Source organism: Balaenoptera ricei, chromosome 8 (assembly GCF_028023285.1).
Source record: "Balaenoptera ricei isolate mBalRic1 chromosome 8, mBalRic1.hap2, whole genome shotgun sequence".
In the NCBI taxonomy this organism is placed as follows: Eukaryota; Metazoa; Chordata; class Mammalia; order Artiodactyla; family Balaenopteridae; genus Balaenoptera; species Balaenoptera ricei.
This window is the reverse complement of record NC_082646.1, coordinates 104,995,233-105,125,295: the sequence shown is the minus strand read 5'-3', so window position 1 is coordinate 105,125,295 and position 130,063 is coordinate 104,995,233. Positions and strand designations below refer to the sequence as shown.

General features: G+C 51.3%; 16 protein-coding genes and 1 non-coding gene across 35 annotated transcripts in view; 12 read left to right on the top strand and 5 right to left on the bottom strand.

Moving 5' to 3' along the window:
- The window catches only part of HNRNPUL2 (heterogeneous nuclear ribonucleoprotein U like 2), a 9,822-nt gene extending 2,632 nt beyond the window's left edge, over positions 1–7,190 (top strand). Inside the window, exons 2-14 of one of the 2 annotated variants that reach the window (XM_059931803.1) lie at positions 238–373; positions 667–743; positions 934–1,073; positions 1,383–1,473; positions 1,561–1,673; positions 1,896–2,159; positions 2,328–2,450; positions 2,826–2,954; positions 3,653–3,821; positions 5,162–5,362; positions 6,423–6,496; positions 6,761–6,868; positions 6,987–7,190. In XM_059931803.1, coding sequence (XP_059787786.1) covers positions 238–373; positions 667–743; positions 934–1,073; positions 1,383–1,473; positions 1,561–1,673; positions 1,896–2,159; positions 2,328–2,450; positions 2,826–2,954; positions 3,653–3,821; positions 5,162–5,362; positions 6,423–6,496; positions 6,761–6,868; positions 6,987–7,067 — 1,706 coding nt within the window. In that variant the 3' untranslated portion in view covers positions 7,068–7,190. Of the gene's footprint in view, positions 1–237; positions 374–666; positions 744–933; positions 1,074–1,382; positions 1,474–1,560; positions 1,674–1,895; positions 2,160–2,327; positions 2,451–2,825; positions 2,955–3,652; positions 3,822–5,161; positions 5,363–6,422; positions 6,497–6,760; positions 6,869–6,986 lie in introns of those variants that run through there. The other variant, XM_059931804.1, reaches the window with a different exon arrangement.
- A 4,487-nt stretch (positions 7,191–11,677) lies between these two features.
- Positions 11,678–24,090, top strand: BSCL2 (BSCL2 lipid droplet biogenesis associated, seipin). 9 transcript variants are annotated; one of them, XM_059931789.1, is made up of 13 exons: positions 11,678–12,244; positions 12,588–12,666; positions 14,518–14,740; positions 16,218–16,537; positions 18,098–18,179; positions 21,101–21,265; positions 22,081–22,215; positions 22,403–22,500; positions 22,933–23,074; positions 23,216–23,282; positions 23,462–23,542; positions 23,638–23,718; positions 23,857–24,090. In XM_059931789.1, exons 3-13 carry the CDS (start codon positions 14,648–14,650, stop codon positions 23,997–23,999), a joined length of 1,407 nt encoding a protein of 468 aa, XP_059787772.1. In that variant the 5' UTR covers positions 11,678–12,244; positions 12,588–12,666; positions 14,518–14,647; the 3' UTR covers positions 24,000–24,090. The 9 variants fall into 9 exon arrangements, with proteins under 9 accessions (XP_059787772.1, XP_059787774.1, XP_059787771.1 ...); XM_059931791.1 differs by having other exon boundaries at positions 12,199–12,299; positions 14,597–14,740; XM_059931788.1 differs by having other exon boundaries at positions 12,199–12,299.
- Positions 12,605–15,412, bottom strand: GNG3 (G protein subunit gamma 3). Of its 2 annotated transcripts, XM_059931801.1 has the most exons (4): positions 15,112–15,412; positions 13,913–14,126; positions 13,410–13,509; positions 12,605–13,135 (listed from the first exon to the last, which is right to left on the bottom strand). In XM_059931801.1, exons 3-4 carry the CDS (start codon positions 13,506–13,508, stop codon positions 13,007–13,009), a joined length of 228 nt encoding a protein of 75 aa, XP_059787784.1. In that variant the 5' UTR covers position 13,509; positions 13,913–14,126; positions 15,112–15,412; the 3' UTR covers positions 12,605–13,006. The 2 variants fall into 2 exon arrangements, with proteins under 2 accessions (XP_059787784.1, XP_059787785.1); XM_059931802.1 differs by lacking the exons at positions 13,913–14,126; positions 15,112–15,412 and adding an exon at positions 13,652–13,729.
- Positions 24,091–24,169: 79 nt separating the features above from the next.
- LRRN4CL (LRRN4 C-terminal like) lies at positions 24,170–26,861 on the top strand. Of its 2 annotated transcripts, none has more exons than XM_059931800.1 (2): positions 24,170–24,902; positions 25,444–26,861. In XM_059931800.1, the coding sequence occupies exon 2, from the start codon at positions 25,449–25,451 to the stop codon at positions 26,139–26,141; it is 693 nt and encodes a 230-aa protein (XP_059787783.1). In that variant the 5' UTR covers positions 24,170–24,902; positions 25,444–25,448; the 3' UTR covers positions 26,142–26,861. The 2 variants fall into 2 exon arrangements, with proteins under 2 accessions (XP_059787783.1, XP_059787782.1); XM_059931799.1 differs by lacking the exon at positions 24,170–24,902 and adding an exon at positions 25,062–25,228 and having other exon boundaries at positions 25,508–26,861.
- Positions 26,862–29,358: 2,497 nt separating this feature from the next.
- UBXN1 (UBX domain protein 1) lies at positions 29,359–31,924 on the top strand. Of its 2 annotated transcripts, none has more exons than XM_059931798.1 (10): positions 29,359–29,426; positions 29,527–29,614; positions 29,754–29,807; positions 29,896–29,990; positions 30,089–30,158; positions 30,321–30,512; positions 30,607–30,658; positions 30,774–30,890; positions 31,417–31,609; positions 31,780–31,924. In XM_059931798.1, exons 2-10 carry the CDS (start codon positions 29,556–29,558, stop codon positions 31,827–31,829), a joined length of 882 nt encoding a protein of 293 aa, XP_059787781.1. In that variant the 5' UTR covers positions 29,359–29,426; positions 29,527–29,555; the 3' UTR covers positions 31,830–31,924. The 2 variants fall into 2 exon arrangements, with proteins under 2 accessions (XP_059787781.1, XP_059787780.1); XM_059931797.1 differs by having other exon boundaries at positions 29,896–30,002.
- Positions 31,925–33,121: 1,197 nt separating this feature from the next.
- LOC132370876 (ubiquinol-cytochrome-c reductase complex assembly factor 3) lies at positions 33,122–34,525 on the bottom strand. The gene is made up of 2 exons (XM_059931785.1): positions 34,283–34,525; positions 33,122–34,192 (listed from the first exon to the last, which is right to left on the bottom strand). Exons 1-2 carry the CDS (start codon positions 34,508–34,510, stop codon positions 34,043–34,045), a joined length of 378 nt encoding a protein of 125 aa, XP_059787768.1. The 5' UTR covers positions 34,511–34,525; the 3' UTR covers positions 33,122–34,042.
- A 2,765-nt stretch (positions 34,526–37,290) lies between these two features.
- CSKMT (citrate synthase lysine methyltransferase) lies at positions 37,291–38,762 on the bottom strand. 2 transcript variants are annotated; one of them, XM_059931783.1, is made up of 4 exons: positions 38,743–38,762; positions 38,364–38,451; positions 38,127–38,260; positions 37,291–37,963 (listed from the first exon to the last, which is right to left on the bottom strand). In XM_059931783.1, the coding sequence occupies exons 3-4, from the start codon at positions 38,191–38,193 to the stop codon at positions 37,308–37,310; spliced, it is 723 nt and encodes a 240-aa protein (XP_059787766.1). In that variant the 5' UTR covers positions 38,194–38,260; positions 38,364–38,451; positions 38,743–38,762; the 3' UTR covers positions 37,291–37,307. The 2 variants fall into 2 exon arrangements, with proteins under 2 accessions (XP_059787766.1, XP_059787767.1); XM_059931784.1 differs by having other exon boundaries at positions 38,127–38,451.
- LOC132371216 (small nucleolar RNA SNORA57) lies at positions 38,529–38,677 on the bottom strand. Its single transcript, XR_009504834.1, has one exon. It is a non-coding gene; the product is annotated as a small nucleolar RNA SNORA57 (small nucleolar RNA).
- Positions 38,763–38,859: 97 nt separating the features above from the next.
- Positions 38,860–41,631, top strand: C8H11orf98 (chromosome 8 C11orf98 homolog). The gene is made up of 4 exons (XM_059931786.1): positions 38,860–38,967; positions 39,121–39,245; positions 40,761–40,858; positions 40,944–41,631. Exons 1-4 carry the CDS (start codon positions 38,929–38,931, stop codon positions 41,051–41,053), a joined length of 372 nt encoding a protein of 123 aa, XP_059787769.1. The 5' UTR covers positions 38,860–38,928; the 3' UTR covers positions 41,054–41,631.
- Positions 41,632–45,976: 4,345 nt separating this feature from the next.
- INTS5 (integrator complex subunit 5) lies at positions 45,977–50,626 on the top strand. The gene is made up of 2 exons (XM_059929757.1): positions 45,977–46,102; positions 47,479–50,626. Exons 1-2 carry the CDS (start codon positions 46,023–46,025, stop codon positions 50,456–50,458), a joined length of 3,060 nt encoding a protein of 1,019 aa, XP_059785740.1. The 5' UTR covers positions 45,977–46,022; the 3' UTR covers positions 50,459–50,626.
- A 227-nt stretch (positions 50,627–50,853) lies between these two features.
- GANAB (glucosidase II alpha subunit) lies at positions 50,854–66,658 on the top strand. 3 transcript variants are annotated; one of them, XM_059931782.1, is made up of 26 exons: positions 50,887–50,926; positions 51,240–51,475; positions 53,600–53,704; positions 53,854–53,962; positions 54,213–54,340; positions 57,837–58,016; positions 58,499–58,564; positions 59,375–59,444; positions 59,619–59,706; positions 59,794–59,890; positions 60,140–60,320; positions 60,906–61,059; positions 61,267–61,502; positions 61,585–61,711; positions 61,815–61,894; positions 62,135–62,278; positions 62,376–62,472; positions 62,751–62,852; positions 63,028–63,271; positions 64,144–64,208; positions 64,403–64,479; positions 64,589–64,663; positions 64,841–64,954; positions 65,078–65,190; positions 65,333–65,433; positions 65,552–66,658. In XM_059931782.1, exons 5-26 carry the CDS (start codon positions 54,252–54,254, stop codon positions 65,659–65,661), a joined length of 2,610 nt encoding a protein of 869 aa, XP_059787765.1. In that variant the 5' UTR covers positions 50,887–50,926; positions 51,240–51,475; positions 53,600–53,704; positions 53,854–53,962; positions 54,213–54,251; the 3' UTR covers positions 65,662–66,658. The 3 variants fall into 3 exon arrangements, with proteins under 3 accessions (XP_059787763.1, XP_059787764.1, XP_059787765.1); XM_059931780.1 differs by lacking the exon at positions 51,240–51,475 and having other exon boundaries at positions 50,854–50,926; XM_059931781.1 differs by lacking the exons at positions 51,240–51,475; positions 58,499–58,564 and having other exon boundaries at positions 50,854–50,926.
- A 2,224-nt stretch (positions 66,659–68,882) lies between these two features.
- On the top strand, positions 68,883–73,397 carry B3GAT3 (beta-1,3-glucuronyltransferase 3). Of its 3 annotated transcripts, none has more exons than XM_059931778.1 (5): positions 68,883–69,029; positions 70,210–70,345; positions 71,671–72,031; positions 72,201–72,491; positions 72,894–73,397. In XM_059931778.1, the coding sequence occupies exons 1-5, from the start codon at positions 68,948–68,950 to the stop codon at positions 72,990–72,992; spliced, it is 969 nt and encodes a 322-aa protein (XP_059787761.1). In that variant the 5' UTR covers positions 68,883–68,947; the 3' UTR covers positions 72,993–73,397. The 3 variants fall into 3 exon arrangements, with proteins under 3 accessions (XP_059787761.1, XP_059787760.1, XP_059787759.1); XM_059931777.1 differs by having other exon boundaries at positions 70,207–70,345; XM_059931776.1 differs by having other exon boundaries at positions 70,171–70,345.
- A 143-nt stretch (positions 73,398–73,540) lies between these two features.
- ROM1 (retinal outer segment membrane protein 1) lies at positions 73,541–76,166 on the bottom strand. Its single transcript, XM_059931775.1, has 3 exons — positions 74,801–76,166; positions 74,170–74,416; positions 73,541–74,057 (listed from the first exon to the last, which is right to left on the bottom strand). The coding sequence occupies exons 1-3, from the start codon at positions 75,388–75,390 to the stop codon at positions 73,839–73,841; spliced, it is 1,056 nt and encodes a 351-aa protein (XP_059787758.1). The 5' UTR covers positions 75,391–76,166; the 3' UTR covers positions 73,541–73,838.
- Positions 75,711–85,292, top strand: EML3 (EMAP like 3). Of its 2 annotated transcripts, none has more exons than XM_059931770.1 (22): positions 75,711–76,251; positions 77,084–77,255; positions 77,337–77,594; positions 77,689–77,802; positions 78,836–78,903; positions 79,074–79,197; positions 79,413–79,583; positions 79,745–79,814; positions 79,901–80,011; positions 80,257–80,352; positions 80,760–80,915; positions 81,069–81,210; positions 81,617–81,768; positions 81,851–81,976; positions 82,063–82,194; positions 82,642–82,709; positions 83,259–83,347; positions 83,419–83,516; positions 83,636–83,723; positions 84,255–84,353; positions 84,637–84,767; positions 84,854–85,292. In XM_059931770.1, exons 1-22 carry the CDS (start codon positions 76,230–76,232, stop codon positions 85,055–85,057), a joined length of 2,691 nt encoding a protein of 896 aa, XP_059787753.1. In that variant the 5' UTR covers positions 75,711–76,229; the 3' UTR covers positions 85,058–85,292. The 2 variants fall into 2 exon arrangements, with proteins under 2 accessions (XP_059787753.1, XP_059787752.1); XM_059931769.1 differs by having other exon boundaries at positions 77,334–77,594.
- Positions 85,293–85,666: 374 nt separating this feature from the next.
- On the top strand, positions 85,667–94,054 carry MTA2 (metastasis associated 1 family member 2). Its single transcript, XM_059931773.1, has 18 exons — positions 85,667–86,092; positions 86,845–86,912; positions 87,291–87,384; positions 89,003–89,120; positions 89,254–89,317; positions 89,502–89,619; positions 89,896–89,998; positions 90,180–90,279; positions 90,453–90,641; positions 90,744–90,818; positions 90,938–90,996; positions 91,159–91,256; positions 91,373–91,512; positions 91,781–92,009; positions 92,206–92,295; positions 92,628–92,746; positions 92,852–92,994; positions 93,219–94,054. The coding sequence occupies exons 1-18, from the start codon at positions 86,065–86,067 to the stop codon at positions 93,382–93,384; spliced, it is 2,001 nt and encodes a 666-aa protein (XP_059787756.1). The 5' UTR covers positions 85,667–86,064; the 3' UTR covers positions 93,385–94,054.
- A 1,355-nt stretch (positions 94,055–95,409) lies between these two features.
- On the top strand, positions 95,410–109,579 carry TUT1 (terminal uridylyl transferase 1, U6 snRNA-specific). The gene is made up of 9 exons (XM_059931772.1): positions 95,410–95,566; positions 97,217–97,407; positions 104,869–105,184; positions 105,369–105,469; positions 106,309–106,778; positions 107,358–107,467; positions 107,632–107,742; positions 107,924–108,016; positions 108,386–109,579. The coding sequence occupies exons 1-9, from the start codon at positions 95,485–95,487 to the stop codon at positions 109,534–109,536; spliced, it is 2,625 nt and encodes an 874-aa protein (XP_059787755.1). The 5' UTR covers positions 95,410–95,484; the 3' UTR covers positions 109,537–109,579.
- A 989-nt stretch (positions 109,580–110,568) lies between these two features.
- Positions 110,569–120,538, top strand: EEF1G (eukaryotic translation elongation factor 1 gamma). Its single transcript, XM_059931774.1, has 10 exons — positions 110,569–110,677; positions 111,780–111,938; positions 112,623–112,686; positions 112,843–112,985; positions 113,495–113,638; positions 115,590–115,719; positions 116,118–116,322; positions 119,685–119,857; positions 119,950–120,074; positions 120,301–120,538. Exons 1-10 carry the CDS (start codon positions 110,666–110,668, stop codon positions 120,457–120,459), a joined length of 1,314 nt encoding a protein of 437 aa, XP_059787757.1. The 5' UTR covers positions 110,569–110,665; the 3' UTR covers positions 120,460–120,538.
- Positions 120,539–130,063: the final 9,525 nt, after the last annotated feature.

Below are 130,063 nucleotides of genomic sequence, written 5' to 3'. Positions count from 1 at the left end.
CTGCTTGACTGTAATTAGCCCATAATGTCCCTTTTTTTTTTTTTTTTTAAATAAAATCCCAGCCAATGACAGGAAGATGATCATCTTTGGAAATAAAACATTCTATGAATGCAATGGGAAAAACCTGGCTCTTCTGACTAGACAGATATGCAGGTCTTCCTTTAGTTTCTGTTGGTTCTGAGCTTATTCTACACTCCAGTATGAAAACTGCTGATTTTCTTTCCCTCCTTTTTGTAGGAGATGACCAAGATAGTGAAAAGTCAAAACCAGCAGGCTCAGATGGTGAGCGGCGGGGGGTAAAGAGACAGCGGGATGAGAAGGATGAACATGGCCGAGCTTACTATGAATTCCGAGAGGAGGCTTACCACAGCCGGTGAGGGAAATAGTCCCTTTCATTGAAGGGAGTGTCTGCTCTGATTTTGGTATACCTGATGTTGACCAGAGAGTCTGGAAAGAGGGGTGGATTAAAAATGGAATAGGTTTTTACAGGCCTAAGTTTTAGATTAAATCTACCCTGAAAGCTCCTGTTGCCCTTTTCACATTTGTTGAAAGAAGCTGTCTGCTGGAATTTTATATTTGCTGATAAACAGACCTGATGTCATGCAGACACCTTTCAAATTAGAGGACTTTGGTTACATTGTATTTGTTTTTCTCTCATATGTATAGTTCAAAGTCTCCACCACCCCCGGAAGAAGAGGCAAAAGATGAGGAAGAGGATCAGACTCTTGTGAACCTGGACACGTGTATGTATAAGGCAGACAGGTTGAGGTTTTAAACCAATCAAAAGTGATTTTGGAGATTGAAACTTCATGGCCTGCAACTTTGAAGAGATTTAAACTTTGTATCCATTCTTGAGAACTGGGTATATTTGTGTTCTATTGGTGGCTTCAAGTGTTGGGCATTGGAGTAAACAGATTGCTTCTTTCTTAACAGATACCTCGGATCTCCATTTTCAAGTGAGCAAAGACCGCTATGGAGGGCAGCCACTTTTCTCAGAGAAGTTCCCCACCCTTTGGTCTGGGGCAAGAAGTACTTACGGAGTGACAAAGGGGAAAGTCTGCTTTGAGGCCAAGGTAGTGTGTACAGCTCATTAGGACCATTCATTTATTAAATTAGTCACTAAACTACTATGTACTGGGCTCTAGTACATAGTAGTTTACCGCCCACCAGTATTTTATTAGTGCAGAAAAAGGCACTACACTTGAATGACAACCGTAGCTCCAGTAACCAAGAAATTGACCCTCATGGCTTTGGTTTAAGTTCATTGACAGTTGTTTTTCTGATGTTGAGTTGTGATAGTTGTCGTTTTCGGTTTGTATCAAAATCTTGTCTAACTCAGACTTTGCTCGAGTATCTGAAAGTTCCTTTTCTGACTTGGCCAGATAACCCAGAATCTCCCAATGAAAGAAGGCTGCACAGAGGTTTCTCTCCTTCGAGTTGGATGGTCTGTTGATTTTTCCCATCCACAGCTTGGTAAAGTTATTTTTAACTTAATCATTTTAGTGTTTGCTGCTCTGTGGGAGGTTTGAGTGTAGGTAACTAATCTGCTGATTATTCTAGGTGAGGATGAATTCTCTTACGGTTTCGATGGACGAGGACTCAAGGCAGAGAATGGGCAGTTTGAGGAATTTGGCCAGACTTTTGGGGAGAATGATGTCATTGGCTGCTTTGCTGTAAGTGCTCCTGAAAGTTGTAGATTTGTAACAAGGAGTAAATAGAGGGCACTAGGGATCAATTTGCTTCCCATCAGCTGCTGTCTTTTCTGCGTTTGATGCATTGCTCACATAGTTGTTTAGTACAGCAGTTGGAGTAGAGAAAAAAAAAGATTAAATTGTAAGATTAATCAACCTCAAGCTCTGTGTGCCCATAAATGCTCTTGTCTTTCGTCGTTGTAGAATTTTGAGGCTGAAGAAGTAGAACTTTCCTTTTCCAAGAATGGAGAAGACCTTGGTGTGGCATTCCGTATCAACAAGGAATCCCTGGCTGACCGGGCCCTCCTACCCCATGTCCTCTGCAAAAATTGTGTTGTAGAATTAAATTTTGGTCAGAAGGAGGAGCCCTTCTTCCCACCGCCAGAAGAGTTTGTGTTCATCCATGCCGTGCCTGTGGAGGAGCGCGTGCGCACTGCGGTCCCTCCCAAGACCATAGAGGAGTGTGAGGTATGCCGGAGAGTGTGCAGAACCTTGGTGCTTATGCTTGGAATGGTGGGTGGGTCGCTTTTCTTCTGAAAACTTTACCCAGCTGGGGGAAGGGGAGGATGTTCTTAAATTGGGCTTTGTAAACATGACCCTCACTTATTTTTTAAAGCATTCCTGGTTTACTTGCAGGTGATTCTGATGGTGGGACTGCCTGGATCTGGAAAGACCCAGTGGGCACTGAAATACACAAAAGAAAACCCTGAGAAAAGATACAATGTCCTGGGAGCTGAGACTGTGCTCAATCAAATGAGGGTGAGTTGCTGGGAGGGGTTAGTCCGCTGTGATATTAGCTCTTGAGGTACCAAGAAACTTATATAATCTTTTCCCAGTGGAGTTGGTCTTTCAGGTGTCTGAGAACAAGGGCCCCACAAATAAAGAAATGAGTTCTCAGTATGTGTTTATGGTAGATTTGTTTTCCTTTGCTGTGTTGTCAAATCTGAAAGCTGGTAAAGTCTGGAGTATATCCAGATTGAGACTGGAAATGAGTTCTGTAGGAAATGGACAACATTCCCAGCACTGAGGAATGTCAGTGAACTGATGTGGTGGTGGTGTGGCATTTACCAGTGATTCTTGGGCTTTAACTTACTGTGTAACTTCTTGTGTTTCTCTTCCTCTCAAACTCATTAGATGAAGGGGCTCGAGGAGCCACAGATGGACCCCAAAAGCCAAGACCTTTTAGTTCAGCAAGCCTCCCAGTGCCTTAGTAAGCTGGTCCAGATTGCTTCCCGGACAAAGAGGAACTTCATTCTTGATCAGGTATTGTTCAAACATTCAAAAGAAACCTAATTTAACAGTAGGTCCAAAGATAAAAGATTTGGTATCCACTTAATCTGATAAAATTGCTCAGGGACTTCCGCTGGTGGTCCAGTGGGTAAGACTCTGTGCTCCCAATGCAGGGGCCCTGGGTTCGATCCCTAGTCAAGGAACTAGATCCTGCATGCATGCTGCAACTAAGACCCGGCACAGCCAAAATAAATAATTTTTTTAAAAATCTCATTAAAATAAATTGCTCAGAGTCAAAATAGGGTGCGTATATAGAGGAAGACTGAATTAAGTAACAGAATCAGGTTACCTGATTATGACCAAGTGGTTGTGTTACGGTTGTAATATGTTTTGAACTCAGAGATACAACTTTTAGTGTTTTTACCAGAGAGTGTATGGACCCAGACTATAAAACACATTCTAGAGGCAATGGAAAGAGCGTTGGTGCTTTGGATTCATGGCTCCACCACTTACTAGGTTTGTGACCTTGGACAAGTCTTGGCCTCTCTGAGTCTCAATTTTCATGTTGTGTAAAACAGGATAACATCATGTAGCTTTGGAAGAATTCAAAGAGATTGTGTAAATAAGACCCCTAATCTAGTGCCTCACTTGTGAAAGATGCTCAGTAATTGTTGGTTGAATCAGAGTTTAATTTTTATTCCTAAAACGTCTGGTACTCCTCTTGTCCCTAGTGTAACGTGTACAACTCTGGCCAACGGCGGAAGCTATTGCTGTTCAAGACTTTCTCTCGGAAAGTGGTGGTGGTCGTCCCTAATGAGGAGGACTGGAAGAAGAGGCTGGAGCTGAGGAAGGAAGTGGAGGGAGACGATGTGCCTCAGTCTATAATGCTGGAGATGAAAGGTGGGCTAAACGCTGCAAGTTAGGGGCCCTGTCCTTGGTCCATGCACACCTCACTAGAGCCTCTTAGCACCTGGAGGATTCTCCACATGTAAAGTGTAAATCTGTGGAATAAATTAATGGGTGTGATCACTTGAAGGTTAATGAATGAGCAGAGTGAATGGTGAAGCAATAACCCCTGATTCATTCTGATAAAATGCAAAAAGAGAAATGGTGATAGACCACAGGGTGATAGCCTTAAGGCAGAGGCTTCAATGAGTCAGTTATTCATTTAGTAAATACTTAAGAGTGTCTACTATTTGTCCAGTACTGTTCTAGACACAGGGAAAGAATGAATGAAATGAAGCTCTGCCTTCACTGAATTTATATTCTAGAGATGGGACATTCTTGTGGTTCAAATTAAAATGGTAGTGGTTGGGGTGAATGATCTCATCAGTATATTTTGATTTCTAGTATCACATTAGGCCTGTTTTTTTGTTTGTTTGTTTGTTTTGGGTTTTGATATGTGTGGTACAAAGCCTTACAGCAAGGTTCCCTACAAGGCAAAATTAACTATCTTGATTGATCTAGTTTTTTGCTGTTCACCTCAGAGTTTGGTTTTTCCCCTTGCTGCCTTCAGCGCCTGGCATCCCACCTGAGCTATCAACTACTGGCTCTTTGAATTCTGATAATGCCCAGGCATGGGAGCTGGTTACACATTTAAGAGCTGGATTCTCTGAGTTTACTTAGAATGAACTAAGCCAGTCCATAACTGGTACTCAAGCACTTGGAGGAATTTAGTTCAGTTTTATAAAACGGAGGGCTAACTGGATTCATCTAAGAATCAGGAGAGCCTCATTGAATTGAATTCTGCTGGGACTCAGCCTCTAAACTTGATGTCTAGAGACTGGCAAGTGTGCTCTCCCATCATACACAGGTGGTTTTAATGAGGACCCCGTACTCTTGTTAACTGTTTTCCTTGTATAGATGAGTAAGTGCCTTTAGGCTGGGGTCAGTTTCTTCTTGAGTCTCTTTAAAAGTGTATTTCTTATCTAACCAACACCAAAACTTTCTCAGTTACTTTTAGCCTCTGGCTGCCTGCTTCTGTCCTGATAAGAAACCTTAACCCAGTTCACTCTTAATTTATTATGGATCACTTGAGAACTTGTAAATCTACAGTTTGCAGATAGCCCTTTGCCTGGGGCTGTTACAGTTTAGGGAAAACCCGTAGAGTGAACCCAGCACACTTCTGTGCATTAATAGATGAGGCTTAGAAAATCCTATTCTTGTAGTGGGGTTTTCATTATGAGATCTTACCCGTCTATGTACTTGGAGGCCCACAAGCTTCTCTCTTACTCTTACAGCCAACTTCTCTCTGCCTGAAAAATGCGACTATATGGATGAGGTGACATACGGGGAGCTGGAGAAGGAGGAAGCTCAGCCCATTGTCACTAAGTACAAGGAGGAGGCAAGGAAGCTGCTGCCCCCCTCCGAGAAGCGGACAAACCGCCGAAACAATCGAAACAAGCGAAACCGGCAGAACCGAAGCAGAGGCCAAGGCTACGGTGAGTCCTGGGGACCTGCCAGCCCGAGCCTCAGTCTGTTCTCTGTGCTGAGTGCAGCAGGACCCACAAGGAAAGGCCAGGCAAACCAAGTCAGATCACCAACAATAAGGAAGTCCCTTCTTTACGGAGCTTATTTTCTCCTGTGTTCTTTACTCCCAGCTTCTTGTGCTTTTTCCATAATCCTTCAACAAAAGGTAGTTATTTTTCAACAAAAATATTTGTTTCCTTGAAAAGCAATGCTTGAGCCTGTTCATTTATCTAGTTTTCATTTTTACATATGGATTCCCCCTTCACTGTTGTAGTCTATATGAAGGATTTGTGCAGTGAAATCAGATTATCTTTTTCCTTGCTACTTTGTCTATTGGATCAACCCAACTGTATAGAGCAGAAAGTGAATGCATTATTCAGTAATCTGGGGCGGGCGTTAGACAGTAAGTTAGCTTATTAGTGGAATTAATTTCCCTCCTGAATGTCTAGTTTGTCAGTTAACAACCCCCACCACAGTGTGCATTCACTGTGCATTAAAAATGCGTGTGTGTGTGTGTGTGTGTGTGTGTGCGTAATTATAAGTGTAAGTCAACAAAATTCTTGAGTGCCTGCTACGTGCTGGGCAGTGGGAATACCAACAGTTCCTACCCTGGAAGAGCTTATCATGTAGACTTTGTTCATTTGTATAAAATGATGGGTCTGGGTTATATGATATCCAGGATCCCTTCCAAGGCTGAAAGTCTGTGACTCTACGAATGGCAGTTTTTACTCATGTTTCTAACTCTGCCATGTATGCTTTTGGCATCTTAAATGTTTTGCAGGAATTGGGGAGCTTCAAAAGGTGAAACCAAGGTGGCTTGGTTTTCTTGTGTCTCTATTCCTCTGCCCTACCCCCCCTCAGACTTTTTAAAAGATCCTGGCTGGTGCTTTAATTAACATTGTGTGAGCCTGGCAGAAGCAGGCCTCCTATTCCCCCAGAATTGCCTTTGGCTCCGACTTTTTGATTTCCACTCAGATGTGGAGCCAGGACCCCATGCCAGCTGTCTGAGCGCGCTCTCCATTTCTCTTCCAGTGGGCGGGCAGCGCCGAGGCTACGACAACCGGGCCTACGGGCAGCAGTACTGGGGGCAGTCTGGAAACAGAGGGGTGAGTGCAGCTCTCCTTCTGCTCCTCCCTCTGGGCCGTGACAGCCATTCCTATTGGCTTGGGGGAGCAGAGTGGTTTGGGCTGTTTTCTCAGGGCTTAGGGTTTTGCCCATTTAATTTGTTCCTCTGGAAGACTTTATCCTGGGAAGGTTAAGCTTGTTTATAATATCAAGTGAAGATGTGTCTCATTTAAGACGGGGGATAGCAGTGGATTGTGATGCTGAAAACCCACACATCTTCACTCCTTCTCTTTCTCCTTTCTCAGGGTTACCGTAATTTCTACGATCGATACAGGGGAGACTACGATCGGTTCTATGGGCGAGATTATGAGTACAACAGATACAGAGACTATTACAGACAATACAGTCGGGATGTAAGTATCATCTGGGGATAGAGAGATGAAGGGGGGCAGGACCAGAGGGATGAGTGTCATGCCTCTCCGTCCTCAGCCAGCTGTGGCTCCAAGTGATGGAGTTTCCCCTTTCTTCTAGTGGCAGAATTACTACTACCACCATCCCCAGGACAGAGACCGATACTACAGGAACTACTACGGTTACCAAGGGTATCGGTGAAGCCCCTGCCATTGTCGCCTGTCAGCCATGAAGCTGAATCTCTGGGGGTGCCAAGCACCCCCCAAAACACAACCAAGGAAAACAGGGGCTGCCGGGGTGGGGCTGAGCTGCCGGGGAGGGGCGGTGGGGGGAGGGTGCGCAAGCAGTGGGGGGAGGGGGGTGGAAACAAACAACAAAACTGTACATTTTTTTTTAAAGTTTGTTGAAAAGAATATTGTCTTATTCTATAAAACATTTCAAACCTAGTTAGATATTTGTAATCAAAAAAACATTTGCTCAGAAAGCAGCACTTAGGGCTGCCTGTCCTATACCCTGCAGTCAGACAGGAAGAGAGAACTGAAAATGTCACCCTTCTGACATTCTAAGGCAGCTGGACCGGCAGCCGAGTAAGGGAGAGTGACGGCGAGGTGGTGCGGAGAGGGTGGGGAGGCGTGCGAGCCAGGGCGCTCTCCATAGCAGGCCGGAGTGGGGACAGAGGGAGAGCTTGTGACTGGGGCAGTGAAAATAAACGATCAGCTCTTATCAATCACTTGCACCAACTAACCGTTTGTATTTTCTTTACCGACCTTTCCCTCTTGGGATATCTGGTCCGGTGGGCTGGGAGGCCATACTGTCCCTATCTCCACGTTCCTGTGCCTTTGTGCTGTTTGGCTGAGGCATGGAGACTACCAGTTGGGCGGTTCTGTTACATAGGATCCCCACGCCAAGGAGGCATGGGGACTGTTCCTGATTGCAGAGCAGAATAGCTTGCAGCCTCTCTGTATCTGTTAATGGATTTCCATAAAATCCGGGGGAAGAGTTGGGGTTGCAGCCCTCAGCCTGAAGACTGTGATTTGCCAGTCTCTACTCTCTGTCTTCCAAGGTTGAGACAGGTGGGAAGTCTCTGAAATCATCTCTGTTAGAGAATCTGTCCTCTTATAGTTCAAGAGAAGGAACGTTTCTCAGGGTTTCAGCTCACACAGAAACGAAGCAGGATTCTTTTCACTGCAGCAGGATATGTATATAGGTGAATCCTGTGGTGTGGGCTACCAGGCCCAGGCGCTGAGAATAGCAGCTATTTTCTACAGTGTGGAGGGCCGGGGCCCTGCTGGCTTTTTTGATACACAGATAGAGAGTGAATAGAAAAGGGTAGGGTGGGGGGGTGGGAGGCAGCTCCGTGGGGCTGCTGGAACTTGGGAAGAGCATAAATGTGAGCGTGTGCAGCGTGTGCATGAAAGGGAGCACCCCTTCCCGACTTGTTGAAACAGGATTCCTCCTGGGGTGCCTTCCCTGTGTGTCCCAGAGAGGCCTCTAGCCAAGAGACTTCAGTCGGGAGAGTTATTGTTTGTAACTTTATCAGCACCCTCCCAGTTCTTGACAGACAGCTTCAGGTTGCTGGTTCAAGAATATGGGTGGGTTATGGGAATGCTCTTTCAATACTGAGCTTCAGTTTTCATTCACCTTCCTGCTCAGCATTGTGTCAGCCAAGAGCTTACTCAGCGAACACCACACATTGCTGCACTTCCTGGCGAGGGGAGCCCTGGGTTGTGCTACTCGAAGGTACTTCACTTCCATTTCCTTACCTGGGCAGTCCTCTGTTGAAAATGTTGTGCTGAGATTTGACCTCTCTCTCCCTCTCCCACGGTTACTGCCGTGCCCAGGAGGGTGCACAGGCCCTCGTCCTGGCCCTCTTGTCGCCCTTCTGCTCCACAAGGACCTCTGAGCCGGAGGCTGGAATGGGGGGCTGATAGGCAATACGTTTGCTTGCTCATAATGATGTCCTTTCTCTGGGCACCTGCTTTTTCTGTGGTGCCATCAAATGGATTTGTGTGTGGCAGTGGGTGAAGTGATTGCATGAATTTTTCTGTAACCCACTAACTTTTTATTATCATTAAGGGGAGTTTTTGAGAAAGCTTTGCTCATAGTGTCAGGGAGGTAAAAAGGAGGAGGTAGAAACTGGAGCCCAAAGAAATTCCCTTAGGGCAAGATTATGTTATAACAGAAAATTGACTCTGAGGCAGACGCTGCCACCCCTATTCAAACGTTCATTAGTTCTCCAGCAAATAGCATCTTTTTATAGTCTACAGCACGGTTCGGGGATGCTAGGCCCTCAGGACCAGGGGGACAAAGCTTAAGCCGCTTTGGGTTTTTTTGGGGGGAGGGGAGGTACTTGCTGTTAATTTTTGACACTAGAAAGTCATTTTTTTTAAAAAAAGCTTTTTCTAGGTGGGTGGAGAGTGAAACTGCCACGTCCTTGTCGGTTTAGTCCAAGAGATCACTCGCAACAACAGTAGATGTCTGGGTTTTGTTTCTGTCTGTTTTTTTATTATGAAAAAACAATGTTAAGGGGGAAAATGTGGATTAACAGGCGGGATCCCTACCCTTGTTTTCCTTAGAAGACTTGTTTAGTGTCTTATCAGACGTCTGTTGTAGTTGTAGATGGAAAAGCTTGTGAGAAAAACAACCACCACATGGAGCCTGTAAATGTTATTGCACAACCTGTAAAGCATTCTTGGAAGTGGCCAGTAAAAAAGGGTTTTACCATTTTAAAAAAATGTAACTGTGTCATTGTTTACATCTGTAACTTTTTCCTCCCCTGTTCTCATTACAACATTATGGCAAAAATGTAGGCACCGTAGCTTCCAGTTTTAGAATAAATAACCATTTGGATTGAATTCACCCTCTCCTGTGGCTGCACTGACTGGATAGAGTGTGTCATTGGGGGCTTGCTTTATTTCTGACGCTCCTCCTCAAGTCGTACTGGGTTCCAGCCAAGGTCGGCTTTCCTCTTTCATGGCTTTTCTCCCTTCCTATTCTGCCATGCTTTCACTTGGGAACCAGCCATACCTTCACTCGGGGTTTGTTGGCTTACTTAAGTGCTTGCTTTTACTAAGAGCTTGAGCCATTGGAATAGAAGAAAATAAATTATAACTCATGACCTCTGTGTATTTGGCCTATACTAAAACCAGTTGGATGCTTGAAGTTAAATGTAGGGTTCCATTTAGGAGCCAGATTAAGTTTATTCGTAATTACCACTTAAGAGGAAAAGCCTGCTTATTCAACAGAAGATGTTTGATGGGGATTCTTTCCTAGTGAATATGTAGAATGAGAAGGTAACTTTAATTGACAAAAGCACTACTGCATTACTAGCACCGAACTGATATTGATTGTAACTTCTGATACATGGTCAAGGACTTATTAAGGCTGGGCTCCCACAGGCTTATGACATCTAGTGTTTTGAAGTAGTGGTGATACAGATATAGTTACTGCTCTAACTCCTCCCTCTGTACATGATAGAGATTCCCACCCTAGGGGCTTACAGCTTTGGGCCCAAAGGCTATCCTTGATTTCAGTGTCTGCTCATTCTCTAGGATATTTAAAGTTACTCAGTGTTATAGCTAATCATTTTAAATGGTTATTTATAGCTCATGCCTTGTCTCTAGTAACCTCTAGACCCCCCCCTTTGCCCCCAGCTAGGGTTGCAGCCATTCACCACTAATCTGATAAGTATGAAAATTGAATGTGTAGAAAAACTGAGCAGAGGTTGCTTTTTTTTTTTTTTTTAAATAACCTAATATCAAGATTACATTTATTGAGCACTTCTGACTTCTTACCAAGTCTGAGCTGATGTGGACATTTTCACTTACCCCTCTGGAATTTGCCCAACACTGTGATACCTTAGGAAAAGAGAAAGATTCTTTTAGTGCCTTCTGTGCCCTGCTTGCCATTTAAGCATGTATAGTACAATCGTTGGATATTTGAATGCCTGCCATATGCCAGATACTGACAGGATGCAGGGATTAAACAGACTTGACCCTTAGAGGAGTTTTCAACGGGCACTAAGGAAGAACTAAGCAGGCTCCTGAACAGAACGGGGGTAGGTCCCCACTTCAGGAGAGCAGCCAGGTTACTTCCCTTGGTTTCTTCCTCTCTAGGATGAGGGAATTAAATATCTCTAGGGCCTGTTAGGGCTCAGGAATTCATCAACAGCAGGGAAGCTGCTATTCCTGAAGGTGCCTCAAGTTCACTGGGTACTCCTGGAGCCTGTGGAGACGTCCATAGGAAGCTTAAGTTCAGTTCCTGGTAGAACCCCCTTTATTCCTTTGGTTTCCTCTCTGTTCCCCTCCCCTGCTGTCTTCCTGTGTGAAGGTGTGGGGAAGCTGGGGGCGATGTGCTGTCTCTAAAACAGGTCACCCCCTTCTGCAAGGCAGCCTCTGGCAGCCGACCCTACCCGCAAGTGTATCCCAGGACAAAGCATGGCCCAGGCTTGCCCCGGGAAGCATGTATCACTGGGTAGGGGGTGGGGAATCTTGACAACCCATGAGGAGCAGACATCCTGAGACTTACTTTCTCTGCCTTGGCCCTGGTCCCACCTCCGTATGTGTCTTTCCTTCCCTTGGAAGGTAACGGCTTCTAGAAAGGTATTCTGGGTCTTTATAAACCTCCGCCAAGTTTGAGTCCGGGAGGCGCTCGTGAGACAAACCTCTGGCCGGGCAGCTTGCTGGACCACTACGAGGGGTGGTAGGCGCACCAGGGGCGGGGACACTGCTCCTGGCGGATGTGACAGAAGGGGCCTCAATGGGAAGTGGGAGAACAGCAAGCCCCAGTTCTAACAGGAAGCCCAAACTGAACAACTTCGGGCTTATCCAACTCCTAGGGAGAACAGGAAGCGACCTAGGAACAGCGCCCCGAGCCGAACGGCGCCGGGCATTGTCCTCACACTTCTGTTTCCGCTCCAAAGGAGTCTCTACTAGGCAAGATATAGAGACCTAGATTCTCTCATAAGATCCACGCGACCGGCGCCTACTGCTGGCGTGCTTGCTGGGACCCCCTTGTCCCATGATCCTTGGCAGTAGCCGCCAGTGTGCCTTCACCTGGATCGGGTGGACGTCAGCTTCCGGCCTCCGGGGTGGGTAGGAGTGGGTATCGAGTTGACGAGGGAAGGAGCAGCCATTTTGAGACAGATGAGCACGGAAGGGACCATATTGAGAACTCTGGATGCCTGGGGCCGCCATTTTAAGTATGGGCCCAGCTGAGAAGCCCTGTACGGTGAAACGCTGTGACATGCGGCCGCCATATTGGTGCGGATCCCCTTGGCGGCGGCCATCTTGGACGGAGACCTGCTGTGGGCGTCGCCATCTTAGAAGTAAAACGGCCCCTTCCCAGGAACTGGAACCACGCTCCTCCCCTCTCACTGGGTACCTCCTGTCTGCGACTGCCCTTCGGAATCCCTCCCTAAGTCCACCCCGTTCGGTCTGTTTTCATTTTCACTTGTCTTCATTGCTCTCGTGTGTGTGTGTGTGTGTGTGTGTGTGTGTGTGTGTGTGTGTATGCTCTCCGTAGCCTCTGAGTGTCTGTCTGTAACTTAATTCTTCCACTTGAGACGTTCTCTCTTGCCCGCCATCCACCCTAACCCGGCGGATCTCCGATCCTAGACAATGTCTAACCCTCTTTGACTGGCCCTGTTCCCTGGTTATGGCAAGCTTTTCCACCTGCCGCACCCACTCCCAAATCAACTGACTGATGATCCTATCCCCCAAGAACGGTAACACAGGAGCTGTCCTCTGAGACTCTGGATGACTTTATTCTTCAAATGGCTTTACACTTCCAATAGTTCCAGGTGAGACTGAGAGCAAGCACCCAGCCCATCCCTCTCTCCATTGTCTGAGCGGGTCACAGAGGGAAGCGGGCAGGACGCTGGCAGAGTCTGACAGCCCTTCTGTGGGTGGAGCTAAGGGTGCCCCGAGTCACGGGGTGCTTTGGGTCCGCCTCAGTGGGTGAGGAAATGGGGTCGGCAGATAGGCGAGGGAGGGCCTTGTGCTTCAGATAACCTCACAGGGTTGGGAAAGGGCTAGGGATGGGATGCAGGGACCCTAGGGGGCTCACCACAGTTCCTGACAAAAATGAGGAAGGGCCCGGGAGAGGGAAAGGTGAAGAGTTGTGAGGAGGGACAGGGCAGCTCAGAGGAGGGCACAGAAGAATTTCTTCTCCCGGAAAGGGTTCTCTGAAGTGGGCACAGGGGTGATGAGGGGATCCTCACAGGCGTGGGCATCACAGTAAGTCATCAGGTCTGCTGCTGCCTTGGACACCTGGGGCACAGCCGGGAGGGGAACTGTTAGCCAGAAACCCTAAATGGGCTGCAGCCTCCCTCCCCAAATGGATAATCTTTTGCCATCTCTAGGGCTCCTTAAGACAGTCTTCTCTTCCCTCATCACCCACAGAGACCTGGGGCCAGCTCTCCTTACAGATCCCAAGACTCCTCCTGTGATCTCAGGGAGTCAAGGAAAGAAAGCATCTCTTACCCTGAGGTTTGGGAACCTACGGTACAGGCTGCCAACTAATGGGATCCAGGGCCCCACCCACCTTTATCCGGCACAAGCTGGCTTCAATCTTAAGCTGTTCCACCATCTTGCGGGCTTGCCCAATACTCATAGTGCTGTTCACAGGGGTCTCCCCTTTCATCCTGGAGAAAAGAGAGAGCTCAGAGCATGATAGGGGGGCCCTGCACAATCTCAGCTGAAGGCCCCCCTCTGTGCTTACTCCTCATCAACCTTTACAAGGCCGGGTCATATGCCCCAATATTTTACTCCCCTTTTATCCCCAACCTCCGTGGTCTTTCCCATTCCTGTCTTCCTCAGCTAAGGAAATGGAGAAGTGGGATGAGATGCTCCCCAAACTCCTACATGGCCTGGGCCACAGATCATTAAACATACAAATGATTTAAGGCTTCAGAGCCCTCAAGTTATGTGTGTTCCCAGCTCTGAAAACCACAACTAGAAAGAGCCCCGCCCTAATGAGGAGAGCACAGAACCCCCACCTGCCCCCTTGAGCCCCAAAGGGAGAAAAGCAGAATGCTCGCTACTCACCTGAGGCCACGGGCAGCGACAGTCCTGGGGAGAAGGATCGTGGGGTGCACCAAAACCTGCTGCCTGAGATGGGTGCCCCACCTTGCAGGGAGTTGCAGCTGAGAATATCTGACGCAGCAGCAGAAGCAGCTAATACAAGGCCACTGGGGAGGGTCAAGTCAGAGGCCAGTGGAGGGCTGGTCCCAGTTTTTGCAGCTCCAGCACTGGCTGTTACCTGAAAGATGAAGGATGCTAGAAGGAGCTGCTCAGATCCTGGCACATACCAACTCTCTGGCCAGTGGGGGAGCCTGGCTGCTGCCCGCAGCCCCTGTGCACACCCCCACTGTTCCTGTCTCACTACCTGCCCCTCCCCCATTGCGGGCATCCAGGGTCTGGGCTAGAGACCTCCCCAAAGGAGCTGGGAGTAGCTGAGTCCCAGGTAGATTCCCCCCCCCTCAAATGGGGTGGTCTGGACCTGTGACAGCCCCTGCAGTGGAGTCAGTACTGACTGCGTGAGACCCTGCTCATTTGAAAATCTGACATCAGCTGGGCAAGTCGCCCCCTCCATCCCTCCTCCCTCTACTCTGACACAGCATTTAACACCTGACTCTTCATTTCTCTCCCAGGGACCCTCCATTCCCCATATCCAGGAAAATGTGATGAGCTACAGGTATCAGCTTCTAGATCACCACTTTAACGTTCTAGCTACAAGTGACTCGAGTGGAAGATCCAGGGGCGGCGAGGTCCATCAGGAAGATGTCTAAAGAAATGGCAGACCGAAGAGAAGAAGGAGCAGCTGGGGGAAAAGAGGCGTGCAGAGATCAGATCAAAGAATCGGACAAAGACGAGGTAGGGGAGAGTCGGTGGGTGTTTCTGGAAATGGATGGGCTTCCTGGGTGTGTGTGTGTATTGGTTTGAGATTGCCTCCCACGTCTGCAGTGTTGTGCTTGGTGCTGTGAGATGTACGCAAAGATGTACACAACACTGATCCTTCTGAGGGATCTTACTTGGGGTGAATAGACATATACAAAATAGAAAGTGCCACCCGCCAAAAGCTAGTCTAGATAATGCGCTGTGGGGGAGGGAAAGTCTAGTTAGGGTCGGAGGAGGTCGATCACGCATCGTAAAAGCTGGAGACAAAACACGGGCCTGAAATGCTACCGCTCTTGTGAATAGGGGACAGCCAGCCCGCTGGCGCAACGCGCAAGATGCACAGGTACCCGCAGATTGCAGCGTTCTCGGGGCGAATGCTCTCTGCCTTGGAAGCCCACAGATCCAAGGAGCTGTGGGCAATGAAAATCAGCGCCAGCTGGATGCCCGCCTCGCCCCATCTTCGGGGGTTAAATGGCGGATAGTGAAGGTGTGGGCGGAGGGCCGTGATTGCGGCCTCGAGGGGCGGGCTGAGGGATCCTGCTGACTCATATCTGGAGCATATCTTGGGGCCTGGAGGGAGGCGCCTGTCCCCTTTGGTTTTGGTATCCGGAGGGTAACGGACCGCAGGAACGGACAGTGCCGGGCGCCAGGAGGTAGGAATTTGGCGGCCCGGAAGGCCCCGCCCCCTGCACCGGGCCCCGCCCCGGACGAGCCCCGCCCCCAGTGCGACAAAGAGGGGGCGGGCCGGCGGAAGGGGGAGGGACTTCCCCCGGGAGGCGGAAGTAACTTCTCGCCGTTGCCCCGGCAGCGCGCGGCTGGTGAGTCTGCACCGCTGTGGCGGCCCGCTGGCTGGTTTCTATGTTGCTGAGGTTGGGTGGGGGCCCCGGGCGCCGCGCCCACCGCGGAGCCAGAGGAGGCTGGCGGGGAGCGGCCGTTGGCTGCAGGACGCCCTGCCCGGAGTGGGGCGCGGCCCTGTCTGAGAGCGACCGCTCTCAATTCGGGAGGGAATTGTGGCTGCGCTGAGGCTGCTGGCTTTGGGTCCGGCTGTGCGACCTTAGGCAAGTCGCGCGCGCTCTCCGTGCAGCCACCTCGCAGTGTGGAATCGTGTCATCGTGTGTGTAAAACTGCCTTGGAAGAATTGTAAGGTGCTCATCCTCTGTATGTTACGTATTACTATGAATGACTGTCAAGGTGGCTGTCCCAGAATCAGGTGACCCGAGGATGGGTTCAGCTGAGGAACTCTAGCACAGGTGGTGGAAAGAGCACAGTGGAGGAAAGGAAGGGATAATTGGCTGAGAAACGCAATCAACTGGAGAAAGGCCATATGAAACAAAGACTTTGCTATGTCTTGCTATCTCTGGTTCCTCAAAGCCAGTCCGGTAAGCTTGTCCTTTTTGTCCCCACCTCCCCCGTGAAAAGAGCCATTCTTTCCCCTTTCTTTGTCTTTTTCCAGGAACCACCACCAGCTGCTTCATCCCATGGCCAGGGGTGGCGTCCAGGTGGCAGAGCACCTAGGAACTCAAGGCCTGAACCCGGGGCCAGACCCCCTGCACTCCCCATCATGGTCAATGACCCACCAGTACCTGCCTTACTGTGGGCCCAGGAGATGGGCCACGTCCTGGCAGGCCGTGCCCGCAAGCTGCTACTGCAGTTTGGGGTGCTCTTCTGTACCATCCTCCTCCTGCTCTGGGTGTCTGTCTTCCTCTATGGCTCCTTCTACTATTCCTACATGCCGACGGTCAGCCACCTCAGCCCCGTGCATTTCTACTACAGGTGAGAGGGGTCTTCTATCAAAGTAGAGGAATCCTGTGAGAGAATTGCTGCAAGGACCCTTGGAGCTTATTCAGGTCAACCCCCTTATTTACGGAGGAGGACACTTGAGCCCAGTGTGCTTATACTGATTTCTTTTATAACCCAAGGTTGGAGCAGGTCTGGGCTGGTAGGGCTCTAGGGTCCTAGTCCTGTCTCTGGTTACTGGAATCTGGTTAAAAAGAAGAAAAAAAAAAATCCCTCTCCTAGATTGTCATGATGAGGGCCAATGTAGACTTTTGAGCCAACCCAACCCCTTGGGTCATCTCAGAACTAATCTGGCCTTCAGTAGAGGAGGTATTAGGAAAGCAGTAGTTTGCCTTTTACATTACTTCTTCCCACTCCCGGATAGTCTGCTGCAAGAGAATTTATGGAAACACAGGGTGTCTGGGTACATAAACTCCCAGAGTCCTACTTCTTGCCTGGGGCCTCAATTCCTTCCCATTTTACCGACCCTGCCAAATTCTCTCCCCTTCTTTTAACAATGACTACGGGACCAATCAAGAGGTGCTGACAAGGGCACTATTATCAATGGTCCAAAGTTTTTTTTTTTTTTTCCCCTGTCCTGAGTCCGTGGTCATGAGCTGTAATTTCTAAGGCAGAGTTGCTTAAACTTTTATTTATTTATTTTATTAATTTAATTTAATTAATTTATTTATTGGCTGCGTTGGGTCTTCGTTGCTGTGCGCTGGCTTTCTCTAGTTGCAGCGAGCGGGAGGCACTCTTCTTTGCGGTGCGAGGGCTTTTCACTGCAGTGGCTTCTCTTGTTGTGGAGCACAGGCTCTAGGCACGCAGGCCTCAGTAGTTGTGGCACACGGGCTTCAGTAGTTGTGGCTCACGGGCTGAAGAGCGCAGGCTCAGCAGTTGTGGCACACGGGCTCAGTTGCTCTGCGGCATGTGGGATCCTCCCGGACCAGGGCTCGAACCCGTGTCCCCTGCATTGGCAGGCGGACTCCTAACCACTGCGCCACCAGGGAAGCCCTGCTTAAACTTTTAAGAAGCATGGATCTTATGAAAGCTATGGCCCTTCCTGCCATAAAAACCTATATATATGCCCATGTGCAATTTTGCCTACAATTCGAAGGGTTCATAAGCCTCTTAAAGATCATCTGTGGATCCCTTTGGAGGAGTTTTCTCAAACTAGGCCCCAGACCAGAATTCCTAAATCAGAATCTGGAGGAGTGGGACCCAGGAATCTGCATTTTTATCAGCTCCCCAAGTAAGTCTTTAGAAACACTTAAGTCCAAAACTGTTCAACTAAGTGTCCATAGGTTCCCATTTAAGAATGTCTGCCCTAATGAAAGGAAATAAATGTAAGTAGCAGGAAGAGAATTAAAGACTCATTCTGTTGTCTTGAATCTCCTGTCTGCATTTCTTCTCCATCTCTCTCTATAACAGAGAAGCGTGCCCATTCTGGGAGAAGGGATGGGGGATAGGAAAGGGAGCCCTAGGGGCCAAGGAGGTGTGTGAACAAGTAAGGCAGACTCTGTAACTTAGCAGAGTATCATCCCCGTTCTCATTTAGGACCGACTGCGATTCCTCCGCCTCCTTACTCTGCTCCTTCCCTGTTGCCAATGTCTCACTGGCTAAGGGTGGACGTGATCGGGTGAGTACGGGAGCTGAAGAGAGGTTTCATGAGAGCTTTGATGACTTGAAACAGGAAGGCTTGAGAAAGACCTGGACGTCAGGGACCGAGTAATAGAGACTAAAAGGAAGGCTTTCAAGGAAAGGGAGGTTAAAGAAAAATTAAAGTCCAAATGAATTGTGTGGATTATTCTTTCCTCCTTCTTAAATTGTTTCAGCCAGGCCATATCTACTAGATAAGGTGTATTTTAGATGTAAATGAACCTAAATTAACAGATCAGCTATCTTACAGAACTGGGATGGAATCCACCCAAGAGTTTTGAAAGTATGTTAAATTATGAAACCGTTGACAGATATGTGTAACCTGCCATTACAAAGGGTACTGTGCCAGAGGACTGGCCGAATGCCAGTATGCCTTCAACAAACCTGGAAACCCTGGGAAATGCAGAATGGGAATGCATCCTTCTCTGTTAGGCAAGCTGCTGGAGGCTCTGAAAAAGGGTAGGATCCCAGAACACTTCAGAAGGATCTTGGAGGATCAAGAGCATTTCTGATCACCAGAGTTTTTTGAGTTGTCAGCAGTGTAATGAGAAGTCATCAGAAATCAGACTTACTAAGAGTTTAAATATCATTTGAAAATGGTTTTTCAAAAATTGTACTTGGGAGAATACTGACCTAAAGATAAAAAACACAGGATAGAAATAAATGGTCACTCTGAAGGGAGGAGTGTAAACTGTAGAGTCTGGGGCCCCCTGGGGTTGACAATACAAATAACCTGGGAGACTGTGTATTCTGTATCCTGTGACATCTTCCAGTTTACTGCCAGGGTAACACTATCCAGAAAGCTTACCAGGTGGGATGAGTGGATCCCAAATGGAGATTTCAAAGTGGTGAAGTGGGGAAGGGAATTCCCTGGCGGTCCAGTCGTTAGGACTCCACACTTTCACTGCTGAGGGTCCAGGTTCAATCCCTGGGGGGAGAACTAAGATCCTGCAAGCTGCAAGGTGTGACCAAAAAAAAAAAAAAAAAAAACAGTGGTGAAGTGGAATGTTGGGCATTGCAAGACAGAGGATTATCATTTTAGTTCTGCTACTCAGGAAAGTAACTTGGAGATGATCATAGAATGTTCTGTGAAAACATTTGTTCAATGTGTTTTTGTGGCTTAATAATAATAATAATAAATGGAATATATTGAGAGGGGAATAGAAACAAAGCCACAGTACATTTGCACCTGGGATGCTGCATGCATTTGTGTGGCTGCCCATCGTATATCATAATGGTTGGGGACGCAACGAGCCTAAAACAGTCGGGTACCAGGCTGCTGGATGAGGAAGGGATGGAAGGATGAAGGGTGAGGCCCAAGTCCCTGATAATTAAAGCAGATGGATCATTTCATTCATTTCTAGTGAACATTTTTGAATGAATGCATGAAATAATGGGTCTACTCTGTGTGTAACACCTTGTTTAGAAATAGAAGATGTGGTCCTGCTTTCAAGGAGCTCACAGGATTGACAGAAATCTATACATTGCATTAAGTAGCAAAGACGCAGATTCTGCATTTCAGAAGAATTTGTGAAGAATTAGACAGGTGTGAGACTATGGAGATGGTGAGGCTCAAAGTGGGCCTTTTAAGGAAGAGTGAATACTGTGTGGGAACGGAGGAGAGGGAGAACCTGCCCACCAGGCAGACAAATGGCGAACAAAGGCAGGACTCATTCACAAGATTCTGGTATTAGATTTTGTGGATGCCCTTGGAGGAGATGACATAATTACTGGTTTAAAAAGAAAAAAATATATATAAAAATCTTTATTGAGGTATAATTCACATAGTGTACAAGTCACCATTCAAAATGTACAGTTCAGTCGTTTTTAGTATATTCAGAGTTGAGCAACCATCACCGTAATCAATTTTAGAACATTTTCATCACCCCAGAAAGAAACCCATACCCACTACCTAGCAGTCACTCCCCATTTCCCTCCTGCCCATCCAGAGAACTACCGATTTTAATGTTTCAAAGAATTCAGTGAAGCAACTGGCTTAGATTCATCTGGCCTCTACAGGGGGGTAGGAATCTCATGGAATCCATTTTTGTCAAGACGTAATTCAGACCGAAAATAAGAATCTGTATAAAGAAAGACTTTGATCAGTGGTTTTTCACCTATTACCCTATGGATAAAATGCTCAAAGTACCCTCATAGCCATATCTAGATTTCGGAGCAAGTACACTATTAGGGTTAGGGCAAAGTTTTTTTCAACTTTTTTTTTTTTTTTTTAATCCACTCCCTCTTTGGTTAAAACCAGAAACTTTACCATCACCCCTGTGATCCTTATGTATCACCCTGAGGGGGTCATGCATAGAACAAGCATAGCTGAATACAGGATTAGAGGAATATAGGAACAGTCAGGAAAAACTAGGGTGTGTTTGGTGGCACATCTTTAACCTTTTGAGGTTAATCCCAGTGAAGAAGCCTTCCTGCTGTGAGTCTCAGGGTTCTACCAACAGAACCAAGATAAAGGACCCAGAATGACATAAGATGGTGTTGAGTGACAGTGACTGTGCGACAGCTGGCTAGGGAGATGGTGAGCACTTCTGGCACTCGGTTAATTAATAATGTAAGTGAAGGTAGGCTGGGTCTGGGGAGATGGCCTCACGGGGACAGAGAGACCTGAGTCACAGATGGCCCAGTTGGCAACATGACGGTTCACTTTTGGAAAAGAAATGTGACACAGCCTTTCTCGAAAAGAGTGATTCAGTAGAGCAGACAGGATACTGAAGATCTCAGAAGTGGGAGGGATCCAGCCACCAGAAGGGGGCAGCACTTTCTTGGGACCAGAGAGATTGAGAGGCCTGTTTTGAGAGCGGAGGGTTGTGGCAGAGTGTTTGGAGGGGAAGGGGGGAGGTGGTACAGGGGCAGCGCAATTAAGAAAAATTTTTTTTAAAGAGACGGGGCTACCTTGGGCAGGTGCTGATGTATGGACAGCCGTACCGCGTTACCTTAGAGCTTGAGCTGCCAGAGTCTCCTGTGAATCAAGATTTGGGCATGTTCTTGGTCACCATTTCATGCTACACCAGAGGCGGCCGAATCATCTCCACCTCTTCACGCTCCGTGAGTGTTCATTCCTAGCCTGTCTAGGAGGGTGTGGAGAATGATGACAGACGTCAGAGTATCTGGGTAGGGCTTCAGGAGAAAACATCCCAGCTCTGAAGTCACAGACACATCAGGATAGGCAAGAGGTGTCAGTTTACCACACCAGACGAACACCCCCTAACATCTGATGCGCATGTCCAGCTTTGGGGTAAAGTCTGAAGAGCGGAGCCGCCCTGAACACGGGGGTTCCTTGGAGCCAGGCAAGGCTGGCCTCGAATCCTCACTCAGAAACATGCTAGCTGAGGGGCAATTTACTTAACCCCTTCGTTATCAAGTGCTATAAGTGAATATAGTAGTAACTCCCTCGTAACAAAACTACTTTGGATTCAATGAGGAAATAGTGGGTGTTCAGTAAATGTTAGATTCTGTTCTTAATTATCAACAGAACCATATCATGAAGCAAATCCCCGAACGTCCACATGGGGGAAAAAGCTTCAGATGGTACACTGGAACATATCCAGTCTGTTCTGGATTATAGAACCATTTGGGGGGAAGGTAGATCAGAGACAGTGTGGGGCTTCACCTAGGAGGGTTTCTTAGAAAAGGGGGCTTTGTTGTATTGGAATAGAGACACGTGGCCGGGTAGGGCAGGGCAGGGATGAGGATGTCATTCAAGTGTTTGCAACGGTTGGGTCAAGACTTGGGTTTTGGGGGCGTGGTAGGAAGTGAAAGTGAGGGAGCAGGGACCGGGGAAGAAGCAGCCTTCCTAGCCTGCTCAGGGGTGGTGGAGGGGCGGGCACCCGTCCCCAGCCTCTCCCTCCTGGCCCTGGCAGGTGATGCTGCATTACCGCTCAAACCTGCTCCAGATGCTTGACACCCTGGTCTTCTCTAGCCTCCTGCTGTTTGGCTTTGCAGAGCAGAAGCAGGTCCTGGAGGTGGAGCTGTACCCAGAATACAGGGAGAACTCGGTAAGGGGGGAAGGAGGACTAGGAGACAGCCCTCCCCACAAGCCCAGAATTTTACCTGAGGAGCTTCTGGGCTCGGTCAGGAGGGACAGCAGTAGAGGCTGGAAGCGGGCCTCAGATTGGCCTGGTAAGAGTGACAGCGGCAGGATCCTGGCCTGATGTGCTGCCACCGCTGCCCACCCACCTGCAGTATGTGCCGACCACCGGAGCCATTATCGAGATCCACAGCAAGCGCGTCCAGCTGTACGGAGCCTACCTCCGCATCCACGCCCACTTCACTGGGCTCAGGTGAGGAAGCGCCGACGTGGCCTGGGCAGCTCTCGTGGGGCTGTCCTTAAGTGAAGAGGGTCCTAAGCAGAGGCGACGGGTTTTACGGGTTTTACTTAGGCCACAGATTCTCCACCCTGACTGCACATCAGCATATCAGGTCCCTGGGGAACTTTAAAAAAATACTGATGCCTGGGCCCCACGCCAAGACCAGGATTTGTTAGGGTCATACCAGGCCGTCAGACTTTTTGAAAGCACCCCAGGGAAAGGCCAGGTGCAGTCGGTGTTGAGAACTGCTCTCTCGAACACATCGGCTCAGTGGGTGGGAGGCAGGGGATGGGGCCCAGCTCTAGCCAAACTGGTGAATCGCCCTAGAAGTTATTTCTGGGAAATGAGAAGGCTGGTACCCCCTGGTAGCTGCTACTCCCCTCCTGTCTCCGCTTCCTGCTTCAGGTACCTGCTGTACAACTTCCCGATGACCTGCGCCTTCGTTGGTGTCGCCAGCAACTTCACCTTCCTCAGCGTCATCGTGCTCTTCAGCTACATGCAGTGGGTGTGGCGGGGCATCTGGCCCCGACACCGCCTCTCTCTGCAGGTCGCAAAGGACCCCTTTCCTCTCCCCCTCATGATCCTTCTTTGGGGAGTGGGCAGGAGCATGTTGGGGGCTGGGGCTGAAGGGCCCTGATCACCGGTGAGGGAAGGCAGCCCTTGCTGCTCAGGAGTTTCCCCCCTACAGGTAAACATCCGAAACAGAGACAGTTCCCGCAAGGAAGTCCAGCGGAGGATCTCTGCCCATCAGCCAGGTAAAGGTGATGGCTGGGGGCTGGGTGAGGAGGCTCCTGCGCCGTCCAGTGTGAGGCTTTAGGTACTCACATACCAAGCTGAAGGTCAAGGGAAAGGCTGAATGGGGTGAAGTCGGCACTGCCATCCAGGCACAGCTGCCCTAGCCCTGCCCTGTCCTCTACCCCCTTTGGTGGCACAGGGCCCCAAGGCCAGGAGGAGTCCACTCAGCTGTCACCCATTACAGAGGACAGTGAGAGGCGCGCAGATCCCTCGGAGCCAGGTAAGGTGCAGCAGCCCGACCTCCTTCCTGACTCCTCTCAGCCCTCCCCTTCAGCCTCCTCCAGACTGACCTCTGCCTTCCCCCTGGGGCTGCAGAAGGCCAGCTGTCTGAGGAGGAGAAACCAGATCCACAGCCCCTGAGTGGCGAGGAGGAGCTAGAGCCCGAGGCCAGTGACGGTGAGGGGCACTCTGCAGCGGGACCTGGGTGGACTGGGGTTGGCCTGTGGATAGGGAGAAGGCCACGTTGGGTGGGGGCAGGAGCCCCTGGTCTGGAATTTCCCATCTGGGATTTTGTTTCTCCTTCCCCTGGCCCAGGTTCAGGCTCCTGGGAAGATGCAGCTCTGCTAACGGAGGCCAACCTGCCTGTTTCTGCCCCTGCCCTTGCCCCGGAGACCGTGGGCAGCTCCGAACCCTCGGCAGGCACTGTCCGCCAGCGCCCCATTTGCTCTAGTTCCTGAAGAGAATAGGGCAGAGTCCCCACACTCCAGCCCTCTCCCCCCTGATCCCTTTCCCTTTCCGGGGCTCCCCCAATAAACTATTTTCGTGCCAGCTGCCTCCCTGACTCTGAAGTGGGTTCAGGGCCATTTGAAAACCTGATGTTCCCCAGGCATCCCCCACCCCGATTGGAGGAGGTTGTCTTGTCAGGGGTTACCGATGGGGAAGACCTCCAGACCCTGGACTGTTTTAGGCACAGCTGTTTCCATTCACAGCCTAGGACGTCCAAGGAGCGAAAACCTGCCCACTCCATCCATGTGACTCTCATCTCCCTCTGGGGAGGGGGATAGCATAGGGCGGGTCTGGAAAGCCGGGATACATCATTCTGGCCTCCGCACCCCTCCCTTTCTCAGTCCATTGGGAGGCGGAAGACAGGAAATGACTGCCATGGATGTGGTATGATTTTTTACTGAAACAGCATTTTGTAGCCCAGGCCCCATGCTGTCCACAGCTATTTTTCTCTCTGATACCAGCCAGGTGGCCCCGTCCTTTGTGTTCCCCTCCTCACCCCCTCACGTGACTTCAGCCTTTGGATTCTCAGCTCCTGGCTGCCTTCCACATTCCACTGCTCTTTGAGAACCCAGGCATCCCGGCCTCCAGCTGAAACCGCTGCATGTGGCTTCCCCCACCCCTGGCCCCGTGACTCAGGCCCTCTGAAGGCACCAGCCCTCTTCTTGGCACTCACCGGGGAGGGGGACAGGGGAAGGGGGGCCAGGTGGTGACATCACAGTTGAGGGTATAAAAGCTTTGAGCCAAAACAGAATTGAAATTGAAGACATTGAGAAAACCCGACTGTGCAGCCTGTGCTCCTGGGGACCTCTTAGGACCCCCGGCCTGCTACTCACTGCATCAAGGCCTACCCACTGGTAAGGTGCTGCTTGTGAGTCAGGGAGGTGGGGGGCAGGCAGGGACCAGGACTTTGATAGGTGGGGAGGGAGGGTTCCAGGGCCTCTGTGTCCCATCTCTTCTCCTTTCTCACTTCCATCTCCTTTCTGGGTTTCTGCATGTGTCGCTGACTGATTGATACTTATTTTACTTAGATGGTTTCTCTGGGTGGCCGCTGGGAACGATTCCATCTTCCTTCCCCAGGCTGCGTAAATCATTTACTCCTCTTCTCCCCTCAGCACTCAGTTTATTCATTAACTGTTTCTCATGCTTCACGAATTGCTGGTTGCGCACTTCTCTCTGTCGGGTCAGACGACATTTTATTCTTTTTCGCCCAAAACCAAGCACATAGGCTGTTCAGAAGTTGGATGACAAAGGGGTGTATCGTCTCATTTCCACCTCCTTCCTGTTCTCTTGGTCCCCGGTCGTGTTTCCCTGTCTCTAGAGCTTTTGTTGAGGGAGGGGGGCCTGCAAGGTGTGAGGGCTGACCGGCCTTTACCCTTCCCCCTCCTTCCCTTCCAGACTCCATGCCGGGCTCTCCCTGCCTTGTGTGGCTCCTGGCTGTCACCTTCTCCTTGGTTCCCAGAGCGCAGCCCTTGGCGGGAGACTCGGAAGAAGAGGAGCAAGATGAGACACCTTTGCCGGCTGTCCCCTGCGACTACGACCGCTGCCGCCACCTGCAGGTGCCCTGCCAGGAGCTGCAGAGGGCCGGCCCGACGATGTGCCTGTGCCCCGGCCTCTCCAGCGCCGCGCAGCCGCCCGACCCGCCACGCCTGGGGGAAGTGCGCATGGAGGCAGAGGCGGGCCGCGCCGTGGTGCACTGGTGCGCCCCCTTCTCCCCGGTCCACCAGTACTGGCTGCTGCTTTGGGAAGGCGCCGGGGCTCCGCAGAAGGGGCCCCCCCTCAACTCGACGGTCCGCCGAGCGGAGCTGAAGGGCCTGAAGCCCGGGGGCGCATACGTCGTCTGTGTGGTGGCCGCCAACGCGGCCGGGGAGAGCAGCGTGCCCGGGGCCGAGGGCCTCGACGGCGCGGGCGGCCCCGCCTTTGGGCCCTGCGGCCGGCTGACCGTGCTGCCGAGGCCGCTTACGCTGCTGCACGGGGCCGTGGGCGTGGGCTCGGCGCTGGCCCTGCTCGGCTGCTCCGCCCTGGTCTGGCACTTCTGCCTGCGCGAGCGCTGGGGCTGCCCCCGCCGAGGCCGCCCGAGCGGCGCGGGACTCTGAGGCCTCCCGGGGGCCTCTCCGGCCAAGCTAAGCCCGGCGCCGCTCCGGGGGAGGTGGCGCCCCGACAGACCAGACGGCGGGATGGAAGGCCGGGCGCTGGCCCCCCGCTGAGTCGGTTCAGGCCCCAGACTTTCCACTCTGCTCCGAGCTTAGGTTTAGTAGTAGAGAAGGTCGGCAAATTTTTTCTTAATGGACCAGAATAATTTAGGCTTTGTGGTTCCAGGGGATAAAATCGAAGATATCATGTAGTTCTTACATAACCATGTAACCATTTAAAAACGTAAAAATCATTCTTAGCTCTTGGGCCTTACAAGTCAGGCCCCGGACAGTTTCGGCCCGTTGGCTACGGTTAGTCTACTCCTGTCGTACAGCCTCAAAAGGGCCCTGCCACTATGGGTGGCTTCCGTGGGGTTTTGAGAATAAGCTGCTGCGGGATGGGAGTTTGGGGCTAGAGACCACTCCTTCTCCTTCTGCCTTTTTGTTTAGATAGTGAGGATGCGCACTGAGTTAGAATGTACCTGTGTCTGAGGCGGGTGGGAATAAATGACTGACATGGGGTGGAGAAGAGAGGGACTGCCCAAGCTGCTGTTTGGGACAAGCTTGCGGTTTTGCTAGTAAAAATATAATAATAATAATACAATAATAACAAAGGACTCCCCCTCCCCCATTTGTGTTTATTGTATATTCACTGTAACAACATTAAAGGAGATGTAAAAGGAAGACATTTTCCATTTTCATGATCCTTTTCAATTCCCTGTCCACACACCGATTTGTCGGAGTAGTATACATACTTAAGAGTTTATTTTTAAATTAACTGGATGTAGAAAAGTCTAAGTTGCTACACAGTTTATTCCTCACTTTTACTGATCTTATAACCTTTTTTTAAATTATAAAAGTAACACATACAAATTTCAGTACCGAAGAGGATAAAATGAAAGTTTCCCTTCTCCTCAAGAGGTAATTGCCTGGGGGCTTCCCTGGTGGCGCAGAGTTTGAGAGTCTGCCTGCCAATGCAGGGGACACGGGTTCGAGCCCTGGTCTGGGAAGATCCCACATGCCGCGGAGCAACTAGGCCCCTGAGCCTGCGCGTCTGGAGCTTGTGCTCCGCAACAAGAGAGGCCGCGATAGTGAGAGGCCTGCGCACGGTGATGAAGAGTGGCCCCCACTTGCCGCAACTACAGAAAGCCCTCACACAGAAACGAAGACCCAACACAGCCAAAAATAAATAAATTAATTAATTAAAAAAAAAAAAAAGAGGTAATTGCCTGTAGCAGAGCAAATTTTTCTCTAAGCAATGCAAATATATTCTTTTTTCATTCAATATATTATGGACAGTGTTCCATGTTGGTAAATCACAGCCTTCTTACTTATGTGAAAGGCATAACTTTCCATTGGAGGATGCTCCTTAACTGACAATAGCCTTGGCTCTTTGTTAGAACATTTGTCTTCAGCGTTTGCTGTGGACATCCTTGTTTGTTTGTGTATCCTCACATGTTTGTGTATTTCCATAGGGTACTTACCTTGAAGTAGGTGAGAGAGGCAGTACTATACAATTTAATCATTCTTCTATTATTGGGACTCTAGAATAAAGTTAGAACACATTTGTTATTTAGAATACACACCACATTGCCGTGAATACTTTGTGTCTTTAGTTTGATTCCTATATTTCCTCAGCATTTATTCATTTACAAATAATGAGGGCCTACTACCTCACTTTTTCGTTCTGTTTTTTTTTTCTGTACTTTTTCTTTCTTACTGTCTTAATATTAAAGACGCGCTTTACATGCATTCTTACTTAATCTCTTATCACAGTCGTTCTAAGAGATGGTATCACCTTTTCACAGGTGAGAAGTTTGAGGTTCTAAATGGTTTGAAGCTATTCAAAACAAGTAAGGAGGTGAGTTAGGATTTCTCGACCCAAGTTGCCCAACTCCAAAGCTGATGATCTTCATTCCACCGCAGAGAGGCAGCACAGCCTAGCGGTTCCAGAACGCCCACTGCATGGGTTTGAATCCTAGCTCTGCGACCTTCGGTAAATTATCTCATCTTTCTGTGTCTGTTTCCAGTGACTAATAATAGTATCTACATCATATGGATTGTGATGATTAAATATGAATTAACCATATAAAATTCTCTAGTGCATATATTATCAATATCAGCAACTTATTATTATTCTGCCTCCTAAAAAACATTTAAAGTGAGCTTTAACTTAAGGGACCTAACAGCCTAGGTAGTGGCGGCGAGCTAAGTAATCAACAAGACTACACACCAGGGGGACAAGTGCTAATGGAGTAAATACCGGGGCTGGGAGGTGGAGAGGGGGTGGTCAAGGCAGGCTTCCCTTAGAAAGCAAACCCAGGGACTTCCCTGGTGGTCCAGTGGTTAAGATTCCGCGCTTCCACAGCAGGGGGCGCAGGTTTGATCCCTGGGGACCTAAGATCCCACATGCGGTGCAGCCAAAAAAAAAAAAAGGAAAGAAAAGACAGAAAGCAAACCCAGGGTCCAGTCCAAAAAACGACTGGGAGTTAACCAAGCCCACAGAAGAGGCAGGACATCCCAGACACAGAGGGACGGGTATGTGCAAAGACCGGGAGGAGGGAGAGTTTTGCAATCTGCACGTTACCCTCAAGTGGTGAGAGATGAACTCCGCACCAACTACCAACATTTACACAGTATAGTCTTGCCAGGCACCTAAGGTTGGTGCTATTGTTATCCTCACTTTATAAATGGGGCATTAACAAAAGAAAGCGTAGGAGGAAGCCAGACTACCAACATTTAAGTTTCGTCCTAGGTGACTGAGGTGTCATGGAGAAGTCTTAATCAGGGAGGTGATGACAGGATCAGTTATTGTGTTTTGCAAAGATCCCTTTGGCAGTCGCGCGGAGGATAGCTCAATTGCCGGAGAGGATGAGCAGGTCAAAGGGTGCGCACATTTCTATGGCTCCTGATAAACACTGCTAAATAATTTTCCAACCGGTCGCGCTAAGGGGCCATATCGAGAGCTGTCTTGATTCGCCCAAGGGTTTCAGGTCGGCATCGCCCTTCTTCTACACCGCCGCCGGGCGCCCGGGCTTGGGCGGGGGAATGTGGGCTGCCTCCCGGGCCGCTACTCCCACGCCCCGCCTGTCCCCTCAACGCCAGGTCCTGGCAGCCGGGCCAGGCCTGTGTTTTCTGGCTCTCCGCGGCACCCGTCCACGTCCGCCTCCACGTGACCCAAACAGATTCGGGCACTTCCGCTTCCCCTAGGCTTTCTTCTCGTCGGTGTCCAGGGCCGGTCCGAAGCCAGTGAGTGAGCGAGCGTCCGGCTGGGGCCGTTGGGGGCGGGATAGCGCGCCGGCGGGGGACGCCCCGCGCTGACCCTCTCCGGCCTTCTCGCCCCCTCCAGGTCCCCGCGGAAGCGGCGGTGACGGCGTCATGGCGGAGCTGACGGCTCTGGAGAGTCTCCTCGAGATGGGCTTCCCCAAGGGACGCGCGTAAGGGAGCCCCCTAACACCCGTCCGCGGGGGTCGCCGACCTGTCCAGGCCTTTACCCCAGCCTGGCCTCAGGCTCTACGCCCCAGCCTGACCATCGCCATGGCTCGTGGGCGCTATTCACGGTGTTTCTGCCCCCAGGGAGAAGGCTCTGGCCCTCACAGGGAACCAGGGCATCGAGGCTGCGATGGACTGGTGAGCGCTCAGACCGGGTAGCAGGGGACTGGGGACTCCTAGGAGGGGCAGCCTGAACATTAACCTCCCTCCCGACTTTCCCTGCCAGGTTGATGGAGCATGAAGACGACCCAGACGTGGACGAGCCACTCGCGACCCCCCTTGGACATATCCTGGGACGGGAACCCACCCCCACTGAGCAAGGTGGCCCTGAAGGTCCTGACGGAGGGACCCAGTGTGATTATTCAGGAGGGCCTGAGGAGGAGGATGAATGGGTAATAATACTGATTGCTTGTTTGTAGGACCTGGGTCTGCTGTGGGAGAAAGCAAACCCATTTTGACTGAAGAGGAAAGACAGGAACAGACTAAGAGGTATGAGGAACAAGGTCACGTTTCTGAAGCTCATTCTCCACCTCCCCCCAGACGTGTTTTGGGACTGTGTTCCCGGATTCTGTTTTCTGAATCCCTTGTTAATAAACGCACCTTCCCAATTTATGTCTACTTCTCTTGAACTCTTTCCTCTCTGCAATACAGGATGTTGGAGCTGGTGGCCCAAAAGCAGCGGGAGCGTGAAGAAAGAGAGGAGCGGGAGGCACTGGAACGGGAACGGCAGCGCAGGAGACAAGGGCAAGAGTTGTCAGCTGCCCGACAGCGGCTGCAGGAAGATGAGATGCGCCGGGCTGCTGAGGAGCGGAGGAGGGAAAAGGCTGAAGAGTTAGCGGCCAGGTCTGGGTGCTGGGGGTGTTGGCTAAGAGATGAGAAAGGAATCAAGATTTGCTTTGTCAGTGTCTGACCTACTTTTGTTCTGTCTGCGTTCCAGACAAAGAGTCCGAGAAAAGATCGAAAGGGACAAGGCAGAGAGAGCCAAGAAGGTAGGTGATTGGGTAGATACTGAGGGTGATGAAGTAGGGGGGCTAGTAAATCCCCTTTTCTAGCTTCAGAGGGAAAGGTTGGGTTAGTGCCTGATTGTTTAACTTTGTCCTCCAGTATGGTGGTCATGTGGGTTCTCAGCCATGCCCACCAACAACAGAGCCAGGCCCTGTTCCCTCCTCTCCCAGCAAGGAGCCTCCCACGAAGCGAGAGTATGACCAGTGTCGCATACAGGTACTGATTCTGACTCCTGACTTGCTCCTGGGACCCTTTGTTGGCTTGTAAGGCGCCCAGCCCAGCCCAGAGCTTTTTTCAGTTATGTTCCCTTTGCCAAACCTCTCCCGTCTTTGTAAATGACTTTTGAAATCCTACCTCCTCTGCTCTTAGGAAAGATATCAAATTTTACTTGCCCCAGTCTTATATAAATCTATCTCTTCTTATTCAGCAGTTAACTTCTTACTTGTTCATCATATTTTCATTTGGCTTATTATACAGCTGTTTGCATGATGTGGTACCTATCCAGATATTTTGTGTAATCTTGTCTTTGTTTTCCTTAAATTGTGAGGGAGCTAGGAGTCTCTCTCTTCAGCGTTCAGTAAAGCCAAGCCTAAGTGGTTGTTCATTAGGTGCTTTAAATAGTAATTATGCTGGTTTAGTCTAAGAGGAAGGAGAAGCGAACTTTGCTCTTTTTCTTTTCCTTACCTGGGCACTTCACTCAGTTTTGACACTCACAATTCTGTATTTCTGTCTTGCCTTCTAGGTCAGGCTGCCAGATGGGAGCTCACTGACCCAGACATTCCGGGCACGGGAACAGCTGGCAGCTGTGAGGCTCTATGTGGAGCTCCACCGTGGGGAGGAGCTAGGAGGGGGCCAGGACCCTGTGCAGTTGCTTAGTGGCTTCCCCCGGCGGGCCTTCTCAGAGGCTGACATGGAGCGGCCTCTGCAGGAGCTGGGTATGACACGTGGGACCCGAAACCAGGAGGGGGATAGGGGACATGCTTGAGAAAGGAAGGGATGCAAAGACGGGACTTTGTGGAGATAGTGTGAGGCCAGGGATTTGGGGTCGGGGGGGGTGGGCAAAAAGCAGATCTTTTGGTTCAAACCTGTTTCGTTCCATCTTCAGGACTTGTGCCTTCTGCTGTCCTCATTGTGGCCAAGAAATGTCCCGGCTGAGAGGCCTTTATCCCACCATCCTTCTCTGACCTCTCTTCATCTTTGATAAAGCACTGACATCACCTTCCTAATAAATAGACCCTCTGAGTTCTGTATGTGACTGACTCCTTCGTGAATGGCCGGGAGGGACAAAAGGAAGGCTTTTAGAATAGACCCTATGCTTCCTCTTAAATTTCCACGGGAGACGTGTTTCTATTCTCTGGGTCTGATGAGTTGCTTGGGAGGTTGAAGGGGAGAGGTGCTGGAGTGTGGGGTGTACGTTGGATAGCATCTTTTGCTCCTGTGGGTAAGGCAGTACCTAAGCCTGAAATCCTTAGTAGCTATGTGCCTTGACTTCTTTAATTAAGCCTAGTTTCTTCTTTAGTAAAACGGGGATAATAGTGCCTGTTAATTGGGGTTGTGGGGGCTTACGCAATGCTGATGTAAGGTGCTTTAGCACCGTGCCTGGCATCTGGTAAGTCCCCAATTAAGTATTAGCTACTAGAAGGGTAGTTTTTAAAATGTGACCATTCACAGTGAGAGGAGCCGTAGGAGCTGCTTCACAACTGCATCTCTTCTGCACTAAAAAGTATTGAGTACTTAATATATACCACACAGTTTTAAGTGCTTTTTGTATGTATTAACTGAGATATGAAGGCAGTATCATCTAGCTGTAGGTACAATGATCCCATTTTAGAGATTGGGACACCAAAGCACATGACTTGTCCAAACTGACCCAGCTAGCAAGTAGCAGAACCTGGACACATCTCTGGGGAGCCCGACTCTAGGGCTCAGGCTCTGAACTGCCAAGCTCCCCTCGTGCTGCGGCTGCTCCCCTCGTCCTAGTGCTCCCTCAAACAGCTGCTGACCCCCCTCCTCTCATCCCACACATGACAAATGTGCTCAGCTTACGACTTCACCATCTAGTAGCTGAAAACTGCACCAATGCTCTTATCTCGGTTTACACCTCAGTGTTACCAAGCTTTATTTAGTGTGTTCCGGCTTAATACAAGCAGCCCCACCCACCCCCCCCACCCCCCCATCAATTGCAATCTTGTTTGGAACCACAGGACATAAAATAGACAAAAGGGGAGTGAATTGGTTGACTTCGCTGTAGGGCGGCCGCCCCACTGATAGCTTTACCTCATCCCATCAGTGGCATCGCCAATAGATCCTATGACGGATTCAGAAATTGAAAACCACTACAGTGAAAACCTTGTGGGAGGAAAACCCCAGTGCATTTAGTGAGAGGCTGCCCTGTGCCTGGCACTGCACTTTACATTCCTAAGTTCACCTTTTTACAACTCTCAAGATAATCGTCACCATTTATTTATTTATTTATGTATTTATCTGCACCAGGTCTTAGTGGGATCTTCACTGCAGCATGCGGGATCTCTTAGTTGCGGCATGCGAACTCTTGTTGCAGCACCTGGGATCTAGTTCCCTGACTAGGGATCGAACCAGGGCCCCCTGCATTGGGAGCACGGAGTCTTAGCCACTGGACCACCAGGAAATTCCCAATTATCACCTTTTATGGAACAGGACTAAGGCTCAGAGGTTTTTTAACATGCAGGAGTTGAAACAAGATCTGACTCAAAGCACACTCCTTTTACCGCTCCTGCCACGGTGGCCTCCGAAGGTTAAATTAAGGTCACAGAAGGCATTATGGCACATGTTAATTGCTAGAAGCCCCTCTCCAACCTCATTCGAAGGACAGGCACCCAGAGTGTCCTCTATGGGTATTTACTGCACAAGAGTTTCCAGGATAGTTAATGATTTCAAGAACGTCAGTCGGTTATCCCCGAAAGTACACTCACGCAAACCACGTGACCTGACGTGTGTTTTGAAAACGTGGTCGCTCTGCCTATAGGGCTTCAGCGTCACATGAGGGGCGGGGCAGGCAGGAGCTGCACTCAAGCCCGCCCGCAGCACTGACCCCCATAACACTCTAGGCTCTTATGGGCGTCCAGCCGCAGCGCTCACTCTCTGGATGGAGGAACATGATTTATTGGTTCCTTCAGTTAGCCACATCCGATGACCTGGCACAAGACGTGGACGTTAAAACGCAGTCAATGCAGGGTTTGGGGGGGAACGTGCTCACCCGGCGGCAGCTCCCCAGGTCCCGAAGAGGTCTGCGCGTGTCTGGACTCCCCGCCGGCCCATAGAGGAGTAAGGCCGGCTCGGGTTCCTGCGCTGCAGCGGAGGTCCCGGCGCGCACGGGGGCAGGTTTGACCTCAGGCTGACTTCCCGCCGCCGCCACTCATCCAGTTCTTTCTCCAGGCGACGTTCTCTTGCGTGGCCGCTGCCTCCTGCAGAGAGGCCAGAAGTAGCTCTTTGGTCCTGGCCGCCTCGTCCCTGCTATGCGGGTCCTGCTCCGGCATCTCCTGCGGGCAGGAAGGGAGGTTCGTAGTCCGGGCTACCAGCCTGCGGTTCTCCGCCCGCTCGCCCCACCTCGGCCTCCCAACTGCTCACACCTTCAGCATCGCCTGCTTCTGCTGTTCTCCCGGGGCCACGAGGACAAAGAGCGCGGTGCCCACGCCAGCCCCCGCGCCCAGCACTGCGCCCGCGATCAGCACTTTGCGCAGGGTCTCCATGGCCGACCGCGCGACCAGCGAGGCGCTTTCCGGAGTCTCCTGTAACCTAGCAAGGCCGCCGCGACGTCTCGATCTGCGCAGGCTAGAGCGCCTCACACAGGAAACCATAGAGACGAGGCCGGGCTAGAGAGGCCCTGGCCAGAGAAACGTGTCGAAGCTAGAGCTCCTGGGTGTTAAGACTAGGTTTAACTGAGGAGGTTGACCACGTCAAGAGGTGTTGGCACCTAGAGCCGAGGGTGGGGCCCCTTGTCATGAAATCCCGAGGAGGATTGCTAAGGGGAGAGTAAGTATCTTCATTGTTGCTGTGAGTTTTACAATTGCCCAGCTCCGCAATGTCCTGATCAATAGAGGGTCAGGACTGTGCTCTGTAGTTTCCTACAATTACTTGTGCTTTTTCAGTACAGTACATGAGGACATCCAGATACTTATAAACATCAATCTACTGACTGTCTTCAATCCCTTCAACTCCTGAACAAAAACTCAAAGCCAAGTGTACCGGGTGGGGAGAAGGGTATATTTATGTTTTCCTTTTATTTTACTTGTTGAAAGTAAACGTTACCTTTCTCTTCATGGTATATAACCTTGGTTTTTTGTTTTGTTTTTAAACCATGAAAACCATGGATTTTGTGTAACATACCGAATTCTAGTTTGGAGAAGAAAACACCTCTTAGTTGTGTGACCCTAGGCAAATCGTTTAAGTTCTTTGTTTCTCGGTTTCTGCATCGGAAAATGAGGCTAATAACAGTATCTATGTCATAGTTTTAGGATAATTAAATAAGTTTATATGAAAAGCATTTAAAACAGTTCCTGGCAAATAGCATACACCATAAAAATATTCATTAAATAAGATACAAAGAAACATGTCAATGTGGGAGACCCAGTAAGAACCAGGAAATTCCAAGTTTGTTATCAAAGCTCTTCACTCACAGGGCTTTAATCCAGATGCCCTCGTTAACTCCTACTTCTGCCTTTCCCAGTGTCACCAGGGAGTGAGTAGAAATAAAGCTCCTATCCCACCTCTTGGGATTGTCCCCTGCCCTGGAAGGCCCATAATCTCCTCGCATGTCAGCCTCTTCTCCTCAGAAGTGATTAAGGGGCCAGACTGCAAAGCAGATTAAAGGAACAGTCTGTGGGGTGCTCTGGGCAGGGGTACTCTACTGAGTTCAACCACCCTGCACTCCAAGAATCAGCACCCATGGCCCTTGTGCCAGGGAGCAGCGAGGATGGGCCTTGGCCTAGAGATAGCCCAGGCTCCTCCCAGCAACCAGAAAGTCCTAGACTGACCAACCCTCTCTGGGAGGACAGAGGAGAAATTGGCCAGGTTGAAGGTCGCCAGGATGTTCAGGTTAGTACTTCCCCACCTTGTGTCTTGCTGTTGGCTTATGTTCCAATTTGGCCCAAGCCCCCTGCTGTGCCCATCCAGGTTGTCTGTCAAAAGACCCGCCTCCCCTCCATCGTGGTGGAAGCCTCTGAGGCTGAGGTGAGTGAAGAGAGTGGGGAGCTCCGGTGGCCACACGAGGAGCTGCAGCTGCTCACTGATGATGAGGAAGAGGAGGTTGAGGTCTTCTTCCAGGACCAAAGTGAAGAACCAGGTGAGGGAGGTGGCTGGTTCAAGTGAGGCTGTTGTGAATGGGATGGTCTAAGCAGGACAACTTAGTTGTGTCTCTTGCATTAAGCAGCACACAGTAGGTGCTCAGTAAACACAGTGAAGAAAAATGTAGAGGTGGGAGATAAAAGTCAAGGTGGTTGGCAAAGTTGATGAACTTTAAAAGGCAGTTGTGATGTCAGATAGGTGACACCTTTTAATATGTATTTTTAATACTTTAAGATATTTTTGTCATGGGGGAAAAGAATAAGATCACCCCAAATCCGACTACCCAGAGATTAACATTTTGGATGCCTTCTCTTCCAGATTTTTCTTCATGTCTATATACCGTTATAGAAGCTACTTTTACCATGTGCCAGGCACTGTGCTGAACACTTTTACATATATATTTCAGGACCCAGTGAGGAAGGATACTTTCTCCCTCATGAGGAAACTGAAGCTGTTAAGTTAGGCTCTTCATTATAATTGCTGTATTATTTTTATAAGCAAAAGAAATTACATGAATGTTTTATCTTTAAAAAAATATCCAGTAATATATCAGGTATATTTTTCACTGTTAATGGGCTCTTTAACTCCCTCCTCCCCACCCCCCAGGCTGGACTTGGAGCTCACTGGACCCCAAATCTCCCTTAAGAACCTTTAACCCAGAACTCAGCTGGGGGCAGGAACAGGTAGATCAAGATGCCTCCTGGATTCCAGAGGAGACAGATTGTCAGGAAGCCCCCAATCCCTGTCCTCTCTGGGACTCAGCATCAGGTTCCCGTGTCTGCAGAAGCTGCTTTGTGGAATATTCCCATTTCCTGCCTCCCAGGAGCTTTGAGGGTAAGTATCACTCTCCCTCAAACATTTTACCTAGGTTTATGAAGCCCTTCCACCTGTCCTTTCACAATCTTCCCCTTTTACAAGTTGAGAAAAATGAAGGCTTACAGGTTAGGCCCCTGGGTCACACAAGTCATATCCAAAGAATTTGGATTAAGAATTCCTATCTGTGCTTTTAGGAGTTCAGTTAACTGGGGATGGGGAATGATCCACTTGTACCTTCTTTATTCAGCACTCATCTTGTGCCTGGCACTGCTAAATGTTTCACCTGTTGTTGTATGGAATCCACATAACTCCAGGTATTATTCCAACCTTGCAGATGAGTAAACTGGGGCACAGAAATATTCAATACTGTGTGCACACAGCTAATAAATATGGAAGCCAGGATCCAAATCCTCATTTTCCAGTCATCTTGCCAAGACAAAAGCTTTCTCCAACTCCTCACCCAACAGAAACACTAGGGTCAGGTTTTAGAAGTCTTTAATTGGAGCCTTGAACCAAGTAAGCAAAGTAGGTGATGCCCCCGAAAGGGCCCAGCTCCTGCACAGACACAGTCCAGCCTTGGGACCCTTGCTCCAGGCAGGGCAGCCGTACATCAGGGTCCTCATCTGAGAACTGAATCAGGGTCCCCCCAGGGCTTAGGACCCTCAGGCACTCTGACAGCAGCTGGTAAGCCCCAGGCAGACCACCCCGGGCAAGAGCATCCCAGGTGCCCTTGTCTAGCACTAGATGGAAAGAGCCTGAGGAAGCCACTGGCTGCAGGTTCTGGGCATTAGCTTGCATGAAGTGGAGGCGTGAGGCAGGGTGCCCCGGGCACAGGGGTGTTTGGCCTTGGCCACCTTCCAGGAGGCTGTTCATGTGGGCCACAGCCACAGGAGATAAGTCCACCCCCAACACGTCCACTGGGTGCGGGCATTTGGTGTAGAGGCCTGTACACAAGCTGGAGGTCCCACAGCCCACGTCCAACACCCGCGGCGGACAGGCAGCTGGTGCCTCCTGCAGCAGCGGCAGTAGGAGCCCCTGGGCTTCCTCGTATCCAAAGAACCAGTCGAAGGTGCCGGCGCTGCCCTGACGGGGCTGGGCGGGGAGCTTATCCCAGAGGCGGCGGTCTGCCAGGCAGCTACCAGCCAGGGAGCCTGTGGACGAGTGGAGGACTTGCGTCACCCAGCGCCCAGTTCTAGCAAAACGCGACAAAACCCGCACCAATGTGGCCTGGGGCTTTAAGCGGCACAATTTCTGGGACTAATTTCCTGTGTAGCGAAGAACCCAACTTGCCCTCCCTCTGTCCACCTTCCCTACCCGCCACGGCGCGACGCGCCCCCGCCGCCAGGCTCGCCAGGTGGAGGGTTCGGCGCAGGGCTGCCATCCGGAGGTGCCGGCAAGGTCGTCCAGAGAAACTTCTGTGAAAATGTCGCCCGCGCTCCGTCAGGGGCCTGAGGTCCAAGGGAAGATTTGCAAAATCCGCTGTGCGGAATCACGCGTACAGCCTCCCTAACTCTGCAGCCTCGGAAAAAAAGAACGCGGACACAAACTTACTACGGTACGAACGGCCTTTATTGTTTGCAACGGGAAGTGGAAGAGGAGGGGATGCGACAGCTCCGGCTCCTGGGGCGGCTCCACAGACCTGAAATCAAAGGAGAAGGTGTGAGCACCCCGGGGAGGAGTCTGCTGAACCTCGGTTCTGCCCTGCTCCTTGGAGCCCTGTGTCCCGGCGCTTGAGGATAGAACCCGCGGACTGAAAGCCGCCGGTACCGAAGACATGACGCCGAGGGGGCCGGAGCCCTTTCCCTCTACCTCCGTACATTACGCGGACCGGGACCGCACGCCCGATCCCCGCCAAGAAAAGGAGGGTCAACAGACCCCACCCAGAACCCCCGTACGGCCAGCCGGTGAAAATACTAGAGCCGACACTCACTCGGTCGCCGTCCTCGAAAAGGCAAAAGAGCCGGCCGGGCTCCTTTATATAGCTCTAGGACCCGCCCCCCCCACCCCCTCCCCTCCCCGAGCTGCGATTGGCTAACGGAGGGCTGAGGGGTGGGGCGCACACGGACCCTGCGCAGAGCTGAAACGTTCGACGCTGAGCTGGTTTCGCAACGCAGCAATGGGTGCTCCGGGGGGAAAGATCAACCGGCCGCGAACGGTGACTGTGTGGGAAGCCCGACCCTGTTTCCCAAGCGTCCCGGAGCCCTTTACCCTCGCCCGAGATGGACTCGATGGGCCAGTGTCGCCGGGTGCGGGGTCCCGGGTCGCGGTGCACGGCACCGCTCTGATTAAGCATCTTCCTCCCCCTTAGGAGCTGAAGAAGAAGCTGTTCAAGCGACGGCGGGTGTTGAACCGGGAGCGGCGACTGAAGCACCAGGTGGTCGGGGCTGTGATAGACGAAGGGCTGATCACGAGGCACCACCTCAAGAAGCGGGCGTGAGTGCCAGGCCCTCTCCCTCTTGGTCCTCCCCACCAAGCCTCCTTCCCTCCTCTTTGTCGAGCTCCGGAGCAGCTAACACCTTTTTGCTTTCCTTGCGTACTCACGTTTATGCAAGGAACGTTTGTGCCTAAACTCTGCTAGTCTCTCACTGTACCTGTAGCTCACAACCTTTCTTCGGTTCTTGGACTCTGCTGAGAATCTAAGGAGAGCTGTGGACTCCCCCACCTCCCCCAAGTAACATTATACATTCACACAGATTTTTTTATAAGTAAATTTAAAAGCACACACATAAGTGTGCGGTGAACCATTCGATGAATTTTCACAAGGGCACATGTGAGATTTTTGCATATAAGTTTCAAGGCCTCCTGAGTCTTGGGGCAGAGTTCCCACCCCATTCTTTCATTGACTTATTATAAATATTTAGTTTATGAAGCGGCATAATATATTTGGTCCTTGTCTCTGCTTTGTGGAAGAGCTAAATTTCCTGAGTGATAAGAGTGCCTTTTATTTCCTAAGGATCCCCTTTTGAGCACACCTAAATTTATGCAAATGGTGACTTAGCGTGGGGCTGGTCATCAGAAAGATGAAGTGATTAGAGAATTGGAAATTTAATTCCCTCTGCACTGCCTGTAGGAAGAGGGTGGGTGGGTGCTGTAGATTAAGCTCTACACAACCTCTTGAACTAGCTCCTGATTGGTCAACTGGTGGAGGTACTGGGAGGTTGGCTCACCTGGAGAGAGCATGGAACCTCTGGCCCCTTCCATACCTTACCCTATGCCTCTCTTCCATCTGACTGTTCCTGAGTTGCATCGTTTTATAATAAATCAGTAAATGCAAGTACATGTTTCCCTGAGTTCTGTGAGCTGTTCTAGCAAATTATCGAGTCTGAGAAGGGGATCATGAGAACCCCAATTTATGGCTGATCAATCAGAAGTACAGGTAACAACCTGGATTTGTGATTGGCATTTGAAGTGGGGGAAGCCTTAACCTGTGGTATCTGTTGCTATGTCCTGGTAGATAGTGTCCAAATGGAGTTAAGTTTGTAGGACACCCAGTCAATGTCCATTGAGAATTTGGAGAATTACTTGATGTGGGAAACCTCCCCCACCCACCACATCTGCTGTTAGAAGTATCAAGAATAAGGGACTTCCCTGGCGGTCCAGTGGTTAAGACCAATTGTGCTTCCAATACAGGGGGCATGGGTTCGATCCCTGGTCAAGGGAACTAAGATCCTGCATGTCGAATGGCCAAAAAATATATATCTATATCTATATCTATAGATATATAGATATATATACATATATATATTTATAAAATAAGAGAAGGAAACGTTTCTATTATGTACTAAATTTTAGCAATTATTGTTACTTTATGTATGTGTTAAGACTAGTTTTAGGTAAAGTAACAGTTCTTTGACTTGGATCCAAAGACCTTTTCAGTAACCAGAACCACTGTGTGGTCTGTATTGGTTCAGGTTAACCTGGATATTTTTGCTCTTACCAATCCTTCAGGTCCAGTGCACGTGCCAACATTACTCTGTCTGGGAAGAAGCGCAGAAAACTCCTCCAGCAGATCCGGCTTGCCCAGAAAGAGAAAGCAGCCATGGAGGGTGAGGCTAGGGCACAGAAGTTGGGGTGGGGGGGCAGCCTGGATTCATTTGGGTTCTTTAATGCTTCCTCTTTCCCTTTGCTCAGTGGAAGCCCCCCTCAAGTCAGCCAGGACTAGTGAACCACAGCCCAAATCAAAAAAGAAGACAAAAGCCCCCCAGGATGTAGACATGGAGGACCTTGAAGATAAGAGCTAAATCTCACACCCCTTCCACCAGAAGATTCTCAGCTGGAGCCAGGAGGACTCGATGGTTATTTCAGAGGACTTTGGAGAAAGCGTTGCTCCTTTTCACTGTCCCCAGATTCCTCTTCCCTAATGGCCTAGTGACCTGCCCTGGAGGGATGTATTGAGAGGAAGAGGGTAGAAAAGAAAGATTGGAGAGCGGGTCCTAAGCAGTCAACTCCATTTGTGATAAAGCCCTAGCATTCTCACTGAGATGTGTGTGATTAAATGTAGGAATGGGGATAGGCCATGAAAAGGGGCTGTGAGTGTGGAAACAAGACAACTGGGAAACAGGACCCACAGTTCTTACTTGACCAAAGGCAACAAGAAGCCATCCTCCATGATGGCCCTGTCTCCCCGATGAGTGACACTCCAACTTTCCATTTCTGATAAAAATAAGGTGTTCTGTAGAGATGGCAGAGGAGGTAAGGGTCTTGATACTGGCCCTGCCTGCTCCCCTGTGTGAGCAGGGTGGGCAAGTGACCGTGGTTGTCTCTGCTTCCTTTGCTGGATTATATTTTTAATAAAGTGAAGATTATTTTTCCCTTTTAACGTTCAGAAATTCTGTTTGTTGGAAGCCAGGGCTGGGGTGGTTAATTAAAGTGAGAAGCTGTGTGTGCAGAGATGTGGTCAACTGGAGAAAAGCATATTCTCTCCTTGCTCTATTAATCAGTGCAGGCTTCCTGGAAGAGGGAGGGTTTGGGTACAGTGTTGTGCTCCCCCCCTCCTCAAGTTTATATTTTGGACATTTTCAAACCTTCAGTAAAGTTAAGAGATTAGCACACTGAGCCCTTAAATATGCACTCTACTTGGATTGACGAGTTTTTAACATTTGGCTATACTTGATCTCCTTACCCGCTTGCATATATATGTATGTGTTCAAGTATGTATAATTGTTGTCTTTGCTGACTCATTTGAAAGTCAATTGCAGATGAGATTTTATCCCTAAGGACATGCTTCTATATAGCCAAAACACCTAAGACATTTAACATTGGTGGAATAGCTAAAATTCAGGTTTTCATATTCACATTTCCTCAGCTGTTCCAGTAATATTTTTTATAGCTGTTTATTGTTTCCTCAATCCAGAAGCCGTTAAGGATCACACGTAGCATTTAATTGTCATGTCCCTTTAGTCTCCTTCAATCCAGAACAGTACCCCACCTTGTCTTAGGTGACTTGGTGTCTTCGAAGAGTCCAGCCTAAATTAATTAATTAAAGAATATCTCACAGCCTGGGTTTGTCTGAGTGTTTCCATGTTTCGTCATCAATAGATGTAGGTTAAGCATTTCTGGGAAAAATTCTACATAGAGAATATTGTGTTTTTCCCATTGCATTTCATTAGGAAGTAAGTGTTGACTGAAAAAAAAAAATACACAACCTAAAGGTTGAGAATTATGTTTGATTCAGCAGACTTGCTGAAAACTTAAACCTGGAAAACAGCCTCTCGGATAGCTCTGAGGTAAGGGAGGAGCCAGGATAGAGGAGTTTTTGCAACAAAAACCAGGTAGTCGGTGGGGCTTCCCTGGTGGCACAGTGGTTAAGAATCCGCCTGCCAAGGCAGGGGACACGGGTTCAAGCCCTGGTCCGGGAAGATCCCACATGCCGCGGAGCAACTAAGCCCGTGTGCCACAACTACTGAGCCTGCGTGCCACAACTACTGAAGCCTGCATGCCTAGAGCCCGTGCTCCACAACGAGAGAAGCCACCGCAATGAGAAGCCTGCGCACTGCAATTAAGAGGGGCCCCCACTCGCCACAGCTAGAGAAAGCCCACGTGCAGCCACAAAGACCCAACACAGCCAAAAATAAATAAACTTTAAAAAAAAACAACAACAAAAAACCAGGTAGTCGGAACATCAAAGATTATTGTTAATTAAAGAAAATCAGACTTCTCAAGTTAATTAATTTAATTTAACTTCTCAAGTTAATTAATTTAGCCTTTCTATGTATGGGAAGACGCAAGAGTCTCGGCTCTTTGAAATCATTCCTTTGATACGCTCCTTAACTCCCTGTGGCCAGTATCCTGTTCTTTTTCTTCCTGAATCTCCTCTGGGTGCACCGCTGGGGATAGCTGCAGTGGTTGATGGTTTGATGGAGGGCAGCCTGTTTGGAGACCGTCGGAGACAGCCGTGGTGGCTGATTGCTTGATGGCCACAACATTGTTTGTTTTCTGATATAGCAGGCAGGCAAATTTTTTGTCCACACATATAATATCAGTTTGTCTCATTATTGGTGATTCCTAGTGTTAAGTGGGTGTCTGTCAGATTTCTCCACGGTTAAGGTATTCTTTCCCTTTGTAATTAATAAGCAATCTATGGAGTGATACTTTGAGATTGTATGAATACCCTATTCCCCAATGACCTCTCCACAATGGTTTTAGCATCCATGATGATCCGTATCTGAATTAGTTACTGCTGCAAAATGGTGATTTTTCTAATTGTATCATTCATTCATCCATGTTACTCATTTTACATATTCTGTAAAGGAAACCCCTACTTCCTTTTAAAAATCTCATTTAGGTTGTTAAACATCTGTTACTATCACTTTTTCATGCTCCACATCATACCAAACTGGCCAGCCAAAGCCTGTGTCTTTTTTGGGGGGGGCCACACAGAATACAGCATCTTGGTTCCCCAACCAGGGATTGAACCTGTGCCCCCTGCAATGGAGGCATAGAGTCTTAACCACTGGACCACCAAGAAAGTCCTGGTCCTGTGTCCTTTTGACACAGCACCACCAGTATCTGAGCAATTCCTTGCTGTCTGGCACAGTATGTTCCAGGCTCACCTGCTACTTCCCCTGGGCTAAAACTTGGTATCAACTATTTTTCTATGGAGACAATATTATGTCCAGTTTTGAACACAGAAAGGAAAAAGTACTTGTGTGAAACTGAACTATATTCAGATGTGGTAAGGAGAGGAGGGGAGAAGCTGCAGGGAGAAGGACTTTCAACATCTTGGGATCCCCATCACCTTTCATAATTTTGTTCTACCCCTGTGCCTAAGGCAGAAAGGAGCTTGCTGTGTTCAAAGAAGAGTTTCTATACCTGGTATTGTGCTAAATTCTTTACACAAATAATCTGAAGTGGGAATTCCCTGGCAGTCCAGTGGTTAGGACTCCACGCTTCCACTGCGGGGGCACGGGTTTGATCCCTGGTCGGAGAACTAAGATCCTGCATGCTGCATGGCATGGCCAAAAAAATAAAAAGAAAAAAAAAAAGAGAGAAAGAAATAGGTGAATAATCTGAACTGATCTTTGCAAAAAGTTTGTGAGATACGATACAGCATGTGCCATTTTACAGATAAGGAAAGGGGCTCCGAGCAGCTGAGTCACTTGCTCAGGGTTACATTGCTAATTAATAGCAGACATGAATCCAGATCTGTCTAACTCCAAAACAAACACCCTTAGATTGTGAAATCTTTAAGGGCAAGGACCACATAATAGTCTCATAGCTGGAAGAATTTATCGGGTTCAAAAGGCACTTTTATTTTTTTGGCCATGCCGAGAGGCATGCGGATCTTAGTTCCCCCACCAGGGATCTAACGCATGCCCCCTGCAGTGGAAATGCAGAGTCTTAACCACTGGACTACCAGGGAAGTCCCCAAAAGCCACTTTTCATAGATCAAAAGTCAAGGCCCAGAGAAGGGAAGTGTTGGGTCCAAGTTTGAAGCAGAGCTAGGAGCAGAAATTGTCTCATATTTACTGTCCTAGAGCATATATGCTTCAGGAGTGATCGAACTTCTAAAATTTAAGAATAAATATAGAACCACCCTAATTAATCATTTAGCTTTTAAAACACAGTCACTTCAAAGATATCTTTAGAACCTACCATCTGGTGTTATTCTAACTCACATTTCCACTGAGAACAGTAAGCCCTCTGGTTAATACAGGCCTCAGAACCTACTTTCCTTTTCATTCATCCAACCAGCTATTAAGACCCTGCTACATGCCAGGAAGACACTGTTGTATGTATGTGATGATGATAAAGCCTTTAACAAAACTGGCAACATCCCTGTTGTCAAAGAGCTGGAGTTCATTCAACAAATATAATAAAAACAGCTATTGCTTATATAGTACTTACCTACCATTGCAGGCACCAAGTGCTATACAGTAAACATATTACCTGGTTTCAGTTTTCACAAGCCTGTGAGGTAATTGTACTATTAACATCCCGATTTCCAGAAAAAGAAACAGGCAGAGAGGGGTTAAATGAAGTACACAGCCGGTTAGTGGAATAGCTGGAACGTGATCTAGATAGACTGGTTGGAGCGGGGGCTCTTCATGAGGTCTATTATGTCCTCATAAGGTTACCAAGCTCTCTCTGCAGCTATGGGGATGTAAGGTTGGGGAAGGTCCCCCTGCACTGGGAGACTGGGGAGCCTGACAAAGATCGTAGTGCCAACCTAGGACTGGGAGAACACCTTCAGCCCAATTTATTTCAGGTTTCCTCCTCTCCCTCTCTCTCCTTGTCTTCTCTTCATCTTCTCTTACGGACTTTCACTCCTTTCTTTCCGTCTCTCTTCCGCTTTCCCTCTTCCCTTCTCTCTTTTAACTGCTTTTTACATTGTCACTGGTTATTGATTAAAATGTTTCCTAAGGTGCTTCCTTTTTTAAAACCTCGAGAGTTGAAAATTTTGTTTCGGCTTTAGAAAAATTAATTAAATCCAATTAAGTGGTCGCAGCTAGCCTTAGCCTGTGTCAATGGCCCTGTGGGGGGGGGCGGGGAAATGGCTGTGTTGAGGGTGGGTCGGCTTCCCGCTGTCATGCGTGCAGCCCTGTTCTGGGACGCCGACTCATCTCGGAACCAATGTGTGAGGGTCACGGACGTCGCCGGATTGGTTTTCCTGAGAGGCCTTGTCGCTGGTTCCTTTCGGGTTTCCCGGCAGCGCGCATGCGCTCCCTGCGCTCCGCCGCTCCCGCTTCGGGCTCGGGCTAGGGCTCCGGGATGTCCGCGTTGTGCGACCCTCCCGGGGCCCCAGGGCCTCCCGGGCCTGCCCCGGTCTCCCACGGTCCCGCGCCGCTCAGGTAGTCAGAGCCCCTGGCATCTTTCCCTACCGCGGGGTCCCGCGCCGATAACCAGCCTTCTCGGCAGAAACCCGGATCCCACCTCGAGAACTCGCGTCAGGGTTCTCAGAGATTCCCGGTTGGGTCTTCCCAGAACTCAGGGACTGCCTCACCAAAACTCTGGGCTCCACTGCCCGCACTCCCAAGATCTCGGTACTGCCTCCCCCTAAACGCCAATGCCCAGTTACCCCAGATCCTGGCCTTGCTCTTCCAAGAGTTGGGAATATCAGAACTCTTGGGAACCCAGGTGCCCTGTCCCTCCCTTAGACCCGAGGGAACCCAGGGTCCCCTGACTTCATGGAGACTCCCTGAGCACCCAGGCCCAGAAACCCACAGAATGCTTTCTTCTAGCCTTTCCCTTACTCTTCAACGGAGACACTCCCCTCACCGTAGAGTGGGGTTTTTTTGGAGGAACCAGAGATGGATGGCACAGTCAGAGCCTTATCAACCTCTAGAGGATGCTGTCTTCTTTGGCAGAAAATGCAATAAGAGCAAGGGGATTTTGCCTCTTCCCATAACACTGGCTTCTGAACCTCTGAGACTGAACCCATATGTTTCAGGAGGGGAAGGGTTGAAGGGCATTAGCTTGTCTCTGCCCTGGGGCACCTTGATTCCTGGGGCATACTGAGGGTTCTGAGAAGGTGGTGGCTGTTGCTGTGGTGGAGTCCAAGTGGTTGGTGGTTAGGATGCTTGCAGAATATGGGAAGAAGCAGGTTTGGGGAGGGAGAGCTCTTAATAAGGGGCAAATTTGGGCTTAGAATTTTCTTTCCATTAAGAGCAAAATCCAGCGTTCTTGTTTGTATGTAGGAGGGAGTGCAGTAAGGCTAGAAAGGTGTGTTCAAAGCAGATGTTACAGGAACACAAAATATACTTACTCAATTCAACAAATATTTATTATTTCCCATATTCCAGGCACCCCAGTAGAAGAGGATCCAGTGTTGAAAAGGAGAGAACTGTTAATTACTCTCTTGGAGTTTATAGTCTGATTACTTACCTTGGTTTCCTTCTCTGTAAAATGGGATCATAATGGTACCTACCTTATTGGGCTGTTATCTGTATTGAAATAATACAAGTAAAGTACTTAAAAGAGAACTTGACGTATTACAAGAGTTATCTAATATTGATACTATTGTTATTTATTAAAAGAAAAATAGCTAGCATTTACTGAGTAACTAGTGTGACCTAGATATGGTGCTTACGTGCTTTACGAACATTATCTTTTGAGGGAGGTACAGTTATCCCTTTTCTACATAGAAAGAAACTGAAGCTCACAGAGGGAATGTAACTTGCTCAACAACTCCCAACACTCTAACTCTGCTTCTTTTGCTTCCTTACAGTGCTCAGGAGCTGTCGCAGGAAATCAAGGCCTTTCTGACCGGTGTAGACCCTGTTCTGGGCCACCAACTCTCTGCTCGGGAACATGCTCGCTGTGGCCTTCTCTTGCTCCGCTCTTTGCCACCTGCTCGGGCTGCTGTGCTTGACCACTTGCGAGGTGTCTTTGATGAGAGTGTCCGGGCCCACCTGGCTGCCCTGGATGAAAGCCCTGTGACTGGTCCACCTCACCTCCGTCCACCGCCACCCTCCCATGTCCCTGCTGGGGGACCTGGTCTAGAGGATGTGGTGCAGGAAGTGCAGCAGGTGCTGTCTGAGTTTATCCGGGCCAACCCGAAGGCCTGGGCACCTGTGATTAGTGCATGGTCCATTGACCTCATGGGGCAACTGAGCAGCACTTACTCGGGCCAGCACCAGCGTGTGCCCCATGCCACTGGCTCTCTCAACGAATTGCTGCAGCTGTGGATGGGCTGTCGGGCCACACGCACGTTAATGGACATCTATGTTCAGTGCCTCTCGGCTCTCATTGGTAGCTGCCCGGATGCTTGCGTGGACGCCTTGCTGGATACCTCTGTCCAGCATTCCCCACACTTCGACTGGGTTGTGGCGCATATTGGCTCCTCTTTTCCCGGCACCATCATCTCCCGAGTTCTCTCCTGTGGCCTGAAGGACTTCTGTGTTCACAGTGGGGCTGGAGGTGGAGCTGGTGGCAGTGGTGGAGGCTCTTCTCAGACCCCCTCTACAGACCCCTTCCCTGGATCTCCTGCTATCCCTGGGGAGAAACGGGTGCCCAAGATTGCCTCAGTTGTAGGCATCCTAGGGCACCTGGCCTCCCGCCATGGAGACAGCATCCGACGGGAGCTCCTGCGAATGTTTCATGACAGTCTGGCAGGGGGCGCTGGCGGCCGGAGTGGGGATCCCTCCCTTCAGGCCACAGTTCCCTTCCTCCTGCAGCTGGCAGTCATGTCACCAGCTTTGCTGGGCACAGTCTCTGGAGAGCTGGTGGATTGCCTGAAGCCCCCAGCTGTGCTGAGTCAGCTGCAGCAACACCTGCAGGGATTCCCCCGAGAGGAGCTGGACAACATGCTGAACCTGGCCGTGCACCTGGTGAGCCAGGCCTCTGGGGCAGGTGCCTACCGCCTGTTGCAGTTCCTGGTGGACACAGCCATGCCTGCCTCAGTCATTACCACCCAGGGCCTGGCTGTGCCAGACACCGTGCGCGAGGCCTGTGACCGGCTGATCCAGCTACTGCTGCTGCACCTGCAAAAGCTGGTTCATCACCGGGGAGGGTCTCCTGGGGAAGGGGTGCTGGGCCCACCCCCGCCTCCCCGCCCTGTGCCCTTTCTAGATGCGCTAAGAAACCACGTCGGAGAGCTGTGTGGAGAGACGTTACGTTTGGAACGGAAACGCTTCCTCTGGCAACACCAGCTCCTTGGCCTGCTCTCTGTTTATACCCGGCCTAGCTGTGGACCTGAGGCCTTGGGCCATCTCCTGAGCCGGGCCCGAAGCCCTGAAGAGTTGAGTCTGGCCACTCAGTTATACGCAGGGCTGGTGGTCAGTCTCTCTGGCCTCCTGCCCCTGGCCTTCCGAAGCTGCCTGGCTAGGGTACATGCAGGGACTTTGCAGCCTCCCTTCACGGCCCGGTTCCTGCGTAACTTGGCCCTGCTAGTGGGGTGGGAACAGCAGGGTGGTGAGGGCCCTGCAGCCCTAGGGGCCCGGTTTGGGGAGTCTGCCTCAGCTCATCTGTCTGACCTGGCTCCTCTCCTGGTCCATCCTGAGGAGGAAGTAGCCGAAGCCTCTGCCTCCCTCCTGGCCATTTGTCCCTTTCCTCCGGAAGCCCTGTCCCCTTCCCAACTCCTGGGACTGGTGAGAGCTGGAGTGCATCGCTTCTTTGCCTCTCTCAGGCTGCACGGTCCCCCAGGGGTGGCTTCCGCCTCCCAGCTTCTTACCCGCCTCTCCCAGACCTCCCCGGCTGGGCTCAAGGCTGTCCTGCAGCTGCTAGTTGAGGGAGCCTTACATCAGGGCAACACAGAACTGTTTGGTGGGGAAGTGGATGGGGACAATGAGACTCTCTCAGTTGTTTCAGCTCCTTTGGCTTCGGCCTCCCTGTTGGACACAAACCGGCGGCACACTGCAGCTGTGCCAGGCCCTGGAGGGATTTGGTCTGTTTTCCACGCTGGAGTCATCGGCCGTGGCCTAAAGCCACCCAAGTTTGCCCAATCACGCAATCAGCAAGAAGTGATGTATAACACCCAGAGCCTCCTCAGCCTCCTGGTGCACTGCTGCAGTGCCCCTGGGGGGACTGAATGTGTGGGCTGCTGGGGGGCTCCCACCCTGAGCCCGGAGGCAGCCAAAGCAGTGGCAGTGACCTTGGTGGAGAGTGTGTGTCCCGATGCAGCCGGTGCTGAGCTAGCCTGGCCTCCTGAGGAGCATGCCCGGGCCACCGTGGAGCGGGATCTCCGCATTGGCCGGCGCTTCCGGGAACAGCCTCTGCTCTTTGAGCTGTTAAAGTTGGTAGCAGCTGCTCCCCCAGCCCTGTGCTACTGCTCCGTGCTGCTGCGGGGGCTGCTGGCCGCCCTCTTGGGCCACTGGGAAGCCTCTCGCCACCCTGATACAGCCCACTCCCCCTGGCACCTGGAGGCATCCTGCACCCTGGTGGCTGTCATGGCTGAGGGAAGCCTCCTGCCACCAGCCCTGGGGAATATGCACGAGGTATTTAGCCAACTGGCACCTTTTGAAGTGCGTCTGCTGCTGCTCAGTGTCTGGGGCTTTCTCCGGGAGCACGGGCCCTTGCCCCAGAAGTTCATCTTCCAGTCAGAGCGTGGCCGCTTCATCCGGGACTTCTCCAGGGAGGGTGGGGGTGAAGGTGGAGCCCATCTGGCTGTTCTGCACAGTGTCCTCCACCGCAACATTGACCGCCTGGGCCTTTTCTCTGGCCGTTTCCAGGCACCTTCACCGTCCAATCTCCTTCGGCAGGGGACATAGCCTTTCCATGCTCCAGAAGCCGAGGGAGGTTGAGCCAGGAGAGACAGGGGGCTAAGGTGCTGCAGAAAGGTGGAGGTTTCTCTGCTGAGACCTTGGCCTAAAAGAGCGCTGTCACTTTCTTCCTCCCCCACCTTTTTTTCTAAATAAAATTTGCCGAGTTGAGAAAAAGAGTCCAGTGCCTCTGTCTGATGCGGAGAGCCGGCAAATTCGGACAGCGCCTGGGTCTGAACAATCCCGCCCCCTCCCTCAAGCCCCGCCCTGGCCCCGCCCCCACGAGCATTTAGAGTACGCTCTCGGCCAATGGGACAGACGCCAGGCCTCAGTGTGTCCCGGCCAATCAGGAAGCCGGAAGGGGCGGGCGCTAAGATACGTGGCTCAACGCGCGCTGGGGGAGGGGAAGCTCCGGGTCAGGGAGCAAACCCGGCACAAGATGGCGGCGGTAGCGGCAGTGGCGGCGCGCAGGAGGCGGTGAGGAGCCCGGATCCCGGGGGCGCGCCCGGGACGCCCCCAGACCCCCAAATCCCGTATCTCTCCTTCCTGTATGTTCTCCTGAGACTCCGCCACCCCCAGCCTCGTGAGGACTCTTTGTCTCTCTGGAGGCGGCCTCAGGTGCCCCCAGCCTCCTCGCCGCGTCGGGGGGGCCCTTGTTTCTGGGGCTCTCCGCTCCGGCCCGGTGGCTCTAGAAGGCCGCAGCCTTGCGTTCTTCTTGGCCTTGTCCGCTCTCAGCCGCCGCCCTCCCTGGCAGCTTGCGGCGGTTAACGCTGCCGCCTCTTTCCTGCAGTGCGCGGGGCCATCGGGGCAGAGGACGAGATGCGGCCTGGCCTCCGGGAATGCAGCCTGCCGCCCTGCGGCCCCTCAGCCGCGCTGGAAGCACCGCGGCCGGCAGTCTTGCTTCCACTGCCCTTCTCGCCCTCCCCTCGAGAGCCCCGGACCCTGCCCTGCCCTTGTCTTCACGTGGACACCAGCCCTGGCTTGTTTGGTGTCCACGGTCGTTGGGCACGGCTGGGGCAGGATCCCGTAAGTTCACAGTCGACCTGGATGATGTTGCTCAAACACAACAGTGGTTTGTTCTGCATTTATATTACTGAAAAGACGGTTCGAAACAGTCGTCAGCGCCACAGAGTGTTTACCAGGACCTAACGGATGTATCGGGGTGGGAGAGGCACGTACTGCCGGCAGCGGTGAAAAAAGCGTGGATCGTAAATCCGACTCCAGAAGCCTGTGACCTGAAACAATAAATGGGTGCACCTTTCCCTGCGACTCATTCCTGACCTTGGCTTGTGACCACCTCTTGCCCAGGGGCGTTCAAGGCATTCCTGAGTTCTTAGGGCCTTCCAACAGGTCACATCTGAAAAATCTTTCAGAAATCCTATCCCCATTGGCGTCTCTCCAAACCCATTTTATAGATTGTGCAAGTAGGACTCCAGAGAGTATTTAACTCACTGTACTTTTGATTACTGCTGCTTTGGGCTGGTGGACACGGGGTCAGTTGCTCGGGGTGTCTGCTGCAGTCACTCCTCAGGACCTGGGCCACATGCCTTACTTTTGAGTTTTCTGGTAGCATTTCTTCTGCTTGTTTTGCTACTACTTGTTCTTGCTTGGCCTATTGAACCACAAAGCCTGGTGTTTTCCTCATCTTTCTGTGTGGCCTGGCTTGCCTTGCACATTCTTCTGGAACTGGAGGGCTTACTGTGTTCTGTCATCTCCTTTCTAGTGATCTTCTTTACCTTTAGCTTTGAAGCAGATACTGAGGATATGCTGGATACAATGTGTTTGTAGGCCCTACTCTTTGGTTACCCTATTGGCAGGTAGCAAAGTTTTAATGCTGAGAAGTCTGTGTTTTTGTTTATTCTCCCTTATTTGGAACACTTTCTCAGAGTGTTCTCCTAATCAGTCACTGGGAGAGCATGTTTAAACTGCAGATTCCCTGGGACCCGGGAATCTTCATTTAGTAAGCACTGCACGTAACTCTTAACAGACGCTAAAGTGTGAGAATCCCTATTTAGCATTTACTCAGAATGGATGAATATATCCTTAACAAACTAACTTGTTCAGATAAGCCTGTTAGTCCCTTGTCTGTCATTTGATAGCGTGTTGGGGAAGTGACAAGTTTGTGGTAACCTTGGTGTGATGGTCCTCAGTGAGGCAGGCCCTGCTGGTGGTTAGTGCAATGTGCTGTACATCCTGAAGTACCTGGGCCCTGGAGTTAGGCAGAGCTGAGTTCAGCAGTGTCACCTCATACTGGCTGTTCAATCTTGGATGAATTATTGAACCTTTTATGCCTCAGTGTTCCCATCTGGGAAAAATCCCATCCTACATTCACCAAGAAAACAGTGAAAGAAAGGGAAAAGAGTTATTAGTGTGTATAAAGAATTGGTTCTGAACACTGGTTGCCTATTAGAATTGTTCAGGGGAGTTTAAAATCTGATTCCCAGGTCCCATTTCAGGCCAATTAGATTGAAATCTTTGGGGGAGACCTGGGCATAGACACTACTGAAAACTGCAGGGAGAGTGGAAAACTAGTATAAGGCAGTTAGCCAGGCCCCCCGAGATGGGGTGGGGGGTTGGGATTAGGACTCAATACAGGTTAGCTGTTGTTATTCTTTTCAAGCTTAGGTGGCGATAGTGGTGACTTATGTCAAAGATACAGGAGTGGAGATGAGAGGAGCAGGGTGCCTAGAGTGCTATAGGGAGGTCAGGACCCCGGGAACCTGTGACTGGCCGGCTAGCTGAGGGTACATCTTGAACTTTTTCACCGTAGGTCCCCCCAGTGTCTCGCCAGTGAAAAGGCATGGCTTACTTTGTTTCTCTGTTCCACACATACGGTGCCACCACTTCCCCTGGGACTGGCTGTTGCTGTTCCTTTCCTCTGAGAGGCTGATGTAACCTGAGTCAATACCAGGCCTCTGAAGGCCAAGGATCCTTTGTCCACTTCCTCTGCCTTTTGAAGGAAAGGTGTGCGTGAGCCAACTCCTCAGGCCTGACACTTAACCCCGCGTCCACTCTGCCTTGTTTTCTGTTTAATGGGACTCTGTCTTTCTCCCCTGTTAGGGTTGTGGTGGGAAGAGGCCTTTACCTCAGAAGGTGGGGCCCTTTCTGACCCTGTGCTGATAGTGTCCTCTTTGTCCTTTTCCCCCCTAGGTCTTGGACTGGTTTGGTACTGGCTTGTTTAGGGGTCTGCCTGGGAATTAGCCTTGCTGTGGATAGAAGCAACTTTAAGACCTGCGAAGAGAGTTCCTTCTGCAAGTATGATATTTCTGGGAGACTAGAACGGAAAGTAGGGTAATGTGGGAGGTGTCTGTGGCAGATGAGGTAGCTTGGGGCACTGCAGCTGATAGAAGGACTTAGGGGCCTTGGGGAACCCTCCCCCGTTCTCAGTCATTTCACATTGGCAGGAGGCAACGAAGCATACGGCCAGGCCACTCTCCATACCGAGCCTTGCTGGACTCTCTGCAGCTTGGTCCTGATGCCCTCACGGTCCATCTGATCAACGAAGTCACTAAGGTCAGGGGAGGAAAGGAGGAGTCTGGTGGGGGTGGAGAAATGGCTAAGGGGTAATTCGGGAAGGGGAAACCTATAGCCAACATCCTGTGCCATCTAACCTTGGGACTTCTACTTTGTGAGGAATTCAGATTTCAGATCCCTTAGGCAAAGGGTTAGAAGGAGGAGACCCCCTCGGGAGAGAAATGGGTTCAGAGGGCATTTCCTGGTATAGCCCTCTCCTTTCTCCAGACCCAGACCTCTGCCTCCACAGGTGTTGCTTGTGCTGGAGCTCCAGGGGCTTCGAAAGAACATGACTCGGATCAGAATTGATGAACTAGAGCCCCGGCGGCCCCGATACCGTGTGCCAGACGTGTTGGTGGCTGATCCCCCCACAGCTGGGTAAATTTTTCCTGAGAAACATATCCATCTCCATGGCCCTTTTCTCCTTCCTAATGAACCTTTATTTGGCAGCTGACTTTCTCTTCCACATTGGGATAATAGCTGACTAGCACCCGGCCGCTCTCCTCAGCCTTCCCTCATCTGTTCCTCTGTTTCACTTGTTTTCTCAACTGATCGATTGATTGGCCGAGCTGCTTGGCTTGCGGGATCTTAGTTCCCCAACCAGGGATTGAACCTGCGCCCTCGGCAGTGAAAGCACAGGGTCTTAATCACCGGACTGCCAGGGAATTCCCTCACTTGTTTTCTCTTTCACCCTTTATCTTCATTCAGTCAGCAAAGAAATACTGCTTCCTCTTCTGTGCCAGGCCTGGCCTAGGTGCTGGAGATACAAGAGGGAGTCAGCAAGGGCATGGAGCTCGCCTTCCAGGAATACAGTGTCTCTGTGGTTGGTTCCTCCCTTCCCTTCCTGTCCTGTCCCCCGTCTTGTCTCGTCTGTTTTTTTCTTCTCTTTCTTTTTTTCCCTCTTTTCTCTTTCTTTCTCTCCTTCCTTCCTTCCTTCCTCCCTTCCTCCCTTCCTTCCCTCTTTCCCTCCTTCCCTTCCTCCCTCCTCAATTTCTCCTCAGATATTCAGGATAGGATTATTTACATACTCGGGTCATGACACATCGTCGTCATTATTTCACGAATGGCTCTTTGTTAAGTATTTAACTTAGAAAATAACATGATAAACCCTTCACCTAACCCAAACATATACATCTCACTGTCCTGTACCCCTGACTCCTTCAGAGATGATTGTTATTCTGAAGTTTATTACTCCCTTGTTTTTTTGTTCTCACAGTTATATCGTGGGAACGTATATACATATACACACTTCCGTACATTTCCCTAAGCAATAAATTATGTGATTTTGTTTTTGAGTTTTATAGGGAAAGTATCTTAGTGAATGTGGTCTTCTGGGATTTCCTTTTTTCACTTAACTGGATTTAACTTTGTTGGATGTAGCTTCAGAAACTCATTTTTACTGCTGTATATAATATTATGTTATATGAATATATCCCGATTTACTTCTCCATTTCTGTGTTGATGGGCATTTGGGTTGTTTCCAGTGTTGGCGTGAACATTCTTGTCCATGTCTCCTGTCTCCCTGTGCAGGAGTTTCTCTTTGGTGTATAGCTAAGAGAAGAACTGCAGAGTTGTAGAATATGGAAATCATCAACTTTCCAAGATAAAGCCGAAGTGGCTTACCAATTTACACTTCCACCAGCAATATATAAGAGGCTTATTGAACTGCATCTTCTCCAACCCTTGGTACTATTGGACTTAATTTTTGTCAGTGGAATGGCTGTAGGATGATACCATGTGGTGGTCTTGGCTTGCTTGTCTTTCCCAGTTTATTACTGATATTGAGCATATCTTCATATATTTATGTGTCATTCTGGTTTACTGTTCTGTGAAATGGAAGTTCACTGCTGTGCTCATTTTCCTTTTATGTTGTTTGTCGTCACTGATTTGTAGAAATTCATTAGTCTTGATACCAATTCTTTATTACTTACATGTATTGCAGCTATCTTTTCCCAGATTGTAGCTTATCGTTTTACTTTTCTAAAGGTGCCTTGAAAAAAAAGATTTTTTAATTTTATTTTTTAAAAATATTTACTTATTTATTTTTGGCTGCATTGGGTCTTTCGTTGCTGCGTGCAGGCTACTCTTCGTTGCAGTGCGCGGGCTTCTCTGCAGAGCACAAGCTCTAGGTGCGCAGGCTCAGTAGTTGTGGCTCGAGGGCTTAGTTGCTCCGCGCCATGTGGGATCTTCCCAGACCAAGGATCGAACCTGTGTCCCCTGCATTGGCAGGCAGATTCTTAACCACTGTGCCACCAGGGAAGTCCCAAAGATTTTTTAATTTTAGAATAGTTTTAGATTTATAGGAAAGTTTCAAGAATATTATGAGAGTTCCTGTATACCCTGCACTCTTGTTTTCCTCTGTTAACATTACTATGGTATATTTGTCATACATAATGAATTGATATCATTAACTAAAGTTCATGTTTCTTCTTTTTTTCATTCCTTTTTTTTAGAGTGTTTTCATTTTTTTAAATTTTATTTATTTATTTATTTTGGCTGCATTGGTCTTCGTGGCTGCGTGCGGGCTTTCTCTAGTTGCGACGAGCGGCGGCTGCTCTTCATTGCGGTGCGTGGGCTTCTCATTGCGGTGGCTCCTCTTGTTGCGGAGCATGGGCTCTAGGTGCGTGGGCTTCAGTAGTTGTGGTGCTCTGGCTCAATAGTTGTGGCGCACGAGCTTAGCTGCTCCAAGGCATGTGGGATCTTCCCGGACCGGGGATCAAACCCGTGTCCCCTGCGTTGGTAGGCGGATTCTTAACCACTGCGCCACCATTTCATTTTTTTTTTAATTGAAGTGTAGTTGATGTACAATATTACGTAAGTTATGGGTGTACAACATAGTGATTTACAATTTTTAAAGGTCGTACTCCGTTAATAGCTATTATAAAATATTGGCTACATTCCTTGCGTTGTATGATATATCCTTGTAGCTTAAAGTCCATATTTTATTCAGATTTCCTTAGTTTTTTTGTTATTTATTTATTTACTTATGGCTGCATTGGGTCTTCGTTGCTGCGTGCGGCCTTTCTCTAGTTGCGGGGCACGGGCTTCTCATTGCAGTGGCTCCTCTTGTTGCGGAGCATGGGCTTTAGGCGCATGGGCTTCAGTAGTTGTGGCGCACGGACTTAGTTGCCCCGCAGCATGTGGGATCTTCCCGGACCAGGGATTGAATACGAGTTCCCTGCGTTGGCAGGCGGATTCTTAACCACTACGCCACCAGGGAGGTACCAGATTTCCTTAGTTTTTACCTAATGTCCTTCTTCTGCTTCACGATCCCATCCAGGATACTGTTTTATATTTAGTTGTCATGTCTCCTGAGGCTTCTCTAGACTGGGACAATTTCTCAGACTTTTCTTGTTTTTGATTACCCTTAAGGTTTATCTTTCGATAAATAGAAATTCTGAATTTTATGTTGTCAGGTAGATAAGTCTCTTACCTTTTGGTGTTAGTGTTTTCTAAGTTGTGTTTAAATAATCCTTCTCTACCTCAGAGTCAGAAAAATATTTTTTTATATTTTCTTCTAAAGGTTTTACTTTAAAATTTTAAGTCATAATCTGTCTGGAGTTGATATTTGTATCTGGTATGAGGTAGGAATGTGATACCATTTCTTTTCTATACAGAAAATGTGTTTTTCCACTCTGTTATTGAATAGTCCTCCTGACCTCACTGAACTGCCATGCCATCTGTTACATTTCAACATTCTAAGATGCTTGGGTCTGTTTCCAGGCTCTTTATTTGATTCCTTTGGTCAACTTATCTGTCCCTGTACTGTTCCCACACTGCCTGTATAGCTCTTAACAGGTCCCCCGTCTTCTAAGTGTCATGACTACTCCTGGCACTTTGCACTTCCTTATATCCCTTTTGATCTCTTTCCCAGGCTTTCTGTCTCTGGCCGGGATGACAACAGCGTGGAGCTAGCCATGGCTGAGGGACCCTATAAAATCATCTTGACGGCACGGCCGTTCCGCCTCGACCTCCTGGAGGGCCGCAGCCTTCTGCTCAGTGTCAACGCCCGAGGACTCTTACATTTTGAGCACCAGAGGGCTCCCAGGGTCTCGTGAGTACAGGGCTCGGGAGTGAAGGGGACCTAGTGTGAAGGAACCTAGGGGTGTTGTAGGGTCTGGCACTGGGTCCCTGGGAGGAGACAGGATGGTAGTAGAGCCAGGTCGGGGCTGGGGGCTGGGAGAAGCTGACCATCAGGGAGGGTAGCAAGCAGACCTGGGTTGACGTTTTCTCCACTTCCTGTACAGACCAGGAGGCAGTCACTTTTGTCCGTGAGCTGTACCCTGGGCACCTCCTCCCTGAGAGGCCTGCCTGGGTCTGCCTTTTCCCTCTTCCCCCTCTCACACCATCACATTTCCCAGATTTATTTTCTTCCTTTTTTTTGTTTTGTTTTGTTTTGTTTTGTTTTTTGTTTTTAATTTCTTCCCCCACCCCATCTCTGGAAGTTTGTCGACTGAAACTCACTTTTGTGTTTCTGTTTTTGTGTTGGTTTTGTGCCTCCTTTTCCCCTTCCCTACCCATCTCCTCCTGCCCCAGTTTCTCGGATAAAGTTAGTCTCACGCTCGGTAGCATTTGGGATAAGATCAAGAACCTTTTCTCTAGGTAAATCCATGACCACTGGTACTGTATCTGTTCCTCTGCCCTTACCCGCCCTTCACTCCGGCCCCCAGGGAAGGTGCCCCAGACCCTTCCATACCTTGTCCTTCACTCACCTCTTTCTCCCCAGCTATATGGTCTCTGGTTCCTGTTCCCCATTCCCCTGGCTAGGAGCCCCCTGGGAGAAGGAAGATGAAATGTTGGATGTCCTTGAGGAATGTAGGGAGCTTCTTGCTTTGCCAAGGGGTGGAGAGATGCTGCCTGTTGCTGGGGTTCCTGGCTCTCAGCTGGCATGCACTGAGGCTCTGGGCAGAGCTGCTTGCCAGCTGCCCTTGAAAGCATCCTTTGGGAGAACCTCTTGTTTGAGTCCCCGTATAGAGGCTTGACCATGGTTATGACTCACTTGACTTTGCAAAACCCTGTGTCACGCCAAGAGGCTGAGGCCCAGTGATGGAAGTTGGGGCCAGAGTCTCTTGGTAGAGGCAGCAGGGCTAGGACTGGCATTCCGAACCCAGGCCCTTGAACCTGTCTGCCTGTCTCTTCTGGAATGCTGGCAGAGGCTGGTGGTTTGGGCCTGTGTTTGGAAGGCACCTCTTAGTGGCATTTACTTCTCATTTCCCTTTCTCATTTTTCTCCCTGTCCTTTGGACACTTATCTGCTCACTGGGGGTCCCTTTCCAAGCTTTAACATTCAGTCCCTTCCTCCAATGCCTTCGTTCCTTTGGACCCTTGGCTCTCTATTCCCTCACCCCTCCTTCCACTAGCCCCTCGTCCCTGCCCCCTCTGGATTGGAGCAGACAGCTCTCCTACCTTCCAGGCAAGGATCAAAAGACCCAGCTGAGGGCGATGGGGCCCAGCCCGAGGAAACACCTGGGGATGGTGACAAGGCAAGTTGGTGGGGGTGGGTGGTTGGAGCACAGGGCTGGCTGGGAGGTTGGAGGGGAAAGGCCCACAAGAAATTTGAGCTTAGTCTTGCCATCACGGATGGGATTTAGAAAATGGGCAAGGGAAGAGAGAGGACCTGGTGTGTGATTGAGTAGTGGTCTGCTTTCTCCTTCCAGCCAGACGAGACCCAGGGGAAGGCAGAGCAAGATGAGCCAGGAGCCTGGGAAGAGACATTTAAAACTCACACTGACAGCAAGCCCTATGGTGAGCGGCTGGGAGAGCCTTGGGCAGGGGTACAGGGAGTCCTTGCCAAGCAGGAGCTCTGGGGCTCATCTTTTGCCTTTCTTCCAGGCCCCACGTCTGTTAGTTTGGACTTCTCTCTGCCAGGCATGGAGCATGTGTATGGGATCCCCGAGCATGCAGACAACCTGAGGCTGAAAGTCACTGAGTGAGTCCTACAGTGACATCAGGATATGGGGGGAGGGAAGGGGTCAGGAGTCAGGGCTGTGGGAGATGTGCATACAGATTAGGCACTGCAGACAAGCGTGGCTCACTTCCTGTGCCAGAGGACCTTTGGTCATCAGAAAATTCTGCTTTGAGAAAGGGCGGAGGGGCCAGTTTTTATCCCTCATCTGTGTCTGTGGGGCTGGGGCTGTGCGTGCCATGGCCCGGGGCCAGTCTGTCTGTCTGCCTGCAGGGGTGGGGAGCCATATCGCCTGTACAATTTGGATGTGTTCCAGTATGAGCTGTACAACCGCATGGCCCTGTATGGGTCTGTGCCTGTGCTCCTAGCACACAGCCCTCATCGGGACCTGGGCATCTTCTGGCTCAACGCCGCGGAGACCTGGGTTGATATATCCTCCAACACTGCAGGCAAGGTGAGAGCACAGGCATGGGGAGCAATAAGGGAGGGAATCGTCAGGCCTTGAGACAAATGGGTGTGTTAGGGGCATTTGCTTTGAAGAGGCTGGTAGGGTGGCCTATTTGGATACCTGTTTGGGGACTGGGTGACAGACAGGCCCTGGGCCTTGTGAGCAGCACATGAGTTCCCCGGACACTCCCAGAAGACACAGACTCATGGGGAAGGTACTTCCTTTTCTGCATTTATTAATACGTTTGTTATTGAGTATGTGTTAGGAGCTAGACCCTTTTCTAGGTGCTGGGGATATATTGCTCACTGAGTTAGGAAAGGAGGAAGGCAGAGATTAAACAGGTAACAGAGGGAAGATGAGTTCAGTGGTGGTAAGTTCTAAGAAAGAAATGCAGCGGTCATGTGATGGGGGTGGGCAGTGCTGCTTATGATGGGGCCCAGGAAAGCCTCACTGAGGAGGTGATGTTTAATCTCAGCCCGAAGTGACTCAAGGAGCCAGCTGCGTGAGGACTCTGAGGAGAACACTGCTACTTTGTCTTTGGGTTGGGAAGCAAGAGGGTGGTGTCAGACCTCTCCCTGGTCCCCTCTGCAGACCCTGTTTGGGAAGATGCTGGACTACCTGCAGGGCTCTGGGGAGACCCCACAGACAGATGTTCGCTGGATATCGGAGAGTGGCATCATCGATGTCTTCCTGCTACTTGGGCCGTCTGTCTTTGACGTCTTCCGGCAGTACGCCAGTCTCACAGGTACGCGGTGTCCCTACTCTGTCAGCCTGCAGCCTCCCTTTCTGGTCCTTGGCTTCTCGAGAGGGATGACTGCGTTTTCAGAAATCCTGTGCCTCGGCCTGTTCTCTAGCCCTGTGCCCTTTCATCTCCCTCAATTTCTGGGCATCCCCATTGGCCCCAGGTTGAGCCTGACCCCATTGTGACCCCCATCCCTCACTGAACCTGCAGGGACCCAGGTATTGCCCCCGCTCTTCTCCCTCGGCTACCACCAGAGCCGCTGGAACTATCGGGATGAGGCTGACGTTCTGGAAGTCGATCAGGGCTTCGATGATCACAACCTGCCTTGCGATGTCATCTGGCTGGACATTGAGCATGCTGATGGCAAGCGGTATTTCACCTGGGACCCCAGCCGTTTCCCCCAGCCCCTCACCATGCTTGAGCATTTGGCCTCCAAGAGGCGGAAGGTAAGAAGGCCGCAGCCATGGTTGGTTTTCTCAGGCATGATATCCCTGGAGAACTCTGACCACCCATGTTCCGTGCCCCCAGCTGGTGGCCATCGTGGACCCCCACATCAAGGTGGACTCTGGCTACCGCGTACATGAAGAGTTGCAGAACCTGGGTCTGTACGTTAAAACCCGGGATGGCTCTGACTATGAAGGCTGGTGCTGGCCAGGTAGGTGGGCCCGGAATTGAAGGAGGCTGTTGGGAGACCCGGGAGCTAGAGTGGAGGCTGTTTTGCCCCTCAGGGGTTGAAAGCCATCCTTGATTTCGTCTAGGCGCAGCTGGTTACCCTGATTTCACCAATCCCAAGATGAGGGCCTGGTGGGCTAACATGTTTCGCTTTGACAATTATGAGGTATGGCAGCCCCTCCCGACCTGCCTCTGTCTTTCCCACTCTACCTCTTGGAATCAGTCATTCTCTGCCTGCTAGCCCTGCTATGGTTGGTTGCTCATAAGATGTCAGGTGGCCTTGATGACCCTGGGAGGGCCCTGAGAAATGCATCTTTCTGGATTCCTAGGAGCTCTCTGCTCTGACACTGTTTGTCTTCTTCCTCCCCTCTGTCGTCTGTCCCCATTTTCTGCCTTGTGTTCTCAGGGCTCATCTCCCAGCCTCTATGTCTGGAATGACATGAATGAACCATCCGTGTTCAATGGTCCTGAGGTCACCATGCTCAAGGATGCCCAGCATTATGGGGGCTGGGAGCACCGAGACGTGCATAACATCTATGGCCTCTACGTGGTAAGGGACTGAGAGAGGAGAGACCAAGGGCCGAGAACTTGCACCGATGACAGCTGGCTTTTGCTCCTCACTACCCTTCTTTCCTGTTCCCACGCAGCACATGGCGACTGCTGATGGGCTGGTGCTGCGCTCCGGGGGCATAGAACGCCCCTTTGTCCTGAGCAGGGCTTTCTTTGCTGGCTCCCAGCGCTTTGGTAAGATTTGGAGAATAAAGCCGTGGCAGAGGGACCTGGGCCTGGTTCTTGGAGAAGTCTGTCCATCCTCTGAGAGTTACGTGCTTCCTTCCAGCTGTTCACTAAAAGCGAGGCAGGGAGTGGGAGGGCCAGTCCCTGTTGAAGTGCTCTTGTGAACTCTGCCATCTTCAGCAGGACTCTGGGGCCCCAGAGGAGATGTGGCAGGTTAGAGAGGTCAGCTATGTAAAAGGCTGAGCCCCTTCACTGTTTGCAAGCTCCCTCCCTCTTTTCTTCCTCAGGAGCCGTGTGGACAGGCGACAATGCTGCCGAATGGGACCATTTGAAGATCTCTATTCCTATGTGTCTCAGCTTGGGGCTGGTGGGACTTTCCTTCTGTGGAGGTGAGAGGGTGAGGAACTTGGAGCCTTGCTTTGGCGGGAGAGGGGCAAGGTAGAGGGCATAAAACCTAGGCCTGAGCAGAGAACTGACAGTCCACGGTGGGGCCTTGGGGGGCTCCTTAGGCAGCAGCCCTCCTTCACCCTCTTTTCCAACCGGTTTCCTTCCTCCCCTCTCTAGCGGATGTGGGCGGCTTCTTCAAAAATCCAGAGCCAGAGCTGCTTGTGCGCTGGTACCAGATGGGTGCCTACCAGCCATTCTTCCGGGCACATGCCCACTTGGACACTGGTCGGCGAGAGCCGTGGTTGTTACCGTCTCAGTACCATGACATAATCCGAGATGCCTTGGGTCAGAGATACTCCTTACTGCCCTTCTGGTACACCCTCTTCTATCAGGCCCATCGTGAAGGGATTCCTATCATGAGGTGAGGCATTCAGTTGGGTCTGTGTAGAGTGGACTGAGATGGCTGGGAGACGGGGCTCCATCTCCGGGCCTCTTGCCTCATTCGCCAGGGCCTTGTAAAGGAGGGAAATCTGACTGCAAGGTCAAGAGTAAGAAGAGACCAGTGGGGAGATGAAGAGCAGTAAACGTTACTGAGTGCTTATGACGTGCCAGGCATTACTCATCACTATCCCCAGAGCCAGAAACAAGTCAGACAAGTGTCCTCTCCTTGTGGAACTTACATTCTTCGGAGGAAGACAGAGAGACATGTATACAAATATGGAAATAGGAAAACTGCCAAAACTGACAGGCTTTTTGAAAAAAACAGAACAGGGTAACGGAGTTAAGTTCCACAAACAGGCCACGTAAAGTTGAGCCCTGACTGATGAGTAAGACAGACTTTTGTGATGCAGAGGAAGAATGTTCCAAGCAGGGGAGATTGCAAGTGCAAAAATTATGAAATGGAAATGAGTTTGTTGTGTTCCAGGAGTAGGAACAAACCAGTGTGTCTCAGGGGTAAAGAACCAGAGGGAGAGGTAGATGAGGTGGAGTGGAAAATTCAACCTGAACTGGAGGGCTTTTCAGGCCAGGATAATGAAGTGGCCGCTGGGAGGTAGCTATGCAGAGCAGTTTCCAGAGGGAGCAAGGTGGGAAGAGGCAGGGAGACGGGTTGGGAAGTTAAATGTCTAGACCAAGGTCAGAGTGCAGAGCTGAGTACTTAAGCCTGCTGGGCTGTCTGGCTGCCAGCTCGCGGGTCTTTCCCCTGTGCTGGTCTTCTTGCCAGTTCCTGGGGTAGCATCTTTGACTTCTGCCAAACAGCAAGTGTCTTCCTTTCTTGTCCTGCTTCCTTCCTAGGCCCTTGTGGGTGCATTATCCTCAGGATGTGACCACCTTCAGTATAGATGATCAGTTCCTGCTTGGTGAGAAACAAGGGGGACAGTTAGTGGTGGGTTGGGATAGGGCTGAGAAGAAGCAAGCACTGTGAGAGATACGTCTGTGGATGTGCAGGGAGGGAGGAGTGAACGAGGCCAGGGGTGCAAGGGGGTGGGTGCTCTAGGGCTCCCTCTTTGGGAACTGATCTCCCCAATTCAGAGTTGATTCTGCTGTGTCTTAGGGGATGCATTGCTGGTTCACCCTGTATCAGACTCTGAGGCTCATGGCGTGCAGGTCTATCTGCCTGGCCAAGGGGAGGTGAGTTAAGGAAGGGTGTGGTGGGGAAAGGTGGTGGAGGTCAGAGAGGGTAAAAAGAGTGGGGGTCCTCTGTGCAGCGAGTGACCGAGTATATCCTCTGCACCCACAGGTGTGGTATGACGTTCATAGCTACCAGAAGCATCATGGTCCCCAGACCCTGTATCTGCCTGTAACTCTAAGCAGTGTGAGTATGCCTGGCCCAGCTGCCAGCTCCATCTTCCTGTAGGTTTCCAGAAGGGGAGAGAGTGTATACTTTGGAGTCCAGTTCCTAAGGGGACACAGATATGCACGAGCAAAAGATATTGCAGGGCCCAGGGTTGAACAACAGGGCTACTTCATCCCAGTGCTGCTCTTGCCCTAGATCCCTGTGTTCCAGCGTGGAGGGACAATTGTGCCCCGATGGATGCGAGTGCGGCGTTCTTCGGACTGCATGAAGGATGACCCCATCACTCTCTACGTTGCACTCAGCCTCCAGGTGAGCGCATAGGCAGGGAGCCTCCTCAACCATCTGCCTACCTTCCTAGGATTCAGTCCCCTGGGGATGTGCCCCTCACTCCCTCTTGGGCTCAGGCTCTCGCCTATCCCACTTCCTGCTCAGGGTACGGCCCAAGGAGAGCTCTTTCTAGATGATGGGCACACGTTCAACTATCAGACTCGCCATGAGTTCCTGCTGCGTCGATTCTCATTCTCTGGCAACACCCTTGTCTCCAGGTGAGGAGGTACCCTTTCTTCCCTGGCAGCCTCTGGGATGCTTACAGCTCACTGTGCTCTTACATCATGGCCTTGCTCTGCTCTCCTCCTTTCTGCTCTGACAGTTATTTTCCTGACGGGTATCCATTTTTGCTTCCTCCAGCTCAGCCGACCCCAAAGGCCACTTTGAGACACCAATTTGGATTGAGCGGGTGGTGATAATAGGGGCTGGAAAGCCAGCAACCGTGGTACTCCAGACAAAAGGTGAGTGATCTGGCCCCCAGGTGGGGAAAGAGGAGAAGCAGGGGCAGGGTTGGGGACCCCCTGCGTATAGGAAAGTAGTTGCTATTGACTCTGGCACTCTTTCTCTTTCCTCCACCAGGATCTCCTGAAAGCCGCCTGTCCTTCCAGCATGACCCTGAGACCTCTGTGTTGATCCTGCGCAAGCCTGGCGTCAGTGTGGTATCCGACTGGAGTATTCACCTGCGATAACCCAAGGGATGTTGGGGTGGGGTGTGATGGTCATGATAGTTACTCTTCCTTCTGCCCTGGAGCTTGACCTTCCCCAGACTTCACCTTTCTTATCTCAAGATCCACATTCTGCCAACATCTGGGCAGGATGAGAGGGCTTTCCCTGGGCTCTGAATTCATTTTGTGATCTCCTGACCTCTCCCACCCCATTGACACCAAATCTCCCTTCATCCCCAAATATTCTGTTGCTCTGACTGGAGCACATTCACCTGTGAAGACCAGGGGACCACAGGGCCCTTGCTTTCCCTTCTCTTTTCTTTCTTCTGGGGGCCCTGAATCTCCTCCATACCCTCTCCATTCATGTCTCTTGTGTGTTGATGCCATTTCTTAGAAGAAGATGAGGGCAGTGAGCTTTAGGGCTCCTTTTCTCCTTCCCCTTCCCTCCCCACCAAACTGTTCTCCCTCCTTTCATTTCTTCCTCCTGGCTCTTCTCTATCAGGCCTCCCCTTTTTATGCCCCATTGATGCACTGGGTCCACCCCTTACCCTGAGAAGGGATGAATGGATCAAAGGAGTGAGGTTGCTGGAAAACATCCTCTTCCCTGGCATCCCAGCCTTTCCTCTCCCTGCTTCTCTCTAGAGCAGCTGCGGTTCTGACAGGGGCAGTTCTACCTCCCCTGTCCCTTGGGGGAAAGAAGTTTCCACTCCTTAAGAGGGGATGAGCGAGACTTCTTTTGCCTCCTAAAATTTTGTCCCCTTGAGGGGCATTTCCAGATGGAGAAATCAGTTGTGGTTTCATCGAATCATGGTCACCTGTATTTATTGCTGGGGGAAGGCTGAGGGTGGGGGAGATGACCATGTGCGCTCAGGGTTGGCCCAGGGCCCTGGGTGGGGGGTGGGGGAGGACTAACTGGGGACGATGGGGAATGTTTGTGGGAATTTTTTTTACTTCCTTTTGGCCCCCAGCTGTGACAGGTTTTGATAAAAGGAGAAACAATAAAGAGAGAAACCATAAATAACTGTTGGCGTCTGGATTCCAGTTCTGGCCTGAACCACAGACCCCTACAAGCCCGAGGACCTGACATTTTCATTTAGCTTCAGCATTAAGCCTCATTGGTTGAGCAAAATGAGTGAGTGCAAGCCTCCTTCAGCTTGCTTGATGCCAATATTTTTTTTAAATTAATTAATTTATTTTTGGCTGCATTGGGTCCTCGTTGCTGCACGCGGGCTTTCTCTAGTTGCGGCGAGCGGGGGCTACCTACCCTTCGTTGCGGTGCGCGGGCTTCTCATTGCGGTGGCTTCTCTTTGTTGCGGAGCATGGGCTCTAGGTGCATGGACTTCAGTAGTTGCGGCACGTGGGCTCTGTAGTTCTGGCTCTCAGGCTCTAGAGTGCAGGCTCAGTAGTTGCACATGGGCTTAGTTGCTCCGCGGCATGTGGGATCTTCCCGGACCAGGGCTGGAACCCATGTCCCCTGCGCTGGCAGGCGGATTCTTAACCACTGCGCCACAGGGAAGTCCCTGATGCCAGTATTTTCATAGAGGAGCCCAGCAAGGTCATCAGATTTTAGTAGGCCTAGTTAATAGTGGTGACCAGAGCTAATGGGGTCCCTCTTGAATAGAAATAGCTATATGTCAGATGTTCTCATACTAAAGACTGCTTCTCTTTAGCTAGCAGCATTTAAAAAAATTTCCCATTGTGTTAGTGACAGGAAATAGTTTCCTCCATTTTGTTGACTGACCACAAGTCTTAGAGATTATTTTAACAAGAAACTAGGTTTGTCTGTTTGGAAAAATTACTGCTCAGGATGGTTTATGCCTGTGAGGAGTTAGGGGATGTGTTCATGGAATTCCTCAGCTCAAGAAATATTTCCAGGGGCTTCCTGGGTGGTGCAGTGGTTAAGAATCCGCCTGCCAGTGCAGGGGACACGGGTTCGAGCCCTGGTCTGGGAAGATCCCACATGCCGCGGAGCAACTAAGCCCGTGAGCCACGACTACTGAGCCTGCACTCTAGAACCCGCGAGCCACAACTACTGAGCCCACGTGCCACAACTACTGAAGCCCGCGTGCCTAGAGCCCATGCTCCACAACGAGAGAAGCCACTGCAATGAGAAGCCCACGCGCTGCAGTGAAGAGTAGCCCCCGCTGGCTGCAACTAGAGAAGGCCTACGGGCAGCAACGAAGACCCAATGCAGCCAAAAATAAACAAATAAATGTATTAAAAAAAGAAATTTCCAGTTAATTCCCTGGGAGATAGCTCATTGCCTTGGCATTTTACCCCCACCCCTACTGTCACCTGTTTCAGTGTGGGTCAGAGGAGACAGTACAGATCCTGGAGTCAGGTATCTAGAAGGGACATAGAAAATTGTACAATGGGAATTACATGATTTGGCGCAATTTTACTTACTTATCTGTAAAATGGGGACAATACCTATCTCTTACACAAAAGTCGACCAAGATACTGTGACAACCCTGAAGAATACCAGTTTGCTCCTGAACTATTGCCAGATGTGCTGGAGAAACACTGTGGATATAAACTCTTCATCCCAGAAAGGGACCTGATTCCAAGTCATACTAGAAATTCCAAAAAAAAAAAAAAGAAATTCCAAGAAATATTAGAATATAAGAGGTTGATTAATTAATGAAATATCAAAAATACCCCTTTACTATTTTTTGGTTTAATTTATTAGATTACTATGTATTTTTTGCATTTTTGCCAGGAGTATCTTGTTAAATATCAAAATTCTGCAACATCAGTTTTTAGAGTGGTACTATCCTAAATTGTATTAAAATTATAATCAAAGGATTATAGTGAGGATTGTATGAGACACCCAGGGCACAGGCTTGGCACATGATAGGCCCTAGATTTCACTCATTCATGTAACAAGTGTGTATTAAACTACTGTTACTACCTGCAGTGACTGATGGATGAATGAATATCAGGAGAAAATCTGCGCAGAGGGACTAGAGATCAAGGGGAGGGTCTCAAAGCCACTCCCAAGTACCCTACCTGGCTTCTGACCGCCGGCCGCGTGCGCTTGATACGCCGGATATGACGTCACCCACTCCCGTGGTTCCCAGAACTAGGTGGTGGGAGCGGAAATTAACCCGGAGGGAGGGAGTGTGCAGACTGACCGGAAGTGGGCGGCGACGTTTGCTGCCAGCTCCAGCTCCTGGGAGCCGGGCGAGAGGAGGGTGAGGAGGGCGGGAGAAGGGGCGGGGCCGATGCAGGGGCGGGGCTTGCGGGCTGGGGGCGGGGACCTTCGTGCCTGCCGGCCCCCGCCTGTCCAGGCGCCGGCGGTGGCGCGGCCATGAAGCTGAAGCTGAAGAACGTGTTCCTCGCCTACTTCCTGGTGTCGATCGCCGGCCTCCTCTACGCGCTGGTGCAGTTCGGTGAGCGGGGCAGGGCGGGGGTGCGGCGGGGGTGCGGCGGGTCGGCCCGAGGGCACCCGCCGCCGAGCATCCCGCCCTGGGGATGAACCCCCGCGCAGACCGCATTCATCCGGCTCGGCCCTCCGACAGCCCTCTGCGGCCGCCGGGCGCAGTCCCCTCTCTAGAACGCACCGCGGCTGCCCGCCGCACCTCGGGTGAAATCAGACTCCTTCCCAGAGCCTGCAAGGCCCCGCAGGATCCTGCCTCGGTCTGCCTCTCTAACCCCATTTCCTAACCCTCTCGCTCGCTCTGCTCCGGCCACACTGGCTTCATGACAGTTTCTTGAAAACCCCACGCTCATTGCTTCCAAGCACTTAACCTGTCCCCGCTGCCTGTGGTGCTGTTCTCCCAGCTCTTTCCCAGCTGTCTCTTTCTCATCCTTCAGGTTTCAGCTCACATGTCACCACCTCACAGGCCTTCCTTGACCACCTTAGCTAAAGTAACTCTCTTAATCTGGATTCTCTTTAAGTCTCTATCCTATTTGTTTCCTTCATGGCCCTTACCACGGTTTCTAATAATTTTATTAATTTGTTTCTTTGCTTAGTGTCCAGCTCCTCCACTAAACTGAAACCTCCATGAGGGCAGGGACCATGTCTGTTTGGTTTCCTGCTGCATCCCGGGCACCTAAGGCAGTGCCTCCCAGGAGGAGCATTCAATAAATATTTATCCAATGATGGAATCAATGAATTTAATGAGTCTTTGGTCACACAGCCAGCGGAACAGATTGAACCCTGCCTCTTATGCAGGGATTTAGAGACTGGGCCACTGCATGATCCTCAGGTATTTGAAAGACTGTCCTGTTTTAGGAGATCAACTTGTTCTTTATGGTTCCAGAAGGCAGAATTAGGACCAGCAGGTAGAAAGGATGGAGGCAGATAATCAGCTCAATAGCCAAATGAAAACTGTAATGGATGGAATTGTTGAAGTCAGAGAGGGACTGCTAATTGAGGCAGTGAGCTCCCCACCACCCAAGGCGTAGAAAAGCTGTTTAGAGAAGTTGTAAAGAGAGCCCGGCACTGGCTAGTTGAACAGAAGGTTATGGCCCTTTGGGATGCTGAACGTACTGTGGTTCTCTGCCCCCATCCCTGCTTCCCGGGACCAGGCCAGCCATGTGACTGCCTCTCTCCCCTGCGGGCAGCAGCAGAGCAGCTTCGGCAGAAGGATCTGAGGATTTCCCAGCTGCAAGCCGATCTCCGCCGCCCACCCCCTGCCCCTGCCCAGCCCCCTGAACCTGAGGCTCTGCCTACTATCTATGTTGTTACCCCCACCTATGCCAGGTATGGGCTGTGATGCACCCAAGATCTGCATGGACCAAGAGGCTGGGGTCGATGATGAGTTTCGGGAGGCGCTGGGCCAGGGGATGTTCCTCAAGCTAAGGCATGCCAAATGACAGGCTAAATGAACCACATCATTACTCAAAGATTTGTGGGAAAACGTTTTTCTATTAAAATAGACAGGGATGTGCTGTGAAGTAGAATACAATATTCCTGAGAAATTTTAAGATAGAACAATAAAGTCGCAAAGAAATTCTGAACTTGCCAGTGAGTTCACTCTCTCTCCTTAGGGAGCCTTTGGTGAGACAGTTTGGGAACCCCTTGACTAAATCGAAGTAGAAAAGGACTTGGCCCTACAGTCATACGGGGGTCTAGAAATAGTTACGCCAGCTATTATTTGCGGTGTGTTTACTCTCTGCCCCACACTGTGCTAAGTGTGTTCCTTTTTTTTTTTTTTTAATAAAACATAGCGTTATTAGTGTTACAAACCAACTGGGGAATGTGGTTTTGAATCTGTAGCCAAAAGGGCTTGCTGACATCTGCCTGGAATCAGATGGCTGACCCACCTACGCCAGGGCATCTCTAGACCCTCTCCACCTCCCTACACACACCATCAGCCTGGGGTGGGCAGGCCCATCTGAAGGGTAAAGAAGCCTGCAAGAGACTGGGCCCCTACCTTCCCCGTTTCTTGTCTAAACTCGGATAAATCTTCGTCCCCTGAAGAGGAATGAGCCAAAGGGCTCCTCTAAACTCTTCTACCTGGAAATCCAAGCATAGGCGGCAAAGAACATGGTCCTACTGGTATTCTAAAAAGTCATGATCTTATTTAATCTTTAAAACAACATTGTTGTAAAGTACTGTTATTTTAAAGCCAAGAAAACTGAGGCTTGGGGAGATGGAGCCATTTCCCCAGATGTCTCACCTAATAAGTTACAAAACTGGCATTCAAACCCAGATCTGATTTCAAAGCCTGTGCCCTTAATTTATGGTCAGATCCCTGGGGTTGAGGTGAGTGACAGACATGGACATTAAGAACAGGGCAGGTGAGTCAGTCCCCTGGCGGTCCAGTGGTTAGGACTCAGTGCTTCTACTACAGTGGGCATGGGTTCCATCCCTGGTCAGGGAACTAAGATCCTGCAAGCTGAGTGGCTCGGTCAAAAAACAAAACAAGACAAAAGAACAGGGAGTTTGGGTGCTGGTCGGGGAAAGGTCACGGGGTGGGGGGTGTGGGGGGGGGTGCTAGGAGTGGCCCAGGAGAAGCCATATGTACCCTCTGGAGTGGGCAAATGGTGCCTACCCCTTTCCCTCCTGCATCTTTCCCCCTGCAGGCTGGTGCAGAAGGCGGAGCTGGTGCGGCTGTCCCAGACCTTAAGCCTGGTGCCCCGGCTGCACTGGCTGCTGGTAGAGGATGCTGAGGGCCCCACCCCATTGGTCTCGGGGCTGCTGGCTGCCTCTGGCCTCCTCTTCACACACCTGGCAGTCCTCACCCCCAAGGCCCAGCGACTCCGGGAGGGCGAGCCAGGCTGGGTTCGGCCCCGAGGTGTAGAGCAACGGAACAGGGCCCTGGACTGGCTCCGGAGCAGAGGGGGTGCTGTGGCGGGAGAGAAGGATCCACCCCCACCAGGCACCCGGGGAGTTGTGTACTTTGCTGACGATGACAACACCTACAGCCGGGAGCTCTTCGAGGAGGTGAGCACTGACACGGGGCTGGGGAGACAGGCCAGTGGGGCCCGCGTCATCTATTTCCCTAGGTGAGGAGTGGGGAGCGGTGGGGCAGAGTGACTCAAGTGGTCCTTCCTGCTGCTCCCGTTCCTCTGGGCCACCTCCTGTCTGTTTCTTCTTTCCTGACTTCTGTTAGATGCGCTGGACCCGTGGAGTCTCAGTGTGGCCAGTGGGGCTGGTGGGCGGCCTGCGATTCGAGGGCCCTCGCGTACAGGATGGCCGGGTTGTGGGCTTCCACACGGCATGGGAGCCCAATAGGCCCTTCCCAGTGGATATGGCGGGATTTGCTGTCTCCCTGCCCTTGCTGTTGGCTAAACCCAACGCCCGGTTTGATGCCACTGCTCCTCGGGGCCACCTGGAGAGCAGTCTCCTGAGCCACCTTGTAGATCCCAAGGACCTGGAGCCGCGGGCTGCCAACTGCACTCGGGTAAGGGGATGGAGGTGGGCACAGAAATCTGACTGTGGGATGGACGGGTGATGGGAGAAGTGGAATGAGGCCCTGGGGAGTAGGATCAAGGATGGGTGTTTGAACCAGGAGAGACCCTCCAGGGCTCAGATTCAACCTTGCTTGCTCTCCTGAAGGGGAAGCTGGGAGGCAGGGAAGGAAAGTGGTCTTCCTGCCACTCTGTCTCCTGGCACCCATGTGACACAGAGAGGGTAAGGGATTAAGCCCCATTTTAGAGGCACTAAAGCCTCCCCCCACCCGCCCTTCATACTTGGGCAGCCAACCCGGTGTGTGTCGAGGGGGTTGGAGAACCCGTTCTACACCGAGTGCCCCAGAGGCTTGGCTGTGGCTGGGCCCGGCTCTAACTGAAACCTCTCGGGACAGGTTCTGGTGTGGCATACGCGGACAGAGAAGCCCAAGATGAAGCAGGAGGAGCAGCTACAGCGGCAGGGCCGAGGCTCAGACCCAGCTGTCGAGGTGTGATGGCGGCCCTACCCTGCCCACCACCTCATCAGACACAGATCTGTGGGACTGGATCCCTGGCCTGCCCAGGATGTGGTTTTCCAAGTCCTGACCCCTCAGAGCCAGGGGCGGCCCTTCTGCCCCTTCAACCCCAGGGCGTGGCCCAGCTGCTTCTCCCCTCCCCCAGCCTGCCTTGTGGCACTGCCCACAGGCTAGGGACAAGCGGCCCTTGTGTTGAGCCAGATCGGCCCTGTCTGGGGCGGAGCAGAAAACAGAGAGTCTCGGGAGGGAGGGCGGCTGAGTGACTGCGTAACTTATTGGGGCTGGGCATGCACTGGGGGGCTGGAGGAGCTGGGCTGGACCCTCCCCACCTGAGCATGCTGACCCCCCCCTCCCACCTCCAGAATAAAAACTCTCAACCTGGAAGGGCTTCTGTTTTCCTTCACTTCCCATGTCAGTTTCTTGCATTTGATCCTTACCAGGTCAAAACCCTGGAGTCCTGGCTTCTCCATCAGACAGAAATCAGTTCTCTCAGGGCCCCTACCCCCTTGAAGAGAAAGGTCAGTGGCTTCAGTCCAAAAGCTTTATTGAGTCTGGGCACCAGAAGCAGCCTCCAGTCCTTCCCATGTCACTTTCCCACCACGCTGTTTTTTTTCTGTTCTTCCCTGGTGGTTCTGGCCATGGGCTAGGCCCTAGGACACCTGGTGTTCTCTCCTACCCCAGTCCAGCTCACTGACTATCCTTAACCCTCTAATCCCAGAGATCCCCCCTCCCCAACCTGGAGCCTATAAGGAGTTGTGAGGTTTCCAGTCTTGTCCATCCCTCCCCTTCCCCCCACCCCTCATCCCCACCCCAAGCTCCAGGCCGCTAGGCCTCAGGTAGACCCTCCTTGGGAGGTTCGTCTTCTGGTGGGGCCTCCTCAGGTGCTGGCCTGCGGGCCACCCCTCCCTGTAGCCATGCTGTTTTCAGCATGTCTTTCAGCCCAGCAGGAAAGAGATAGCCCTGGGCCTCTCCCTCCCCATCGATGACTCCTCCAAGCCCCTCCAGTGCCGTTTGCAGGTACCGCAGGCCCAAGAGTACCAGAGTCTGTGGGGAAAGCAAGGGGCAAGAGGTCAATGAGCGTCAGCAGTTCCAGGGGCCCCTGGGTTGGAGGCGGTGAGGAGGCCCAGAGGAGGCCTCAGACACTTTGCTGACTCACCTGCAGCAGGAAGGTAACAGCCAGCATGTTGCCCAGTGTGCTCGACAGCCCCTGCAGGTGCCCCAGCAGCACCTCATGGCATCCTTGGGCCCAGAGGTTTAGGTTGGGCTGTCGGGGATCAAAGAGGGGGTGGGCATGGGGGTCTGAGAGCTGGCTTTGCAGGCAAGGTCTGGGTGAGTGGGGATTACAGCAGGAGAAAGGGACCCCATCAATCAGATATAGGCCTTCCACATTGCTCTGGATCCGGCTGCAAAGGGAGGGGCAGGGGCGTTAGGATGTCTGGTGATAGAGGCCTGGGGGAGAAGCTGCAGGGCACAGGAGTTGAGAAGGGAAAAAACGAGTGAGACATTTACCGACTGCTTTACTATGTGCCAGGCATGCATAATTCATTTATCCTTACAACAACTCTGTAAGGTGGTACTTTTATCATCTCCAGTTTACAGACGAGCAAATGGGCCCAGAGCAGTTTGGAAACGTGCCCTGGGTCACACAGCTAAAACATGGCAGAGCTGTGCCCCATTCTTTCAATCACTAGACTCTATTCATTGCCTGTCTGGGTGAGGTGGGGTTTCAAGGAAGGAGGAGGAGGAGGAGAAGAAGGAAGAGGGAGGAGGAGAAGCAAATCACTCACTCAACCACGTCCTGGTCATTGGGATCCAGGTAACGGCTGCTGACCCACTGGATCCCAAACCAATCCTTGTACCCATGGCGCCCGCAGCAGTGGTGCCTCAGCTGCAGCTCATCCAACAGCCGCTTGGCTTGACAGCGTCCGGGGACTTCTGTGTCCTTGTAGTTAGCCAAGGCAGTCCCCAGGCCCTCCTCCAGTCCTGTGTCCAGAGTCCCAGGTAAAGCCAGGGCTAGCCCCAGGGCAAGAACCAGGAGCCCCCCGCCACCAGCTGTGCCAGCCACCAGCAGCGGGCCCAGGACCCCTCGCCAGGGAGGGTAGTGAGCTGCATCCAGACTGGCCCTGCTGGCTCCTGAACCCACCAGTCCTGTGCCCAGAGCCACTGCACTGGCTGCCAAGGCAACCTGGGGCAGGGCAGCGACCGGGCAGGAGGGAGCCAAGAAGGTGCCAAGGTGCCACAGCTGGACCAGGAGGTGCCCGCTACAGAGGAGGGTGAGGGCACCGACCAGCGCCAGCAGCCAGGAGAGGAGCCAGAGGCCCTGCGCCAGACGAATGCGGGGCTGGAGGGGCAGCGCCAGGGCCAGCACCGGCGCCATCTCCCATCTCTGCCCAAGGGACAGCGGAGCTGTCAGGGACGGGGGTTGGCCGCGGCAGGATGCTGCGTCAGCCCAGCCCGGCTTGAGCTGGGCTAATGCCACCCTGACCCCAATACCCTGGGCATCCTCCCGCCTCAGCCTTAATAACCCTCTGCCCTGTCCCCTGCCAGTCCCAATTCGGGATGCCTTGGCCTTGCCCCTTAGGAAAAGCCCCGCCCCCGGGCAAAAGGCCTATTTCGTGACCCCGCCCCTGCCTCCTCGCGGAAGTGGGGAGGGGCTGGTCGGTTCTGCCTCGACAGGCTAGGGGCTGGGGGCGGGAGACCTCACGGCCCGCGCTCCTTCCCAGGTCCCCAGGGACTCCGAGGGCCAGGATCCCGGAAGGGCCTGGAGGGCGGTGGCCGGAGGGGGCCGGGGGGGGGGGTCAGAGGGTTGGCCCCGCCCCCGAAACGAGCTGCGAGGCCCGGACAGGGAGGGGTTACCAGGCGGCCCGGCCCCCCCCGTCGTCCCGCCCCCCCTCCCGCGCTTCCTGGCGGCTCCGCGTCCGGCGCCTGTTTGTGCTGCGGCGCTGGGGCCCAGGACGGCCCCGCCACCCCTCCCCCGGGAGCCGAGAGCGGCCCCGGGAGAGTCCGAGGCCCCGGCGGGCCCCGGAGCCTGCGGCCCCCGCCCCACAGCGCCCCCTCCAGGCCCTTTCCCCGCGCCCGACAGCGCCCCCGGGGGTGGCTCGGCTCCCTTGCGCGCGCGCCCCGGGGTGCTTCCCCTTCCCCTCTCTCTGACCATGGCCCCCGCGGCTTAGACGCCTCCTCCTCCGCCGCCGCCGCTCGGAGCAAGCCGGGGGCAGGATGGACGGGGCCGGGGGGCCCGGTGAGTACGGGGAGGGACGGGCGGCGTGCCCCTTCCCGGAGCGCCGGCCGGTCGGGCGCTGCCATTGCTCGACGGCTGTCCGGGGCGTCCCCGCGTGCTCCTCGGCCCCGGGGGCTCTGAGCATCCTCCACTGTTCCTCAGGTCGCGCTCCCTAGTTACTTGGGTCCTCCAACTGTCATTTCGGACTTCCCCAACGTCATCCTACCTCCCGTGTTACTCTGGGCCCCTCGAAAATTTCCCTACCTCCTGTGTTACTCTGGGCCTCTTTTCCTGGTATTTTGGGTCTTTTTACTTCTGACCCCCAGTGTTACCCTGGGACCTTCACTATGACTCTTCTCTCCACTGATACCCTCTCCTGTCACTCTAGATGTCTTCTCCTTCTCGGAGTCCTCAGGACGACTGTACTCTTGTGTCCCCCCCCTATTTTCTCCTGGTGCTTCTTCTCAGGTTCTCTGCCTTCTCTGGAGACCTGAGCTTGCTCTGGGCTGGGCCCTGTCGTCCCTCGCCAGCACTGCGCCTCTGCCTGTGGTCCCCACGTTCCTCGCCAGTACTCCATATTTTCCCCCTGGTACTCCATGGTACTCCCTGTCTTTGCGGAGGCTGGGACGGCAGCAGGAAGGGAGCTTTGCCAGGTTCCTCGCCTGCCCTGCCACAAGGAGGCCCTTGATCCTTTACCACCCGTCTCCTCCCCTCTGGGAGCGCATCCAAGCCTGGAGCTGCTCGAAGGGGGCAGGTCCTATTGGACAAATGCACAGCTGGGGGCAGAGAGAATCCCCTCAAGCCTTTCCCCAGGTGGTGGGTACATTCTGACTGCTTCTTGCCCCTTTCCCAGGTGAGGGCCCGGCTCAGGAGGCCCTGCAGTCCTTGAGCCGGCGGCTTCAGGTGCAGGAGAAGGAGATGGAGCTGGTAAAGGCAGCCTTGGCAGAAGCTCTTCGCCTGCTGCGGCTGCAGGCGCCTCCCACCTCCCTGCAGGACCCTGGCACACCAGGCCCTACAAGGGACAGGTATGCATGCTGTCAAACCCTCCTCCTCCCCCTTGCTGGGGCCTCCAGGGGCATCGGGTTGATGCACTGTCTCCCCAGCAGCCCTGCAGCTCCCCCGGGACTGCCACCCACACGCAGCCCCTCCTCGGTGAGCCGAGGCACCCAGACAGAGACAGAGGTGGAGACGGAGCCATCCCCTGGCCCCCCTGGCCTGAGCAACGGGCCCGCAGCCCCGCAGGGGGGCGGTGAAGAGCCTGGTGGGACCCAGTCTGAAGGAGGGGGCAGCAGCAGCAGCGGCACTGGCTCGCCTGGTCCCCCAGGGCTCCTCAGGCTGGTGCAGCCCCCACAGCGTACTGACACGTAAGTGTCCTGCGGCAGAGGCTGGGAGGGGAGGGAGGAGTGGGGAGCACGATCAGAGGGAATGACTTTCACCTGCTCACTGTGCTCCGACCAGGCCACGGAGAAATTCTTCCTCCTCCTCATCCCCCTCAGAGCGGCCTCGCCAGAAACTCTCCCGGAAGGCAGCTTCCTCGGCTAACCTGTTATTGCGGTCAGGGAGCACAGAGAGGTGGGCGAGGCTCCCCTCCCCCAACCCGCCCCACCCCAGGCTCAGGTTCTTGACTTTCCACATCCCTCACCTCACTTCCCTGGGTGGGGTGGGGGGACCTCATTGCCCAACAGGAAGAAAGGAACAAGCACTTCTGGGGCGCCTGCTGTGTACCCGGCACTGTGCTAAGCCCTCGACCTCCTCCATCTCATTCAGTCCCCACGACATCCTTGGGGGGTAGGTGGTCTCATGCTGATCATTGCCCAGGTGAGGAAGCAGGCTCAGAGAGGGTAAGTCATTTGCCTGGGGTCACACAGCTAGAGCCAGGATTCCAACCCAACTCTTCCTGACTCCAGTTCCCCTGCCCTTTCCACCATATCACAACATACCTTCCAAGATTCCAAGAGGGTTTTCCAAAAGCACCCATGATTTTCATGGGTGACGGTCCTCAGAGTCTCAGCCTTCTCCCACACCCCAACGTACCAAACTTTACTTCTAGAGAGCAAGGGGAAATTCTAGTGGCTTAGCATAGTTGTCTCAGAGTGTGTACAGGCTCCAGGACACCTAAGTGTTCATTCTAGCCCTATCCTTGGCCTCTCTTTTATTCTCTGAAGAGAGATTGTCACCTTATTATCATCTAAAGGCAGTGATTTCTGGAATTCACCTGTCACTTTCCCCTTGAGAGATAAGGACTATTTTTGCTCACCTTTCAGATCCCTGAAAGGCAGGGCTGATGTACATTCTGGATTCACTAAAGGCCCATTTTACAGATGGGGAAATGAAGCGTTTGATAGCCAGAGGCCTGGTGGTCTGGAGGAAAGTGTCACCCCACCCTGCCTCTTACAGGCTTACTCACCCTCTTTAGCCTCAGTCTTCTCATGCCTTAAATGGAGCTAAAAGTCCCCATCTGAGCCCTGACTGCTCACGATACAAACTGAAAGTCTGCAGAGGTGACTGTGATCTCTAGGGTAACCTCCTTTCTTATGTCCTGCCCCTCCACGATTATGTCTTGGGACCTGACCCCAATCCCTGTGCTTTTCTTTCTTCGCAACAGCCGTGGGGGAAAAGACCCCCTCTCCAGCCCTGGGGGTCCTGGATCTCGGAGGAGCAATTACAATTTAGGTACGTATGGAGGGATCTGGAAGAACTTGGATGATGGGGTTAGGGTTTGGGCTGCAGCCCCGGGACCTATTCTGGGGGACCTGTGAGGTATGGCGGGTTGAGTTCTGCTCTGGCTTTCCTGGAAGGGAAGCTACAGGGTGGTGATTGACACCCCCTTCTTTTTTCTGTAGAAGGCATCTCAGTGAAGATGTTCCTTCGCGGCCGCCCCATTACCATGTACATCCCGTCTGGCATCCGCAGCCTCGAGGAGCTGCCCAGCGGCCCACCCCCGGAGACCCTCAGCCTTGACTGGGTGTATCCTGCCCCTTCCAGTCCCATGGGAACCACCCTTCCCATCATGGAACGTCCCCACCCCTTGCTCCTCCTGGGTCTGCAAGGAGAGTGAGACCTCTGAATCCTCCCCTTCCATCCTCTGCCAATGGCGCTGCTAGCCAGAGCTCTGTCTTTCTCTCCTTTTCCTCATGGTGCCCTTGATCTGACCCTTTCCTTGACCATGATCCCCACTCCAGTTACGGGTACCGGGGTCGTGACTCCCGCTCTAATCTGTTTGTGCTGCGCTCTGGAGAGGTGGTCTACTTTATCGCCTGTGTGGTGGTGCTGTACCGGCCCGGGGGAGGCCCAGGGGGTCCTGGAGGTGGCGGCCAGAGACATTACCGGGGGCACACGGACTGCGTTCGATGGTGAGGCTTGGGAGGCTTGGGAGTGGGCAGCTCTAGGCATGGGGATGGTGGGCTTGGCAGGAAGAGGGTCTGGGTGGGTGTGGAGGAGCAGGAGAGGAGAGTGGCCTGGGTGGTCTTGGGAGACCGACCCCCTTCCCTAGAGTGTCTCCTCCCCCACTTAGCCTGGCTGTTCACCCTGATGGTGTGCGTGTAGCCTCAGGACAGACAGCCGGAGTGGATAAGGATGGAAAGGTAAGGCCACAGTCAAACGCCAGGCAGACAGGATGAAATTCCAGCCCAGCTGTCCTTCACACCCCTGACCCCTTCTCCTCCACCAGCCCCTGCAGCCTGTGGTTCACGTCTGGGACTCAGAGACGCTGCTGAAGCTGCAGGAGATTGGACTGGGGGCCTTCGAGCGGGGTGTGGGGGCCCTGGCCTTTTCAGTTGCGGTGAGCTGGCCCTGGCGCCTCGAGACTCCCATCTTCCTTGTCCGGGAACCCCCTCCTTGTACTTCACCAGGAAGCCTCAGAAGTCCTGGCCTTCCTGAGCCCCACCCAGCCGGTTCTCCTAAGAGACAATGTGGCCCCTTCTCGTGCTCTCTCAGCCTGTCGTGGCACCCCTTGCCTAGTTTAGACCATGAACCCTGAGACCTCCAGACCTTACTCGGCCCCTCTGATGTGTCCCCCATCTTCAGGATCTGGGCGCTTTCCTCTGTGTGGTGGATGATTCCAATGAGCACATGCTGTCTGTGTGGGACTGCAGCCGGGGAACGAAGCTGGCTGAGATCAAGGTGAGGTGTCCAGGTGGCCTGGTGGGGCGCTGAGGTTGAGGTGCTGGGAGTGGTGGAGCGCAGAGAGCTCCAGACTTCCCCGTACATGTACCTCCTTTCTGGCCTGGTCCCCTGGAGCAAGGCTCCTACCCTCTCTGAGGCTATGAAGTGGGGACCACGGAGGTTCTGACCTCGTGAGAGACACCGTGTTAGGCATTAGTGAGTGACTGACAGCAGTGCTCTTGGGGGACCAGGGCCTTGGAGGAAGGGTTGTCCTGAGGGTTCTGGACTTCTGCAGACCAGTTGGCAGGATGCCAGTTGAAGAGAGTCTGGTAGCAGACCAGTTGGCAGGATGCCAGTTGAAGAGAGTCTGGTAGCACGAAGGTGCACAGGGCTTGGGGTGGTTGAATCTAGTATCTTCCCTTCAGAGTACAAATGACTCAGTCCTGGCCGTTGGCTTCAACCCTCGCGACAGCAGCTGTATTGTCACCAGCGGGAAATCCCACGTCCACTTCTGGAACTGGAGTGGTGGAGCAGGGGTTCCTGGGAACGGGACCCTCACCAGGAAACAGGGTGTCTTTGGGGTGAGGTGTGGATGGGTGCAGGGTGGTGGGGGAGGGCAGAGTGGCAATGGAAGTATTGGTCTGAGTACTGTGGACCCTGATGCTACCCAACTCCCAACTGTCCCGAGACTTGTAGTGTCTTTGACCTCTGCTCTCTGCTCGCCTGGCCCCTAGAAATACAAGAAACCCAAGTTTATCCCCTGCTTTGTGTTCCTTCCGGATGGAGACATTCTCACAGGGGACTCAGAGGGGAACATTCTCACCTGGGGGCGGAGCCTCTCAGATTCCAGGACCCCAGGAAGGGGCGGGGCCAAAGGTATGTGATTGGGGGTGGCACCTGGGAAGGCTAGTTCCCCAGAGGGTCTGTGAAAACAAAGGAGAGGGTTTCCCTTGAGAATTGATCGTGCTCTGTCAGAGGGTGGGGCCCTCTGGGGGGCTAGTCTAGGAGGGCAGGGGGCAGCATGGCAGAGAGGGCTGGGGCTTTGGAGTGTGCCAGATCCTGGGTTCAAATCCCAGTTTCGCCCCTAGTTGTCTGGCCTTTAGGAAGTTACCTCACTTCTTGGAGCCTTGGTGGTCCAGTCTGTAAACTGGGGAGAAGAGCCGAGGATCCGACTAGCACTCAGCAGCTGGCAGTTACTACTCTGTTGTGACGGCCTGGGCTGCTCCTGTTCCCTACTTCCCTGCACCCCAAAAGCATGACCCACCCAGGACTTTGCCAACAGAGACCTATGGGATTGTGGCCCAGGCGCACGCTCACGAAGGTTCTATCTTCGCCCTGTGTCTCCGGCGGGACGGGACCGTGCTGAGTGGTGGTGGGCGGGACCGCCGGCTGGTCCAGTGGGAGCCCGGGTTGGTGGCCCTCCAGGAAGCTGAGGTGAGGGCTGGGCTGGGGTCAAGGGAAGGCGAGGGAAGAGGAATGGTCAGTGGGCCCCTGACTTTCTGCCATCACTCTGCAGATTCCTGAACACTTTGGGGCCGTGCGGGCCATTGCAGAGGGGCCTGGCTCTGAGCTGCTGGTGGGAACCACGAAGAATGCGTTGCTGAGGGGAGATCTGGACCAGGGCTTCTCCCCTGTCATCCAGGTTGGGGGGGGGCCAAGGATTCGAGGGAGCAGGAAGGGAAGGGCTGTCGGGGAGGGGCAGAGGTGACAGCGCATGCTCTGCTGCAGGGTCACACGGATGAGCTCTGGGGGCTCTGCACACATCCCTTCCAGAACCGTTTCCTCACCTGTGGCCATGACCGGCAGCTCTGCCTGTGGGATGGGGAGGGCCATGCGCTGGCCTGGAGCATCGACCTCAAGGTAGAGCTCTGTGTCCCCGAATCCTCAGTGTCACGCCCACCATGACTCCTGTGGCCGCCACTCCTTCCCCAACACCCCCTTCCCTTTTGCTCCCAGAGGCAGCCCGTTTGTACTGGTGTGGCTGTACTGGCTGCTATTCATTCTTCTGTACTGATGCCTCCAGTGCCCCCTGAGCACTGCCCTCCCCCCAGCCCTTAGATGTCCTCTTGATCCAGCGACTGATGGTTAATCTCCGGCACAGCTGGGGGGTGTCACTTCTGGTTGTTAAGTGTTTTGAGTAGCACGTCTGCTTAGGCTCCAGTGATACCCTGCCTCCATCCCAGGTTTCCTGTCCCTCTCATCCTTGAGAGGAGGAGGCTTTGACATTGTTATCAAGATGACAAGGTATCCATCTTAGTTCCCTCACTAGAAAGGCATCTTCTTGAATTCACCTTTCCCCCCTCCCAGGAGACTGGTCTCTGTGCTGACTTCCACCCCAGTGGGGCAGTTGTGGCCGTAGGACTGAACACAGGGAGGTGAGAGGGAGCCAGGACTCCTGGGAGGGGAAAGCAGGAGGTATGGGAAGGGTTTCTGGTAATGGCGGGGGTGGAGGAATGTGATCGCTGCCTGCTCAGGAGCCCCAACTGCACCCTCCCTCTTCTCAGTGCTTTTCCCTGCAGCCCGGGTCTCCCCTGCTCTCCTATGGCAGCTGTCATCACACCCTCCCCCATCCATTCTCCCCTCCAAGCCTGGGAGTGGAGGAGGTGGCAGCTTAGGCTAGAGAAGCAGCGGGGATGGGAGGGGCATAGGGGAGACTAACACAGGGAAGTGACAAGCTTCACAGACTCCACAAGGCCCTGGTAGTTGGGCCCCTGTTCTCCGTTTCAGACGGCATCAGGAGCCCCTCAGCTTTTATCTGCCCATAGCCCCTTCCCACTTCCCAGCATAAGAGTGCAATGATAGATAACCTCTCTGTCTACATCATAGCCTTTCTTTTGGTGTCTCTGAGGCTCTCTGACTTGCCAACCCCTACCCTGCTCAGGACAGGTGTCCTCACACCTGCTTTCCACCCCCCTCCCTTCTAGGTGGCTAGTTTTGGACACAGAGACCAGAGAGATCGTGTCCGACATCACCGATGGCAATGAGCAGCTCTCAGTGGTCCGGTACAGCCCAGGTGGGAGCCACCCCCACCCCGGACCTAGACTCATCCCTGGCCCTTCCCTCTCTGAGTGACTGTCTTTGTAGATGGGTTGTACCTGGCCATCGGTTCCCATGACAACATGATCTACATCTATAGCGTTTCCAGTGATGGTGCCAAGTCCAGCCGCTTTGGCCGCTGTGTGGTGAGGAAGCTGGGGTGGAGGGCGGGGCATTGCCATAGCAGGTAAACTAATGTACTTTAGGAGGGTGAGGGGATGGGACATGGTGGCTACATTGTTAGTCTCTTGACCCTTGCTCCCAGGGTCACTCCAGCTTCATCACTCACCTTGACTGGTCCAAGGATGGGAACTTCATCATGTCCAATTCTGGGGACTATGAGATCCTTTACTGTGAGTGACAGTAGGGGAGGGCATGGGGAGAGGGTAATTGGGGTAGGTTTTATTTATGTGAGGGGGCTCATGGTTGGGAGGGGATGAAGGAGAAGATGTGGGGGAACTCCAGGTGGAGGGGCAGTCAGACAGGGAGGTGGAGATGGGTTTGAAGTGGAGTCAGAATTATACACATAAGAGAAATGTTGTCATTTGGACAAAAAAACCACACACACAGTTTTGCACCATGTCTTGTTCCCACAAGGCCTTGGGGGAGTTGAAAAATGCACCAAGAAAAGATTGTTTTGGAAAAGTTTCTCAGGAGAGGTGTGGAGGGATTGATTATCAAGGGAGGAGGAACTCATGAGAAACAGGAGAACTTCAGCTGAGAACTCAGGAAGCACATGGGGCTGGGTGTTGCCCTGGGCTGAGGGCTACCAACCGGACCAGATCACGTGCCACCGCCTCAAGCTAGTCTTTCCAACCCTTCCATGGCATCTTCCCCACTGAGGGCAGGGTGAGAGCTGAGCTGGGTGGGCTCCCTCTCCCCAGGGGACGTGGCTGGAGGCTGTAAGCTGCTGAGGAATCGTTATGAGAGCCGAGACCGGGAGTGGGCCACCTACACCTGCGTGCTGGGCTTCCATGTCTATGGTGAGCAGGGGCCCAGGGCCGCGGAACCCTGCGGGAGAGGTGCGGGGACAAGGTGCAGCCCTTCCCGGGTTCGCAATGCTGGATAGGTGTAGAGGGGTGGGCGTCAAGAAACTGGCAGATCCAGCCCAGGAGGCCCCTCCGGCCGGCCCTCGGGACCGGGAAGGATTGCCTGGAACGCGCGGCCGGTGGGTGGGTGGCCGGGCTGCTTGAGCGCCGGAAATGGTGCCGCTCTGAACCGTGGGTGGCGGCCGGGAGGCCGGGCTGAGGCTGGCCGCTGTGCTAGGCGTGTGGCCTGACGGCTCGGATGGAACCGACATCAACTCCCTGTGCCGCTCCCACAACGAGCGCGTGGTGGCTGTGGCCGACGACTTCTGCAAAGTACACCTCTTCCAGTACCCGTGCGCCCGCGCCAAGGTAAGGCCTCCCGGGGCCTCCGGGGCCGGACGGGAGGGGTCCAAGGGCTCCGCGGCCGCTGTAGCTCAACCTTCCTTCCTGCCCAGGCGCCGAGCCTCGTGTACGGTGGTCACGGCAGCCACGTGACCAGCGTCCGGTTCACGCACGACGACTCGCACCTCGTCTCGCTGGGCGGCAAGGACGCCAGCATCTTCCAGTGGCGAGTGCTGGGCCCTGGGGGCGCGGGGCCGGCGCCCGCAACGCCCTCTCGAACCCCCTCCCTGTCCCCCGCCTCCTCTCTCGACGTCTGACCGCTGTCCGACGGGACCCAGAGGCCCTGCAGCGTGGCCCCGCCCCACCCAAATTCCCCATTACCGGGGCCGACCCTGTCCTCGACTTCGAGACATTCCCAAAAGCGCATTTCCCTGGAGGGGGCGAACGGCACCCCTGCACACACTGTATAGACCCGCTGGCTGAGCCGGGCAGCCCCAGCCGGGGCCCTGACTCCCGCTGCCTGCTGAGGGGCAATAAACCAAAAGCAAAGTCGCCTCCCGGTCCTTTTGTGGGGCGCGGCTGGGCGCCTAGGGCCTTTGTGGGGATGGGGAGGAAGGAAAAGGGGAATGCGGAAAGGGTGAGGGAGCGTAGACCTTTCATGCAAATAACAAGCAAAGCCGCTTGCAAATAACTCCGCGAAGCGCAAAGCCGCTTCGAGTCTTTCGCGGCCGCATGCGGAGCTGCAGCACTCCGGCGAGGAAAGTGTTAGGCCCAACTCCTCTCCCCGCCCTCGGGGGCGGGGCCGAGCCGCAACGGAAAAAACCGAGCGCCGGGCCGCGGTTGGCCGGAGGGAGCCGAACTTCTTCCGGAAGTAGCCGAGCTTTGCGGTCTCGTTCTCCGACCGGAGCCGAGCGCTGGGCCTTGTTCTGCGGATCCGCCGAAGGTGTTCCGGAAGGAGGCGAACCCCCAGGCGGGCAGGGCAAGGTTTCGCGGCGACCCTCAAGAGTCCAACGTCTGGCGGGGCTCGGCGAGCGCGGGGGGAGCTGCAGCCTGGCTCCGGTCCGGCGGGAGCCGAGCTCCTTCCGGAAGAAGCCGAGCGGGCCGGCGCCGGCCTCGGCGTCCCGGGCTAGAGGCGGTAGAGGCGGCGGCGACAGCGCGGGCCGGGATGAACCGCGACGGCTGAGGCGGCGGAGGTGCCGGCTGCGCGGGCCCGACTGAGACTTCTGCGAAGCACCAGCCCCGCGCTCCGGGCTTCGCTTCGAGCCCTGACCCAGTGAGCCTCCCGGACCCCTTTGTGCGGCCGGAGGCGGCGGCGGGAACGGCCATGGCGGCCAACATGTACCGAGTGGGGGGTAAGTACCGGGCGTAGGGGCTGCGGGGCCCGGGGCGGGAGAGGTTGGGGGCCGGGATCGGAGAGGCTCGGCACCCGGTGGCGCGGGGAGCCGCGTTTGGGGCGGCGTGGTCTAGAACGCGGACCGGAACCGGAACCGGGAGCACGGGGAGGGAGGGCGCGGGGATCGCGACTCGGCTGGGCACCGAGACTCCCGGAGAGGCTTCGGGCGGCCCGACGGCACTCGCGGGGCAGAGTCTGGGGCCGCCGGTGTCGCGGAGTGGGCTTGGGAAAGTGGTTCTGAAGGAATTGACAGGGCAGGCAGGGGGCGCGAAGGGCCAGGGCGACCGCTTTGCCACCTGCGGGGGAGCCGTTGGGAGGTTTCCTCTTCCCAGGCGTTATTGTGCGCCTCGGTTCGCAAAGGTGGGGGCCCTGCGCAGGAGTGAACAATTGCTCGCTTGGCCCAGACTGGGATGCAACTCCATCGCTGAGTGGTGGGGACTGCTGGGGAACCCCCTGATTCTTGTCTCCTCCTGAAGGCTCACTTTTGAGTGAAGGATCTGATTTTAGAGCTAGGTGATTAAGGGTAGAGGGTGGGGCATCCTTCCCTTATTTTCTGTTAGTCTTTCCACTTCCACATTTCAGCGTCCTCTCTACCTAGACCCTTATCTCCTTTTGGTCTACCCGGGCCTGCTTTCGCTCCTCCCACCCTGGTGCTCGGCTCTCCCATCTACTCCTCTGATCTTCCCGGTTCTTCCCCACCCCCTCCTACAGATTACGTCTATTTTGAGAACTCCTCCAGCAATCCTTACCTGGTTAGAAGGATTGAAGAGCTCAACAAGGTGAGTGGAGCAGAGTCCCGCCACCCCCCGCAACCTCCTCTTTCTTCTGAGGTCTCTAACTTCAGGTGAATGAGAGAGAGAGAGAGAGAGATAACACAAACCCTATCCTAAGTACCCATTCATATTCATTCATTCATTTATTCATTCATTCCACACATTCAGGAAAGGCTATTGAGAGCTTAGTGGGAACTTTGCTATTCTGTTTCTTGGGGGCCAAGGAAAGGGATTTGGAAGTCTGTCCTTAAATGGAAATCTCTTGATTCATAATTTCTTGAGCTTTTCTTACATTCTTTAGACTTGTTCACTGTTGTTAGTCTCTTCTTTATGCATTTCCACTTTCAAATGACTAGTTTTCACCACCATTTTTTCTCTCCTTAGACTGCAAATGGAAACGTGGAGGCAAAGGTTGTGTGCCTTTTCCGGCGAAGGGACATTTCTAGTAGCCTCAACAGCCTGGCTGATAGTAATGCCAGTAAGTGTCTTTGTACCCCACCCCCGGCGCCCCCGTCTCCCCCTGCCCATGATCTGAAGCCTGCGCATGTCCCTGCAGGTGTTTCTCTTGGTAGCATGCCCAAGGCAGGGGTGTGAGTTTGGGGGTGGGAAATGCCTGGTCTGCAGAGGGAGGCCTGTTTTTACACGTTGGGTTGGAAGCAGGGTGGAGAGGCCATGATAAGGAAAGCCAGAATTTGGCTTGTGTGTGAGTGTGTATTTAAGAGATGATAGTACTTAAATAGGGGATGAGGAGGAGCTTTAGAGAAGCAGGACTCTTGGGGGACAGTTTTGGTTATGTTGGGACAATGGGTGGTGACTCTGAAGGTCAGGTGAAGAGGAAGAGATCGTACTTAGAAGCCTGCATAACAGGGAAGCAGGTTTTTTTTTTTTTTTTTTTTTTTTTGTGGTCATGAGGTGGTAAGGATACATGGATGGGAGAGAATAAATAGGAAGCCAGGAAAGTTTTCTTGCACTTTTCCTCTTTCTCACCTATCCTGGCTTCCCCTTTACTCCACTTTACATCTTTCCCGTTTCTTTTTGCCTTATTCTACTTCTCTTTATGCTTTCATCATCTTTTCAGATACATATTCTTCCCGTTTCCCTTAGTTTCTTTTTCTTTTTCTGCTTTGGCTTTCTTCCCCCTTCCTCTTGTTCTTCCTAAATTATTTTTCTCATTTTGGGCTTTTTTGGGCCTTGGACATGAAGGGGTTAATGAGGACCTGGGCCTACCAAGTTCTCCGGCCCTCTGGGGTTTCCAGTCCCATCTGGCAGGGGCTGACCTTGGCCTTGTCCAATCAGAAAGGGTGTGGGGGGTGTGGCCCCCCTTGCCTTAGCGCAGGGTTTCCGGAGCACACAGGCGAGGGGTGGAGCCTATTGCACACCCCCGCCCCACCCCCCCTTTCTCCCTGAGGTTGGGAACAATGCACCAATGAGCCTGGGCCTGTGGCTCTTTTGCCCCCTCCCTGTTTGGTTGGCACCCAGCCAAGTTAACCCTTTCCACCAAGGTTTCAGGGCAAGTTGCAGCTCCTTGGGGAGGAAGGTGTTGGCACTGGCTTGAGAGGTACTGTCCTTGAAAGCCCCACAAACAAACGATTGTTAGCCAAGTAGAAAACAAGGGATAGTTAGGGTCGCATGTGACGTTTAAGAGCAAAGTCTCCTGAGATTTGCAAAGAGGAACTGGTAAACACACTCCCGTGTGGTGCTTTTATTTATTTATTTTATTTGGATTTCTGGACCCCAGGCTAGTTTAGCAAGAGACAAGTGGGATATTCTTGCTGGGCGTCATGTGAGCAGATTTGTGCTGTATGAGTGGTGTCTGAGCATTGGCACCTGGGTCTGTGATGTATTTCTGTGGCAGTCTTTGTACTCTCAGCAGCTCTTCCCTAAAAACATTCGTTAGTAATGGAGAGTTGGGAGTATCTGTAACGGGGGTGGGGGTGGGGAAGCTAAGAGGGAAAGCTGGTGGTGTGAGAGGCAGGTGCCTCGGGAATGTGAGAAAAACAAGTGAGACAGGAAATATTTTCCCTGGGTTAGAGCTTCTAAGGTGGCTTCTTTCTGAATTAGTTTCTGACTCGGCGTCTTCCTCCTAAATCTCCCAGGGGAGTTTGAGGAGGAATCAAAGCAGCCAGGGGTGTCGGAACAGCAGCGACATCAACTGAAGCACCGTGAGCTTTTTCTTTCTCGGCAATTCGAATCGTTACCAGCCACCCACATAAGGTATAGGACAATCAGGGCCACTGTGGCCTGCATGCACTTATTTAGAAGGAGGAAAGGAGGGGCTAGTGTATTGGAGCTGCTGTACAGAGGAAATGAGGAGCTCACCCAGGGTTTTCTGACCTCTCTCCTGTAGGGGGAAATGCAGTGTGACCCTCTTGAATGAGACAGATATCTTGAGCCAGTACCTGGAAAAGGAGGTGAGAAAGAGGTGTCGGGAGAAGAGGGAGGGAAGTGGGTAGTGCCCCGAAAGGCAAGAAGAAGGTCTGACTGGGATGAGGTACAGGTTGACAGGCTGCCTGTCTTGGGAACTCTGGATACACCCCACTGCCCCCTGCTTATGAGGACTGCTGCCCTGCTTACCTTCTCTCTTTCCATCTCCAGGACTGCTTTTTTTACTCACTGGTGTTTGACCCTGTGCAGAAGACACTTCTAGCTGATCAGGGGGAGATTCGAGTTGGTTGCAAATACCAAGCTGAGATCCCAGATCGCCTGGCAGAGGGTATGCAGCAGGAGACACTGTATTATGGCTACGGGGTTGTGTAACATCATAGTCTCTGAACGGTGTGCCCTGGCGTTGTGTGGTGTACAGTCTGCATGACACTATGTTGTGACCCTGGCAGAATGGGACCTTAGGAACCGGAAAGGGGCAAATGGGCACATTGGGAAGAGAAGTCTGAGAGTTGAGGTGGCTGACAGAATCCAAGGAGGAGACGAGGTGTTACTTTGTCAAGACATCTATTATCCTTCCTGACGATACCATTTCCCCATTCCCCAGGAGAATCTGATAATCGGAACCAACAGAAGATGGAGATGAAAGTCTGGGATCCGGACAACCCTCTCACAGACCGGCAGATTGATCAGTTTCTCGTGGTGGCCCGGTGAGCGGTGGGTGGATGGGGCAGATGGGCTGGGGGTGGTGTGGACATAGTTCTGATTCATGTTCGTAGAGATGGACTTTATTTATTTTTGGCCTGGGTGTTGTCCTTCTTTCTCATCTGGCTTGGTTCCTCAGCCCACTCGTGCTTTCTTCTTTCCCTGACTTCTCACTCTCTCCCTTAGAGCTGTGGGGACCTTCGCAAGAGCCCTAGATTGCAGCAGCTCCATTCGGCAGCCAAGCTTGCACATGAGTGCAGCCGCCGCTTCCCGAGATATCACTCTGGTGAGCAGAAGTTGGTGGGTAGTTGGGTAGGCTGGGCTTTGTGGGGACCTGCAGAGTCTTGGGACTCTGCAGGGAGGAGGGTATCTCTGAGGGAGTGGGAGTATTTAAAGAGCAACAGGGGAGTGGTGCTGAGGGTTTCAGGTCATCAGCATTGTTTCCCAACTTTCCTGTAGTTTCACGCCATGGATACATTGCAAAGGAACGGCTACGACCTGGCTAAGGCCATGTCGACCCTGGTGCCCCAGGGGGGCCCGGTGCTGTGTCGGGATGAGATGGAGGAATGGTCAGCCTCAGAGGCCATGCTATTTGAGGAGGCCCTGGAGAAGTACGGGAAGGATTTCAATGATATTCGCCAGGACTTTGTAAGTGGATGGGGCTAGGAGGAGAGGTGGAAGAGGTGACAGGTGAGGGCACCAGGACCAGTGGCCAGAGAGCAGCTCACCTTCTTCCTTATGCCTCCTCAGCTACCCTGGAAGTCACTGGCCAGCATAGTTCAATTTTATTACATGTGGAAAACCACAGACCGATACATTCAGCAGGTAAGGTCTGGGCTGGGGAGGCTGGACCAGAGGCCTCCTGCTCACCTCTGCCTTTGAAGTTGATGACATCCTCCCTGCTGAGATGCTCTGATCCTTTTTTCTTTTTCTCCTTCCTGCAGAAAAGATTGAAAGCTGCTGAAGCAGACAGCAAACTAAAACAAGTCTACATCCCCACCTAGTAAGTGTGATGGGTAGGGGAGACAGGCATGTTTCCCTTCTCTGCCCCTAACCTGTGCTTTCCTAAGTGATTGGGAGGTGGGCCGGAGACGTGGTCAAATTATAGAGACAAAGTGGAAGTGGATTCTTTTCCTTGACCAGTTCCTGGTTTCTCCCCCATTAGCACCAAACCAAACCCTAACCAGATCATCTCTGTGGGCTCAAAACCTGGCATGAATGGGGCTGGATTCCAGAAGGGCCTGACTTGTGAGAGTTGCCACAGTGAGTTCCAGGGAGGGACAGGGATGCCGGGGGTGAGCCGAGCGTTTGCTCTGGCCCAGCAACCTGAGAGGCTCAGGTAGCCTCCGGACCATTCCCTCCTCTCCATGCTCCTGCAGCCACACAGTCTGCCCAGTGGTATGCCTGGGGCCCACCCAACATGCAGTGCCGCCTCTGTGCTTCCTGTTGGATCTACTGGAAGAAGTACGGGGGACTGAAGACCCCAACCCAGCTTGAGGGGGCTGCTCGGGGCACCACAGTAAGGATGGATGATGAGGGACAGGTTGGGGAGAGCAGTAAGCTAATTGATGTGAGCTTTAAGCGAAGGCCAGGACACCCAGCTCCAGTAAGGTGATGGCTTGACTGGGGGTGGGGGTGGGGTGGTACTAGACAGTGGTTGGGGAGCCAGGCAGGTTGGGGTGGCAGCAAAGAGATCAGGCAGGAATAAAAGACTCTCCATCAAGAATGGAAGAAGGGAGCCTTGGTGACTGACTGTGTTCTCCCCTTTTCCTATGTCCTTCTTCCAGGAGCCACACTCGAGGGGTCATTTGTCCAGACCCGAAGCCCAAAGTCTCTCCCCCTATACGACCAGCGCCAACCGGGCCAAGCTGCTGGCTAAGAACAGGCAAACATTCCTGCTCCAGACCACGAAGCTGACCCGTCTTGCCAGACGCATGTGCAGGGACCTGTTACAACCGAGGAGGGCTGCCCGACGACCTTATGCCCCTATCAACGCCAATGCCATCAAGGCAGAGTGTAAGGGCAGGAGTGCTGGGGCTGGTGGCAGGTTCGGGGTTGCTCTGGCCAGAGACCAGTGTTTCTCTGGGTGTATAAGGACAGTAGTAGAGAGAGTACGTCACAAGGATTTGTTACGAGGTTAGGCATGGTTCCTGGCCCCAGAGGAGGCCTGAATAGTGAAGCCCCTTCAAAAGCGTTCATCTTTGTTCTCCAGGCTCCATTCGACTCCCTAAGGCCGCCAAGACTCCACTGAAGATTCACCCTCTGGTGCGGCTCCCCCTGGCAACTATCGTCAAAGATCTGGGTAAGGGTGGGTATAGGATGGGAAATCTTTAGGGTGGTGTCCGGCTCCCGGTCCTTGTATCATCAAGATCCTTCTCTTCCCCTGCTTTTGTCTTTCCCATTGAGTCCAAAGAGGTTTAGTCTAACACTGTACTTTTGTAGGTTAAAAATGTTATTTTTCACAAGCTATCCAGTATAACTATATACTAATTGATAAGATCATACTCACGTGTGACTTTTGAAATACTGGTGATTACTCTCCAGACCCCTCCCCTATCACTGCTTTTGGGGATGCATACAGAAGAGAAAGTGTGAACATTCTCTAAGGTTTCCTTTCTTTTTTTTCCCTGACAGTGGCCCAGGCACCTCTGAAACCAAAAACACCTCGGGGTACCAAGACACCGATCAACAGGAACCAGCTGACCCAGAACCGGGGACTGGGGGGCATCATGGTGAAACGGGCCTATGAGACTGTGAGTTGACAGACTGGAGTGGGCCAAGTTGAGTTGGGTGGGCTTTTATATCTGATAGGTGTCTGAGAGTCCCCTCTCTCATTGTGCTGCCCCATCCTTTTCCAGATGGCAGGAGTCCCTTTCTCTGCCAATGGAAGGCCTCTGGCCTCAGGGATTCGCTCAAGCTCACAGCCAGCAGCCAAGCGTCAGAAACTAAACCCAGCTGATGCACCCAATCCTGTGGTGTTTGTGGCCACAAAAGATACCAGGTAGGGAGCCCTCCATGGGAGGGGCTGAGAGGTTGACAACCTAGATTGGTGGATATGGGAAAGGAAATAGGAAGGAGTATCTGAGCAAGACCAGCTCCACGAAGACTGGGTGCAGGGTGGGGATGTTAGGAAGGAATGGGCTGGAAGGTGGAATTGTAGTGGAATGTGGGGTTTCATCTTGAAGGTCTTTGCTTTTTTTATTGCCCCCTTCTCTTCCTGGCCAGAGCCCTGCGGAAGGCTCTGACCCACCTGGAAATGCGGCGAGCTGCCCGCCGGCCCAACTTGCCCCTGAAGGTGAAGCCACCACTGATTGCAGTGCGGCCCCCAGTCCCTCTTCCTCCATCCTCACATCCTGCCAGCACCAGTGAGCCCATTGTCCTGGAAGATTGAGCACCTGTGGGGAAGGGAGGTGGGCTGAAAGCTAGAGGGTGGGTGCACAGGGCACCTAGCCTCCCTTCCCTTTAGTATCAAAGGGAATGAGGAGTGAAGGAGGGAGGGAGCAAGTGAGTGTGTCCTTGGAGGGGTTGGACGCCCTCTGGTGTTAGCACTTGGAGGCTTGTCCCCCTCCAGTGCTTCTCCATGCCTGATGGTGGAGGGCAGACTGCAGGAACTGGCCCATTGTGGGAACCTAGCCTGTTTTGGGGGGTAGGACCCACAGTTGTCTTGGACAGTTTTGGGGGGAGGGTTTTTAAATTTTTAAAAAATTTTGCCTCCCTTTGTGAAAGGGGATGGGGGAGGGGAGGAGTAAACAGATATCAGGTGGTGGTATCTGGTTGGGGGAGGGGGGCGTGCACTGCCATGACTGCCATGTCTTTTTTTTTTTTTTTTTTCCTAATTGAGGGTTTCTCTTCCTGTCCGGTGTCCGGACTTTCCTAATTGGAGTTTGAGGTCCCTAAGCTGGTATCAACTCCAGCCTATGCTCGCTCTTTCCTTCCCTGGAGCCTTGTCCCCTCTGCCTTTTGTACGCCAGTTCTCAGAAATAAAGACCTTTTGTCTGTTTTTTTAACCTCGGGTTCTGTAATTGGTTCTTATAGTAACAAATAAAAAGCTGTTTTCTTCAGCTCCTCCTGGCTCAGCTATTCTCTGCCGTGTGCATGCGTGTGCGTGTGTGTGTGTGTGTGAAGGTGCTTCTTTATTTCCTAACTCTTACTCCCCTCTCCTTTTTACTTAGGGGATTCTGGGAGTTGTTAGAGGCCAGAGCAGGATGTAGCCCACTTTGGGGTGTACTGTAGGATCGTATCACCTAGCTCTGTGGTGTATTTGCACAGATTGCTGCTTCAAGGATCCCCAAGGGCAGCCTCAGCAACTGCCTTGATATTGGGGCCAACTCTAGTGCTGTTTCCTCCCTTTTTAGGTTTGGGAGACAGATTAGACATTTGAGCTGGTCCCAACAAGAGGAGCACCTTAGGAGAGAGAACGAGAAGTTAAGCCTACTGTGTGCTCCTTGAGCACTTTCTTTAGAGATGGGGAAAAGCCTCAGTTGTGACTTGCTCAAGGTTAGATCCTGAGATGTCTGCCTCAGGTCCGCTGCTCTTTCCACAGCCGGAAGCTGTGGAAAGCTGTGGGTTGATCAAACACAGCAGGAGCTGCTTAGCCCAGCTGATAGGCCCCTCCATCTCATGGTCCTTGTCCCTGGGGCCTCCCTAGCTCTCTTACTCCCTCCCTGGCCTGAGCCAACACCTCGATAGTGTCGGGAGGAACTGACCACTATAACAGTCTAGGGGGAAGCAGCACCCTCCAGTGTCTTCACTCAGCTGCCACCGTAGCACGTTCCGCCGCATGCCTTTAAGTGGGCCGGTGGCTCTGTCTCCTGGTGGGTGCACTCCACGCAGCCCGCTAACGCGGAAGAGAGGCGATCTGGCTGTAGCCCGTGGAGTCCGGAATGTGCCCGGTGGGGGCAGAGCTCCCCAACGAGGGTTAGGAAGAGGTCGCAGAACTCCCATTCCGGGAGAGGACCGACGGCAGAGGGAGAGGGTAACAGCCCTGAGGAGGTTGGGAGTTTAGGGACAGTGCGGGCTTCGTGGAGGATCCGCCTTTATTCACTAGGTAAATATGGGGTTGAGGATACAGTCTCTACTGCCCCTTGAAGGAAGACACAGCATGCTCTCGACCGCCCAGCAGGGAAATCGCCGGCCGTCAGGCAGCGGGCCCGGCAAGAAACCGAGCACACTCTGTGGCTGCCTTATGAATATTCACGACCTTTGGGCCAATCAACGTCTGAACAGCTCCGAGCACACCAATTGGCTTACCGCATGCAGATAAGCATCGTAGATGGTATTCCTAAAGCTCGTAGAGACTTAAGTCGGGCTGGAAACGGAACCTCGAGCGGAAAGAGCTCGGTTTTCGGAGGAGTGTACCGCGCGATTGGGCGGCGGCTACGTCACTTCCTATCGGACGGGCGGAAGTTGCTTCCCAGCGTGCTGCAATTTGTAGAAGTGAGTTCCGGTCGTGGCCGAAGTGGTTGCATTTTGTTAGTACCGGACGGTTGTGATGGCTGCGGTGGATTCGGATGTCGAACCGCTGCCTCGCGGGGGTTTCCGCTGCTGCCTCTGCCACGTCACTACGGCCAACCGTAAGCGGTGGCTAGTGAGGGGGGTGTTTATGGGCTTTCGTCTTTGGGTCCTAGCGAAGGTTAGGGTTATAGGTCATAGTTCTTGCCAAGTCGGTTCGTAGGGTCTCACCTCCGTTTTCTCTCCGCTGTCCGAAGGGTTTACAGAGTGGGGGAGAGTCCCACCACCTTACACCCCAGCTTCCCAGTATCCGAAATCTCGACGACAGAAGTTTCGTTATTTCCTCTTTAACCGTCATCTACTGGATATTCCCTTTGTGCCTGCTACTCCGCTGGGCTCTAGCGCGGGGAGAGGGGATTTAGAGATGAAGGAGCTCACCACCTAGAGATGGAGACAATTTCAGTACCCTATAGATGTGTTTGGAAAGCTTCAGGATCACAGAGAAGGTAGTAATGAAGTGAGGGAAGCCCTACAGAGGAGCTTCCCAAAGGCAGAGATGGGGGAAGTAGCATGGTATGCATGTTTGGAACGTGGGTTTGGAAAAGGAAACAAGGTCCTTTTATGACAGCGCAAGAGGCTCAATGAAACCTCATATTCCACTTTTGAAGTCTGGAATCATAATCTCCCCTAAACATGATCTTTCATTCTCCTTTTCCTTTGTGAATGGCACTACCACTTGTCCAGTAGGGCAAGCCAGAAATCCAGGATAGTCTTCTCTGGCCCCACATATACATTGGTGACATCAAGCAGCTGACTCAAAATGTAATAAAAATTTAAAAATCAGCTAAGTTTTCCCGCATTCACCATGTACCAGACTCTCAGGCAAGTGCTATATATGAATAATATCAATGTGGTAGGTACTATTATTATCTCCATTTTATACCTGAGGAGACATGAACAGCGAGGTTAAGTAAGTTGCCCAAGATTTCGCACAGCTTGACGGAGCTGGGATTTGATTCTGGGTAGTGTGACTTTTGATCCTGCACTTGTAATCTCTATACTATACTCAGAAATGATAAATGGGAAATAGTCTAGGGTCCTGATTTGTTTAGTTCTTCTATAAATGACCTAGATAAGTTACCTGTTAATTTCTTTGCAGTGTGCAGGTGTTGCTCTACCTAGCACTTGTAGATAGTTTAAGAAATACTTGTGGGGCTTCCCCGGTGGCGCACGGGTTAAGAATCCGCCTGCCAATGCAGGGGACACAGGTTCCAGCCCTGGTCCGGGAAGATCCCACATGCCGCAGAGCAACTAAGCCCGTGCACCACAACTACTGAGCCTGCACTCTAGAGCCTGCGAGCCACAGCTACTGAGCCCACGTGCCACAACTGCTGAAACCCGTGCGCCTAGAGCCCGCGCTCCACAACAAGAGAAGCCACTGCAATAAGAAGCCCGCGCACTGCAACGAAGACCCAATGCAGCCAAAAAAAAAAATAAATGAAATTGAAAAAAAAAAAAGAAATGTGTTTCTATTAAAAAAAAAAAAAAGAAATACTTGTGTACAGCCAGTTCTCCTGGGAACCACTTAAAATGCTTTATATAGACAAATGGACAAGAGAGGAAGCTGCAAGGAGCCAGGACTTTGTCATTCAAAGGTCACATTTTCTATGGCTTGGAAGCATCAGTAGGATCTAGGTATGCCGAGAACAAAGTCGGGGTAGGTACACTGAAGTGCAATTCGGATGTTTTTGTCCTCACGTTTGTCTTTGCAGGACCCAGCCTAGAGGCCCACCTGGGAGGCCGGAAGCACCGGCACCTGGTAGAACTACGAGCTGCTCGAAAGGCCCAGGGACTTCGAAGCGTGTTTGTCAGTGGCTTTCCCCGGGATGTGGATTCTACTCAGCTCTCTGAGTACTTCCAGGCATTTGGACCTGTGGCCAGTGTTGTCATGGACAAGGACAAGGTAGAGTGAGTGGCTCTGGGGGTAAAGAATGAGTCAGATGTCCTGCACACCAAAAGAAACGGGGGAGGGAGACCAGCAGCCTGTTTCTGCTGGTTCCTAATGTGGCTTGCCCTTGGTGGATACTCCAGTACTTGGGCTAGTCCAGCTTTGTGAGTCTCTCACCCTCGCCCCCCACCCCTGCTTGGATTTTATCAGTTTGTCAGAATTAGTCATTGGGGAACTTGTTGGTCATTTGTTTATTCAGTCAGTCTTTTATTTGCCAAATATTTATTAGCTGCTAACTTTGTACTAGGCACTGCTTAGAACTGCATTCTGAGTAGTGCATAGGGTAGTCATGGTGCCTGCTTGCATAGACCGTACAGTCTAGTGGAGGAAGTAGACAATTAAATGAGTAACTACTACAGTGAAGTGGGTGCTTTAAGACCACACCATTGGGAGATCTATCCTAACCCTTCAAGAGACTGGTTGATAAACCAGCTAGCAGTTTATTAAGTTATGCTGAAAGGTACTGAGGTCATCGGTCAGAACACCCTGTCCTCTGGACAATGCAAGACAAACAGACTTGTTCTTTGTGGTCCTTTTTGTCTTGCTTCCATGCCGACCTTTTGTCAGAGTCTCTCTAGTCCCCTGGAAAAAGTTTGCCGTTGTGGTGCTGTGCTCCGTGGTCATATTGTAGCTCTGAGGCTACACTCTGGTTTTGTGGGCTTAGATGACCCCAAATCTACTTAGCAGCCCAGGTCTTCTCTTACCGCGCCATGGGGTCTGTTTTTCTTAGAAATTGCATTCAGCAACCGACTCACAATAGCTTAAACAAACAGGGTTCAATTGTTCTCTTATAACAAGAAGTCCAGACCTGGGCCGTCCAAGATTTTACTGTTTTCCTGCTCTGTCATTATTGGCATATGGCTCTCACTTCTTAGTTGTGATTATGCTGGTTCCACATCTTCCGGCAAGAAGAAGCAGGTTGAAGGGCAGACTATCAAAGGCTAGGGTCATCTGAGTCTGATCTCTTCCCCCGCTTTCTTTATTTCCCAGGAAAATATTTCTCAGAGGCCTCTTCAGCAGACATCTCCTTATATTTCATTGTCCAGAACTCTGTCTATCGCCTGGTTACTCCTAGCTACAGGGAAGCCTGGGAAATGAAGTTTTTTTAGCTGGGCACTTTGCCCCTCTGAGCAAAAAGCAGGGTTCTGTTAGTAAGGAAGTTAGGAGAATGTATATTGGGTGGGCAATTGGCAGTGTCTGTCCCAAGTGGCTTCTTCAGAAAGCTCAATGCCACCATTTTTGTTCATATTTATTTCAATTGTAAAGAAAGATCTTTTTCTGAACTTAAACCTCAAGTTTTTGAGGCTTCTATCAATAATTATAACAATAATGACTAAAATTTTTATTGAGCAATTATTATGCACCAATTATATGCTAAGTACTGTATATCTTATTTAATTTCCACAACATTTCCTTGAGATCATCACTGGGAAAATTGGAGGTTTGGGGGAGTCCCTACTTGGGAGGCAGTCACGAGTTACTTAACCTCTCTGAGTTTCAGTTGCTTTTTTTTTTTTTTAATTTTTATTAATTAATTAATTAATTCATTCATTTTTGGCTGTGTTGGGTCTTCGTTTCTGTGCGAGGGCTTTCTCTAGTTGCGGCGAGCGGGGGCCATTCTTCATCGCGGTGTGCGGGCCTCTCACTATCGCGGCCTCTCTTGTTGCGGAGCACAGGCTCCAGACGCGCAGGCTCAGTAGTTGTGGCTCACAGGCTCCGTTACTCCGCGGCACGTGGGATCCTCCCAGACCAGGGCTCGAGCCCGTGTCCCCTGCATTGGCAGGCAGATTCTCAACCACTGCGCCACCAGGGAAGCCCCTCAGTTTCTTAATTTGTAAAAAGGGAATAATAATACATACCTTGTTGTGGGAATCTTATGAGACTTCGAGAACAGCTTACATGAACTGTTCGGTTAATAATAAGCCCTCAGGGGGCACGGGTTCAGTCCCTGGTTGGGGAACTAAGATCTTGCATATCACACAGCGCAGCCTAAAAAAAACAAAAAACAAAAAAGTTGCAAAAAAAAAAAAAAAGTCCTCAGTAAATAGTGGCTCTAGTTGGGGATGCCGGTATTGAGAGGAGAAAAATGGCGGGGACACATCCTTCTGAATCTGCTTATGCTGCCCTCCCTGATGCCTTTTGTGCAGTTCTTGAGAGAAATATGTGCACACAGACAAGGCCAGGCAAAGAGACACCTAATTGCTAGCTGAGGCTTCGGCTGCAAACTTGGTGTTGCACTGCAGTCTGTTGAGCTGTGTGATTCCTCAGAATCAGAAGAGAATCAGAAGATTGGCTAGGGCAGGCCCAAGTGGCTGCCTTTCTCCTTAGTTTCACTTTGGTTCTTTGTGCTGTTTGACATAGGGTAGAAGTGAGGGTAGACAGGGGACCCCCTTTTCTTTTTCCCCGCCTTGTATTGTCAATTGATATCATATATTAATTAAGATATATAATTCACTGGCTGTTAGTATATTTGCAAGATTCTGCAACCATCATATGATCTAATTCCAGAATGTTTTTTATCACCCCAAAGAGAAACTGTGAACCTATTATCTGTCATTCTCCAATTGTGATTCAGGCCTGTGTGCTGGTGAAGCCATCCCCCTGGTTAATTTTTGTATATGGCATGAGGTAGGGGTCCAGCATCATTCTTTTACATGTGGTTATCCAGTTATCCCAGTTGAGAAGACTGTTCTTTTCCCATTGAATGGTCTTAACACCTTTGTTGAAAATCAGTTGGTCATAGATGTACGAGTTTATTTCTGGAGTCTCAATTACATTCTCTTCATCTGAATGTCTGTCCTTTTTAAAAAAAATAATTAATTAATTTTTGGCTGCGTTGGGTCTTCGTTGCTGCACGCGGGCTTTCTCTAGTTGTGGCGAGCAGGGGCTAACCCTTTGTTGCGGTGCGCAGGCGTCTCATTGCAGTGGCTTCTCTTTGTTGCAGAGCATGGGCTCAGGAGCGCGGGCTTCAGTAGTTGTGGCTTGTGGGCTTAGTTGCTCTGCAGCATGTGGGATCTTCCTGGACCAGGGCTTGAACCTGTGTCCCCTGCCTTGGTAGGCGGATGCTTAACCACTGCACCACCAGGGAAGTCCTGAATGTCTGTCTTTATGCCAGTACCACAGTGTTTTTTTTTTTTTTTTTTTTTTAAATTAAAAAATTGCTTGGGAATTCCCTGGTGGTACCGTGGTTAGGACTCGGTGCTTTGGCTGTCGGGGCCTGGGTTCAATCCCTAGTCAGGGAACTAAGATCCCGTGAGCTGTGTGGCACGGCCAAAAAAAAATTTTTTTTTAATTGAGGTAACATTGGTTTGTAACATTATATAAATTTTATGTGTACAACATTATATTTCTATTTCTGTATACCCTACAGCATGGTCACCACCAAAAATTTAGCTTCCATCTATCACCATACAGTTGATCCCCTTTACCCATTTTGCTCTGCTCCTTCCCCTCTGATAATCACTACTCCTCTCTGTATCTATGTGTTTGTTTTTGTTTGGTTTGTTCATTTATTTATTTATTTAATAGTTGTTTTTATGGTACATATAGTATTTTATTTTTTTTAAAACTATTTATTTATTTATTTATTTTGGCTGCGCCGGGTCTTAGTTGCAGCACGCGGGATCTTTGTTGCGGCACGTGGGATCTTTTAGTTGCGGCATGCATGCGGGATCTAGTTCCCTGACCAGGGCTTGAACCTGGCCCCCTGCACTGGGATCGTGGAGTCTTACCCACTGGACCACCAGGGAAGTCCCTGTTCATTTATTTTGTTTTTTGTTTGTTTTTTATATTCCATATATAAGTGAAATCATATGGTATTTGTCTTTCTTTGTCTTACTCATTTCGCTTAGCATGATACCCTCAAAGTCCATCCATGTTATTGCAAATGACAAGATTTTTTTTTAGTAGCTGAGTAATATTCTATTGTATATATACACCTCATCTTCTTTATCCATTCATCCATGCAGGGGCACTTAGGTTGTTTCCATACCTTGGCTATTGTAAATAATGCTGCAGTGAACATAGGGGTGCATATATCTCTTCAAATTAGCATTTTCATTTTCTTTGTATAATAACCCAGGAGTGAAATTGCTGGATTGAATGGTAATTTTAGTATTAATTTTTTTGAGGAATCTCCATACTGTTTTCCATAGTGGCTGCACCACTTTATATTCCCAACAGTGCACGAGGGTTCCCTTTTCTCCACATCCTCGCCAAGACTTATTTCTTGCCTTTTTGATAATAGCCATTCTAATAGGCATGAGGTGATATCTCATTGTAGTTTTTTTTTTTTTAAATCTTTTTGGCTGTGTTGGGTCTTCATTGCTGTGCACGGGCTTTCTCTAGTTGTGGCATGCGGGGGCTACTCTTCCTTGCGGTTGCTTCTCTTGTTGTGGAGCACGGGCTCTAGGCATGCTGGCTTCATTAGTTGTGGCACGTGGGCTCAGTAGTTGTGGCTCATGGGCTCTAGAGCGCAGGTTCAGTAGTTGTGGCACACGGGCTTAGTTGCTCCGCGGCACGTGGGATCTTCCCGGACCAGGGCTCAAACCCATGTCCCCTGCATTGGCAGGTGGATTCTTAACCACTGGGCCACCAGGGAAGTCCAGTCTTTTTGTTTTTAAAATTTTGGTTGAGTTGTATAAGTTCTTTATATATTTTGGATATCAGCCCGTTATCAGATATATCATTTGCAAATATCTTCTCCCATTTGGTGGGTTGTCTTTTTATTTTATTGATGGTTTCCTTTGTTGTGCAGAAGCTTTTTAGTTTGATGTCGTCCCATTTGTTTATTTTTGGTTTTGTTTCTCTTGCTTGAGGAGACATATCTAGAAAGACATTAAGACCAGTATCAAAGAGCTTACTGCCAGTGTTTTCTTCTAGGAGTTTTATGGTTTCAAGTGTTACAGTCAAGTCTTTAATCTATTTTGAGTTGATTTTTGTGTGTGGTGTGAGATAGTGATCTAGTTTCATTTTTTGCATGTGGCTGTCAAGTTTTCCAAACACTGTTTATTGAAGAGACTGTTCTTACTCCATTGTATGTTCTTTGTTCCTTGTTGTAAATTAATTGTCCGTATACATGTGGGTTTATTTCTGGGCTCTCAGTTCTGTTCCATTGATCTGTGTGTCTGTTTTTCTGCCAATACCATGCTGTTTTGCTTATTATGATTTGGTAATATAGTTTGAAATCAGGGAGTGTGATACCTCCAGTTCTTTTTTCTCAGGATTGCTTCGGCTATTTGGGGTCTTTTGTGGTTCCTATAAATTTTAGAATTTTTTGTTCTGTTTTGGTGAAAAATGTCCTTGGGATTTTGATAGGGATTGCATTGAATCTGTAGATTGCCTTAGGACATTTTGACAATGTTAATTCTTCTAATCTATGAGCATGGAATGTTTTTCTATTTATTTGTGTCTTCTTCAGTTTCCTTCAACAATGACTTATAGTTTTCAGTGTATATGTCTTTCACCTCCTTAAAGTTTATTCCTAGGTATTTTATTCTCTTTGTTGTGATCGTAAATAGTTTTCTTAATTTCTCTTTCTGCTGGCTGATTGTTAGCATATAGAAAGAGAACAGATTTTTGTATGTTGATTTTGGTACCCTGCAACTTGACTGTATTCATTTATTATTTCTAGTGGGTTTTGGTAGAGTCTTTAAGGTTTTCTATATATAAAGTCATGTCAACTGCAAATCGTGATAGTTTTGCTTCTCCTTCCCAATTTGATGCCTCTTATTTCTTTTTCTTGTCTAATTGCTCTGGCTAGGACTTCAATACTGTTTTGAATAAGAGTGGTGAGAGTGGGCATCCTTGTCTTGTTCCTGATAGCTTTCAGTTTTTCACCATTGAGTATGATGTTAGCTATGGGTTTGTCATATATGACTTCTATTATGTTGCGGTGCATTCCTTCTCTACCCATTTTATTGAGAGTTTCTATCATAAATGGGTATTGGATCTTGTCAAATGCTTTTTCTACATCTATTGAGATGATGTTTTTATTCTTCAGTTTGTTTAACTATGTGTCTTGTTGATTGATTCACGGATGTTGAACCATCCCTGCATCCCTGAAATAAATCCCACCTGATGGTGGTGTATGATCCTTTTAAGGTATTATTGTATTGGATTTGCTAATACTTTGTTGCACATTTTTGCGTCTATGTTCCCGAGAGATATTAGCCTGTAGTTTTCTTTTTTTGTGTTGTCTTTGTATGGTTTTGGTATTGGTGATGTTGGCCTTGTAAAAATAAGTTAGGAAGTGTTCCCTCCTCTTCAATTTTTTGGAAGTTTGAGAAGGATAGGTATTAAGTCTTTGATGGTCCTGGACTTTTGTTTTTTGGGAAACTTTTTGATTACTGTTTCAGTCTCCTTACTCGTACTCAGTCTATTCAGGTTTTCCATTTCTTCATGATTCAGTCTTGGAAGGTTGTGTGATTCTAAGAATTTGTCCCTTTCTTCTAGGTTGTCCCTTTGTAGGTTTGTTGGTGTATAGCTGTTCATATTCATAATATTCTCTTACCCTTTGTATTTCTGTGGTATCCATCGTTATTTCTCCTCTTTCATTTCTGATTTTATCAGAGGCTTCTCTCTTTTTTTTTTTCTTAGTGAGTCTAGCTAAAGTTTTGTCACTAGTACCACACTGTCTTGATTACTGTAGAGAGTACCTTTGTATAAGCAGGATGAGGTTCTAGCTTTACCACTGAAGAGAATATAAAAAAATATGGCCTTTTATACTTCAATAAAGATGTTTAAAAAAAAAAAAAAAATGGCCTTTTGCCAGAGCAGTTATATTTTTTCTGCTCCTGCTAACGTTTTACCTTAAAAAATGACCCAATGCATATCATTAAACTCAACCAAATCATAGCAGCACTGCTGTCACATTGTTGGTAAGTTCGTCAAAGATAGGGTTTATGTGTTTATATTTATGCCTAACACAGTGATCATTACATGGATTCTTAATATTAAAAGAGTCTAATTAAAGCAGGAAAAGTTAGGGGGTGAGTCATGGTATTACCAGTGAAACGTCATTGGGAAGACTGGGGTTTTATAAAATAGGTAAAATGAGGTTTTTCAGAGGCAGGCTTGGGTGAGAATAAAATGTATGCGATTTGAGTGAAGGAGATAATTGCTTTTCTTAATATGTTCCCTGATGGGAATTCCCTGGCGGTCCAGTGATTAGGACTCCACACTTTCGCTACCGAGGGCGTGGGTTCAATCCCTGGTAGGGGAACTAAGATCCCATAAGCCTTGAGGCGTGGCCTAAATAAATAAATAAATAAGTTCCCTGATGTTATGGAAACAGCAAACAAATACTCCCAATTTATATGGTGGTCCCCATTTTAAAGATTCTCACCCACTGTCAGACCATGTGTTTGGATTCTAGGTTCCAAAACCATCATCATTGTCCCTGTTGTGGTTTGACAGGGAGTGTTTGCCATTGTGGAGATGGGGGACGTGGGTGCCCGGGAAGCTGTCCTCTCACAGCCCCAGCACAGCTTGGGAGGACATCGCCTGAGGGTCCGGCCACGGGAGCAGAAAGAGTTCCAGAGCCCAGCCTCCAAGTCCCCCAAAGGAGTGGCCCCCGACAGTCACCAGCTGGCAAAAGCACTAGCGGAGGCCCCGGACGTGGAGGCGCAGATGGTGAAGCTCGTGGGGCTGAGGGAGCTGTCTGAGGCCGAGCGGCAGCTTCGGAGCCTCGTGGTGGCCCTGGTGCAGGAGGTCTTCACAGAGTTCTTCCCTGGTGAGTCACCTCCCTCACTGTGTCTGAGCCCTCCCTGTCCTTCCTCCCCTGTGTTTGCATCCCCAGTCCTCCCTCAGCTAGTGGTGTTCATTTGCCTGCTTTTCCATCTTTGTGCCCCACTTTGTTCTTCCACCACTTACTCCCTGCAGAGTCTCTTGACCTTTATTCTCTGCTCGGCACCCAGGCTGTGTGGTCCATCCTTTTGGCTCTTCCATAAACAGCTTTGACGTCCATGGCTGTGATCTTGACCTCTTCCTGGATCTGGGGGACTTGGACGAGCCCCAGGTATGTGACCATGGAGGCAGCTGTGAAGAGTCAGTGGAAATGGTCATGTGACTCTGGGCAAGCACTTGACCTCTCGTGCCTTAGTTCCTCATCTATAAAATGGGGGTAATAGGACCTGCCTGAAAGGGTTATTATAATTGGAGAAATGTGAATGTGTATGGATATTGGATAGGATAAAATGAATCAACATGGGATAAATGGCATTTGTAACAGGAAAAATACCAGATTTCAAAATAGCATGCATAATATCTTATTTGGGGAGATAAGGGGTTATGTTTTTGCTTATCTGTGTTTTCTAACATCTAATGTACAGATCCTGCCTTGGGAATAGGAAAGGGTCATTATTTTTTAAATAGACTATTTTTTAGAGCTGTTTTAGGTTCATAACAAAATTGAGCAGAAAGTACAGCATTCCCATATATCTCTCGCCCACAAAAGGTTTTTTGTTTTTTTTTTTTGCTGCACCTCACAGCTTGCAGATCTTAGTTCCCCGACCAGGGATCGAACCCGTGCCCCCTGCAGTGGAAGCGCACTGGAGTCCTAACCACTGGACCACCAGGGAATTCCCTCTTTAGTCTTATTTAATCTGGAACGGTTCCTCTGCCTTTTTTTGTTTTTCATGACAATAATGTTTTTGTAAAATACTGACCGTTTATTTTATGGCATTAAAAGGTTAATATTAAAAAAGGCTTGTGAAGGTTAAATGAGTTAATATTTATCAAGCCTTTAGAATAGGGCCTGGCACATAATAAGCAGTAATAGATATATCTTAGGGATGGAATGTTCCCCGGTTAGGGGACCGCAGGTGAGGCAGTTACTCAGCTCATTTCCATCCACAGCCAGCTCCAAAGGCTGCAGAATCTCCATCCTTGGACTCGGCCCTTGCATCCCCACTGGACCCTCAAGCCCTGGCCTGCACCCCAGCCTCCCCTCCAGACTCACAGCCTCCAGCTTCTCCCCAAGACTCGGAAGCCCTGGACTGTGAAGCCCCTTCCTCCTCCCTGGCACCCCGGACTCCAGACTCTGCTTTGGCCTCTGAGACCCTCGCCTCTCCCCAGTCTCTGCCCACATCCTCGCCACTGCAGGAGGACCGGGGAGAGGGGGGCCTGGGGAAGGCCATGGAACCGGCAGAGGCCCTGAAGGGGGAGAAAGCAGAAGGGGGAGCCATGCTGGAGCTGGTGGGATCCATTCTTCGGGGCTGTGTCCCTGGAGTGTACCGAGTCCAAACCGTGCCCTCTGCCCGACGCCCTGTGGTCAAGTTCTGTCATCGGCCTTCAGGTCTCCACGGTGACATCTCCCTCAGTAACAGGTACCTTTGTTTGGGGAGCGGCGGGGAAGGCCAGATGGGCACTCTGGGGAGGTTGAGGAGGGCGCCCTGCACCAGCTGAGCCTTGAGGTTGTCCTTATTTGGTCCTGTCTCTCTTTCTGATGCTCATCTCATGTCTGGCTTTCATTTCAATGTTTGGAAAGTGTGTTTCTTGGGATACTGTTTTTAAGGATTTAGGAAAGAGTTCCATGGTTGAATAAGTTTTAGCATTGGGAAATGCTAAGTTAAACACAGGCAGGTTTCTCCCTTCCCTCCCTCTCCCCCACTTCCTCTTTCCTCCTCCTCCCTCCCTTCCTATCTTTGTTTCTTTGCATAGTAAAGGCTCTGATCAGTCTTACAATAACATGCTCTGTAACTGTCTTAAGACATTTATAGGATGTAGTGTTTCCCAGACACATTTGATGTTCTTTTGTACATACTCTCTCCAAACCATGTCAGAAAACTCCTCGGGAAACCCTCTGTTGGCCTTCTTCCAGCTGGCCCCCATTACACAAGCCTGGAATGAGAGCTGGGGGTGATAGGTTCCTGAGCCCTAACACCCTTGTCCCCCCTCTGTCCCAGGCTGGCCCTGCATAACTCCCGCTTCCTGAGCCTCTGCTCTGAGCTGGATGGGCGAGTACGGCCCCTTGTGTACACTCTGCGCTGCTGGGCTCAGGGTCGAGGGCTGTCAGGTGAGAATGAATCAGGACAGACTTGGGGCTGTGTTCGTGTCGGGGCAAAGGCAGGGACTCAGGGAGAGAAGGAAGGCGGCAGGTACAGGAACCGGGGTTGCGAAAACTGCCAAGGAGGGTATCAGAACCGCCTCTAATCTAACCGGAATTGATTATTTACCCAGGGAGTGGCCCACTTCTCAATAACTACGCCCTGACCTTGCTCGTGATCTATTTCCTTCAGACCAGGGACCCTCCTGTGTTGCCCACTGTGTCCCAGCTCACCCAGAAAGCAGGTACAGTAGCCCGGCCTCCACCCGCTGTGTCTCGTGAGCTTCGTCTCTCTTCTTCATCTCACTTAGACATATTGAGCTCCCCTGGGAATGAGATCTCTGCTATCACTCTCATATCCACCCTCCCCCGCCCCCCTTAATCTTCCTGCTTCCAGGCTCACCCTCACCTTTTTTACGTTCATAGGTGAGGGCGAACAGGTGGAGGTTGATGGCTGGGACTGTAGTTTCCCCAGGGATGCCTCGAGACTGGAACCCAGCACCAATAAGGAGTCCCTGAGTGAGTTTGGGGAGCCTGGGAGAGGACTAATAGATGGTGCTAATGACACAGTTACTGGCACACAGCAACCTCGTGGGATAGCTAATATTGTTATTGCTACTTTACAGATGAAGAAACCATGCCTTGGAGTAATTAAGTGGCTTGCCCAAGGTCATGCTGCTGGCAAGGGGAAGGGGCAGTATCTGGGGCACCACGGGAGAGAAGTTTGACCTCTTGTTTATAGGGATCAGAGGAGCCTGGCTCTGGCGCTCTTCTGAGCCGCTTGGGAGGGAAAAAGAAAGTCCAGCTAAGGGAATGGCTCTGGCACAGGGCTGATCTCACTTTTGGCCTCCAAGTGACCCCTTTTCCCTGGTCTTTCTCCTCCTCCAGGTTCCCTGCTGGCCCAGTTCTTCTCCTGCGTCTCTTGTTGGGATCTTCGTGGCTCACTGCTGTCCCTGCGGGAGGGTCAGGCACTGCCTGTGGCAGGGGGCCTGCCCTCTAATCTCTGGGAGGGTCTGCGCCTCGGTCCCATGAATCTCCAGGACCCCTTTGACCTGAGTCACAATGTGGCAGCCAATGTGACCAGCCGGGTGGCCGGGCGGCTACAGAACTGCTGCCAAGCGGCAGCCAGTTACTGCCGAAGCCTTCAGTACCAGTGCCGTTCCTCCCGGGGTCGGGACTGGGGGCTGCTTCCCCTTCTGCAGCCCAGCTCCCCTAGCTCCCTGCTGTCTGCAACACCCATCCCCTTACCCCCCGCTCCCTTCACCCAGCTCACTGCTGCCCTGGCCCAGGTGTTACAGGAAGCTTTGGGGTGCCATATAGAACAGGGAACCAAGAGACTGCGGTCAGAGGGAGGTGGAACTGGGGAGCCTCCCCAGGGAGGGACAAGCAAAAGATTGAAACTAGACGGACAGAAAAAAAGCTGTGAGGAGGGGCAGGAGGAGCAGCAGGGATGTGCAAGGGACCACGGTGAAGAGGGGGTGGAAGAAATGGTGATAGAGGTTGGAGAGTCGGTGCAAGACTGTGCCATGAGGAGCCCTGGGCAGCCAGGGGAGCCGGCCCCGATGGCCGGAAGGCATCTAGGCACTGGAGAAGAGGGGCAGTCAGGCCCCGCAGCGCTGGCCGAGCAGGGGCCCAGAGGACCTGAGGCAGCCCGAGAAGGGTCTCGGGCCGAGGCAGGGAAGGGGGCGTCGCTCTCCTCGGTGGGCTGGCGCTGTGCCTTGTGCCACCGAGTGTGGCAGGGGCGGCGGCGTGCCCGAAGACGCTTGCAGCAGCAAACCAAGGAAGGAGGTGGAGCTGGTGCTGGCACAGGAGCAGAGTGGCTGGCAACTGAGGCTCGGGTCACCCGGCAGCTGAGAGGCCTGAGCAGTACTGAACAGGCGCCAGGGGCCGAGCCACTCCTGACCTTCGTGGTGTCTGTCTCCCAGGCTGACCAGACTCTCACTGTGACCCCACTCCGGGATTCTCAAGGCCTCTTCCCTGATCTCCATCATTTCTTGCAGGTTTTCCTCCCTCAAGCACTTCGAAACCTGCTCAAGTGAAGATGGGGACCCTAAAGGGCAATAAAGCTGCTAGTTTATTAAACACTAGTTTCTGCTAATTTCCACCTGGTAATAATCCTGCTTCCCCCCAGTGCTTAATGCAGCCTCTCACAGGCACCCTCTCTCGCCACCCTAAAATAGGTCTCTCAGTATGTTTCCTTCTGAGCCCAGGAGGAGTGTGCGTCTGGCACCTGGACCCACTCAGTAGAGTTCTGGACAGATGGAGTGCTGGGTGGGTGGCTTGAGCAGCACCTGAGAAGTACCAAGTTTGTTTCCACATTTACCTTACTGCCCAGAGTTATGAACGGTGACGCCTTGAAATTTGGATTCAGGGTTCTTCATTCTCTCACTTAATGGAATTCATCCTGTTCTTAAATTGGGTTCAGATCTGAGCATGGGTAAAGGGCGAACCATCCATTGAATTGTCAGCCCTTCCGGGGAGGCAGGACGTGGCTGGGTTCTCCCTCAGCCCCTCCCCTGTTGCAGGCCCGAGGACTAGTGCCTCTTCTAAGCAGTAACAGCCTCCTTGAGCTGTGAGGCCGTTTAATGGAAAAAACCCTCACTTTTACAGAGGGCTTCGGACTTGGGCTCGGGTTAGATGTACAAGCTCTCCTCTAGAAAGAGCCGGAACAAAAGGAACGTGGCACCCCGCCACCTCCACGCAGTTGCTTCCGCTCCTATGAGTGTCACACAACCACGATGTTAGGGGTCTGGCAGGACCTCCATCAAATCACCGCGGGCCCCGCGACCCGGAGGGAAACGCCTCTGGGGCCCGGCGCGATGCCGGGCTGGCAGCTCTGCCACGTAGCTGCAGAGGGGCGGCTTTCCAGCTAGTTCTCACAGTCTCCCCACCCTCCGCGCCTTCTACCTCCATGTCGGGACTCGGATTGGCCATCCCTCACCGCGCAGGCGCGAGCTTTTTCCGCGCAGGCCCCAGGCCCCACCTCCTGTTTCCTTTCAGCTGCCGCGGGATACCGAACTGTCGTGCGTAAGCCTTCTATGCCGTCCTCGCTTTCCGGCTGCTGTTTCTCCACGGCTCTCCCCCTCCCCCCGCACCCCCCGTTCTCTCCCTGACGGCTTACTTTGCGGCAGCGCGGAGAGCCCCACCCCCTTTCTCTGCGGAATCACCATGGCGGCTGGGGTAAGTTTGCCGGCTCTGGCAATCCAGGTCACCCTATCCGACGCCATCCTCTGCCGGAGTGGGTCCAGCCGGCGTCAGAGGGTTTCTGGAGCCGAGTGGGGAACTGATCCGGGGTCTAGAGACCGTACTGTTGGAGGGTAGGAATTCCAGGCCCAGGAGGGGAACTGAGGCTGGGGCTCTGGGAGGCCAAAGAGGTGGAAGGGTCTGGGGTAGAAGAGAACAGGGATGCCAGATCCTGGCAGTCTGGGACCTGAGAACGGAGTTCGGTTCGTTACCTTTTCGAGACGTGGGATCCGGGCAGGTTGACAGAACTTTTGCGACCGTTTTGTGGGGCAACAGGAGGGACAGGGGAAGAGGAGGGTCTTTGTGGGCACGTACGGCTGGCCACGGTTAAGGGTCGTCCCGCGGGGAGGTTTGGGAGCGAGAGGAGCCTCCGGACGCTGGAGTCAGACCAGTTGGACCCCGCTGGCCACGTTAATAGAAGGAGAGAAGGAAACCCCTGGGAACTCACTGCGGGACAGGACCGGAGGGATGGTACGCGTGACAAGGAATGAAAGGTTTTTCAGGGAGACCGAGTTGGCTTAGGAAGAGAAGATGGCATTCGGTCTCTTCGTGGCTGTTCGGAGGGGGACTTAGAAATGTCTTGGTTGGTGTGTGTGTCTTGGAAACAAGGGTGATGCTTTTGAAGGGTGAGCGGCTCAGTAGAGTAAGCAGGCGCTCAGTGACCAGCAATGAATGAACAAGGGCTCTGGGAAGGGAGGGGTGTGTATTTGTCGGCCGACGGAGTGTGAGGGATCTAGAAGTTCTGCATTTCTTAGAGATGTATTTGAGGGGAAGAGAACGCTTCCAGAGACGTCCTTAGGGAAGGTCACATCTGTCAACAAGCTTTATTTAGCCGTTGGTGTGTAGTTATGTCCGCGTATTTTGGAGGACTCTGATTACACAGGACTGCAGATACTGAAGAACTAACTTGGTTCACCAAAGGGAGTAAAAGAGTGAGTCGAAACAGATTGGGACTACTCGGGGAAGTTGTTCCCGAGTAACACTTAGGACTGGGACCCTTCTAGTCATTAATGGTTTATTCCCCGCCTTTTCCCCACAGACCCTGTACACATATCCTGAAAACTGGAGGGCCTTCAAGGCCCTCATTGCCGCTCAGTACAGCGGGGCTCAGGTCCGCGTGCTCTCCGCACCACCCCACTTCCATTTTGGCCAAACCAACCGCACCCCCGAATTTCTCCGTAAATTTCCTGCTGGCAAGGTGAGTAGGGAAGTGGAGAGGGGCCTTTGGTCCTGAGAACCCAAGGAGAACTGAGATTCCATCACTGGGAAGATGACCTCCATCTTTAAAAGGGAGCTTTCCATGTTACTTTTTTTTTTTCACGTTTCAGAGACTTAAAAAAACTTTTTTTTTGAGACAGTTGTGATTTATTTGTTGTTAAAAATAGTACAGAGCTGTTCAGTCACTTCCTATGAAATTCACAGGCTTTTTTGTATTTGTGGGAGAGAGGATCAGTTTTGACTGATTTCAGGGCAAATAGATCAAATATCTGCTATGAGTAGAATTCTTGCCCCAAGAGGCTTAACAGAGATAGATGAGTAACCATGCTACATGTAGAAGAGATCAAGTGCAGTGGGGGAGTACTATAATACTTGGGATAATATAGACAGAAATATAGGACTCGGGTTTCTTGCCTTTTGCTTATTTGAGATTATATACAAATATCTAATATCTAAATTTTGGAGGTCTCTTATGTGAGTTCAGGTTGTAGGGGATGGTAAGTTACTCATACAATTTTGGTTCTCGAGTTTCGGATAGTGTCAAGAGTTTGGTCAGCAAGGGTTCTCAGCCTTATATAAAAAATTTTATTCAAAACGATTTGAGTCCCTGGGCTTGACTAGTGAGAAACTGCTGTATATTTACTTATGACTGCTTTGTCCCCAGGTTCCAGCCTTTGAGGGTGACGATGGGTTCTGTGTGTTCGAGAGCAATGCCATTGCCTACTATGGTAACCTGCAGTGGCTGGGGGATGGGAAGGTCTGGAGGTGATGGGGTGCAGGAGAGGGTGAGGGGAGCTGGAGCGGGCAAGGAGAGGAATTTTCAGGGACCTGCACTGGCTTTGATACAGCCCCAAAGTTCTGACCTTTATGTTCCGCCTCTGCAGTGAGCAACGAGGAGCTGCGGGGAAGTACTCCTGAAGCAGCAGCCCAGGTGGTGCAGTGGGTGAGCTTTGCTGATAGCGACATAGTTCCCCCAGCCAGTACCTGGGTGTTCCCCACCTTGGGCATCATGCACCACAACAAGCAGGTGAGCCTTGGAACTTGGGGAGAAACCAAGAGCAGGGGTGGTGTCAGCTCCTCAGTATCAGGGAGGAAGAAATAAGAAAGGTTGAGGAAGGGTGATGCCAAGAATATGTGGCTAATAAATACCTAGTCTTTGAGCTTTCAGTTTGGAGCGCTGGGCTGTTGATGGTATCTGGATTCTTTGTCAGACAGACCCAGTGGAGGTGGGAGGTCTGAGTGGCCAGACGAGAGACCTCTGCTCTAGAAAGGTTGTACCAAATGGTAAGGGAGTGGTTAGACCAGATGACCTCTAAGGTTCCTTCTAAAATTCAAAGATATATGCCTACGATCAGTACAGTGGGAAATGAAGCCAGACTGCGCCATGAAGAAATTTAACATTGAGAGCTTCATTTGCGATACGTTTGGAAGGAGCCAGGACGCAGTGGAATAGCTACCTTAGTTTTATTATTGGGGGAGAAGGGCAGGGACAAGGGTTGGTACCCACTGCCAAGTCTGATAATTTTAAATCAATAGGCCACAGAGAATGCAAAGGAGGAGGTGAGGCGAATTCTGGGGCTGCTGGATGCTCACTTGAAGACCAGGACTTTTCTGGTGGGCGAACGTGTGACGCTGGCTGACATCACAGTTGTCTGCACCCTGTTGTGGCTTTATAAACAGGTGAAGTTTATAAAGAATCTGGGTTGACAGAGGGTAGGTGGGGATTAGCAACAGAGTGACAGGTCTGCCAGGTTATCAGTATCCTGCTGATGTGAGAGAGTCTGAGGCAACAGCTAGTCTTTAGGAATTGCAGGACTGAGTACCACTGTTACTGGAAAACTGGGCTTGCCTCTTGATGGGCATTGAGCCAAAAGACCCAACCAAGCAAAAGATGAGGATAAGGAAGGATTTATTACTTTCAACAAGTAAGGAAAACACCAGGGATCTTTCTCAACAGCAAAACTGGGGAAGTTTTAAGCTAAGGGTACATGCATACTCATGATGGGCCTTGGGTGGTTGACAGAGTCTGAGCTTTAGCTGATGGAAGTCATGAGGGTCAGAAAATGTCGTCATCATCATCCCTTAGGTTCCAGTTGATCTGGTGGTTGAGGGCTTCAGGCTAATCTTTACTACTGAAACAACTGGGAGTCTTTACTACTGATACACTGTCTTTGCTGCTGTTACTTCTCTTGCCTGATAATAGTTGTTTCTGCATTTTTGTGTTTTTTTTTTTTTTTGCTACGCCATGCAGCATGCAGGATCTTAGTTCCCCGACTAGGGATCGAACCCGTGCCCCCTGCAGTGGAAGCGCGGAGTCCTAACCACCCGACCGCCAGGGAATTCCCAGTTTTCTGCATTCTTTTGTTCCCTTAAGATCATTAATTACAAAGACCTGTTTAAGGACAAGTATTACAGCCAGGTTCAGATCACAAAATGGCTTAGGCCAAAAATGGCTTCTCTTATGTCAAGAAAGTGCCTGGTTCTCTTTTTCCACAGACCCTCTACCCTGTCTTCTTACACCATGACTGCTTTCCCTCCTTCTGAGAAGTTTGGTCCTGTTCTGTTGCCCTTAATTTCTGTTTGCCAGCTAATATGTTTAGTTTGTTCCCATGTTTCTCAGGTTGCTCGGTTGTGCTTAGTTGTGAAGACAGAGGTAGAGGTGATAGCTTCAGCATCAAGATCTTTGGAGGCAAAACTAGGATCAGTTCTTGGCTTCAGTACTTACTGGTTGTTGGGGGGAGGGTGTATGTGGATTCATTTAGTCCTCTTTTTTTCCCCTGTGGAAGCTATAAAACCAAGGTAGTAATAATCACTGTTGAGGTTATTGGGTTAAAGATGGCATATTGCTGGTTGCTAAACAGCAGCTCTTGGACTGATGCTGGACCAGAATAGTAATGTGATAACAGCAAAGAAAAAAGCACCTACTTTGTGTCAGAGCCTGTGCCAGGGCGTAACAAGGACAATCTTAGTGAGTCTTTGCTTGTTGTGTGGGTGAAAGAGATGTAGCCCGGAAGTTGTGGAGTAGGATTTGAACCCATGTACTGCAGAACCAGCACTACAGAACTGACTGTGATGTATCCTTGACAGGATTATTTTCCCTCTGATTTTGGCAAACTGAAAATATGGTAGATGAATTTTTCATGAAGCTAAGTTTAAGCACTCTTATTCTGAAATAAACTTTTTTGCTGTTGAATATTTACTTTCTGAAGTTTGATGATGCATGTATATATCTCTCACGTATCACATAGTTCATATAGACAGTTTTCATTATTTGTTTGGCAAAGTGAGTAGTTCGTAGCTCTCTGTTGGTCCCAACCTTTTAAGTTTTATTGACACGTGAAATTATAGGTATGAAATGGCTTTGTAAAAGGAGTAAGGCACAATATAAATATTCCTACCAGGTAGATTCATAGTGAATAGAGGGTGGGACCAAGCATCCATTAAATTGGATTGGACTGCAGGAGAGAAGATTAGTAAGGTAAGTGGGCAGTGGCCCTCCAGGGAAAGCTGGTGTTCTGGGGGCTGAAAGGAAGTTGGAGATTTGGTGTAGAAAGAAACAAGGGGCTCTGACTGGAAACTCGTCAGCATTTTTCCCTCCACTGACTTTATGTCCACTCTTGCATCCTGGCAGGTTCTGGAGCCTTCTTTCCGCCAGGCCTTCACTAATACAAACCGCTGGTTCCTCACCTGCATTAACCAGCCCCAGTTCCGGGCGGTCTTGGGGGAGGTGAAACTCTGTGAGAAAATGGCCCAATTTGATGGTAAGTCTGAGGAGGTAGGGGAGCATGCAGGCAGGGTCAGGGGACTGGTTTGCTCAGTCTTAACCCCTTGATTTCCCGTCTAGCTTTTGGGTTATGTGGACCCACAGAACGTAGGGCATCATCGCACGTAGCAGCTAGCGTTTTGTGATACTTGTCTTATACACACACACGCTCCCACTCATTTGTGTTAATATGTAGAATCATGATGCACATGTATTTGTTGCTGAGGGTTGCATTCTTGCTCAAGGATGTACTGTGAACCGGTGGCAGGCAGTGTAGCGTCTAGATCCCTTAGTTGTCCCACCCAGCAGTTTTCCTCCATTACTTTGCTTGTGCCTGGCTTGGGAGGGTTGTGGAAAGAGGCCAGACGTTGACTTTTCTCCTTCCCTTTGCACCAGCTAAAAAGTTTGCAGAGAGCCAGCCTAAAAAGGACACCCCACGGAAAGAGAAAGCTTCTCGAGAAGAGAAGCAGAAGCCCCAGGCCGAGCGGAAAGAGGAGAAGAAGGCAGCTGCCCCTGCTCCTGAGGAGGAGCTGGACGAATGTGAGCAGGCGCTGGCTGCAGAGCCGAAGGCCAAGGACCCCTTTGCTCACTTGCCCAAGAGGTACGGATGTTGGAGGGTAGAGGGCATGGGACCCAGGAAGGCCTGTGCTCCCCTGTGTGCATCCCCCTCATACTGCTAGGGCCTAGGACTTTAGGTTGTCCATACAAAATTGAAAGATATATTTTAGTTGCAAATACAGCAGCTTCCTGACTTTACCATCAAGAGTTGGGTGACTTTTGAAAGTAGAAAAGTTCCTAATGCATCTGGTATTTGAGGATATCAGAACTGCCTTTCTAGCAAGGAAAGCAGATGGGCCCAGGGCCCAGAATTCGGTGTGGAGGTGAATTGATTGGTCTTGTGTGCGCGCGTTAGGATTTGAGATTGAGAAGGCTCGGAACTAATAACACTGAGGGGTGCAGGAAGGAAGAAAATGCAGAGAGCCTCCACCTGCTCTGCTTTGCTGGCTTTGCTGAGGCAGCAGACACCATGTCAGTATCCTTTGATTGTCTTTTTGCTGTTTTGATGCATCAGCCTATATAAAAATTGCTCACTTTAAGAGAAAGGATGATGACCATGGCTACGTAGTGCCTGTCTGGTTTATTGTTTCCCAGTGTGGGGGAGTTAAACCCCGCAAGGAGAAGGAAGTAAATGGGGTGGTCGTCTGTGTCCTCTTCTCAGTCACCATAGGGGTTCTTGGAAGAAAAATACAGTAAAGGGGGGATTTTTAGTGTGAAAAAAGTGGGACAGCCAGTACTTGCCCAGTTGTTTACCATCAAATCTTTCTTCAGTCACTGCTCCGGGTCACCTTATTCGAATTTCAAGCAATATGAGAAATGTCTTTTCCATGGTCACGTCACTTAGTTCTCTTTTCTGTTTTTCTTGCCCATTCTGCTTTTCCTAAAGCCATCTATCCTTTCACTAGTTGGTTTGTTGGGGTGCAACAGTGTTTGACCTCCCCATTTGGTAGTGGTTTGTATATGGGATGAAGGAGCACACACTGGTGGTAGGCATAAGAAGTATGTGGAGTTGTAAGCGACATAGTACTGGATGGTTGCCGTTAGGAACTGCTGCTTCCCCATTTGGGGAGCAACTTGGGGTGTAGCTGAGAGCTCTTACTCCCAGGCACTTCATACAAGAAGGCTCCTAACGCAGCTGCTTTTTAAGGATATATTTCTTTCTGAACCAAAGTGATTACCTTGAATCTAGCACAGGGGCAGGTCAAGAGTGAGCAGGATTTTTGGTATCTGTAAGTAAGCTATGATAACCAACCCAAATTAGGTACGCCCTCGTAACACAGGTACTGCTAATAGCTAGAGATATTCACATATATTGGGTCTGTACACTGGGCATAAAATAAATCAGGCAGTAAACTTAAAATCTTTAATAAACTTAGCATTTTTTTAAAAAATAAATTTTTTCTTTTTTTTTTTTTTTTTTTTGGCCGCATTGGGTCTTCGTTGCTGTACACGGGCTTTCTTTAGTTGCAGCAAGCGGGGGCTACTCTTCGTTGCGGTGCGCGGGCTTCTCATTGCGGTGGCTTCTCTTGTTGCGGAGCATGGGCTCTAGGCGGGCGGGCTTCAGTAGTTGTGGCACACAGGCTCAGTAGTTGTGGCGCACGGGCTTAGTTGTTCTGCGGCATGTGGGATCTTCCCGGACCAGGGCTTGAACCCGTGACCCCTGCATTGGCAGGTGGATTCTTTTTTTTTTTAAACAGTTTTATTGAAGTATAATTTCCATTATGAAGTATAATTTTCCATATAAAATTCAGTCATTATAATTACATAGGTCAATGCCTTTAACTAAATTTATAGATCTGTGTAACCACAAAAAATCAATTTTAAAACATTTCCAACACTACAGAAGTTCACTGGCAGGCGGATTTTTAACCACTGTGCCACCAGGGAAGCCCCAGCACTTTTTTTTTTTTTTTTTTGTATCATTTGGGAATGCTTATTAGTACTTACTTGTTGCATTACCATGGTGCACTCCTGGGCTGCCAAGATGATTTTCCCCAGGATTCTTAATGACTCAAAGGTGATGTCTTCAAAGACAAGACTCATTTGTCCAGAGTTAATTTTAGTCCTTTTAAGGCCTTCCAGCTAAACTTGTTTTGGGAGCTGTTAAGAGCCTGTGGTCAGTTGTTTTTGTTTGTTTGTTTGTTTGTTTTTTGAATTTTATTTTTTTTTATACAGCAGGTTCTTATTATCCCTTTTATACATATATCAATCCCAATCTCCCACCTGTGGTCAGTTTTGGGAGAAAAATGGACACATGGTCATAAATAATAACAGCTCAGGAGAGAGTGAAGAAAAACTCCCCAGCCCTACTTTTTGCGTGGTTGAGGAAGTAAAGCACCTCAGATGAGGTCTCTGATGTGCATTTGGGAAGGAACCTAGGACCTTGGGTTAAAGGACAGATTCTCTGCTTTGCTACGTTGCAGCAGTGAGATGGTAACATTCTCTGACTCTAGGGTTTGTTGACATTAATTATATACTAATGAATAATTGAACCAATTAAACATTCAGTATAAGGGGGTTTAATAGATTTATGGCACATTCATGCAGAAGATTATTTAGCCATTAAAACATCTGCAAAACATTCTCGATAGCCAGGCAGTAGTAAGTGAGCAAATTGTGTAAGGCACAGAATTACATGTATCATCTTTGGAAAATTGCCAGTGGGAAATACATTAAAATATTAGTTACCTTCTTTGCTGGCATAGTGAGTGTTTTTCTTCAGTCAGTATGTGTTTTTATAATTGGAAGGAAAGAAAAAAAAAAACAGAAGCCCTACCATGGGGGGAGGCACCTCTCCTATTCTGATGCTGGCATCCTTGGCTCAGTGTGCCAGATTGCTTCAAAGATCACTTGAACTTGTTTCTGGGCAGAGTAACTAAAGGACACGGGTGTAGGATTTGGGGTGGAGGCCCTTTGCAAACATTCACTTACATTGCTGTCATATTATAGTGTGTGTAACCCGAAGAGGCCTGTGTGATGGGGAGGGGTGGGGGCGGTGACTTGGGTGAGTCAGGAACTGAGTGTGACTCATGGAAAAGAGCCCGGGGAGGGGCCGGCCAGGAAAAAAAAAAAGGAGTCCTCGCTGTGAGTCTCCACCAGGGGGCAGCAGCTCGCCATGCCTTTCTTGGGGCAGATCCTGGGCCCCACCCTCCACGTGCCTAGCATATTTAGGCTGGGGGTGGGGGGATAAGGGAATGCCCTGGGCGCCTCTCATACCCCCCAGCTCTCCTCCCCCCAGCTCTCCTCCCTTGGAAGGTGATACACATCTGCCAATCCAGAGACTCTACCTTTAAAGCAGTAAATTTGAGTGGAAACACCCTTAGCTTCTCTTAGCAAGGCAACGTTGCCGCTGCCGCAGTAGGACCTTCTCCACCTTGATCTCCTTGCTTTTTTTCCTTCATTCAGTACCTTTGTGTTGGATGAATTTAAGCGCAAGTACTCCAACGAGGACACAGTCTCCGTGGCGCTGCCGTACTTTTGGGAGCACTTTGATAAAGATGGCTGGTCCCTGTGGTACTCTGACTACCGCTTCCCTGAAGAGCTCACCCAGACCTTCATGAGCTGCAACCTCATCACCGGTGAGCAGAGGGGGGCTCTGGGAAGGGGAAGGGAGGAGACAAGGTAGTGGGTGACATGATTTCAAAGGCTGAATGTTCTTCTTGCCCTTCAGGAATGTTCCAGCGATTGGACAAACTGAGGAAGAATGCCTTTGCCAGTGTCATTCTGTTTGGAACCAACAATAGCAGCTCCATTTCTGGAGTCTGGGTCTTCCGAGGCCAGGAGCTTGCCTTTCCGGTGAGGAAGGTGCAGGGGAGGGGTCTGCCTCTTTAGGGTGGGGCGAGGATTTGGGAAGTGCACTCCCGGTGGGCATTCCAGAGAGTTCAAGGAATGTGTCCGTGAAGGAGCTGTCATGTTCACAGGAGTCCTGGGGTCTGATGACGGGTGTCTGAGCTGGAAGTACCATGTGTGGGACAGCGGCCAGTAACCTGACCGCATGCTTCTACCTGGCTTTTCTCCCCAGCTGAGTCCAGACTGGCAGGTGGACTATGAGTCATACACGTGGCGGAAACTGGATCCCAGCAGCGAGGAGACCCAGACGCTGGTTCGAGAATACTTTTCCTGGGATGGGGCCTTCCAGCATGTGGGCAAAGCCTTCAATCAGGGCAAGATCTTCAAGTGAACGTCTCTTGCCATCGCCTAGCTGCCTGCACCTGCCCTTCAGGGAGAATGGGGGTCATTAAAGGAAACTGAACATTGAATCCTTTCCTGCCCTGCCTCCTTTGTGGGTGATGGCTTCTTCAAAGGGGAGTAGATATGTTGAAGCAGGGTGTTGTCTATACCTGCAGGACCTCCCTGTGTAGGAGAGAAGTCTTCAGAAGAGCAGAAAGAGAGGCCTCTCCTCAGTTTTGATTTTTTTTTTTTTAATTGCCTTGCCTCTCCTGTGATGACCATCTTCTAGCCTAGCTGGGAGAGATTGGATGTAGTTAGGAGGTGGTGACACGGGGCTTTGTAACTACCTAACTCCAGACCTTCCCGCGTGAAGGGGGAGAATACCTGCCGACGGGGTGAGAGCACAGCATGCAGAGCGACTTGACACTGCTTCCCGCAACTGCCCTGTGCGGTGGGGCAGCAGCCGTATCCAAGAGTCATAGTTTCAACACTTCAGACAAACAGCGAGAAGAGACTCCTTGGAACAGATACTGGCCTGTGGCCCCCTAACCTGGCTGTGGATCATCTCTGGGGTATCCCTACTTTCCAACAAGGAAGTGGGGTTCAGAGATTTAAGCAACTTGCCTGTGATCACACATCTTAGGTGGTGGAGACAGGATTTTGAACCCAGTGGGTGTCACTGGAGCCTGTACCCTAAACACGCCCTAGCGCTTCCTGCAATGTAGAGCAGTCATAAATGTCTTTTAACAACCCTGCTCAGATCAGTGGTTGCTATTTTTTCTCCTTTGAGCTTAATTTCTTATTATACCCTTTTCAGAGATAACTTGCCCCTACTCTGATCGTCTTTTCTGTGTCTTCTGAAGAGCATTAAGGATCTCCCTGTAAATTTAACAGCTCAGATGAAGTTGGAAACCTGGTTTGATTCACATTTTGAGGCTTTGGTCTCCAGGTTGTGGTTTTCTGAGTGGTTATTTTTTGCCATCCCTGAAGTCCAAGCACAAAGCAAGGGCAGGGGGTCTTGGCTTGGGAGGGGAAGAAGGTGATCTTTCCCAGTATAGGTGGGGGCTGCTAGCTTTTGAGGGAGTAGGACTGTAATCGCGCTGGTACCTTAACTGCAGTTGGGGTTCTGTGAACAAATGGGCAAGGGGAGAGTGGTGATTTGGAATCCAATTGGGTGAGGATGGGTTGATTCTTGCTCAGAATTTGCTCCTTGGTAGTTCTGAGTTGGTTCCAGACTTGCTACCTGTCTTGCTTCTGCGCATTCTGGGCTCCTCTAGGATAAGAGCTAAAAGTGCTAGGTGCTGGCCAGGGTGTGCCCTTCGCTGGTTGCCTGGGCCTCACAGAACCGGTCAGACTCCCCTCCTGGATTCCATTTCCCTCCACACCCTCTGCTCCTTGGCTTGTGTAATTTTCACGACCTTCCTGGTATCCTTAATCTTCCCAGGACCTGAAGATGGAGGCAGGAGAGACTGAGCTGTGCAAGTAGGTTTGCAGGGTTAGGCCTGAGAGGCCCGGGGAAAAGGGGGCGGCTTGGGCAGCGGCGGGCCTGGCAGCCCACGTGCGTGGGGGGGCGGTTCTGGCCTGGGGGGGCTGGACCGCCTCCTAGCCTCCCTCTGAGACTGCAGGAAGAGTGACTCATCCACACGTCCTGCTTCTTGTGCCTCTAGCTCTGGCGGTTTGGTGCCGAGGAGTGTGGCCAGGTTGGTTGAGGCCAGGCCTGCGCTTGGGGGAGGGCCAGGACCCACAAGCAGGAGGTTGGGTGGGAGGCCCAGAGGAGAGGGGGTTGTGGCCTCAGGAAGGTTTGCTGTTGGCCTCCAAAGGGTGGGGGGCGGTGTGAGAAGGGAGGGCCTCTACCCTGCCGGGGTGGGCAAGAAAGAGATTAACATCAGGAGTTTCTAGGGCAGATGTGGGGCGGGGGAAGGGGGAGTACAGCTGTAGTTGGGTCGGTCCCCGCCCTACCCCGGGGAGCACTGAGTCACCATCGCACCGCCTGAGGACTCGGGATCTCTCCATGATCCGACCGGGCGCCCGCCCCGCCCTCCGCGCCGCTAGCTAGAGCCCCGCCCCCCGCTCCTCCCAGTGCGGTGTGGGGGCGCTCTCGGCCCCGCCCGGCTCGCTCGCCGCAGCCAGTGAGAGCCTGCGCCGTGGGGACGTCCCCCGTGGTGGGGTCGTTTTCCAGACGTGCCGGGGAGGCTCACGCTGCAGCTGGCGTCCCCGCGCCCACGGTGCTGCTCAGGACCGGCAGGGGCTGGGGTCGCGGGGCGGAAAGGAAAGGGGCTGCTGCGAGTGGGTGGAGAGCTGAGGACAGGGCAGGATCTTGGAGAAATGGGATAGGATGCGGGAAGGAGGAGGCTATTTCACCCACTTACGGAGCAAAATCTCAGAGCCTCCAGAAACGGAGGGTGAGAAACTGGAGAGGGGTTCGGGGCTCAGACGTGCGTTTGACTGCAGATACAATCTTCACAGAGGCTGGAGTGTGAATGGGAGGCCGACACTTGGTTTAGCTCGTAGATAAACCAGTAGGTACTGGTTATAAGCGGCTGTTTATTTTAGCTTTGTTGGCGTTTCTGCTTAAGTCACTTATTAAAAAGTCAAAAGCCTTTAAAGTTCTTCCAAGAAAGACCTAGGTTGTCTTTTCTTCACGTCCTGGTTGGAGCTGGACAGCTGCTGCTCACACTGGGTCAGACCCATCCAGCCCACCAGCTGCCCACATGCCCCAAATGTGCCACTTCCCCTTTTGAAGGGTGGGGGAAGGGTCTAGAATGTTGAAGGGAGAGGAATGAAGTGCTTTGAAGACTCCACCCAGTCATTTCTGAAATTAATACCGTGGTTTTCATGGCAACCTTTCATGGCATGTCTTCAGAACCCGAACTTTCCCTCCACACATCAGATGGGTGTTCCTGGGTGACTGTGGCTTCCCCGGCTCACCCCATCAGTGGTACCTGCAGGACACTGTAACTTCTCCAACTTGCATTGGTCCTCTATGTTTTTTGGTTTTGGGTTTTTTAAAATAAATTTATTTTATTTATTTTTGGCTGCGTTGGGTCTTCGCTGCTGTGCGCAGGCTTACTCTAGTTGCGGCGAGGGGGGCTACTCTTCGTTGTGGTGCGCTTGCCTCTCATTGCGGTGGCTTCTCTTGTTGCGAAGCACGGGCCCTAGGTGTGTGGGCTTCAGTAGCTGTGGCGCGTGGGCTCTAGAGCGCAGGCTCAGGAGTTGTGGCGCACAGGCTTAGTTGCTCCGCGGCATGTGGGATCTTCCCGGACCAGGGCTGGAACCTGTGTCCCCTGCATTGGCAGGCGGATTCTTAACCACTGTGCCAGCAGGCAAGTCCCCTCTCTGTATGTTTTAATGTAATTCTGGGGCACCCACCTTATTTATTCTTCCCCTAATGCTATGGAGCTAAAATATTGGCGCTCCAGAAAGGTTAGAGAAACTATGCCACCTGCTCTTGTCTGTTTGCTCTAATCAGGCTGGCATGGCTCCCCAAGGAGGCTGTTGTTTTACTCCAGTGGAATGACTGGGGTGTCCCGGTGCCTCAGCACGCAAGGGGTGGGTGGAGTGGGGGGATAATGGCGGTTGCTGGGGAGTAGCCCTGTATTCATTTGAATCTCTTGTAAGAGAGAGAATGCCTTGGGCAGGTGGGGCTGGTTCAGTGGCAAAGGTATCCTTGGTGACCCTGGATCTCTACATGTTCCTGGATTTTTTTCATTCTTGTAGCCCCCTCCCCTCATGTAGCCGCCCCCTTTTGTTTTGCTGATTTCCTCAGGATTCCCAAGGGAGCCTGTTGACCTTACTTTGTTTTACACGATGGGCAGGCCTTGCGCTGAGCCGGAGCTGGATGGTCATTAAGGGTTTGGGGCTATTTCTGATCAGATCTCCCATGGAATGTGCCTCCCTCTACTTCCAGCTGCCCCCTCCCCTCCGCAGCAGGAACAGCTGTCATGTGAGGGCCTCTCCCGCTGGCTCAGCCCTTTTGCAATCATTTGGCTGGCTCTGCCTGGATGGGGGTGGATAGTGAGGATGGGCAGAGCCAAGGGGTAAATGAGGGGACACGGCAGGGCAGGGGAGCCGTTGGAGGGTAGGGAGGGCTACGGAGTTGAGGGCAGAGGGCTTGCCAGGGCCAGGCAGGAGGAGTGGAAGCTAGGCCAGGGAGGTTAGGGTGCTCGTCGAAAGACGTGGGGCCCACACTGGGATCAGAAGCTTTCTAGGTGTAAGGGAGAGTTGGTTAAAGCGGGACCCTGGCCAGTCATTCTTCAGGGAGATCTGCATTTCCCCTGATTCGCAGGAGAGCCACGGGGTGCTTTCCTGCCCATTGGCCTGGATTCGGGACCTGAGTCACCGAGTTGCCTAGAGTGTTGGCTGCCCTATAGTGGCGGTTCCTGTGCCCGTACCCCATCCACTCCTACTGTTAGGACAGGAGTTAGCAAACACGCCCCTTTTATCCCACTCTCTTCAATAGCAACTTTCCATCTCTTTGACTCAGTCTTACAGAATGTACCTCGGGGAGACCACAGCAAGTAGTCCCTTTCTTTTACCCAAGAGAAAACTGGAGGCCAGAGAGGGGAAGTGACTTATCAACGGTGCATGCTTCTCTTTCCACAGTTCTTGCAGCCGCTCACTGAGTCACTTTTGCTCCTAAGAAGAGCAGGAGGACGCTTCCCTCAAAAGCTGGGGACAGGGACTTCCCTGGTGGCGCAGTGGTTAAGAATATGCCTGCCAATGCAGGGGACATGGGTTTGATCCCTGGTCCGGGAAGATCCCACATGTCACGAGCGACTAAGCCCGTGCGCCACAACTACTGAGCCTGCGCTCTAGAGCCCACGAGCCACAACTACTGAGCCCGTGCGCCACAACTACTGAAGCCCGTGCTCCTAGAGCCTGTGCTCCACAACAAGAGAAGCCACCGCAATGAGAAGCCCGCACACCGCACCAGAGTAGCCCCCGCTCGCCGCAACTAGAGAAAGCCCGTGTGCAGCAACAAAGACCCAATGCAGCCAAAAAATAAATACAATTTAAAAAATTAAAAAAAAAAAAAAAAAAAAAGCTGTGGACAAAGTACAGTAGTTTCGGAAGCGAGGAGAGGGTTGTATCTAAGGCTGCCAGCAGCCCGAGTAAGACAGCCCTGACCCGGGAAAGGCTCATGGAAGTGGAGCAGGTCCTGGGGCAGGGTCAGGCCCAGCGATCCAAGTCCTGGGGTGATCCAAGTCCTGGGGCGGGCAGAGGGCACAGAGTGTAGCAGAGGCGGGACTTCGAGTGACAGGAACCTCAGCTATGTGGTGACTCAGGCTCTGGGCAGCCTAGGCCCTTCCTTCCCTGCTCAGCCTGATTCTCCTTAAACTGGACTTGGGAAGTATGGGCACAGGAGGGAGAGAAACCCTGGGCTGGTCTTCCCTTCCCTGGGGAACCGGGGGAAAAGCAGAGGAATTTGGAAAGGACGGCAGAAAGGCAGATCCCAAAAAAGGAGAGAGGAGGCTGGTGTGCCCCTCTCCCAGCCCCTCCCTCCCTGCTGGGGAGGGGAGCTGCCTGGGGCGTTGGCTGCTCTGTTCATTCCAGCTCCCTCCCTCGGCTCCTGTTTACAAGTCCATCCGCCCAGTCCCTAGCTCAGCTCTGGGCTCTTTTTTTCTCTCTCTCCCTCCCTCCCTGTACAGCCTCATTCAGTCCTGTTTTGCCACTTCTTTTCCTTAATCTTGGGTCCCCATTTCCTATTATCTTTTTGCTCCCCCAGCATCCCGGCACCCACAGCTCAGGTGCCTCTAGGCCATCTCTCTCTGCCGCTGGGAATCCAGCTGTCTTGATGTGGCCACCTGCCCTACTCGCCCTGCTCACATCTGTTCCCCTTCTCTTGCCTGGACAGCCTTTCTTTGCCTTCTTACATCCCAGAGTCTCTACTCAGGGCCCTGTGTCTCATCTGTTGTTCTCTAGTCAGCTTTAACTTGGGTTCTGCTTGGGCCTGAAGATTTCAATTAGGACTGAGTGTAACGGGAGGGTTTCCGGTATCCTATCTGTCTGATCTGCGTAGTTCAGGAACTCCTTATTTGAAGCCTGAGGTTTAACACAGGCTGGGATTTGAATTGAGCTGGAGGAGGATGGTTCGATTTGGCTTCCTATTTTGGGTTTGGGTTAGGAGTTTGGGGTTTGAGAATTGCTTAGAAAATAACGTTTGGATCCCAGAATCGCCCAATAATTTTGCTGTTCCACTAGGGAAGATGATAGATTAGAATCAATGGAAGTGAATGGAGAAGGACCTGGTGCTTGGTAGCGTTGCTCATCTCTGGGCTGGTGTGGGTATGGGGTAGAGTTGGGGTCTGGGAGATCCCAGATGGCTCGAAGAAGGGGTAACAGTAATTTCTGTGCTTCTAAGGCTGACATGCCAAAGGGCCCTCATCCGGGGAAAAAGTCTGCTTTTAAAGAGACTGCAAGCAGACTGCACACTTCACTTCCTTTCTGGGATCAGAGTTTAAAAGCCATGATGACTCTTTGAGCAGTTGGCTTCTCTTCCTCCTCGTAACACACTGATTTCAGAGGACTGTGGAGAGAAGGGAGGGGAAGGGGAATCCCCTGGCATGGGGCCTGCCCACTGGAGCTCCCCTTTGTGGTTGCTATGGAAACAGGCATAATAAGAACAAAACAGAGGCACGTTGCCTGGCAACAAAGGAGCCCAGGGTTCATCACACACATACTACATACATATCAGGGAACCCCCAGGGAGGGCGTGACACTTCTGGGGAAGCTGGGGTATCCCAGTGATGAGGAGTCCTAGAGCTTACCTAGCTTTTCCAGTGAGTCTGGAGGACTGTGGCGTGGGATGCTTCTGAAGGATGGTGTAGTGGCAGGGGAGGGCTCACATTCTCTCAGATCCCTGGGTAGCCCTTATTTTGACAGGGAAGTCTGAAACAAGGTTTTCTTTGCGATGTTGGAACCAACTGAGGGGACTCATAACTAAAAAATAGTGTGTCTGTGTGGGGGGAAGTAAGGTAGGGGTGTAAAAGATCTGTAAGAAAAGATAATGTCCTGTTTTTCCAAAGCCTAGGACTCAGAGTACAAGGTAAGGTGGCATCAGAGGATAGTTCCTTCTGGACTGAGCGCCTTGAGGGCAGGGATTCCATCTTGCCAAGTACTCCATTACCTGCACCAGCACCACCACCCCCATCGGCCCCTGACCCAGTGCTGGACACAGTGAATGTTTGTGCAGCTGCATGAGAGAACTACATGTGGGGGAAGTGCTCCCTGGGGCTGAGAGCAAGGGGAAGCTGACTTCCCCTCATGGGAATCATGGGGTACAGGATGCTGTTGTATAAAGAACAAGGGCTTTGGGGCCAGTTATACCTGTAGTTCATTCATTCATTCACTCATTTAACGAAGTGTTCTGGAGTGATTGCTTGGTGCCAGCCACTGCTCTAGGCACGGAGTACACAGCAGAGAACAAAGAATTCCTGCCCCCGTGGAGCTTAGATGCTGGTGGGAGCTTTGACTCCTGCTTCTGAGGGTTGTGTGATTTTAGGTAAATCACGGCCCCTCTCTGAGACCCTCTCCTTCCTGCATGTGAGGATTAAACGAGCTGACACGTCAAGTCCCTGCAGCAGTGTCAGGCACAATCACCATTGAGGTAGCTTTGGGGAGTGAAAGCTGGGGGCTACAGCAGTGGGCAGGAGAAGCAGGGTTGGCAGAAATTTCTAAAAGTGTGTGTCTCCAGTTGCACCACTGAAAACTGTTGACAATATTCCCTTTGCCTGGGCTGAGGAGGCTGACCCTAAGAAACCCCAGCTTTCGTCTGGCAGGCACGATCATGGTTTTTTAGGGGGCAGGGTCTAGGTTACCCCTTATCTACCGTCCTAGCCTAGAATGGGGCAGAAGCCAGTCCCCAGGACCACCTCCCAGCAGGTATCCTGACCCTCCTACCCCTGAATGAAGTACCTGGCCAGTAATCCCTGCTCTGTGGTTGCTCCCCAGACCATCCTCTCCCGCCTTCTCTGTTGACCAAGAGGGTGGCCAGAACAAACAATGGAGCAGATAAGTTGGCTCTGAGCCCAGGACACTAGCCTCTGTTCTTTCACTCCTGGGGTGCTGATGGCCCCCAAGATGAGGTGAGGGGACAATATCCACACCGTTCCCCACTCTTCCTTTCCTGCTCCAGCCCCTCCCTCCAAACTCCCATGGCCATCTTTTCAGAGCTATCTTTCTGAAAAACCTAGCTGTAAATCAGCTCCCATCTTAATATGCACTGGAAATCTTTGTACTTTCAAGGAACCAAATGATTCATTTCATAAAGTTAAAATCCTCTGGTAAACTGTTAACAGTGATTACTTTTGGGGAGAGGGACTGGGTGTGGGGGGGAGATGTCTACTTTTTATTGTTCTGCTTTTCTGTACTGACATTCTTCACCCTACGGAGGTATTGATTTTGTTTCAGAAACAGCAACAAGGATTATCCGACTTGTAGGATCACAGGCCACTTTGTATTCTTGGTTCATATTTAAAAACTGAGTAAATGTTATTTAAAATGAGATAAACTTTAAAAAGCCATTAGTATAGGAAATAATTAGCTCTTGATCTCTATTTTTATTTTTTAAAGCATCCCAAAGTTGAAAAGTTTAGATTTTTTCTTTCAATAAAGTAGGTGCTGGGAAAGGGGTGCAGACCACAATGGAGGTGGAGGTGATTCTTCAGAAAGTCTGGGTTTCTGATTGTGTGCTTGTGATATGGGTGGTGGAACCGCCTCTGCTGTGGGTTTGAGTCACTGTGTGTGTGTGTGTGTGTGTGTGTGTGTGTGTGTGAAAGAGAGAGAGAGAGAGAGAGAATGAGAGAATGCTGGTGCCCAAGTCTGTGCTTTGACTATGTGTCTCTGCATGTCTATGCCTGTCCGAATGTCTACACATGTGTCTCCACCTTTCTGTGTCCATTATCTGAGTGTCTGCCTGTCTGTGGCTCCTTTGGCTGTCTCTTCCCTCCCCCACGCCTGTACCCTGTGCTGGTAACTGGACCTGGGACACAGCCCCCAGGGCTGGCAGCAGAGTTGGCTGCTGGGTATTTTTAGCCTGTAAACATGTTTGCCATTTCAGAGGACAGGGCCGCTGGTCTCAGCCCCAGCCCACTCATGATCATACAGCGAGGAGGGCGCTCCCTGCCGGGGCCAGGTCTTCTCAGGTCCCCAGCCTGGGGTCTTCCTTCTGCACGCAGCATTCCAGAAGGAAGGAAGACTGGCTTCGCGTGGGTAGTGGGTGGCCATCCAGGAAGGAGGATAAGAGAATTCACGGGGGAGAAGCGATTGAGGGTGTAGCCAGAACGCCCCTGCACCCCGTCATTAAGCGTTTAATAAAATCTCCGTGTAGTTAGAAGTGCCTGTGGGAAATGGCTTAAATTTGGAAACTCAGCGTCTGGCCAGTGGGGCGGTGGAGGGAGGGGATCGGAGAAGAAATAGGTAGGAAGAGAAAAGCGGGGGACAGGGAGGTAGACAGCGGGCTCTGCTCCTCCAAGGGGTGCAGGCCTGACTCCGGTGTCGCTGCAGCGGCCGGAGCAGCACGGTGGCACGGGGGGCACTGGTGACCCTGACTCCAGCAGGTGGGGCGAGCGTCTCCAGACCGGTTCTGTTGGGGGGGAGGGGCTGAGGGGCCCCCA

Excerpts from the sequence above, each read along its gene's own strand:
- GNG3 (XM_059931801.1), bottom strand. The coding sequence starts at position 13,508 with ATGAAAGGGGAGACCCCTGTGAACAGCACTATGAGTATTGGGCAAGCC. Across the intron at positions 13,136-13,409 it reads CCAGCTTGTGCCGGATAAAG|GTGTCCAAGGCAGCAGCAGA; the intron begins GTGGGTGGGGCC and ends GCTGTGCCCCAG.
- BSCL2 (XM_059931789.1), top strand. The coding sequence starts at position 14,648 with ATGTCTAAAGAAATGGCAGACCGAAGAGAAGAAGGAGCAGCTGGGGGA. Across the intron at positions 23,075-23,215 it reads GACACCGCCTCTCTCTGCAG|GTAAACATCCGAAACAGAGA; the intron begins GTCGCAAAGGAC and ends TCCCCCCTACAG. Across the intron at positions 23,719-23,856 it reads AGAGCCCGAGGCCAGTGACG|GTTCAGGCTCCTGGGAAGAT; the intron begins GTGAGGGGCACT and ends CCCCTGGCCCAG.
- LRRN4CL (XM_059931799.1), top strand. The coding sequence starts at position 25,077 with ATGGTTTCTCTGGGTGGCCGCTGGGAACGATTCCATCTTCCTTCCCCA. Across the intron at positions 25,229-25,507 it reads TGCGCACTTCTCTCTGTCGG|AGCGCAGCCCTTGGCGGGAG; the intron begins GTCAGACGACAT and ends CTTGGTTCCCAG.
- UBXN1 (XM_059931797.1), top strand. The coding sequence starts at position 29,556 with ATGGCGGAGCTGACGGCTCTGGAGAGTCTCCTCGAGATGGGCTTCCCC. Across the intron at positions 29,808-29,895 it reads ATCGAGGCTGCGATGGACTG|GTTGATGGAGCATGAAGACG; the intron begins GTGAGCGCTCAG and ends TTTCCCTGCCAG. Across the intron at positions 30,891-31,416 it reads ATGACCAGTGTCGCATACAG|GTCAGGCTGCCAGATGGGAG; the intron begins GTACTGATTCTG and ends CTTGCCTTCTAG.
- LOC132370876 (XM_059931785.1), bottom strand. The coding sequence starts at position 34,510 with ATGGTTTCCTGTGTGAGGCGCTCTAGCCTGCGCAGATCGAGACGTCGC. Across the intron at positions 34,193-34,282 it reads AGAAGCAGGCGATGCTGAAG|GAGATGCCGGAGCAGGACCC; the intron begins GTGTGAGCAGTT and ends TCCTGCCCGCAG.
- CSKMT (XM_059931784.1), bottom strand. The coding sequence starts at position 38,193 with ATGGCAGCCCTGCGCCGAACCCTCCACCTGGCGAGCCTGGCGGCGGGG. Across the intron at positions 37,964-38,126 it reads GGCGCGTCGCGCCGTGGCGG|GCTCCCTGGCTGGTAGCTGC; the intron begins GTAGGGAAGGTG and ends ACTCGTCCACAG.
- C8H11orf98 (XM_059931786.1), top strand. The coding sequence starts at position 38,929 with ATGGGTGCTCCGGGGGGAAAGATCAACCGGCCGCGAACG. Across the intron at positions 38,968-39,120 it reads AGATCAACCGGCCGCGAACG|GAGCTGAAGAAGAAGCTGTT; the intron begins GTGACTGTGTGG and ends CCTCCCCCTTAG. Across the intron at positions 40,859-40,943 it reads AGAGAAAGCAGCCATGGAGG|TGGAAGCCCCCCTCAAGTCA; the intron begins GTGAGGCTAGGG and ends CCCTTTGCTCAG.
- INTS5 (XM_059929757.1), top strand. The coding sequence starts at position 46,023 with ATGTCCGCGTTGTGCGACCCTCCCGGGGCCCCAGGGCCTCCCGGGCCT. Across the intron at positions 46,103-47,478 it reads CACGGTCCCGCGCCGCTCAG|TGCTCAGGAGCTGTCGCAGG; the intron begins GTAGTCAGAGCC and ends GCTTCCTTACAG.
- GANAB (XM_059931780.1), top strand. The coding sequence starts at position 50,889 with ATGGCGGCGGTAGCGGCAGTGGCGGCGCGCAGGAGGCG. Across the intron at positions 50,927-53,599 it reads GTGGCGGCGCGCAGGAGGCG|GTCTTGGACTGGTTTGGTAC; the intron begins GTGAGGAGCCCG and ends TTTCCCCCCTAG. Across the intron at positions 62,473-62,750 it reads TGCTGGCTCCCAGCGCTTTG|GAGCCGTGTGGACAGGCGAC; the intron begins GTAAGATTTGGA and ends TTTCTTCCTCAG.
- B3GAT3 (XM_059931776.1), top strand. The coding sequence starts at position 68,948 with ATGAAGCTGAAGCTGAAGAACGTGTTCCTCGCCTACTTCCTGGTGTCG. Across the intron at positions 69,030-70,170 it reads CTACGCGCTGGTGCAGTTCG|GCCAGCCATGTGACTGCCTC; the intron begins GTGAGCGGGGCA and ends TCCCGGGACCAG. Across the intron at positions 72,492-72,893 it reads GGGCTGCCAACTGCACTCGG|GTTCTGGTGTGGCATACGCG; the intron begins GTAAGGGGATGG and ends CTCTCGGGACAG.
- ROM1 (XM_059931775.1), bottom strand. The coding sequence starts at position 75,390 with ATGGCGCCGGTGCTGGCCCTGGCGCTGCCCCTCCAGCCCCGCATTCGT. Across the intron at positions 74,417-74,800 it reads AATGACCAGGACGTGGTTGA|CCGGATCCAGAGCAATGTGG; the intron begins GTGAGTGATTTG and ends CTCCCTTTGCAG. Across the intron at positions 74,058-74,169 it reads CTGTTACCTTCCTGCTGCAG|ACTCTGGTACTCTTGGGCCT; the intron begins GTGAGTCAGCAA and ends CTTTCCCCACAG.
- EML3 (XM_059931769.1), top strand. The coding sequence starts at position 76,230 with ATGGACGGGGCCGGGGGGCCCG. Across the intron at positions 78,904-79,073 it reads GAGGAGCAATTACAATTTAG|AAGGCATCTCAGTGAAGATG; the intron begins GTACGTATGGAG and ends TTTTTTCTGTAG. Across the intron at positions 79,815-79,900 it reads GAGTGGATAAGGATGGAAAG|CCCCTGCAGCCTGTGGTTCA; the intron begins GTAAGGCCACAG and ends CTCCTCCACCAG.
- MTA2 (XM_059931773.1), top strand. The coding sequence starts at position 86,065 with ATGGCGGCCAACATGTACCGAGTGGGGG. Across the intron at positions 86,913-87,290 it reads GGATTGAAGAGCTCAACAAG|ACTGCAAATGGAAACGTGGA; the intron begins GTGAGTGGAGCA and ends TTCTCTCCTTAG. Across the intron at positions 91,513-91,780 it reads GGGCTGCTCGGGGCACCACA|GAGCCACACTCGAGGGGTCA; the intron begins GTAAGGATGGAT and ends TCCTTCTTCCAG.
- TUT1 (XM_059931772.1), top strand. The coding sequence starts at position 95,485 with ATGGCTGCGGTGGATTCGGATGTCGAACCGCTGCCTCGCGGGGGTTTC. Across the intron at positions 107,743-107,923 it reads CCAGCTCACCCAGAAAGCAG|GTGAGGGCGAACAGGTGGAG; the intron begins GTACAGTAGCCC and ends TTACGTTCATAG. Across the intron at positions 108,017-108,385 it reads CACCAATAAGGAGTCCCTGA|GTTCCCTGCTGGCCCAGTTC; the intron begins GTGAGTTTGGGG and ends CTCCTCCTCCAG.
- EEF1G (XM_059931774.1), top strand. Across the intron at positions 113,639-115,589 it reads TGTTGTGGCTTTATAAACAG|GTTCTGGAGCCTTCTTTCCG; the intron begins GTGAAGTTTATA and ends GCATCCTGGCAG. Across the intron at positions 116,323-119,684 it reads TTTGCTCACTTGCCCAAGAG|TACCTTTGTGTTGGATGAAT; the intron begins GTACGGATGTTG and ends TCCTTCATTCAG.